Source organism: Zingiber officinale, chromosome 3A (assembly GCF_018446385.1).
Source record: "Zingiber officinale cultivar Zhangliang chromosome 3A, Zo_v1.1, whole genome shotgun sequence".
Lineage (NCBI taxonomy): Eukaryota > Viridiplantae > Streptophyta > Magnoliopsida > Zingiberales > Zingiberaceae > Zingiber > Zingiber officinale.
Window position 1 is genome coordinate 147,101,390 of NC_055990.1, and position 144,179 is coordinate 147,245,568.

General features: G+C 41.5%; 4 protein-coding genes and 1 pseudogene across 4 annotated transcripts; 4 read left to right on the top strand and 1 right to left on the bottom strand.

Annotated features, from left to right (window-relative positions):
* The first annotated feature begins 28,056 nt into the window (after positions 1 to 28,056).
* Positions 28,057 to 30,988, top strand: LOC122052707 (auxin-responsive protein IAA1-like). The gene is made up of 5 exons (XM_042614379.1): positions 28,057 to 28,363; positions 28,447 to 28,628; positions 28,758 to 28,869; positions 30,511 to 30,572; positions 30,650 to 30,988. The coding sequence occupies exons 1-5, from the start codon at positions 28,173 to 28,175 to the stop codon at positions 30,685 to 30,687; spliced, it is 585 nt and encodes a 194-aa protein (XP_042470313.1). The 5' UTR covers positions 28,057 to 28,172; the 3' UTR covers positions 30,688 to 30,988.
* Positions 30,989 to 32,044: 1,056 nt separating this feature from the next.
* On the top strand, positions 32,045 to 34,940 carry LOC122052709 (annotated as a pseudogene).
* Positions 34,941 to 35,136: 196 nt separating this feature from the next.
* On the bottom strand, positions 35,137 to 39,059 carry LOC122052708. The gene is made up of 7 exons (XM_042614381.1): positions 38,869 to 39,059; positions 36,458 to 36,500; positions 36,288 to 36,380; positions 36,140 to 36,202; positions 35,963 to 36,058; positions 35,771 to 35,848; positions 35,137 to 35,686 (listed from the first exon to the last, which is right to left on the bottom strand). The coding sequence occupies exons 1-7, from the start codon at positions 38,988 to 38,990 to the stop codon at positions 35,600 to 35,602; spliced, it is 582 nt and encodes a 193-aa protein (XP_042470315.1). The 5' UTR covers positions 38,991 to 39,059; the 3' UTR covers positions 35,137 to 35,599.
* Positions 39,060 to 43,550: 4,491 nt separating this feature from the next.
* On the top strand, positions 43,551 to 60,572 carry LOC122052710 (CLP protease regulatory subunit CLPX3, mitochondrial-like). The gene is made up of 13 exons (XM_042614382.1): positions 43,551 to 44,380; positions 45,094 to 45,155; positions 45,879 to 45,982; positions 46,596 to 46,675; positions 49,043 to 49,093; positions 52,583 to 52,657; positions 52,736 to 52,813; positions 55,634 to 55,690; positions 58,751 to 58,821; positions 58,924 to 59,023; positions 59,184 to 59,351; positions 59,440 to 59,562; positions 59,685 to 60,572. Exons 1-13 carry the CDS (start codon positions 43,643 to 43,645, stop codon positions 59,847 to 59,849), a joined length of 1,872 nt encoding a protein of 623 aa, XP_042470316.1. The 5' UTR covers positions 43,551 to 43,642; the 3' UTR covers positions 59,850 to 60,572.
* Positions 60,573 to 84,266: 23,694 nt separating this feature from the next.
* Positions 84,267 to 111,430, top strand: LOC122050758. The gene is made up of 3 exons (XM_042611639.1): positions 84,267 to 84,374; positions 110,308 to 110,637; positions 110,764 to 111,430. The coding sequence occupies exons 1-3, from the start codon at positions 84,267 to 84,269 to the stop codon at positions 111,271 to 111,273; spliced, it is 948 nt and encodes a 315-aa protein (XP_042467573.1). The 3' UTR covers positions 111,274 to 111,430.
* Positions 111,431 to 144,179: the final 32,749 nt, after the last annotated feature.

The window sequence follows — 144,179 nt, forward strand, 5'->3', positions numbered from 1 at the left end:
CACCCAGCTCGATAAGGTTGGAGATGATTCGCGCTCCACGGTCGGTCCAGCTGTCGCCCGTCTTCATCCTCCAAATAATAAGCGCCCGAGCAGAGCTTTTCGATGATTTTGAAGGGGCCTGCCCAAGGAGCCTCCAGTTTGCCGACGTCGCCGACCGGCTTTACTTTTTTCCAGACCAAGTCGCCTACCTGGAATGATCTGGGGATTACGCGCCGATTGTAGTTTTGCTTCATCCGTTGCCGGTACGCCATCAGCCGAACGGACGCCTTGGCTCGCTCCTCGTCGACCAAATCCAGCTCCATGTTCCTCCGCTCGGCGTTGCCATCATCATAATTCTGGATCCGGACGGACTCGACGCCGACTTCGACAGGAATCACCGCTTCACCGCCGTACACCAGATGGAAAGGCGTGACGCTCGTTCCTTCCTTTGGGGTCGTGCGGATGGCCCATAAGACGCCAGGCACTTCATCCACCCAGGTTCCTCCCAAGTGGTCGAGCCGAGCGCGCAGAATACGAAGAATTTCCCGATTGGCTACTTCGGCTTGACCATTGCTCTGAGGATACGCCACAGACGTGAAGTGTTGCTCGATGTCATAGCTTCTGCACCAATCTTCGAGCAACTTTCCTGTGAATTGCCGACCGTTGTCTGAAACAAGTCGACGGGGGATGCCGAATCGACAGATGATATGTTGCCAGATAAATTTCTTGACCATCTGCTCGGTGATCTTAGCTAGCGGCTCGACCTCCACCCACTTGGAAAAATAATCAACCGCCACCAATAAAAATTTCCGCTGTCCGGTCGCCATAGGAAACGGACCCACGATATCCATTCCCCATTGGTCGAACGGACAAGACACAGTAGCTGCCTTCATTTCTTCTGCCGGTCGGTGAGAGAAATTATGATACCTTTGACAAGAAAGGCACGTCGCGACGGTCCGAGCGGCGTCTGCTTGTAAAGATGGCCAGAAGTATCCGGCCAGCAGGATTTTCTTAGCCAGCGATCGTCCGCCCGGATGCCCACCGCAGGATCCTTGATGCACTTCTTGGAGGATGTACGCCGCGTCTTCCGAGCTCACACATTTCAATAGTGGGCGAGAGAAAGCCTTCTTGTATAGTTGGTCACCAATGAGCGTGAACCGACCGGCTCTTCTCCTTAGTAGCTGGGCTTCATCCCGATCGGACGGTGTAGCACCCGAGCGGAGGAACTCCACGATGGGTGTCCGCCAGTCGCTCGGAAACGAGAGGCCCTCCATCCGGTCGACGTGAGCCACCAGCGAAACTTGTTCAATTGGCTGCTGGATGGTTATTGAGCTTGCGAGTTTGGCTAACTTATCGGCCGCTTGGTTCTCCGCTCGGGGTATCTTCTGGATAATAACCTCTCTGAAGTTGGCCTTGAGTTTCTCGAAGGCTTGAGCGTAAAGCTTGAGCCGAGCGTTGTTGATTTCAAAGAAGCCTGAGAGTTGTTGAGCGGCCAATTGAGAGTCTGAATGTAGCGTCACCCGTCCGGCCCCTACATGCCGAGCAGCCTGTAAGCCGGCTATAAGGGCTTCATACTCTGCTTCATTATTCGTAGCTCTATAATCAAGCCGGACGGATAGATGCATCTTTTCTTCTTGGGGAGAAAGAAACAATACACCAATACCGCTCCCGAGCCGAGTGGCCGATCCGTCCACAAATATCTTCCACACGGCTTCGGGTTCTGGCCTTTGTACTTCGGTGACAAAATCCACCAAGGACTGCGCATTTATCGCCGACCGGGGCTGGTATTGGATGTCGAATTCGCTCAACTCCGTCGTCCATTTAATGAGCCGTCCGGACGCTTCGGGATTCAACAGCACTCTTCCCAATGGGCTATTCGTCCGGACGATGATAGTATGAGCCAAGAAATAAGGACGGAGGCGCCGAGCGGCGAGGACCAAAGCGAAAGCTAGTTTCTCGAGCCCAGTATAGCGAGATTCAACATCTTTTAAAATATGGCTCAGAAAATATACAGGCTCTTCTCCGCTCGCCCTTACTAGTGCCGAGCCGACGGCTTGCTCGGTTGAAGATAAGTAGATACAAAGTGGCTCACCCATAGTTGGCTTGGCTAGTACCGGAAGAGAATTTAGATATGTCTTCAGATCTTCGAACGCCCGATCGCATTCTTCGTCCCAGTGAAACTTGGTGGCTTTTCGCAAGATTTTGAAAAAAGGTAGGCTCCGGTCGGCGGTCTTTGAGATGAATCTGGACAGAGCAGTTATCCGACCGGTCAAGCGCTGCACTTCCCTCAGATTTCTTGGAGGCGGCATATCTTGTAAGACTTTCACTTTGCTGGGATTTGCTTCGATGCCCCGCTCGGTCACTATGTAACCCAAGAAATGCCCTCCTTTTGCTCCGAACAGGCACTTCTGTGGGTTTAACTTGACTCCATATTTCCGTAGCGTTCGGAAAGTCTCTTCCATGTCTTCAAAGAGATCGACCGCTCGGACGGACTTGATGAGAATGTCGTTCACGTATACTTCCAGATTTCGCCCGATCTGCTCTTTGAACACTTTGTTCATCAATCGCTGATAAGTGGCTCCCGCGTTCTTTAGTCCGAACGGCATTACATTATAGCAATACGTGTCGTCGGCTGTAACGAAGCTGACTTTTTCTTGGTCTTCTCGGGCGAGCGGCACTTGATGATAGCCTTGGTAAGCGTCGAGCATACATATTAGCTCGCAGCCAGCTGTGGAGTCCACCAATTGATCGATCCGAGGCAGAGGATAAAAGTCTTTCGGGCAAGCTTTGTTGAGATCCCGAAAATCTATGCACACTCTCCACTTGTTGCCCGGCTTGGAGACTAGTACTACGTTCGCCAGCCAGCTCGGGAACTGAACCTCGCGAATATGGCCAGCCTCCAAAAGCTTCTCAACTTCCGCCCCGATGATGACATTCTGTTCGGCGCTGAAATCCCTTTTTCTTTGCTTCACCGGCCGAGCGTTCGGTCGGACATGTAGCTCGTGCTGCGCTATGCCCAGCGAAATTCCGGGCAGCTCGTGCGTTGACCAGACGAAGACATCACAGTTTCTCCGGAGGCATTTGATCACACGCAATGAACGTTGTGGCCTCCGTTCGGGTCGGGTGAATCTGCACTTCCTCTTTTTCTTCATAAACTAGAGAGGGAGGCTTCTCAGTTATAGCGTTCACCTCGATCCGTGGTGACTTCCGAGCGGAATTAGCTTCTGCTCGGACCATCTCGACGTAGCATCGCCGAGCTGCTAGTTGGTCTCCCCGTACTTCTCCCACTTTGTCCTCGACGGGGAATTTGATCTTCTGGTGGAAGGTGGAGACGGCCGTGTGGAATTCGCTGAGCGCCGGTCGTCCCAAAATGACGTTGTATGATGAGGGAGAGTCAACCACCACAAAGTTTGTTGTCCGCGTCCTCCTGAGCGGCTCTTCTCCCAGTGAGATAGCCAGTCGGATCTGTCCGACCGGCAGGACTTCATTGCCCGTAAACCCATAGAGGGGGGTTGTCATGGGCAGCAGCTCGGCGCGGTCAATTTGCAGTTGATCGAACGCCTTTTTGAATATGATGTTGACTGAGCTTCCTGTGTCAATAAAAACGTGGTGAATAGTGTAATTGGCTATTACCGCTTTGATGAGAAGAGCATCGTCGTGGGGGACTTCAACTCCTTCCAAATCCCGAGGCCCAAAACTGATTTCGGGTCCACTTGCCCGTTCCTGGCTGCAGCCGACCGCATGGATCTGGAGCTGTCAAGCGCTCGCCTTCCTTGCTCGGTTAGAGTCGCCTCCGGTCGGCCCGCCAGCAATAATGTTGATCTCGCCTCGGGAAGTATTACTTCTATTTTCTTCTTCCCGAGCGGATGGTCGGGACCGTTCTCTAGACATTCGGCGATTCTCCCGCCTCGGAGAGCGATGTCGATCAGGAGTCTGTTGTTTTCTCCTGTCAGCTTGAGTCTGATCGGCTTCATGAGTTCTCTGTCGCCTATCGGAGGAGGGCGATCGTCGACCACCACTTCGGGAAACGGGATGAGCAATCAAGGGAAGACTTTGACAATCCCTTGTGTTGTGTGTATCCATCCGGTGGAAGGAGCAGAACATTGGGGTTCATTTCTTCTTTGGCTTGGGCCGAGCGGCAGCTACCTCTTGCACGTGGGACCTAGCATGGGGGGAGCGGATTGCTTCGGCCCTCGGTCCTCTGGGTGGTTGAGCGGCGTGCGGCTTCCGCTCGGCAGGAGGAGCCCGCTCGATTGGAGTTTCTTTTTTCCGGGCTGCTTGGGCTTCCTCCACGTTGATGTATTCGTTGGCCCGGTGTAGCATGTGGTCGTAGTCTCGAGGCGGCTTCCGAATGAGTGATCGGAAGAAATCCCCATCCACTAGGCCTTGTGTGAAGGCATTCATCATGGTCTCCGAGGTGGCCGTTGGAATATCCATGGCTACTCTGTTGAACCGCTGGATATAGGCTCGGAGCGATTCGCGGGCTTCCTATTTGATGGCAAACAGGCTGACACTAGTCTTCTGATAGCGCCGACTGCTTGCGAAGTGATGGAGGAAAGCCGTTCGGAAGTCTTTGAAGCTTGAGATAGATCCGTCCGGCAATCTCCGAAACCACCGTTGAGCCGATCCAGAGAGGGTGGTGAGGAAAACCCGACACTTCACCCCATCTGTGTATTGATGCAGGGTTGTCGTGTTATCAAACTTGCCCAAATGATCATCTGGATCGGTGGTTCCATTGTATTTGCCGATCGTCGGAGGCACGTAGTGCTTGGGCAGAGGGTCTCGTAGAATAGCCTATGAAAATTAGCGATTAATCCGCTCGGGCGATGCGTCCGCTCGGGGGGCTTTCCCTTTTCTGTCGTCTCGTCTAGGTATTTCATCCGAAGAAGATCCCCGATCTTGATTAGTTGCTGCGGCTTCAGGGGTGCGGAATAAGGCCCGATGGAATGCAACGGTGGCCTGTGGTGCTTCCGCTCGGCCACCAGATGCTGACGTTGCTTGCTGCTCCGGCCGCTCGGCTGGTGCTTTCTGTTTTTTCTCCACAAGCTTGGCGGCCCTCAACTCGATCAGAGCGTCGAGTTCCTCTGTGGAAAGCATCACCGTGTGTTGTCGTCCAGCTTCGTCCATTGCTTCCGCTCGGATGCAGGAGCGTTCCCACAGGCGGCGCCAAATTGATCCTGTCCGAAATTTGAATCAACGGACGCTGGGCACGTGGCACTCTCCGAATCGCTGACGTGGATCTCAGGCCGGTCGGACGACGCTCCGGCGAACCTGCAAAGAAGTCAGGCCGGGAAGGGGTTCCCGGTGACGACCCTCCGACGCTCAAGTCAGGCAAAGCTCAACAAGAAAGTGGCTCCAAGGATTGTAGAATGCGTACCTCCGGCGAAGGATGAGGGCCTTTATATAGGGCTGGGGGAAAGCGGGAGCACACATACCGAGGTGTACACGTGTCCTTAGCCCATACCCCAGTAAGGGCCTGTCAGTGAGCTTACCTGACCCCATACTGCTACAGTCCAAGCACGTCTTCGATGGGACAGCTAAACCCCCTGTCGTAAGATTTGGAGTATGGCCTAAACGTAGAACATGCCCGCTGTCAGAGAAAAACGTCCCTTGTCTTTTTCCCCTTGCTCCCGGCCGAGCGTCCGGCCGGCCAGACTATGCCTTACGTCCGGCCGGACACCTATAGTGGTCTACTTGGGAGATTCTCGGTAATGTGCTTTGTGGAGACTTAGCAGTATGCTACCTCATGTCTTCGGCCAAGCGTATCCTCCGCTCGACCCTACGCTCCTGTACCATGAGCGCCGGAGCCCAGCTTCCTGCTGGGTCGCCTTCAGTTAGAACCCGGTCAGTCGGTCGGGCGTTCGACCAACCCATATCCGGTTGGCCACCTGGCCATTTGACTTCCGCGTGGCGTTGACTCCCCAGAACGGGGGTCCCCTGTTCTTACCGCCGGATCACTTGCCTCCCCTTCAAGTCTAGTCGAAGGAGGCGATTAGTCCGACTGACTGGACTGCGAGTCTAGCCGGGCGGCGCCTGCGTGGCATTATCCCTCGATCGGCCTACCACAGGGATGGCCTTGAGGTTAGTCAACAGCCACATTCCTTGAACCTCCTCGTAATCTGCGCCAATCTTCGACATTAAGGCTGAGCATGCGTTCATTAAATGCTTCGAATGGCTGAATGCCACGTGGCGCACTGTAGTCATCGTACGGCGGCGACGGCGTGGTGCTTTGATGGGATCGAAGCGGTTCGAAATGGACGGTGCGATGCACGCTTTGATTCCCGTGACCTGGATCCAACGGTGGAGGCCGCCCGGCCTCCACCCTATAAAATCTTCATTCTCCCCTATCCCCCTCATTTGCTTTCGCGACCTCTACCTTCGTCCCTGGTGTTTCGGTGCTCCGGCGATTCCATTCCTGCTTTCCGACGCTCTCCGGCGCCTCTTCCTTGATCCTTTTCCTCGCAGTAAGGCTCTATATCTTTTCTTCCTTGTTTCCGGTGTTTCCTCCGCATTTCTTTCCCCCATTTCATTCCTTGAGGCCTTTTTTCGCTTGCTGCCGCCTTTCTTCTACCTTTCCGCCTTTTTTATTCCTTCCGCTCGGATCATGGCTAGTTCTTCTCATCCTGAAGACCAGCCCCTCGGCCCATGGTACACCACCATGCAGTCCCGATTTGACCAGCGTGATTTTGATGTTCTAACAGACAATTTTGAAATCCCCGATGATTTTGAACTTCTTTTGGCCGGTCCCTCCGCTCGGCCGTATAGGCCACCGCGCGGAGCCTTCTGTGTCTTCCGCGACCAGTTTACCGCTGGTCTGCGTTTCCCTGTACATCCTTTCATTATCGATGTTTATAACTTTTTCGGTGTTCCGCTCGGCAGTCTAGTACCCAACACTTTTCGCCTTCTCTGCGGGGTTGTTGTTTTGTTCAAAATCCACAACATCCCCCTCCGATCGGACGTCTTTTTTTATTTCTATTACCCCAAGCAATCCGAGCCGGGCACCTTCATGTTTCAAGCTCGGCCCGACCTTGTCTTCTTTAACACACTGCATTCTTCCAATAAACATTGGAAGGAGTATTTTTTCTATATCCGTATGCCCGAGCAGGCTAATTTCCGGACCAAGTGGCAGGTCGACCTACCCCCCACTCCTGAGCTGAAGAAATTCAAGACCCGACCGGACTACCTCCATGCTGCAAACATGCTAGCCGGTCTACGGCTCGACATCAATAAGCTTCTTCACGCTCGGTAATGTGCTTTGTGGAGACTTAGCTGTATGCTACCTCATGTCTTCGGCCGAGCGTATCCTCCGCTCGGCCCTACGCTCCTGTACCATGAGCGGCGGGGCCTAGCTTCCTGCTGGGTCGCCTTCAGTTAGAACCCGGTCAGCCGGCCGGGCATTCGACCAACCCATATCCGGTCGGCCACCTGGCCATTTGACTTCCGCGTGGCGTTGACTCCCCAGAACGGGGGTCCCCTATTCTTACAGCCGGATCATAAGTGAAAATCCAACAGATGAATACAAAGATGAATAAAATCAATCACAAGAAAATGAACAAACACAAGATGAACCTATAACAATAATAGTCAGCTCAGACTATCCAGTTGAACAAATTATATATGATCCATACCTAAAAGTTCAGACTAGATTATCCTTTAGAAACCTAAGTCAAATATCCTTAATCTCCAAAATTAAATCCAAAATAATAGAAGAATCCCTACTTCACCCATACTAGATTATAGCCATACAGGAAGAACTGGGTCAATTTGAAAGAAATGAAGTCTAGAACTTAGAATCACTACCTGAAAATAAAAAGGTAATAGAAACCAAGTGGGTATTTAGAAATAAACTAAGTGAAAATAGGGAAATTGTGAGAAACAAAGCCAGATTAGTTTTTAGTCAAGTAGAGGGATTTGACTACGATGAAACATATGCTCCAACAGCGAGACTCGAGTCTATTAGAATGCTACTGAGCTATATAACCCATAAAGGATTTAAACTTTATCAAATGGATGTTAAGTCTGCCTTCCCAAATGAGCTAATTAAAGAGAAAGTGTTTGTAAGTCAACTACCTAGATTTGAGAGTCTAGATCATCCTGACCACGTGTTCAAACTAAAAAAGACTTTGTATGGTTTTAAACAAGCACCTAGAGCTTGGTATGAAAGGTTAACTTCCTATCTAATTTTCAAAGGATTCAATCAAGGTCAAATCGACCCAAATCTATTTGTAAAATCACTCAAATAAGATATCTTCATAGCACAAGTATATGTAAATGACATAGTCTTTGGTTCAACCAACTCAGAATTTTTACAAGAATTTATAACCTTAATAGAACAAGAATTTGAAATGAGCCTAGTAAGTAAACTAACCTATTTCTTAGAATTACAAATTAAACAAACTAATGAAGAAAATTATGTTTACCAACAAAAATACATAAAGGAATTACTTAAAAAATTTATAATGGAAAATACCAAAAAAATAAAAACACTAATGACAACTAACATAACCGTGGATAGTGATCCAAATGTAAAATTCATAGATCTAAAATATTATAGAAGTACAATAGATAATCTTTTATACTTAACTGCAAGTCAGCCTAATATTCTATTTGCAGTTAGTATTTATGCTAGATACCAAACCTATGCTAGAGAATCTCACCTAACTAATGTAAAAGGAATTTTTAGATATTTAAAAGGTACATCAAATGTAGGGATTTGGTACCCTAGAATACCTCATTTTGAACTAATAGGTTATTCTGACTCAGACTATGCTGGCTATAAACTAGATCGTAAAAGTACAAGTGATGGATGCCAATTACTTGGACCATCACTTATCAGCTGGTTTAGTAAAAAAATAGCACTGTATTGCTTTATCTACAACTGAAGCCGAGTACATAGCAATGGGTGAGTGTATAACAAAGCTGTTATGGATGATGCATACATTAAATAAGTTTAACTTAGAATATAAAAATATAAAAAAAATCTATATTAATAACATCAATCCAATTAACTTAACCAAAAACTCGATGCATCATTCAAGAACTAAACATATTAAAATCAAACATCACTTTATTAGATATCACGACGCTAAAAAAGACATAAACTCAACTATGTTAAGTCCAAGTCAAATTCAGCTGATATTTTTACCAAACCATTACTAGAATCTGAATTTAGTAATCTATGAAGATGACTGGGAATGTGCACAATAGATTATGACAACTATTTTCAAAATAATTTTTCAAATGATTTGCAAATTCTAGGAAAATTTTTTTACTTATATTTTCTAAAAATTCTCATTTTCTTAAAATTTCAAATTGATTTTAGCCTTAGTCTAGATCAAGTACATAGAAAGCATGTTCCCATTGATCTAGGAATCGAGCATCTCATAAACACACTAGGCCTACTTTGATTGTGCATTCCAAAACCTAGAAAGGTGTCAGATGCGTAGGCAAATTACTTGGACTTAAGATGCTTATATCAGTACATCAATACAAGTCTAGGCGAAAAATACCAAAATTACAATGATCATGTTAAGTAATCCATCTTAGTCAAATACTAACTTGTTACATTTACTTAACCTGACTAACCCAGCGAACACTTCTATCTTCTGATAGTTAGTTAGTTACTGACGGTTAGACATTTAAAGTTTTTTTTGGGTTCGGGGGAGGATAATTGAAAATGATTTCTAAATTATTTATTTCCTTTCCTAAATATTTTCAAAATCACCTTCAAAATTATTTTCAAATTTTGCAATATACGTTCAAAATTATTTTTAAGATACTTATTTTGTAAAAAGTCCTTTTCAAATTATGTGCTTTGCAAAATGCAATAGTTGCAAAATATATTTTCAGAAAACACTTTAAAAAAATTTTTGAAAATTTTTATTCAAAGGTTATTTTTTTCACTTTGATATTTTTTTAAAAAAAAAATTTGCAAAGTAAATATTTCCAAAGTTATTATTCTGCTTAGAGAAAGCATCAAAACTACTGTCAAAAATATTTTGAAGCGATAATTTACAAAGTCATTTTAATTTTTTTTTTTGAAATGTTGGAAATCTTTAGAATTCATAGAAATTTTTTAAATGGTTGAAAAAATTTATTTTGAAAATTACTTTGAAAAGTGCCTTTATAACCCACTCTTCCGATATTTTGAAAAGTTAGCTTGTAATTACCCTGAAAACTACTTTTGGTACTTTAAAACTTTAAATTTTAAAATTATTTTACAAAAGTTACCTTTCAAAACCTATTATAAATTTTAAAAATTTCTTTCAAATTAAGCAAAAAAATATTTTTTACACTAAACTCCTCCCTACAATAAACATGCAAGTTTTATGCATATTTTGAAAAGATTATACTCACTTGTGTGTTTCAATACTTTGGTATACTTATTTAACATAGTTTTTTTTATGAATGTCAAAGGGAGAGGGTTAAGGGTTAAGTAAGAAAAATAAACTAAAAACTTGAAATCCTTAACTTTAAAAATGCTCTTAATTTATATTACTTTTACATTTTTTTTCCTAACTTTAACTTAGGTTGTTATTGCATCAAAAAGGGAGAGATTGTTGGTGTAGTTGGTACCAATGGTTAAACCTGAATTTTGATGAATGACAAATAAGTTAAAGTTAGATGTATTGTGATCTAACCTTGTTATCGAGTGTGTAGGGTTAACTAACCCTAGTTAGGATGTTCGATTTCTGATTGATCGATGACAAGATGTGTAATTCCGGCAAGTCGGGATATTTAATTCCCAACAGGTTGAAGTCCAGATGTGAGATTCTATCAAGGGTCAAGATGTGTGATTCCCAATTGGAGAAGACCGAATGTGCGATTCTAATAGGTCGGGATGTGCGATTCCCGATTGGAGAAGACCGGATATGCGATTCAGGTAGGTCAGGATGTTTGATTCCTGAAGTTCGGATGTTTTATTCCAGAAGGTATCTCTACACCTGGTAAGTAGAGGTAAGTCATTGAAGGAGAGTGACCAAGTTAGGACGCATTCTAGTTCGAAGGGACAGTAGGCGTCGGTCCAATTTAGGTTCACTTCAAAAACCTAAATTGAGAGCTTAACTAGATCCTGATCTCGAGGAGATAGAGTCTAATTAGTACTCATTATTATTACTGTGCTAACACTTATCTTGCAGGTTATTGGACTATCACTTTTTGCAGGACAAAAAAAAGTATAAAAAGTCTCGAGTGAACAATGCCCGAGGTGACTTCAAGCATTGGAAGACGCATTCATACTATTCATGGAAGGCGCTTTCGGTGCTATGGAAGGCACTTTCTGCAGGATAAATTTTAAACTTCGTTGTAGATAAGAACTAGGTTGTTCAGGATTAAATTTCTCATATAGGAGGTGCCTTCAAGGCTATGGAAGGCGCCTTCCACACCCTTTAAAGGGTGTTTCGCCCAAGCCATTAGAATCAAGTCCTACATGAGCTTCTACACATCTGATCGGCTTTCCAACTGCTCCGACTTCCTTCTGCTGCTTTATAGAAGTCTGTCTATCACCAGGCCACCCCTCTGAGTCATCCGATCATCTCCGTCAGACCGAAAACAACACATGAGCGCTCCTAATTGTTGGTAATATTTTTAAGTGTTGAACTTTTTGTTATTGCTTTAAAAAGGGGAAGTGTAGGTTGTTACATTGTCCCTATCTCTTGTATTCGATCACCTCTTCCGGTGATTCCGGAAGAGCCATTTAGTGAATTGCCTATTGATATGTCTGCGGGACTTGGGTCTTGGAGTAGGAATCGTCGAAGGCTTCGAACCAAGTAAAATTGACCGTGTTTGTTTCTATTTTTTATGTTCAATTTTTCACTGCGCACTTTATTTTTCAAAACTAAAAAAGTTAATTTTCTAAAACCACATGATTCACCCCTCCCCTCTCATGCGTGTCTCGATCCAACACTATTAGGTTGCTCTGCCTGGTCAGTCACTTTGCGACTCGGTCGATCTGCCCGCTCGGCCTCATTACTCGATCAACTGCTCTGCTCGATCGAACACTCGACCTGATCTACTACTCGACCGCTAACTCGATCAGCTACTCTGCCTGGCCGACCACTCTGCCTGGTCTGCTACTCGATCACACTATCCGGTTGGTCACTCGGCCTGATTAAACGTTCTACTGATCTGCTTGATCTGCTGTTCTGTTCTCTCGGTCGATCTGCTGCTCTGTTCTCTCGGTCGATCTACTTGCTTTGTTGTACTGCCCACTTAGCTGCTCTGCTCACTCAGCCGATCTGTTGGAGCAATCCCAATGGCCCGTACAACCAAGTATTTTGGTATTTGGGCAAAGGGATTAAGTTAGGTTCACCCTTATATTTGATATGTGTATCAGAGTTGCGCAGCGGAAATACAAACTGATATAAACAAGAAAGCTAAAGACAATAAGAGAAAGAACAAGCAAACCGCTAACATGTTTCCTTTAACGTGGTTCGGAGATTAGGGCTCCTACTCCACGACTATCTGTAAGGTGGACGATCGCTCAATCCTTCGGTGGATTAGCCCTCGGTAAGCTCCGGCTATCTTAAGTCTCCTTGTGGGTGGAGAAACCTCACCACAACTCTAACCAAGACCTCTTGAAACACAAAGAACTCTTAAGCACTTGTTGACTACTAATTAGGGTTAATCACCACTAATTTCGTCTACCTTAACCAACCTCCAAAGTCTTGGTTATATAGGCTACGGTTGGAAACTCCCGCCTACTAGTTAACTGGTGAAAGTGCTAGTCGACTGCCCTCTATGGAGATTCGACTGTTATATCCCAACGGTTCGATACCAGTCAACTGGTGAAAGTACTAGTCGATTGCTCCACACTAGCTAAGTGAACAGAGACATTCTGTTCACTCCCCAGTTGACTGGTGAAAGTACCAGTCGACTAGTACCCCGAGTACAATCTCACGTACTCGGACCCTCACCCTTACGACTCACTTAACTCTTCGTTGCAGCCTTGACTTCTTACATTCAAGCCTACTTCCTTTGGCTCTCGTCCCTCGAATGCACCCAAGCCCACGGCTCGCCCCAATACCATCCTTCGCGTATGCCTCAAAGTCGCTTCCCTCGACTCTTGTCCTTGTTACCTTGTCTACGGTCTCTCAAATGCTCCATCCTTCACCAAACCCGAAGCCATCAAGCTGAGTCATATGTGTATTCTGCAATCCTGCATGCTAGAAATAATTTTCATTATTTATGCATGTAAAATTTTGACTTTAGATATCATGATAGGAATAGGCTAAATATAGATCATAACCCTAGGAGACTAATTCATGATAACCCTAGAGATGTGAAATTCCCATTACCTAAGGGGAAGAAGATTATGGAGAACTAAGGCATTAATCCCAAGAAAGGAAGACACATGCCTAGGAAGGGTGGGTCTAGGAATGTCTAAGGTGGACATGTTGACTCTAGGTTTAGGAACCTAGAAAGGGAGAATCAAGCTTTGAAGGCAAAACTTAATAAGTTGGAGAAACCCCTAGAAAGATTCAATGTTGGATCTAGAGGGTTAGGTATGGTGTTGGATAGCCAAAGACCTAACAATAGTAGATCGGGTTTGGGATACTGATCTAGTGTCTCCAAGGCTAAGGGAAAGTCTTATGCTAGGGTTGCATATGACTATAGCAAGGAGAAGTCAATAAATGGCAAGGGGAAGTCATTTAAAGGTAAGGATAATTTAACCAAGGACAAAGTGTCCAAGGTTAAAAAGGTTAAGTTTGTAGGTCAAGTGTCACTGGAGGTGCACTGATGTGGCCTAGCAATTATATATGAGTCGCTTAGGGAGGTAGCTAAGGTTAAGAGCTCTAGGGGGAGCTCAAATAGTTAATTTGGGACCCATAGCTAATGAATATCAAGTGAATATTACTTGGGATTCTAGATGGGTCATGGAATGTGCCAAGGGATTTTGGAGACAGACTTGAGTCTCAAACTAGGGATTTGATACAATTGGATTGTGTTTCATGCTTGGAAATATGACATTGGGGCTATATGACATGACAATTGGTTTGGATGTATAGATGTCATATAAACCAATGCTAGGGATACATTGTGATTTAGTATGGGTAAATACATCAAAAGAAAACCAAAACTAGGATTTTAAGTCAAGGTTCAATTGAACCATGTAGATAGTTTTGAGTTTTGTGTCAATCTTGAGATCAGTGATAGATATATTTTTGAATATATTTTTCCCAACTAGACACGGGTAAAACAGATATCTTCACAAAATTTGGAGATTTTTGGATGTTTGTAGAATATTTGATGTATTTTTGAAGTTGGGTTCAAAATACTGTTTGGACTGAAAATATTGTGCCAATCAACTGATGCAGTTACCAGTCGACTAGTAACAGCGTTCATTTATCAAATACAGAATGGTTCTGTAGGTTTGTTTCGATAAAGGCAGTCGACTGGTACTTTTGGCAGTCGACTGATATAAGTTTGAAATTATTTTCAGCATTGGTTTATGACCAGGTCAATTCACATTGGTGTATGAGATCCTTAGAGGGATAAATACATGAGTTTAGGGTTAGTTTGGATGATAAGTTTAGACAATTGGGATATTGTTGGGGCTTTTTGATATTAGGAAAAGGAGGAGAAGTAAGGTTTAAGTGGGAAAACCTGAAATACCTTACGATGGAGAAAATTCTAGCTCAATGAGGAGCTTAGGTGTAGGGTGTTGGTGCAATATCCCTCAGGTCAAGGTTGACCTGGGTAACCAAGCTGAGTCTTGGTTTGGGTTTAGATGTTTGACAATAAGATATTGATTGAAGAAGAGTCAAGTAGGTCAAGGTTGACTGGATACTTGACTGGGAAGTCCTAACTGGGATGTTAGGCAAAATGAAGGACCTAGTGAGTGAAGCTAGGCAGTATGAAAGTCCTGGTGAGTGAAGCCAGGCAGAAGAAAAGTCCTGGTGAGTGAAGCCAGGCAGAAGGAAGTCCTAGTGAGTGAAGCTAGGCAGATGGAAATCCTGGTGAGTGAAGCCAGGTGAAAGTCCTAGTGAGTGAAGCTAGGCAGATGGAAATCCTGGTGAGTGAAGCCAGGTGAAAGTCCTAGTGAGTGAAGCTAGGCAGATGGAAAACCCTAGTGAGTGAAGCTAGGTGAAAGTCCTGGTGAGTGAAGCCAGGCAAGGGAAAATCCAGATGGATCAAGGATGATCGGACATCTGGTGCTGGGAAGTCCAAGTAGGTCAAAGGATTGACTGGATACTTGGCATGAAAGAAAAGTCCAAGTAGGTCAAAGGATTGACTGGATACTTGGCATGAAAGAAAAGTCCAAGTAGGTCAAAGGGATTGACCGGATACTTGACACAGAGAAAAGTCCAAGTGGGTCAAAGGGATTGACCGGACACTTGGTAAGGGAGTCCTAGCAGGTCAAGGGAGTGACTAGATGCTAGGCATGACATACCAACAGGTCAAGGTTGACCGGATGTTGGTTTGGGAGGTTTGGGACTTGGTTTTGGACAAAAATCAAGTGCTGGATCGATCAGTGGATCGATCCAGACCTGTCCCAGCGAACAGAGAGCCTCTGGATCGATCCGTGGATCGATCCAGAGGTCCCAATCGATCAATGGATCGATTGGGACGCGGCTGCTTCGCGCGATAAGCGCTGGATCGATCCGTGGATCGATCCAGGCGCGTTTCCAGAGCACAGAGGCGCTCTGGATCGATCCGTGGATCGATCCAAAGCCTCCCCGATCGATTGGGAATATTCGAATCGATCGGGATCCGACCGTTGGCGTCGTTTATAGCTGCAGGCATGTGATGGTTGCGGTATCTCTTCTCCGATTCACTCCAGATTTCTCGCCAGCTCCTCCACAGCACTCACAAAGCTCAAATCGCCAGTTCTTGAAGGATCTTGGAAGTTTTCCACGTCAAGAGGCGGATCAAAGCCAAGAAGAGAAGCTAGGGTTAGGGTTTATACTCATTGTAAGCTTGTAAGCTTGTATTTCTTGTATCCTTTCCCTCTCTTCTTGTATTGAGTCTTGTAGGGCTTCTCCACCCTTGGTAGTTACCATAAAGGAGAGTTTTATTTAGTGGAGGGTGTGTGTGTTGGTGTGGATCCTTGGATTAGTCACCTCTTGTGAGGTGGATACCAAGTAAAACCAACCGTGTTAGCGTTGTGTGTTTGTTTCTGTATTTTCCGCTGCACATCTTTGAAGGAACAAGCAACGCCGAGCAACGAGCGAACGCGACGAGCTATTCACCCCCCCCCCCCTCCCCTCTAGCTACTTTTGGTCCTAACAAGTGGTATCAGAGCAAGGCCGCTCTTCTCCGGAATCATCGCCGGAAGGGTCAAGCATAACAAGCAAAGCTAGAGGGTGAAGAAGTTGGAGCAATTCTACAAGTCGAAGACTTCATCACAAGAAGCTCAACTTCAATTGGAATTCCAAGATGGACTCGGATTCGACACAAGGGTGCCTCCACCATACACATCTACAAGCTTCGATCTTTGGAAATCAAGGATCGAAAACTTCTTAATGGTGGAGATAGAGCAATGGTTTGCTCTCATGGAAGGTTTTGAAGCTCCCACAAACTCAAAGGGCAAAGTTCTCAAGAGGAGCAAGTGGAGCCAAGAGCAAGTTCAAAGGTGCGAGGCCAATGACAAAGTGACCAAGCTCTTGGTCAATCTATTGCCAAGCACCATCCTTTGCAAAATTGGAGAATTTGAAGATGCAAAGGAATTGTGGAACAAATTGATCAAGCTCCATGAAGAGATCCCCTTCACTGTACAAGATCAAGAAAAATCCAAAGAGGGCGACTCATTGGAGCAAGATCAAGAGGAGGACTCCGAGGTTGAGAGATGCTCAACCTCCGAAGATGAAGTCCAAGAAGAAGCCTCATCTTCAAGGGAAAGCAATGAAGAGAACAAGGAGGGAGCATACTCCTTGTTCCATGAACAAGATGAAGATGAGGAAGCCTCCACCTCTAGGATTGAGGGGGAGAGATCTTCTTTGACCCCGGAGCAAGAAGAAGTATCCACATCCGGGTCAAGAGAAGAAGAGGATGAAGAAGTTTCCACCTCCAAAATTCAAGAAATATCAAATGGAGGAGCAAGTGTCATCCCTACACAAGAAGGTATAAATGTCTCAATTAAAAATAAAAATCATATAATATGTTTTGAGTGTAGGGAAAGTGGGCACTACAAGAGCAAGTGTCCCAACTTGGCCAAGAAGAAGGGTCAAGTGACACAAAAGGGCAAGGAGAAGCCCAAGGAGACCACCCCCGGGACAAAGAAGAGCAAGGAGCACATTGTGTGCTTCTTGTGTCAACAAAAAGGGCATTACCGAAGTCAATGCCCCAAGGGGAAGAAGATGGTCAAGGCTCAAGGAGGCACTAGTCAAGGGGGAGCCTCCAAGGTAAAGAAGAAGGTAACATTTATTGAGCCTACCCCTTTACATTATGGTAAAAAGCATGATAGTTCTAACTTTTATCATTTTAATGCAATTTACCATAAGAATAGAAAGCATGAGGGCTTTAAGGAAAAACATGTGGCCCTACATGCCAAAACTACCCAACCTAAGGTTAGGAAGGTAGATAGACACTTGGGCAATAACTCTAAAGATTTTAGATACAAGCCCAAGAACAAATATGCTCATGAATCAAATGAAAAATCTAAAACTAAGGACTTAGTGATAGAAAATCAAGTCTTGAGGTCAAGACTTGATAAAATGGAAAGGACCCTAAAAAGGATGGAAAATATCCTAAAAGGGCAAAATGAGCATAGCCTAGGTCTAGGAGCACAAAGGTCATCTAATGGCCATAGAGGTTTGGGATACAAACCAAAGGCTAAGAAGGATGTGCCCTCTTACCATAGAGTTCCATATAGTTATGGAACAAACCCTAGGTCTAGTGGTCAAGCCAAGAATACTAGGGAAGTCATCCCTAAGAGTATTTTTGCAATAAATGTGACTAAGACTTCTAAGAAGTCTAAGAAAGTCACAAAGAAGGTTACAAGGGAAGCTATCCCTAGAGTTGACCTAGAAAATGTGACCAAGGCTTCTAAGAAGCCCAACAAGGTCACTAGGAAGGTATCTAGGGAAGTTATCCCTAGTGAGTACCTAGAGCATCCAAGGAGCACCAATAGGTGTTGGGTTCCTAGGAGCATCTTCTCTACCCCATAGATGGGTTAGAGAGTGTCAACTCCGATTAGAAGGGTAGTTAACCCAACTTTGAGGAAATTGACACTCAAGGAGCATTTTCAATGTTTTAGTTAACCTTTGAAAATGAAATGGACCTATTGATTACTCCTTGAAAGAGTAAAATGTGCCTAATGGTGGAAGAATTGATTTTAATCTTAAATGGCACATATTGGGAAATTCATAAGAACTATCAAGTTGGGATTTTGGTATGTTCTTAGGCAATTTAAGGCAATCCGGGCCTTAAATTTAAAAGTGCTACTCTTGAGGAAAAATGGAATATGCCAATATTTGAGGACATGTTTATTTTCAATTGGCATACATTAAATCAAGGAAATTAGAAATGCCAAATTTAGGCTTTGGCATTCTCTTGTAGCACTTTAGGGCAATCTAGGTTTAAGTTGTAAGTTTAGCTAAGACTTTAAGGCTACTTAGATAGTTAATCTAGGTATATTTTATTTATGCTAAATCTTGCCATGATTGTTTGCCCATAATATGCCATGACATCATGTCTAGTTTTGCATTCATGTTTTATTATGAAAAATCCAAAAAAAATACCATGTCATGACATTCATACATCATGTAGAAATAGGATATTTTCTTTTGAAAATTATTTTCTTTTGATGTATGCCATAACATAATCATGCATTAAGTTTAATTCCTTGTAATTAAGGACAAATGGCATTTAACGACACTTATTGACAAGTGACATCCTGGGTGGATGTCTAATATCTCTAAAATGCCTAGATAGATATGCATGATCCCTAGAATAGGGCAAAACCAAATTTTACATCTCACAAAGACCTCTAAGATGACTTGTATGTGTTGTGTCCACAATAGATACAAGTGAGATGTTAGGAAGATGAACAAAACTCAAGATGTTGATTTAGTGCATTCCTTTGAGTTTTAAATTCATCAAAACACATAGTTATGTGTTTTCCCATCATTGGGAAAGCTAATGTACAAGTCATGTGCATTATGCCCAAGGAACATGATGGGATATTGGTTTTGAAAATGTTTTCAAAATGATTTTGGAAAACCTTGGTGAAGGCTATCTTTTGATAGTAATCACCATTGAATAGTTAGACACAAACTTGAAGAAAACACTAAAGTTTTTGCAAGTTTTCAAGTTTGTGTCAATCTTTGAAAATATGAAGTATTTTCATAGAAAACTATTTTTCCGTGATAGTAAACGCCCTAAATAATGTCTACACGAAATTTCATAATTTTTGGATTTTTGTAGAATTTTCTAGGGGTTTCTGAAGTTGACTGAAATGGAATTTCAGCAACTATCAGAGCTCCGATCGATCCATGGATCGATTTGAGTTCCTGAATCGATCCATGGATCGATTCAGCGAGCAGAAGCTCGCTGGATCGATCAGCCGATCGATCCAGGGAGTCTGAATCGATCAGTGGATCGATTCAGCAAGGTTCAATCGATTGGAACCCAACTTCAATCGATCCAAGTTGCTGGTTTTGGCTGGGAAGGCCTGATTTCAGCATCTTTGAACCTATTTTAGTCTAGGTAACCATTCCAAACCCCTAAAATACATTTGTATACATACAAAGGGTGTTTTCATGTTGAAAACAAGGATGGATTGGTTAACGAAGACTAAGTAGAAGTTTAGGTTGAGGTTGTTTCAATTTTTGAATATTTGAACCTCAAAACTTCTAAATTTGGGTTTCCTAATGTTTTAGGGATTCCAAGTCATTGTTGGTGCAATGACAGAAGTTACCACCATGTCTTTAGGGGGAGGGACTCTTTAAAGACATGAAAATTATTTTTCATGAACCTTGGAAGGTGGTTAACCTTCTGTTGTGAACTTGCTCAAGGTTGAGCATTTAAACTTGAAATGGGGAGAAATGGGGAGTGGATATCCTCATTATTTCAAGTGGACACTCAAGTGGTAGATAATGCTCAAGGTTGGGTAGTTGTCTACATTGAGGGAGAAGTTAAGGATAAATGAAGGGTATGGGACCTTCCTTATCGTGTTGATCACAACGAGTGATGTTGTGATCACGATGAGCAACTCTTCAAGGGGAGAGTCTTCAACAAATGGATTTGTTGAAGTGTGCCTAGAATTGGAGCATAGGTTGATGTGTGTCCAACGATGGGTTGATGTGTGTCAATAGGGGGAGAATGTATGGTTAAGCTTAGGCCTTCATTACCTATGGGAAGGTCATAGGGGGAGAATGAAAGGACTCATGAAAGGGAGTAAGTTTGGCTTTCATTACCTAGAGGGAGTTTGCCCTCTTAGGGGGAGAATGAAGAGCTTAATTTATCCTTTCATTACCTAGTGGCATGAAGAAGGAGGCTATGGGATTAGCCTAACTTACATATGGGATTGTAAGTGTTATTGTGGTATTGTCAAACATCAAAAAGGGGGAGATTGTTGGTGCAATATCCCTCAGGTCAAGGTTGACCTGGGTAACCAAGCTGAGTCTTAGTTTGGGTTTAGAATTTGACAATAAGATATTGATTGAAGAAGAGTCAAGTAGGTCAAGGTTGACTGGATACTTGACTGGGAAGTCCTAACTGGGATGTTAGGCAAAATGAAAGACCTAGTGAGTGAAGCTAGGCAGTATGAAAGTCCTGGTGAGTGAAGCCTGAGAAAAGTCCCTGGGAGTGAGGCGGAAGGAAGTCCTAGGGAGTGAAGCTAGGAAGATGGAAAACCCTGGTGAGTGAAGCCAGGTGAAAGTCCTAGTGAGTGAAGCTAGGCAGATGGAAAACCCTAGTGAGTGAAGCTAGGTGAAAGTCCTGGTGAGTGAAGCCAGGCAAGGGAAAATCCAGATGGATCAAGGATGATCGGACATCTGGTGCTGGGAAGTCCAAGTAGGTCAAAGGATTGACTGGATACTTGGCATGAAAGAAAAGTCCAAGTAGGTCAAAGGATTGACTGGATACTTGGCATGAAAGAAAAGTCCAAGTAGGTCAAAGGATTGACTGGATACTTGGCATGAAAGAAAAGTCCAAGTAGGTCAAAGGATTGACTGGATACTTGGCATGAAAGAAAAGTCCAAGTAGGTCAAAGGGATTGACCGGATACTTGACACAGAGAAAAGTCCAAGTGGGTCAAAGGGATTGACCGGACACTTGGTAAGGGAGTCCTAGCAGGTCAAGGGAGTGACTAGATGCTAGGCATGACATACCAACAGGTCAAGGTTGACCGGATGTTGGTTTGGGAGGTTTGGGACTTGGTTTTGGACAAAAATCAAGTGCTGGATCGATCAGTGGATCGATCCAGACCTGTCCCAGCGAACAGAGAGCCTCTGGATCGATCCGTGGATTGATCCAGAGGTCCCAATCGATCAGTGGATCGATTGGGACGCGGCTGCTTCGCGCGATAAGCGCTGGATCGATCCGTGGATCGATCCAGGCGCGTTTCCAGAGCACAGAGGCGCTCTGGATCGATCCGTGGATCGATCCAAAGCCTCCCCGATCGATTGGGAATATTCGAATCGATCGGGATCTGACCGTTGGCGTCGTTTATAGCTGCAGGCGTGTGATGGCTGCGGTATCTCTTCTCCGATTCACTCCAGATTTCTCGCCAGCTCCTCCACAGCACTCACAAAGCTCAGATCGTCAGTTCTTGAAGGATCTTAGAAGTTTTCCAAGTCAAGAGGCGGATCAAAGCCAAGAAGAGAAGCTAGGGTTAGGGTTTATACTCATTGTAAGCTTGTAAGCTTGTATTTCTTGTATCCTTTCCCTCTCTTCTTGTATTGAGTCTTGTAGGGCTTCTCCGCCCTTGGTAGTTACCATAAAGGAGAGTTTTATTTAGTGGAGGGTGTGTGTGTTGGTGTGGATCCTTGGATTAGTCACCTCTTGTGAGGTGGATACCAAGTAAAACCAACCGTGTTAGCGTTGTGCGTTTGTTTCTGTATTTTCCGCTGCACATCTTTGAAGGAACAAGCAACGCCGAGCAACGAGCGAACGCGACGAGCTATTCACCCCCCCCCCCCCTTCTAGCTACTTTTGGTCCTAACATAGGGGGAATCTTATGATAGGTTCTTAAATATCCTTGTGGTAAAATTCCTATCTCAATGGGGAGCTTAGGTGTAGGGGGAGCCTTGGGATAGGTTCCAATGCATGTTTGCATTTTTGTTTCGACGGTGTAAGTTCAAGTGTGTAGCCTTGGAAACGTAAGTTCATTCGGCGGTGTAAGTCCAAGTATGTAGCCTCGGCAACATAAGTCCATTCGGCGGTGTAAGTCCAAGTATGTAGCCTTGGCAACATAAGTCCATTAGGCGGTGGAAGTCTAAGTGTGTAGCCTTTGCAACGTAAGTCTTTTCGGCGGTGTAAGTCCAAGTTTGTAGCTTTGGCAACTTAAGTCCTTTCAACAATGTAAGTCCAAGTGTGTAGCCTTAGCAATATAGTCAATTTGATTTTAGCATATTTATTTGCTGTTATGTTTTTCCTAACTTAAATGTATTACCAAACATCAAAAAGGGGAAGATTGTTAGAGCAATCCCAATGGTTCGTGCGACCATTTGTTTTAGTGTTTGGGCAAAGGGTTTAAGTTAGGTTCACTCTTGTATTTGATATGTGTATTTAAGTTGTACAGGATTGCAGGATACACATATTGTTGGTGCAGGGAGCACCAGACAATTGAACCTATGTTTTGATTATGTCAAAGGGTCCAAAGTTAAGTTGTGTTGTGATCTAACAAGGTTGATTGAGCTTGTAGAAAAAATCCTAAGTTGTTTTAGGCAAAAGTCCTAGTGGATTCTAGGCAGGTGGAAAACCCTAAGGGGTGGTAACCCTAGATCTTAGGGGGTGGTAACCCTAGGTCTTAGGGGTTGGTAACCATAGGTGATGAAAAGTCCTAGCTACGGCTAGGTAGGTGAAAACCCCTAGGGGACGGTAACCCTAGGTCGTAGGGGGAGGTAACCCTAAGCGGAAAGTCTTGGTGGGTCGAGCGCTTCGGGCAAAATCCTAGAGTTGGGGACTCTAAGTTGAAATCCTGGTGGTTGCGGACTGGGTGGAAGTCTGGACGGGTCATGGAGCAGACGTCCAGCATGAAGACCGGAAGCCTCGAGCGCTGAGCGAAAGTCCAGTCGGTCTGGAGGACTGGTCTGACAACAAATAACTTCTCCTGAGAGGAGTATGTGAGGATGCGCTCCCTGAAGAGGGAACAATAGGCGTCGATTTGACCTAAAGTTTCGACGAAACTCAAAGTCAGAACCGGGTAGTCAGAGGTTGTCAAATTTCATATTATATATATTATTTTTTGCCTGGACTAACTTTATTTTGTACAAAATAAGGGGCTGGAAAAAGCTGGTTCCGACGCCCGGAAGGGGTCCGGGTGCCCAGAACCCAAAAATTATCTACAAGCTGATGTGGCACGCGTCGGTTGGCCGAACCACAGGGTCCAGGAGCCTAGAGTGGTTCCAGGCGCTCGGAACATCCTATAAAAGTAGCCTTTAACCAGGAGCTTAAGAACAATATTCCGAACAAGTTCTGCTTCTTCGAGCTGCTCAGAAAATGCCTCCTCAATGCTCGAAAGTTGCCCCGACGACGATTGTGCTAAGGATTCAACTCTCCAAGTCGTCGGTATTATTGTATTTCAAAGTTACTTGTACTTCAACTGTAAATCTTGTTGTAACCTTCGATTAATTAGTGATTGTCTATCGAAAGCACTCTCGCGTGCAGGCCTTGGAGTAGGAGTCGTTATAAGTTCCGAACCAAGTAAATCTTGGTGTGCTTTCTCTTGTCTCTGTCTTTTCATTATTCTACTGCGTTTTTACTCGATTGTTTTAAAACAAACGAATTAGCCACGAGCGCTATTCACCCCCCCCCCTCTAGCGTGCAACGATCTTACATATATGACTCATCTTGACGGCTTCAGGTCCAGTGAAGGATGGAGCATCCGAGGGACCGTGGACAAGACAACAAGGACAAAGGCCGGGGGAAGCGACTTCGAGGCATACGTGAAGGATAGCATTGGGATAAGCCGTGGACTTGGGTGCATCCGAGGGACAAGGGCTAAAGGAAGTAGGCTTGAAGGAAAAATGTCAAGGCTGCAACGAAGAGTCAAGTAAGTCGTAAGGGTGAGGATCCGAGTATGTGAGATTGTACTTGGGGTACCAGTCGACTGGTGCTTTCACCAATCGACTGGGGAGAAAATAGAATGTCTATGTTCGCTCAGCTAGTGTGGAGCAGTCGACTGGTACTTTCACCAGTCGACTAGTATTGAGCCGTTGCGATGTAACGGTCGAATCTCCATAGAGGGCAGTCGACTGGCACTTTCATTAGTCGACTGTTAGATGGGGTTTTTCAACCCGTGGCCTATATAACCAAGGCTTTAGAGCTTGGTTAAAGTAAACGAAATTAGTGGTGGTTAACCCTAATTAGTAGTCAACAAGTGCTCAAGAGTTCTTTGTGTTCTACGATGTCTTCGTTGGAGTTGTGGTGAGGTTTCTCCACCCACAAGGAGACTTGAGATAGCCGGAGTTTGCCGGGGGCTAATCCACCGAAAGATTGAGAGATTGTCCACCTTACAGACAGCCGTGGAATAGGAATCCTAATCTTTGAATCACATTAAAGGAAACGTGTTAGTGGTTTGCTTGATCTTTCTCTTATTGTCTTTAGATTTCTTATTTATATTAGTTTGTATTTCTGCAGCGCAAACTAACATTGTAGGAGAAGTTATCGAATTGGGGGTAACGTCTATTCAACCCTCCTTCTAACCGACCATACAAGATCCCTAACATGATCTGCCTACTCGGTTGCTCTGCCGGCTCTACCACTTGGCTACTCTATCTCACGGCCCGCTCGGCTGCTCTGCTCGCTCCGCTACCATGTAGTTTACACTCAGCACTTGATAGAAACTAGCCTTTACTGATAGCATGATATTATAAATTCAGATCATCTCAATAGATAAGTTGAATTTAATTTAGTATATATTTAAATTTAATTAATTTTTCAAAAATCTGTAACAGATGGTCACAAAATCACTACAATAATATAATATTGATTAAATATGAAATGGTCGTATTATAACTATTTAATTCATAATTGCCGCAATATAAATATTATAACTACTGATAGAAAATGAAGTGTAAATGTGATAGCAACTATGATCCCCTATTTTGTTAATTAATAAAAAAATTGGTCTATTTAGGTCGCTTTTTTTCCTATTGTTTTTTTATTCGATCTGTGTTTTCTTCCTCCTCCTCCTCCGTTCATAACCACTAATTTCCCTTAAATATTCATAACACTGATATCGTTAGTTACTTAAAAAGTGATATTGAGCCGGACTTTAATCTGACATCGCACTAATCTACACGATTAAATTATACGAGAACACTTCTTTTTAGCTCCTACTTTAACCCTTGAGCATCTCTTTTGACTTACTTTTTTTTTATTATATTTACTTTTGAAAGCTCCAAACTAATTTATAAATAAATAAAAATTAGATATTCCTAATCTCCTCTCAATAGTACACTAATAGTTGATTTAGTTTAGTTGTGAATCTATCCACTTTGATTTTCATTGATATTTTTCTACTAGTTCTTCGGGATTATAATAATCTCTCAAGACGAGAGTGCCTAAAGATTATGGGTTAAGTTTAAAAGTCATGGACAAAACTCTAATAAGCAAGTAATTATGATAAATGAAAAAGTAATTATTTCATTAATTGAGTTTCATAAAAGCCCAAGCTCTTAGTAAACAAGCTTAAATAATTTTGATAAGATAAACAAACAAATTAAATACAATTAAATCTCAGCTCAAAGCAAAGCCGGCTCAAGGCATAGATCACTAAGAATTAAATACAATTAAATCTTAGCTCAAAGCAAAGCCGGCTCAAGGCATAGGTCACTAAGACTTATGCCTAGGGCTCCTATTATATTGGGTCCACCTATATATATATATAAGAAATATATGAGTTTTAATATTCAAAATTATGGTTAAAATTAATTTTAATCAAGATTTATTTTCATTAATAATTTTATTTTTTACTAATCAAATTATATTTATTGAATAATTTTCAATTTTGTTATTTGATTATTTTTTAAATAAATTAAAGTTACATTTGGTAGTTTTTAATTTTTTACTCATTAAATTTAGATTTGATTGATAAGTTAATTTTTTTTACTTTAAAGTTATATTTGGTTGTTAATTTTTTTTTATTAAAATTTTATCTGAAAATTTTAATTTTTATTAATAAAATTTTAATTTACTAACAAAAATTAAGTTGATTAATAAATTTAAAATATTTATCGGTTATACTTATATTTTTATAAAAATACTTTTGAAAGTTAAACCATATTTAATATTTCACAATTATTTCTCGCTAAATTTCATTTTTCATCTTTCTCTTTTTCTCCTTCATTATCATTTTTATATTGTTATATATTTATCAACTAAAATTTTTAACTAAATAAATTTGATTGATAATTTATCGGAGTTAGAATTGAAAAAAATAACTCAGTGCATAAAATTCTCGATAATGCAAAATCCTAAAGAATGATCTATTATACTAAGTACACAATAAGAATTTTACTATTTTAATATTGTGTCAAGATTGTCCTCATCGAAATTAAAATTAATTAATAAAAAATTTTAAATAATAATTAAAATGTATATTATTAATATTATTATAATTTATTACTCACCTAATTAATTAATATTTTTAACATGTTATTGAAAATAATTTTTTTACAATGTATATGCATTATCTTTTTAAATTTTACTAATAAAATTAAATATCACTAATAATAATTTATAAAAAAAAATATTTTTAAAAAAATATTAAGGTGTTAGAAAAAATTTTCTGCATGGCCTATGATCAAAGGAGCAGAAACTTAATCCCTTATTTATTATATATATAAAAAAACAGGGCAATACTAAATGAGAGAAATTTAATGGATTAACATGGATTTAATCATACCTAAAAATTCTCATTTTGCATGCTTAAATTAAGACACATCAATCTTAATTGCCCTTTTAATGCGGGCACACCTTCTCCAACCACTTTAATTGCCATTTGACTTGTAAACGTTATTATTATTATTATTATTAAATAGAGAGCCACAGGCTACGTTTCTCTGCTGGCTCCAGATTTTGAAGACGTTGTCTACACGATAAGATCTAGTCATTTTCCACTTGGTGGTAATTGGTAAATGAATACAACTTCCATGAATAAATTTGATATTCGCTAAATAAAATTTTATTTATTTTCGTTAAATATTTATATGATTATTTAAATAAATAAATTTAAATAACTCATTAAATTAAAAAAAATTAAACACATAGACTAACAACATTAATGAATAATATTAGTAAATAATGTCCCTGAATAAACTTTTATTAATATACTAAATAAATAAATAAATAAATAAATAAATTTTTAAAATTAACTAAAGAAATTTATTATCAAGTTTAATAATCAATTAAACAAGTTGAATTAATAATTCAATAACTTTTAAATGAACCAAACTCAATTCAAATTTAAACTAAATTTAAATTTATAAAAACAATTAAGTTAAATTTAAATAATTATTTTAACTACTTAATTTATGATCCAATTATCTAATCAAATAAATTTGAGCATTACAAAATTTATAGTTTACGAGCTTGAACTTTTCAGTGTGGATTATGATTAAAAATTGAAAAAGGTGACATTTTAATAAAAGAAATTAGAAGCTTAAGTGTTGTCTTGGCAATACCAAATTCTAAAAGAGGGAAATCATTAACACAGTGAAATCTTATGGGTCTTTTGAAAATCGTCCTTGCTGCTGAGTGAGGTCTGAAACTCTAGGGGTGTTTTGATAATATTGAAATCCGAAGGGTACAATTAGAAAAAAACAGCTCGCGGGACTATTGTGAGATACCATATTATTATTACTACTATTTTATTATAAAAATTATTATTATTATTGTAGTGGTGGTCCAGTCCGGCACGGTTAAGAGGAGACAACTCTAACCGACAACCCTGGCCCACACTCTCCCTCCACCCGCCGCTCCTTCGTTTTTCTCATTCTTCTTCTTCTTCTCTTCTTCTTCTTCTTCTTATTCGTCTTCTGCGTCTTCGTCTTCGTCTTCGTCTTCCTACTTCGGCTTGCTCCACCATGTCGACGACGGAGACAGCGCACAGCTCCACTGAATCTGATGCCTCCGGCCTCGACTACGAAGAGACGCAGCTCACGCTCGCCCCGCCCGGTGCCTCCAGATCCGACCCTGAAAGGAAGCGAGGCCTATCGGACGACGATCTCCCTTCCGATTCCTCCCAAGGAGCCTCCATCAAACCTCCACAATCCAAGTAAGCAACACCAAACATACCCTTTGATTGTGGGAAAATAGGGCTACTAATTTTCTTATCGAATTAATTTTTTCCTCCTTAAGGGCTCAAGTGGTGGGATGGCCGCCGGTGAGGTCGTTCCGGCGAAACGCGCTCAAGAGCTTCACCTACGTGAAGGTGGCCGTCGACGGTGCGCCGTACCTTCGTAAGGTTGACCTGGAGGCATATGCTGGATACCAGCAGTTGCTTACTGCCCTCGAGGAAATGTTCTCTTGCTTCACTGCCCGTAATTTTTTCCATTCCTCTCTCTCTCTCTCTCTCTCTCTCTCAGCCATCTCTAGATTGCTTTGTTTGGGATTTCTTCCTTTCGATTAATGGGCAAGGTTCATGGAATTTTGGTTCCAAATTTCCTCAGGCAATTATCCCAATGAGAGGAGGCTGGTTGATCCTGTGAGTGGCGCAGAGTATGTGCCGACTTATGAGGACAAAGATGGTGATTGGATGCTCGTCGGTGATGTTCCCTGGAAGTAAGTTTTTATCCCCCATCAATTAGTCTTGAAATACAGAAAGATGAAAACATAGGTGTATATTTCCTTGTTCTTCAGTTAGACAACACATGGATCAGTCCCACTGCAGACCTACTAATTATCAAGATTTTTTTTTTTTTAATTGTTTTGCTTCTCTTATTGTCATTCTAACTTTAGACTGATGCATAAATAATATACAAATGAAAATTTACTGGATGTTCAAACGTTCTTGCGGACTACTGCTCATTTCTCCCTTTCAAATTAGTATTAGGTAAATTCTTTCTTGATGGGAATTTTAATTTATGTATGTGAATCTGTGGTTAAGGAAGTTGTTATCAGAAGTTAAATTTATGATTGAATAGGAATCATAGGAAATTAATGCAACGATATAAATCCAATAAAGTTATGTCAAAAGAGGAAATGGAATCATTTGTTTGGAGACCCACAATGGCTTATCACAAACTGTCAGATCAAAACTTGTTACGATTAAGAAAGAAAAAGTTTGAAGGATTGCATCTCATCAGGTAACAGCTTGCATCACTGCACTTGGGACTATAGTTGATTGGTGAAAATGGAAGACAATCTTTCCTTAGGAGAGAATACCTTGATGATTCGTCTGGTCTGGCAAATGTAGGAAATGTGCATGCATGACTTGAACTAGGATGTAGTGTTGGATCTGATGGTAAATTTGGAAAGTTGTTTCAAGCTAGAATGAATACTACTATATTTTTTTATCCTTGGTCCTTGTTTTGTAGGACTACTTTTTGTCGTTGATCCTAGTTTCTTAGCCAGTTCAACCAGTTTAGGAATCAAGAAAAAAAACAGAAACAACTGAAAGCTATGGAAGATGATTGAGGAGAGTTACAAGCTTGTTGTATACATAATCCCTCTCACTACGCAAGGACCTTTCAGAGACAAATCACCTAGCTTTTCATACAAAAAAAAAAAAAGAGACAAATCACGTAGCTGATAATTATAACTAGCATCCCAATATGCTGGTACCTTTCATGAAATATTTGAATAGATGCAATGGAACACCACTGAACACCCTTTCTTATAAGCAATGAGGAGATCAAGATCAGCAATAACAAGAATCGATAGGCAGGGTATGTCCTGATTCAAAACTATGCACTAGGTACTGGTAGGGGAAATTCTTTATGGAAGGTTCATGAGGCATGTGAGGTATCAAAGAAAGAAGCACATGTCTGAGCTCACAAAGAAACGGTCCACTTGAGGAGATTAACGTAACTTTTGATCACAAAGAAAAGACCCTCAATCATGCAACAAATTTGGCTGACTTAAGTGTATGATCATGGAGAAAACAAACAGAACAAATAAGTGAATTAGATATGATACAAGGGAATACAAGGCAATAAGGCCAACAGGAAACATACCGGCATTCAATTAATAAGACATGGCTTCTATAAGGCTTTTAACCCATCACTGTCATTTTCATGTTGTTCTGTCGCTCAGTAGTAGTTTGTTGTGCCTTCTATAAGGTTTTTAACCCATCACTGTCATTAGTTTGTTGTTTGAATCAAAATCAGCAAATCAGCGTGTCCAGTTTTCTTGAATAGTTCAAGGTGCTGCATGGTTATCATTTCCACAAGAGCAACTCTAAATTCCATTTTTTGCTCGCAGAATGTTCGTTGCTTCATGCAAGCGTCTTAGGTTAATGAAAATCTCTGAAGCTATCAATTTAGGTAATTTTGATCTCTCACTGATGTTACTTGATTATCATGTATATTTTAACGACATCTTTCTCTGTCAATTATTGTAGCTCCAAGAGCACCACAAGGATGCACCAAAGAACAGTGAATTTGATTCACCAACAATGGACATCAACAAATGGCGGTATCATGTACAGAAATTGTCACTCCTGGCATCTGTGAGAATGTAGGAATAAAAATATTGTACTTAGGTAAACATGTTTTGGTTTAAACTATAGTAAACATATTGTGTGACAATAAGTAGACTGGTGTAATCCAGCCAATGGTCATCTCTTGATTATCTTGTGTCTCCATGGTAGTACTTGGTTTATACTTTTAACAACTTTGCTTGCGACGCCATTTTGCTTCGTTAGAGCTTGGAAATGTTATGAACCCAATTTGCATTGTTATGGTTTGTGGTGATATATATAGTTGTGTTGCTATACAAGATCGGGCATCTGATATATTGCTTTGTTTTTATGGATTTTGGAAATTTTGGCCCTGAGCCAAAAGAGTAGAGGCTCTCTATTGTTGTGAACTAAGGTGTTAAACTAGTGCATCTCAGAGAACAAAGTGATGCATCCATGCAATAGTAAAACATTAATGCCTTTTATCATACTTGTACTAGAATTTCAGAAACTCAATCATTTTTTCATGAATAATATTGTTGAAAAATTTCTCAATTAATGCGATCCGGATGTTGTGGGTCAGTTTATCGATAAATCAATGGCTTAAATCGATGATGTCTCGGTATGACAATGTGAATCGTGTCCTTTTTTTTATAACTTCTTTCTCTCTCATTCATCTACCGAGTACCTTCAGAATATTTATTTGTCCCTAGTGGACTCTAAATTCTCGTCCTCTTAGTCATTCCTCCAAGTGTTTTAATTATTATTGCAACACACTTGTGGAAGCTTTTATAAAAGGTAAATGGTCTTTTTCCTACTCCACCCATTGAGTAAATTGGGAGCATAATTTTTACACATTCAGAAGCTTATTAAAATTTAAATTTTGATGCTCTTAGTTGTTTTCTAAGTATTATACCATCGGGAAGCACCAGCATATTTTCATCTAGTAGCCAACATCTTAGATTTTTTTGTTGTTCTCCGAGTATTTTAGGCTCTAGAAGTGCCAGCATCTCTTCATCTAGTGGTCAACATCTTATATTTTTCATTTATTGAAGAAAAAAAATACCCGTGTCATAGTTGGGATTTGAATGGTAACTGCTTGGTTAACCTTTATTTTTTTTCCCCAAGATAAGATTGAGTTAGTTATTGCAGGCATACCTTATTATAATGGACATGAATCAATTCTCGACAAAAACTGAACGAACAACCCTTCCTACAGTTTGGACCTTTATTGGATCTAATAATCACAAAAAAAGATTTTAATTTTTTTTATTAGGTTGGATCAGATTGGACCGTTTGGGCCTTTTCTTTTACCCAAAAAGTAAAGCAGACTGAGAGACACGGCAAATTACAATTATAAAAAGAGTTAGATTCTTTGTATTTGAGGTAACAGGATTTCCTCTGCTCCTCCGTTGGTTCGTTCATTTATAGTTGTTGCGATCGGAAGAAAAAAGGGGGCGATGACGGAAGCGATATTCCTCGACGGCGTCTGCGACAAGAACGTGATGCAGTTGAAGAAACCCAACGCCATCCTCTTCCCCGTCTGCTACAACGACAAGTACTATGCCGACGTCATTGTTTCTGCTGATTTCACCGAGCTTGGTCCGCTCTTTCTTCCTTTCCCTTTTAGAATTTCTTTTGCTCAAAGCTATCGCATGTTATATAGTTGGAATGACGAAAGGGATCCCCTCTACTACCTATGATTAGGAATTTCTTGAATCAATTCATTTTAATTTTTTTTAATATGGGAGAAGAAAAACAAACATGCTAACACTGAAATTATTCACCTAAAATTTGAAAATTTCCAAGATATATATAGAACATTAAGCTAGATTTTTTTTTTTGTTTTTCAAAAAAAAAAAAGTATCGACTCGTGGATTTTAGAGAAGTTTGGATAAGTTTTAATAAAGTTTCATACATCATTTACAGTGATCTATATGTCTTCGGAAATGACTATACCTAGGCGTGAGCTGCCTCAGATAGCAAGTAATTGAGCTAATCAGAAAGAATAACAGTATTATGGATCTTGAATTATCTAATTTGTTTGGCCTTGGTGATTTGTCAAAATGCATTATATTTAGAATCTGGATATTTTGTAATGCTTGTATGAATTGAATTTACTTCAAAAAGAGCTACCATATTTACTGATACATCTTCTTCAGCCATGCATTTGCTATTGGTATACCTAGTTTTAGGTAGTGTATAAATAGGAATGTCAGGTTCAATCCAGTTGAGATTCATGGTGGCAAAAGGCGAATACGCTCGTCCCAGCGCCCCCACCAACCCGTCCCAGGGTCAACACGGAAAAATTCATGGGTGTATGCGATATGTCTCATTGGGTCATCAATGATACATGATGTGTTTACCATATGAAATTGAAGTTTATAATCCAAGCATGACATGTTCAATTCATAGATTCGTCATGTCTAAAATAGTGTAATCTAAAAAGAAGCACTTCAAATTATATTTGACTTGGATCTAGAAAAATTGAGGTATTTTGAATTGCTCGTAGACATGGACAAATTAAGGAGGCAAACCTTTGAAATGATTTGAATTTTTAAATCATAGACATAATATATTTGAACCGAATTTCTTTAGAAAGATTTTGCATCATACACAAAAAAGGAAATGTGTATGAAGGCCAAAGAATCTGTTCAGGCGCAGTAGTTGTCCAATTCGACCAAATATCTATCTACTCGTGGAGATCTTCGCTTGCTAAATATTTTGACTATCTTCACTATTGCATACTACAATTTCAGCACTTGATGGTTATGTTTAGAAATAGAAAAAAACTATCTGATTTGGTGTCGGGTTCCATTATATGAGGTGTTAATTTGGTTAGGGGTGCTGGCCTTTTTTTTTGTCTGCTATCCAACCCATTGTCGTGCTTCTGTAGATGAAAACAAGCACCTCTAAACCCTAAAACCAAACCATAAATCCTAGGACTTATCAAACCTTCTTTCTGTTTACTAGTTCACAGACACTTTGCTTATATTTCTGTGCTTGTGTAGCTTATTTCAGCGACGTCTGTGTTGGTTCAATTGCATGTCGGCTTGAGAAAAAGGAAGGAGGGGCTGTGTCTATTTAAATTATGACCCTAAGTGTTTTGTCACCATACCGTCGGCTTGGAATTGGTAAGTCTCAATTGTATATCTACTTTCTTAGCTTCTTACAAACACTATTTTATTTGTCAATAGTAATTATATTTCCCCCTCTTTTGTTTCATGCTATGGGCATCTCATGCTTTATTTTTTGCATCACTTACTTTTGATACTCGTTCTTAGAACGCTTTATCCATCCTTGTTTTGCTATTGATTTCTATATGAGGTTGTACTATGTTAAGTAGCTCTTTGTATGTATGTTCTCCCTTTAGTTTTTACACATTTTTCTAATCAATTACTAGTTTTTAAATAAGTAAATAACCTCTTAAATTGTCTTTCTCTCATCTGTGGGGATATCTCTTGGATTGGTACCTCGTGGAAACTACTGAAAATAAAAGAAATGACAATTTGCACTTAACCATTTAAATTGTTATCATAGTGATTGAAACTGAATCGACACTAGTCCAAACTCATGGCATATCTGAAACTTGAACATGAAAAATTGAAGCCTGAAAATTTTCCTAACAATGTCCTGAACATTTCCGAGATAAAAGAACTCATTCATTTGAAGAATTTCTCCGCATATTTGTAATATGGTCAAAGGTTGAATGATTGTGTTCTCGTCTTTACCTTTGATAGTGTGAGGATGATTATAAGTTATGCTAGGAGCATAAGAGGTTTGTCCTCGTATAATCTTTTTTTTCCTAAACAGGCACAAAATTGTTGAAACATGTGCTCAATTTATCGGAGAAGCAGAATAATATATCAGATATATACTTGCATGTGCTGACAAATAATGAAGATGCAATTGCCTAATACAAGAAGTTTGGATTTGAAATTGTAGATACGATACAAAATTACTATGTGAACATCAGCCCACCAGATTGTTATGTTGTAAGAAAAGAAGTTCATGCTAAGAAATGATCCCTACAACTCAGTTATTCAAGGCCACAGGATGGCATACCTGCAACTAAACTCAGTTACTCAGTATTTAGGGTTGTCAATTGTTGTAGCTCCACTCTATGTATCTGTGGAAATTGTGAATCTCGAGCAGAACACTACATTTTGCTGACAATGGGAGTGGTTTAGTGTGAGTTTTGCTGGTCCAGAATAACAAAATGATTGGTAATGAGTAACCGCACCTTTCAAATCTCTCGTTTCTGATTTGATGAACAAGATATTCTTGTTTAAGTTTTTGATGAGATGTTCAAGCATGTAGGATGGCTCTGTGGTAGCTCCACTGATCTATTATGTATTTGTGAAAGTTTCTGGTGATATGTCGACTAAATATACACTGCGAATCAGGCAAAATCTGCTTTTTGAACTGAGTTGATCATAAACGCGCATTGATTTATATATAAACAGGCTGAATCTACTATACATTCTCAGACATACTTCTTTAAGTCTTGCTAAATTGTTTCTGTAGAACACATTAGATAGCCAGAGACATCAGTTATCCTTTCTCTAGAACACATCCATCTATAATTCAAAACTGCGTCTCAATAACCAAAACTAATGAAATGAGATAAAACTTGCACATGCTCATAGAAATTTCCATGGAGGACACCTTCCAAGTCACATGATCCTAGCTGGATTTCTCAATATGTTGATCGGATGGCTTGGAAGGAGTTCTCCACAGAAGTGTTGACCAAATTTAACACAGGTAAACCGGTTTAAGTCTTAAAGTTGCCCCCGTCTTAATACACATCTTTCGCTACCTATCTGTAGCACAGTTGTGTATTATTCAACAGAGAGATTTTTCAAGTGATATATACAGCCAGAGATTAATCCACTAATAGGCAAGCCCACCAGAAAATCCATCCCCGTCATGAACCAAGCTCTCTGTTAACCAATATCCATCCCAGGAACCACCAATCCTCTGTCAACCACCAGTACACCGCAATGAATATACTTGCATACCCACACATAAACGCATATGTTTATATATAGATAGAGAGTAAACCTGAACCATTGTAAATTCAAAGATCTCTTCTTCCTCCGGGCGTGACCCTCGGATCCAAACTCGTTGCTTGAATCGGTTCTATTTCAGTACATGCATACCATCAAGTGAAGGAATGTAAGGTCTTCCAGTGAGTTATATAACTTCTTTTGAAATTATAGACAACCAAATTCTCAGATGTGCAGACTTGGTTACCTCTTTCACCCATAAGTTGCTCAAGATGCTCCTTTCCTTGTGAGCAAGCAAAACCCGATATGTTGGATGGTGAAAGATTCGCCGAAAGCGTTCAAACTATCAAAGTTTGTCAAAAGAGGAAGAATGAATATGAGTAACTAAATTACAACTCTAGCCAATCCCAAGTATCTTTCCAACCTGTCCTAGGTCAAAGAATGGTCCAAAGTAGGTCGACCTTTCAAAAGGATCAAATCCAGCAAACTAGAGGCACATTAAAGTAATTATTCATCATATAAAAATATTAAACTGCAAGTACCCTTATTGTGAAACCAAGAAAATATAATACCCTGTACATGACTTCTATTCCATAGTCTGGGCGAGGTTGATCATTATATTTTAATGCATCAATTTGGCATTGTATAGCTTCTTCTGCACTGAACTAAAGCCTGGGATCAGAGTTATGAAAGTTATGGTTAATGAACAGAAAACCAATGGTAATACGAAGTCAGATTGTACTTCCAACTTAGGACCAAAGGGCCTTTTCTTGCGAGATTGAAGCCTGAGAGAAAGAAGAGGAAACCATGATCCATCCAACCATAAATATCTTTCTGAAGGAGACAATAGAAAAGGAAAAAAAAACTATGTTTAAAGATAATATTAATACATCTCCATGAGATTCACAAATTGAAAAAGATAAGTATAGAGATTTCATCCTTCAGTACTTAACAAATAGTACTTTGTTGCTGTCTTGTGTTGCTACTTCATCACAGTTGGCAATTGGCAAATACTTCAGTAATTTTTTTTTCATATCAAAATTCCTTAATTTATTTCTTCAATACTGTGGCAAACGATTGATTTTGATCATCAGTTTTCATGGGAATCATGTCCAACTTTGTGGAGGCAAACCACTACACTTAGCTGCTGGATTGGTATGAGAGAAAATTTTGAATCTTCAAAAACAAATGTTTGTTTGGAAGGCACTAATTCTGCTGCTCATGATGTGGTTCTCCTCTCTAATGCTGGTTGATCTATGTTTTTTGTATGCTCCATTTTAGCAATTTTAATTATTTGCTTCTTTTGTCTCTTGTTTTACCATAGTTTCAATTCCCTTAACATCTCAAGAAATTAACCATATGAAACCTAGTTGATGGGATTAAACAATTTTTGGCCAAGGCACCCAAGGCCCAAGTGAGGTGTGGGTAGCCAAAAGAGGTGTAAGTTGTTCTACTTCCTATCATCTCTTTATGTTATACCTTTTGCCAAGTTTTTTGGGTGTAATGGGTGAACTCAACTCTCGCACTATAAGTAGGCCTGCCTTAGTCTGTAAGTGTTAGAGCACATGCAGCGAGATTCTGTCACTGCTTTTTATTTGTTCTGTGAAAGAGAAGTCTAGAGAACGATAGAGGTGCGGCAAAGATTTGACAAAAAGTATGTTCCAAGATACTTCAGAAATCAATAATACACCGTATTGATTAACTTAAAACAATCATTCCCAAGCATTATAGAATACCAAAGTAAATTTGAGGTCTTACACATGCATTGCAATCCCAAACTATATTTTAGGGAGACCTTAATCTACTTAATCAATGGACTTAAGATAGAAATTTAATGGCAGGGCAAGTTACTTGGCTAGACCTCCATCAAAACACTCATTATGTTTCAACTTGAGTCAACTGAATGACAATTTAGGCAAGAACTAAGTTCATTAATCTTAGTGTGAAGTTTAACTTTTGATCCTTCACTTGGTTGACTCAGACAGGCACTAGGACGACTAAATCTCCTATAAAATATGAACATTATGCCTCAACTTTTGAGGGAAGATGATACCTAATGTGGCAAAAAAGGTGATGCACTCCTTCACTTGGTTGACTCACACAGGCACTAGGACGACTAAATCTCCTATAAAATATGAACATTATGCCTCAACTTTTGAGGGAAGATGATACCTAATGTGGCAAAAAAGATGATGCACTCACCCCAAGCAACCCAGTATCGTCGGCCCCCAAATAAGATACATGCAGGTAAATCAGGATAAACAATGATCTCCTAGGTGGGTCGGACGTTTTTCCTCATAGGGAATAAACCCTACGAGAATCGACCCCTCGTCCTAATATGGCGACATATTTAATTCTAGATCTAAAATAATAATAGCTATACAAATAATATTTAAAATATTAGAATACTATTTTTTTAAAATCCTTTTATAACTTTAATAACTTCATAAATTAGTTATTGTGTATATTATTTTCGAACATATCACTTAGTACATAATGCGTGAAACATTAAGTGTCCTCCCATGAACATAGCTGAGTTGATAGAGTGGTAGATTGTCACATGAGAACAGAGATCGAATCCCCGAGGTAACAACTCCTTGGGAAATAAAATCCCTCCCGCCTAGAGAGGTTGCTCGGTCACCATGATTTACTCCTTTCATCTAGCTATGGGGCGACATTGAGTGGTACTTGAGGTGAGCGAGTCACCTTTTGCCACGTGAAGCATTAAGTGTGAAAGTGTGAGATTACTTGGAACCATAAAATTAATCACTATATTCTAATTAGTTAGCATTAAACCTATTAACCACAAACATTTCCAACTGCTTCCTAAATGATAGCTAGGTCGAGTTCACCTGACATATTCTCTTATATTTGACAAAGTTGTGCCACCACTTGTTTCGAACCTACCTATCTTAGCGTCTACATCCTTATTGTTCACGGTCTCGGCAGTGGGGAGATCAGTTCGATGTCGAGAATTCTCCACCGGAAGAAGCATCGCGTCGCTCTGCCCTAAATGCATGATTGCCTACTCCTATCGCATAGACGTGCTCGTCCCCCTCGAGGGAACATTCGTGGGGATCGACAACCGCAGTTAAATCTAGCAGCAAACCGGAAAAAATCAAGGTAAGTGGAGGGATGGAAGCTATAGATTACCAATCGGAGGAGAGGAAATCCGGAACGGGAACGTCCGACGACAAAGCTCGGATGCGAGATGAGGATTCTGACCAGCGGCTTCCGAAGGGGATCGGTGGAAGCGGAGACGTCCACAGCGCCATGGTCTCTTTCTCTCCCTCTGTTCCCTATCAGCCTCAAGCGGTCCAGCCCCCTACTACAAATTTGATCCGTTCTCCTCCTTTTAATAAATATTAACAATATAATATTTTAAATTTAACTTGTGGTGGTACTGACGCACGGCTTTTTCTCTATGCCAAATCTTTATTTTATAATTAATCGATAATTGTGAAGCAAAACGCAATAACGTGCGTAGACAAATAAGTTTATATGATTATTTTTAATGGACCATTGATTATGTTGGTTGATGGCTCATTCATTGTATTATGAGTATTTTTTTATTTATTTTTATAATCGGTAAAAAATTTTCATAAAATTGAATTGCTCATTTTCAAAATTAGTCATCAATTATATATAAAAAAAAACTTATTTATAGCATGAAGCACACTTACCTCAACCTGTTGATGCAGTGATCTGAAGCTGGCAAGTTTCATAAAGTGTGAATATTCAAGGAGAATGAAAGAAACCTGCCTTGCTGCAGCCAGGAACAAGTTCTCGCAGAAGCTTCATCTTCTCTCTTCTTCCCTTTGCAAATGAATAGATATCTATCTACCATGTAAATTTGCTTTCACAGGAATCACAGGGGTTCCTGTATAAACTGGCATTTCAGAAGGTGGCAAGAGCTTACTCTTTCTGCAAGACTGGCTGTTTGTTGTTCAGATGTGGATGAATTCCATTGTATCCTCTTCCATTTCCCTAGCTACATATGAATTGTGCTTGATCTAGTGCCAAATCCTACCACATTGTTGTTGTGCTCAGTGAGATGCTATACTAGTAATTGATAGGACGAATAAACACAACTGAAGAAATCAGTTTAAACATGAAAGGGAGAAGTAAACAAGAACTACCTCATTGTTCATCTTCCTTTTTGCAGCACCAGCCACCAAGTAGCATTGGTTGAAGCATTAGCACAGACAATTCTCGATTGAGCTAAACTAAAATGGCTCTTCCTTTTATAATTAAAAAAAAAATGATAATCCCAGTTAATCTCATTGACTATTTCTGGATGACCGGTCCAGTCCCACGGAAGTTTTCCACCGGCCACCAGGATAAATCGGGAAGTGCACGCAGCGGCCAGTCCAGAAGTCCAGCATCCTTTGATTACGCCCCTTATTTGGAGGAAAAATTCTTACAAATACGTCGTAACTGAGGTTCGAACTGTGAATACCTGAGAGATAATCTGAATATCCTACCACGGTACCATGATCCTAGGGACAAAAATTAAAGGATAACGACGAGGAGGCTTACTATAAAGTTGTGAGATTGAGTAATTCTTGGACCCTTTCCTACTATTTGATCACCATACATAGCATCATCACAATCAGACAACAAGCTAACTTAACTGCCTTGGAATTGTCATCTATGAGCAAAGTCCACACACGAGCCCCCTAAATGATTTAAAATTTATAATTCCAACTTATAATGCTATAATTTAAAATCAGAACACATATATGAAGATGAAGTAGCCTACTACCTAATCTCTAATCTTGAATAATGATGAAGATAACGAACTCTTAGATAAAGACCTAAAGACTAAGGAGAGAAGATTGAGGAAGAGATGGTAGAACTTCATGTAGTATCTTTTATTCTGTTCATATTTATAATTATTTTAATTTTTTAATTAGATAAACTATGTCTTTTTAATCCAGATATTTAGCTCTTCGAATCGATTAATTCTAGATATGATCAATTCGGCCCATATAAATTTTTTATTAGCCATAAAGATAAGTCAGGAAGTGTTCATGGAGACTTATCTAAACAATCAATATTCTTAAGCTTATCGTCCCATTAGAATTTTTTTTTTATAGTGCATTATAGTTGAGATTTAAATCTTTTTGATTAATCATTTGAAAGACCTAATTCTTGTATCATAACCTTGGGAGCATATATCTTCCAAACATAAAATCCTAAATCCTACAAGGCATTTTCTTAGTAAAAATGAGTAAAATTTTGATTCAATCAAAAATTTAATTTAGCTTATTCTCATTTTTTTAAATATTAATTATTCTGATTAAATCAATTTTTTATTAAATATTTTTAAAAAAAAAATATTAAGAATTTTTTATTTATATAAAAAAAGTTAATTTTGTTGTCGATTGAATTAATTAATTTTTTATTAATTTGATTTGTTCAATTTTAATAATAAAAAACAATGTTGGTCTAAAAAAATAGATTAACTGAATTTTAACCAACTCGATATATTTATTAAGTAAATTTATAATATAATTTATACATACTCAAAAATAATTGATAATGACATTTTTAATACTTTTTATACCATTATCATCCATAATAGAAGGTACATTTCACCCTAGCTCTTTAAGATCCATGTCAAACTTGTCTCGGATTACGGTGTAATCGTTAGAACTTTAAAATGATTAATTATGTATATAAAGGTCGGATCTTGATAAGCCTTCATAACTACTTTTGAATTTTTCATGATGAGCCAAATTGATCATTTTTAAAATTAATTAATTTTAAAAATTAGATATAAAAAAAATTCATATCACACTTGAATTAGGTTCAAGTTTCCACAGCTTCAACCGTAGTCGAATTGATAATCATATGATAATTTTATTTCATGAAGTAAAGGTCAAATCTAATGAAGCCGGTAAAAAATATTTCATCACATGGAGACTTAGGGGGCGTTTGGTTTAGGGGAATAGGAATGGGGAATGAGAATGAGAATCATTGATTGTCATTGTTGATGTTTGGATTATAGGAATAGGAATGTAAATAAGGGAATGAATCCTTGAAATTGGGTAATAACTCATTTCCAACTACCTCCCCTTCAATGAGTCATTACCCTATTTTCATCAATCAAAATATTTCCTTATTCCAAAAATACCCTTGACTTAAAACTAAAATTTTCTCCCTTAATATCAAATATCAAAATATATTTATTTATTTTTTCTTTCATATCACTTCTCTCTTCTTGTTCTATCTCATCATATTTTTTCTCTCATCATTTTATCACACACTTTCTCTCTCCTTAATCTCTCCTATCAGACTCTCTTTCATTTTTTTTACTCATCACACTTTCTCTCTTCCATCGCACTCTCTTCCTTCTTTTTCTCTCATCATACTTTCTCTCTCCTCAATCTCTCTTGTCACACTTCCTCCTTTTTTTTCCTCAACACACTTTCTCTCTCATCATACTTTCTCTCTCTTCAATCTTTTCCATCGCACTCTCTTCTTCTTTTACTCTCATCATACGTTCTCTCTCATCATACTTTCTCTCTCCTCAATCTCTCTTGTCACACTCCCTCTTTTTTTACTCAACACACTTTCTCTCTCATCATACTTTCTCTCTCTTCAATCTCTCCCATCACACTCACTGTTCTTTTTTTTTCTCATCACACTTTCTCTCTCATCATACTTTCACTCACCATACTTTCTCTCTCCTCAATCTCTCTCATCACACACTCTCTCCTCATTTTTCTCATTACATTTTCTCTCTCTTCATCCTCTCCCACATTATATTTCCTCTCTCATCTTCTCTCATCATGCTCTCTTCTATGACACTTTCTTTTATCATTTTCTCTCAGCACACTTTCTCTCTCTTTATTCTTTTTCATCACACTTTCTCTCTCATGAGACTTTCTCTCTCATCATATTTTTATCTCACATTCATCTTTCTCTCACATCTAATTTTTTTCTCTTATTTTCTTTCAAGGGTAAAAAAGGAAATTTTGATTTATTCCAATAGAAAATATGCAACTAATCAAACATTGCTTTTAAGAATGATATCCATGTTCATACCCATTCTCATTCCACAATACAATGATTCCCATTCCGATTCCTATTCCTAAGAAAGAACCAAACGACCCCTTAATTTTTTTTTAGGTTCAACTGTTCTCGTTCCTACAAAATAATACAGATAAAACAAACCTCAATCGGTGAACGTGGATAATATTTGATATTATAAAAAAAAATTTATAATCTCAATTAATTTCATTGACTATCCCTAGAAATATCAGTTCGGTCCTATGAAAATTTTTTATTAATCATCAAGATAAATCGAAAAGTACATACTGCGGTCACTTCAGAAATTCAGCATTCTTTGATTACACTCCCTATTTAATTTTTTTTTATAAATATATCTAACTGTACGAATACTGAAATAATTTAGATATTCTATCGCAGTAGTATGACCAAGAACGACCTCACACCAAAAAATTTAATGGGCAAAGGGTCAATTGCTCATGGATATATATTCTCGAAGAAAATTTTTTTCTACTATATGTTAGTCACCCTCTAGTCACTGTAATTTATCTAAAACAAAGTTAGCGTCGTTTTGTGTAATTCAAATCTTATGTCCCTAAATTTCTCTATTCCTGTGCCTCCTATCGATCGAACGGATCAGATTACATCTCAAGACATCATGATATCCTGTACAGTATCCTCATAATGTGTAAAATATCCTTGAGATGTATTCTACTCCGTCGGATCGGTAAGATTAGGACAGAGGTTCCGAACTCTGTTTTGGGGCATTTTCCGAAAATTTGCCATCAATATTTTAAACAAAAACCAAATCCCACAAGGTCACCAACTCACCACTTGTTTGGCAACCACCTACCTTATCGGCCACGTCCTTCGGCTGCTCACTGTCTCGGCAGTGGGGCGGATCGATTCGATGTCGGGAATTCTCCGCTGGAAGAAGCTTCGCGTCGTCGGGATTCTGGCCGCTCTTAACGCCGCCGCCAAACCCCGCTTCTCCCCCGTCTACAATATCTGCCGCCCCAATCTCCTCCGCCACGATCGCTATAAGTCGGATGGAGGCGACGCCGACGAGTTCCACATCCGCCGAATCCGCGCTGAGGCACACTGTCCCCGATGCTCCAAGCACATGGGAATTCTCTTTCCTAATCTCCCCCCGGATCTTATATCTATCGACCGTATCGAGGAAACCGGCAGAGGGCACCGCACCGTCAACCTCTGCCCTAACTGCAAGACTCCCTACTCCTTTCGCATAGACGAGCTCATCCCCCTCCAGGGAACTTTTGTGGAGATCGGCCGTGTTCCGGGCCCAGACCCGGAGAAGGAGAGGAGTGAAGGCGTCGAGCACGAGAATCGGGCCAAGAAACGGTTCTGGAAGGCTCTCGGGTCGTATTACAGCGCAGGCTCTCCGGAGAATGGATTGGAGGGTTCGACATTGCACCAATCTCTCGGGCGGCGATTAGCTCCGAATATGAACCTGCTGAGGGTAGATGGGCTTAGTGAGGTTCGCGCAGGTGATGGTTTTAGTGGCTGTGGAGGATTCAGAGCGATAGCGGGGTGGGGAGGGTCGAATTTAGGGAGGAATTTACCGACCCCTACGGAGATTTGCAAAGGGCTTGATAAGTATGTGATCGGTCAGCAGCGTGCTAAGAAGGTACCATCTTTATCTTTATTAAAACTGATATACCCTATGTTTCATCATCTCTTGAGGTCATGTTTAAGCTTAGAGTTTAGCCTTTTGCACACCATGATTCTATGAACTATTTGTAAATAAGTAATTAACTATTCATAATCTGAGAAATGCGGCTTCCACTTTTACTTGAGAACCACCCAACACATATGTCTATGGTGGCAAGGCAAATGCTGTGGCAAGGTGTTTGACAGATTAACCAAGCACCCACGGTTCAAATCCTAGCTACGGTGCACTGCAAGACATTGAAAAATCTGAGACATTGGAAATAGTAAATATTTATAATACTAAATATTTTGAATGCCCATATAAAACTAACATTAGAAGAAATATTATGTTATGTTGCTATCATTTTTATAATTTATATTTTATGAAGGATGTCTTAATAAGGTGGCTACTTGACGGAAATCTAAGATTATCATCTCTTGGCATAAATCAGTTCCCATATTTCATAAGTAATCTTCGTGGCAACATTAGATGCTTGGGAAGTTGAGGTGACTGACCCAAATAGTAATGTAGCATTCCCATGTTATATTTTCTGGAATGTGTTATATTACCATAAACTGAATGACTTTGTTCCTTAGATTTCTATGGTATTTGGGTTGCCTTTACTATTTGCAATATGTATGAGATTCATTTGCTAAATTGTCATTTCTTAACTTGAAGTGGAATTTCAGGTGCTTGCTGTGGGTGTATACAACCACTACAAAAGAATATATCATGCATCCTTGAAGAAAAGGTTATTAGCCTTGTTATGTACCTTAGTGGTGATTTCAGTTCTCTTTGTCATTTTAGTTAGAACTACCCTTGTTGTAGCATAATTAAGTAAATTAGGTCCCTAATCATTTAAACTTTTGAGGTTATGATTTTCCAATGAAATGCTTATGTTGTATCATAATGAGTTCCAAACATCCTGATTCCTGGGAACTCTGCTGACATTTTCTTTGGGTGGGCATATCTCAGTTTATCAATTTACTAAAGAAATTGAAAATCAAAGAGAACTAAAATTGTCCATGGTAAGCTTCTGAACCAAACTGAACGGAGCCAACAGATTGATTTGGTTTAAATGTAAAAAAAAAATGTTTCTGTAACTCTTACATTAATATATTAAATTTTATTATCTTTACAGAATATTATGTAACTAATATATCCATATTGATTCAATTCAGTTATATTGGTTTCAAGATAGTTGTGAATCAAAACCAAAGTGAAACAAAATCTTTGTTAAGTTAAACAGAAACAACTCTCAAAATGCATAAAAAGACAATTTTGACTTTCCTTAACTATTTCCTGGTTTTTAGGTTCTGACTGTTATTTTTTTGTTATTTTTGTTCCTAGCTGTAGCCAGTTTGGTTAGGTGACCACCTAATTAAGTTTTAACAACGTAATTGATAATTTTGTCCTTTTAACTTGAAACATTACTAGCTTGTAAGAAATTGTTTGTGGTTGAATTATTGCCCAGTTCTGGAGCCAATTCAAGTAACATTTTTGTACAATCGGATGCTCATGATGAACTACTGGAATTGGAAAAAAGCAACATACTCTTGCTGGGACCAACTGGATCGGGTGCATGATCTACCTTTTTGTTTATACATTATTCAATGTTGGTATTTCTAAAACATACAGGGTAGTTTGGCATTACTACTGCAAAAATGTAATTGCTTATAAAGAAACCATATTTACTGAAAGTTCTTTATTCAAAAGCTGATTAGTGTTTGGTAAACTAACTTCTTGAATTTTTCTGAAAAAATAGTTTTATTGCAAGTAGTGTTTGCTAACATATAATGAGAAAGTCCTTTTGGCACTATAATAACTAAGTAACTACTAGATAATTCAGTTCTACATTTCTGAATATAACTTTTTTTTTAAAAAAAATCTCTTTCCTGGTGTAACAATATTAAGATATTTTTTATAAAAAAAATTGATTTAAAGAATCAAGATTCAACCCCTTCATTAAAATAATTGCATCTGCAAAGTAGTTTTTGGAATGCAAATGCCTATTTGCAATCTAATAAAACTTTTGAAGCTCAACACATTTGAATAATGTGCTATGCACTTGGTTTACCTCTTAAAATTATTTGAGTTTCAAATACACTGCCAAGGACACGTTAGTAAGTTACTAGGACTGGTATTGAATTTCAATTCTTTTGTTGGTAATCTGGTCTATTTTATATGACAGGGAAAACCTTACTTGCTAAAACATTAGCTCGCTTCGTGAATGTACCATTTGTTATTGCAGATGCAACATCTCTGACTCAGGCAGGTACTCTTTTCCAAATTCCCTATGTTCACCATGCTCTATATACAGATTTAGAACACTATAAAATTTGTTACTTATTCAAAATGTTACTACTTTCTCTTATCGTTATGTGATACTTGCAACTCTGTGGTTATTTCATCTTTCAATATGGTATACCTTGTTTGTCTAACTAGTCAGGTGTTTATCTAGGACTTGTTTCATTATCGCACATCATTAAGTTTTGTATTTTGCTCTTGTATAAATATGAGGACATTTTTTGATATGAAGTGACTAGTAATAGTCTAATACTACTAATATTATAGTATCTGATTATTTTCAATATTAGAAATGAGAAATATGTTTGCTGGTGTTGCATTTGATCATCAAATTTTGTATGCATGGAGTCCTAATTCTGAATTCTTATTATTTTAGTTTAATACCTTATGATACAAATGACTCTTTTACATGTAACTAGAGTTTCCTAAAATCTGATCATCATATTTTGTATGTTTGAAGTCCTAATTTTGGATTCTTATTTTTCTAGTTACCTTATGATACAAATGTACTCTAGAAAGAAGAGGATTATTATAAGAAAATTGTGCTAACCTTATCCAAGTATAATTCACTTGGTGTCATCTTGCATTGTCCAAGCGTAGAAGGATCCTCTTGTTGATAGTTTGTTGTATTATTATTGTCTTTCTTATCTGGAAAGTTTTTACTCTGATATATCTGAACAGGTTGAAACTGAAAGCTTGTAGTGATTTAAGAGTTGATATATATTGCCTATCATTTTTAGATTCCTAACACAAATAAATCTGGTTACTAGTTGATAAATTGGTTTCTGCAGATATGAGAGGGTTATTTCATTTTATTAGGGATTAAATCTGCTAATGTTCAATAAAGTTGTATTATTTCATTCAATGATCCAAGACTTAAAATTGATCATCAATCAATCTTTAAAATCTCGAGCCTTGTTAGAATTTCAGATTTTGACAGAAATAATATGGTTTTGGTAAGCATATCATACTGTGCCAGTATGATCTTGAGACATATATTATCCTTTTAGCATGGTTGAATCATATTAGTATTTATTAAATTATTAATTACATATATTTATTTTGGTCTAATGTTAATTGCACATACTTAATTATATATTATTGAGATAATTATAATAATAATAATAATAATAATAATAATAATAATAATAATAATTAATGACAGAATTAATTAGTTATATATAATTAATTACATATAGTTCTATATATAATCAAAAGCCCCCGGGGCTATGGTGCAGCGGAAGGGTGCCTAGTTGTCATACCCAAGCACTCACGGTTCGATTCCCAGCTACGACACATTTATAGGATTTTTTCCTCCAAATGGGACGCGCAATTAAGGGATGCTGAGCTTCTAGGCCGCCTGCCACGAGCGCTTCCTGATTTACCCTAGCGGACGGTGGGAAACTTCTGTGGGGTCGGGCTAGTCGCCCCAGGTTCGACGATACCTAACTTGGTTAATCATTTTTATATATAATCAAAACAAATACTATATATATATATATATATATATATATATATATATATATATATTAGTTCAATAAACAATTAAACATTATAATTAATACCTAATTAAAAGAAAGAGGTGAAGTTGTAGTACAGACTATGCTATGTGATACAACTTTACACTCGTGACTTTGCCACCCCCAATTTGACTCTGTGTCTTTGATTGCATTGTCAACAAGGCCGTGACTTGGTGAAGTTGCTTCCAACACTTTCTCCTTCCCAAATTTCAAGCAAATTGGCATTCCTAGGGCACTTTCCTTAGTTGCTTTGCCTTTTGTCATCAACTCCACACCTCTTCTTGTCAAAATCTTGGTTCCATTTTATGATTCCTTCCTTATCTCTGCCATGGTTTAAAATCTCATACCATGTCGAGCGAAACGATCAAAACATATTGTTCTGGTAAATTATCGAAACTCACCTTCCTCCTTCAACCGCCAATCTATCATCGGTACTATATATCAAAACATTGGCACGATACCAACACAATATCATTCCTAGCAAAGATTGAAACTCCAACGCAATACTGAAACCTTAAGTTTAACAATAGATGGTACAACTCAATATTTTAAATTTGCTGCCAACACATTTGTAATTAGATAAATGTATGTAATCCTTATTTTTCCATGTTCTATATTTAAACTTCTTTTTTTTTTTTTTGCATATTTTCTTTTTCTCATGTGCACCCAATATAGCTCTTTTCTTTTGAACTTTTTATCCTTTTTTGGTCATTTTTGACTGTTTTATATACATTTTTGTGTTCTTTTAAGGTGTTAGGCTGTGTATGCTATTTATTTTTCTTTAAGAATTACATGCATTATGCTTTTGCAGGCTGGCTATGTTGGTGAGGATGTTGAATCCATATTGTACAATTTGCTTATGGTATTTTCTTTCACTATTCCTTATAACTTAGCTATGTTAAAATAATTAAATTGATGGTATTTGATTGTTAGAAGTATTTTCAATTAGGGTACTATAATAATTATGGGAAAAAACCTTGTTTTTCATAGTCGGTATTCCAATTTATCATGACCAAGCTTGTGGGAGATATTATTCCTATCGTTTTGGCTTATGGGAACATGTTTCACATGTACATCGCTAGTGTTAGTATAGTGCAAGAGAAAAAAAAAACAAAGGAATGTGTATTAGTCCTATATACTAACATATGCCACTCTAAAAGGGCTTGAGAACCATCCTTTGTGAGTTCACTTTATCCTCATATTTTGCACTCCGTATCGTTGACGGTAGCTCCACTCTGCTTCTTATTTGCCTCAAGTTGGCAATCTTTGTAGTCTAATCCTATCAGTGTAAATTTCTTTGATGTCAAACTGTCAAGGTGCATTAAATTGTGAAAATATTTTCTTGTATTCTTAATGCCTCTTTTTTTTTTAATCATGCAAATTAGTAACAATTTTAGACATGACTAAAATACTCTACGATTGAAGGGGAGCCTTGCTGCAAGCCTGCAACGGTAAAGTTGTTGTCATGTAATCTAGTGGCCACAAATTCTAGTTTCGGAAATAGTCTCTTGCAAAGCAAGGTAAGACTGCGTATAATAGATTCTTTCCCGAGATCCGCATTGGCAGGAGCTTTGTTCACCATGCTGCCCTATGATTGTAGGGGAGCTTTGGTGCAACGGTAAAGTTGCTGCCATGTGACTTGGTGGTTTCAAGTTGCGAAAATAGTCTCTTGCAATGAAAGGTAAGCAGACCTGTATTGGCGGGAGCTTCATGCAATGAGCTGCCCTTACTGAAATAATCTACAGTTAACTATTTAAGGTTGATAGAGTTGGTGGAACAAATAGGAGTCCCTATAAAATTTATGAGATTTTTTACTATTTACATAGGCAGACTTTAGTCAAATATGTGATCCAACTAACCTTGCTAGCATGCTTCTAATGGAAGAATTAATTGATAGGGTGAAAGCTTTGTTAGAATGAATAGGTCTTAATCAATTGAGTTTTATTTACCTAGTCCCACATTACCTTTTTTAGGATGGTTATTTTGATATTTATAAATACACAAATTGTATTCCCTTGATATACAATAAATTTTTTCTCTTAACTTGCGTCCAAGGCTAGCTAGTTCCCCTATAATCCCAAGTGTTTGATCCCCTCCCCTTGCGTTGTTCCTTGTTTTCTATTCTATCGTTCACTATTCTTGTTCATCTTATCGAAGTCTCTTCTCCAACCACCTTCTGCATGATTACCTGAGCTGCACAAATAATTTCCCTTTCTTAAGCCTCTACACATCATTATTTGTTTGAATTCATCTTTGTCAAGCTGCCTCTTTTGCCACCGCTTGCTAAACTAGGCTGAACTGCCTGAGCTACACACCTGCCAAATGACAACTTTTGTTTGTCTCCTCTATTGTTTGTGTCTCCTCTATAGTAGGGCCTACACAACCAATTATTCACCCATGTACCACCACCTAGCTGCCATCTAGTAGGGCTCTCGTGATAACTCACTAGCTCTTTTGCTTAATCGTAGTTCCGGATAAAGCTTGTATCCTTTGCTTTCTTTGCAGTCGAAGCATCAAAAGCTCCCTCAAGATTCCTGATGTGATTCACGCTATCACTGGTTGAGAATGAGTTGCCATCCTTATTGAGAATGAGTAGAGCCAAGTCTACTTTCTGTGTAGTGCAAAACACTTTACCATTTTTCATTTTCCAATTTTCTTTCAGAAGCAATGCATTTACCCAAAAAAAGGGGTTAAAAAAACAAATAGAGAAATGTCTAAATTAATGTTCTTTCAAGTTTTTTTTCCTTATTTGTTATTTTCTCATCCATGATCCATGATGGCTACCTCCTCTACTAATGATCCTAAACTAAATAGTGTTCTTGGAACAAACATTAAACTTAACGATAGTACCAATATCTCTTTTGGACTTGAGCATTTGAAGTTGCTCTTGTGGCAAAAGTAATCTATCATCACTCCTTTTTGACATGGTGAAGTGTAGATCTTACGGTTTTTGTGACTTTTTATATGGAACCAACAATAGTCTCATATGCATGTTTCTTTCTGCTTTTAAAGAAATATTGGATGCTCTTTAGCAGATGTACTTTTACAAGCAAAATATTTCGCACATATATAAGACATGCAAATAATTTTAGTTTAAAAAAAGTTAGTAATTAATTGCTGCACTTCATAGGAAGTAAGAAGAATTAACCTTATCATCCTATTTCAATGTTAATAATTTCAAGTGAAAAAATTATAGTTCAGGATAGATAATTCCTTTGATATGATCAGTTCACAATTACTTGCTCATTCCAATGTACCATCCTTGGCAAACGCCTTTGCATCGGTCCTATGTGCAACACTAGCATGTACCACCTTTCTTACCCACCTAAAGCCATGGCTCACTATCAGACAAGGATGTGGAGGAAGACGGAAATGTAGATGTGTTGTTCTTTGTACCCTCTGTGTTTACTTTGGTTGCACCAATCATCTATCAGAATGTTAATGTGTGATTGGATGACCACCCCACCACAAAAGTGGTTTCAGAAGCCATCATGAACTCTTCATCTTCAGGACCACCCTGGCAACCATAGTAGTAACTATTAATTATTTGGAATATGAGCAACTCCAGACTACTTTAGAATTCCTCTATTGTATCAAATTTTGCTACAACCACCTCAACTACTGGTTCTACTTTCATCATAATTGTTAGGACTTTATGGTTATTTCATATGACAATATGGCAGGTAATCACAAATTGGTTTCTATTTTTCATCTCTCCAATTTAGGGACCTGCCTTTTTTTTATTAAGATGACTTTCATATACCTGTCAAAGAAGGGTCCCTATACTCCCTCCTCTTAGTATTAGACAATCCTTTATGTTTCAAAATTTCCTATGAATTTACTATTCATTAGTACTTATCAAATCTTGAAAATTTTTCTCTTACTCGTTATATTTTCCAGATCTGTGAATATAGAAGACAATAGGTGGGAGGTTTTTAATCTGATGGAATCTAATACTTAGATGAACAACTCACTGTCAGTGCTGTCAGTGCTTCTTAGTCAAGGCTTTAGCTAGCATGGGCAATAGTGGTAGGAATTAAGGGGAATGTTAAAAGGTTTCTCAACCTCATCCACATTTTTTTAGAATGTAATTTAGGTACAAATAAAACCTTTTTTATTTTGTTGCATTATTGAACTGTCAAGAAGATTATTCTATTATTAAAAGTTACTCAATTATTAGGCAACTATGTTCATAAGACTGTGGAACATGTTATGTTCAAAACAATTTTCTCCTTAGCTTATTTTGTGAACTACATTTTCTTACTCAACATGATGTTGTTGTTATTAGTTATTAATGTTTAGATTCCTTTCTTAAGCTTGCTGAAAGCTTGGTTGTACTTTTATTGGTTAGGCTGCTGACTTTGATGTTCAAGCAGCTCAACAAGGAATGGTTTACATTGATGAAGTTGACAAAATCAGTAAAAAGGTACCTGTAATTGATGGTTAGTTTGGTTCATGGTTTAAACATACCTTGTATCATTCTTATGAAATATTTCTCATTCAGGCTCAGAGCCTAAATATTAGTAGGGATGTATCTGGTGAAGGTGTTCAGCAGGCATTGCTGAAAATGCTTGAAGGAACTGTAAGTTATACAGACACTTTTCTATGATTTTATTTTAACATTTTTTTAGCATGTCTGAAAATGTTTGAAGCTGTGGCTTGAAAAGTTTCCCAAAAGAGTGTGGTCATATATCTGTATGTAATAGCAGGTCTGATCACATACGTGATATACAGAGGCACCATGCAGTTGCATGGAATATGTACTTGCATAGTCGCATTGAGAGATTTAGAACCACGATACTGAATTGCATGACAAATTGTGAGTGAATAAGAGTTTGTCGAATAACCAAATATTATTAATTCGTAAATGCACACGACTTAACTATAAAGTTATGACATGATTTTATATGCGGATAGAAGGGGCTACCTAGATTGAATGAGTTGAATTTAAAATATTCCATGAAACATGGCCAGAGCCTATCAAAATCCTCTTGATGTTGGAGCTTCCTTGCATGTGCTGTGTTCATCTTGCATTTGCTTATGTCCTAGATTCATGAGACAACTTCTCTTTGCAATTTCCTCTTCCGCATGAGTGTAGGTGAAGTCCACCTCCTTGCATCTCACATCTGTGTCTTTGCTTTCTGTTGGACTTCTCTAGTTGGAGCGCAGATCCAATAGCTTCCTTTCTTGCTCTCTGTCATGAGGGCATCTATGGGGGTGGAAATTTAGGTCAACGGGTCGCTAAGGGGTTGCATTACATTGCCCTGTGACACATTCAACTCTTAACTTGAATCCAAGTTGTTTTGTAAACGTTCCAACATTCATGTCTTGAACTTAAGATGGTTTTAACCAGGCTAACCTGACATATTTAGTTACATGGTTTAACTGGTAAAGATGTCACACGTATGTAAATGAATGAGTTACATAGGTTGGATCAAGTCATGTGACATGACCTACTTAATTAATACTGAAACATATATCTATCTAATGTAACATAGGAAAGCCATTACAATCGAAAACTTTGGAAAATTTCATGCATACATTCATACAAACCTCAAGCACAGATTCACATTTGCAAGTCCATCAAGACACTAAGATACTATTGATTGCTTAAAAGCTAGCCTAATCTTTGAGCCAACTACCAGTTCACCTTCTCACACAATCCCAATTTAAGGAGGAAGAGGAGTCACAAGTGATTGTAGCTTCAGTGGCCAATATCTCACGGAGTCACGGCCAACCATAATGCCTCATTGGAAGGTCATCCCTGAGATCAATAAGATTCTAGACGAGTTCTAAAACATAACTCTTGAAGAGTTACTTGAAGAATTTTGGCCTATGTGCGTAATTCTGATAGATTTTGCTTTGGGGTCATAGTTGTAGAATTTCTCACACTACTCTATGAATCCTCTAGAACATGCTCCTTAAATAGGCAAGTTGAGGATTCTTATAGAAAGACTTCATCAGGGAAAGTATGATTCCTGCTTTGGTGACACCTAAAAGGATAACACTCGAAGAATGTGTTATATTTAAGTTTCTTATACCTAGACGACATACTTGATTTAATGACAAAAGTTTGATGGTTCTCTAACATTCAAGGTTTAAAATTTCGACCTGTGCCGAAATTTCGGTCCTGGACCGGAACGATACAGTTTCGGTATCGTATTGTGCCGATATAGTTTCGGTATTTTTTAAATATAAAATATATTAATTAAAAATTAAAATATTTAACATAAATATTTAAAAAATAAACAAGATAAAAAATAATATTTTAAAAAAGGAAAAGATATGAAAATAGATAAATAAATAAATAAAAATTTTATTAAAAATTTTAAATTAAAATAAATGAAATATAAAATTAATTAGATAATTTTATTAAGGTTTAATAAAGTCTCTTTAGATTATCTCTACCATAACTAAGAGTTGATTAAAAAAATTAACCTAAGTTTAATTAAAAAAAATCTGAAATCCGACACCACTCGCAAGCCCGCACGACTTTGGTGCTGTCGCAGGGTTGCGCGATCAGCTATGGCCGCGGAGATTGCATGACTCCTTCGGCACGACCACGTTGGTCGTGCAACCCCTTGCGGTCGCACGATGCCTCCACGGCGGCAGCGGAAAGGTTATGCAACCTTTCCGCTACTGTTGCAGGGTAAAGTGACCCCTTTGTTGTGACTACGGGATCGCGCAACACGTCGCACCTGTCGCCGGGGTCGTGCCGGTATCGGTCGCCGAGCGGAACGAGACGTTTCGCCTGTTTCAACCGTTTCGACACGACACTTTAAACCATGCTAACATTGGCTCACATAGTGGGTGTCATTAGATTAGTATCAGGACTGATAATGAGTGTAAAACTGCATGTGATGGATGGTTTGAGCAACAAGTTATACCCTTTGGACTTTCAACGCCTTTAAATATGTTCATGAAGGTAAAGAATCAAATCTTGAGACCCTTTATAGGAAAATTTTTGATAGTTTATTTTAATAACATGACATCTTGGTCTATTGTCAAACATATGACACCCACTTGAAGTATATCCGCCTAGTTCTTTAGACCCTTAGGATTGAAAAGTTGTTTGTCCATCTGAAGAGGTGCATTTTCTTACAACCTAAAATTCTCTTCCTTGAATGCATTTTGATAGCCCAAAAATTAGGATAATTAAGGACTAGTTCCAAGAGTTTTTATTTTTAAAATTGTTTATTTATTTTCTTTGGGGTACGTAAAGCTTAAATTAGTAAAAGTATAATACCTTGTAATACAATCTTTTTGTGTATGGCATCTACCCTAATATTCAGGGTGTTCAGTTTTGATGTGTTAGCGTGTCTTGTAGTAGATGAACATTGAACTCCTGATGTTCCTTTTTTACTTGGTCATGGAGTTCAGTGTTTTAAATTCACTTCTGTAGATAGTCAACGTACCAGAAAAAGGAGCTCGGAGGCACCCTTGTGGAGAAAGTATCCAGGTAGCCTTTATAATTTTTGTTTAATATAGTTTGTTAGTTTAAATTTTCTATTATTTGTACCATTATACCACATATATATAATCTCTTGTTTAGTTTAGTCATCATCCATCATTAAGAGAAAACATAAACAAAAAACATTTCCTTCATCATCTCTTGTTAGTTATGCTATTTACTTTATAACCATCATTCATGTTTTAAAATCTTATCTTGTATTGGACAAAACGGTCAAAATATATCATTCTTAGCAGAGGCAATGTCTCATGTGTCGTTGTGTTACTCATGTTGATGAATATTATTTCATGCTAACACTTGAAACCTCTTGGTATGCTGCAATACAACTTAAGATAAATTGAGATAAGAATGTTAGTATTAACTTTAGCTGTTTCCATACACCATAATGTCAAAATCGTACCATTTCAAATTAAAAACAAAATTTGAGTTCCAAGAATATAGTTGTGTTATCTTTATTTATTTATTTTTTATCTCTTTCGTCCTTCTGTCCCTAATTTGTCATCTGCACCATATATTGGAACTTCAACAAGATACCAAAACAACATCATTTTAGTAAAAAATCAAAACTCTAGCACAACCTAAAATTTTGAACCTTGCTATCATTATTTTAATAATATTAGATCCATATGATGAGATAAAATGTCTAGACAATAACAACAACAACCATTTAGGGTTGTAATCGAGCCGAACCGAGCTCATGCTAGCTCGAGCTCGAAAAAACTACGAGCGAGCTACTGAGTTTGAGCTTGAGCCGAGCTCAAGTCAAGCTCAAGCTGAGCTCGAGCTTGGCTCGAGCTCGACTTGAAAAAATAAATTAAATTCATTTTCAAGTGGGATTCGAACCGTGTATCTAAAATACACCAAATGACATGCTTTGGCCACAAACTCCTCCTCAATTTCTTCTTTATTTTAAAAGTAATAATAATTTTAATTATTAAAAAATTAAATTAACCTGGCTTGATAAGGCTCGATCAACCCTTGAGCCAGTGTTAAACGAGCTCGAGCTCGAGCTCGACTCGAATGTTAAGGCTCGAGCTTGGTCAACTTCGAGCTCGAGTCGAGCTTTGACCGAGTTGCTCGCGAGTGGCTCATGAGCGGCTCGGCTCATTTGCACCCCTACAACCATTAAGATTTTATCCCATTAAGTGGGATCAACTATTTGGATCCTCTTATATCATTATGCTTGATTCACTATTATATCCTCATCTATATTGGAATATCAAGAGATATGAGAAATATAAATGATACTTGTAATTGTAAAAGACCAAAATTCATAATGCAGATATGTCTTGATTTAGGAGAACTAGATGAGTTAAACTTTTTAATAGAAAAGGATGAAATTAGAAAATGATACATAGAAGCCCATCAATATTATATGGAGACAAGATTTTCCTCATAGATACAGGAATGTTGTTTCCTCAAAATCCTTTCTAGGATCTAGCCCATAATAAAATCTTACTCAAGTTTGTATGAAGTTTCATGGGTTGATCAAACCAGGGATTGAAGTGTCAAGTCATGTTAATTGGCATGGGCAAATTTATTGTTCCACTTGCCAATCAACAAGCAAGATGATACCAACCTGGAGCTTTCCCCGCCTAAAGTGCAAAAGTGCTCCTTACAAGATGAATGGATCAAAATGAAAAATTGAATTCAAATGTCACCCTAAAGAATTAAATAAACACTGAGGTGAAGAAAGAGTTGCTAAACTAGAGCCTAATATACGTACACAAAGCAAGAAACACAAACAAAACACTTACTATGCTCTTCATGAGCAAGAATAAAAATCACTAATATTCGAAATGAATAGAGCTGCACCTCTGGACTTCATATAAGTGATTCCCATGGATAGAATCACTAGATCTATCTTATCCACGAAATTATGTAAAGTTCAACCAAAATTCAACCTTTGTCAATGAACATTCAGTTGTAACCATTAATGGATAACCATCATGGTCACTTTTGAATGCTATCTATGAAAATTCAATTTGGCTGGAAAAGTTATCAGTTGGAAATTCAAAAAATTAAAAGCTTAGAAATCGTGAATGTTGGTTGACTGAAACCCAACTTTAGTTGACCCATTTTACTGAAAGTGGTTCATGAAAACATTTAAAAATTCAAACTTTTCTGTAGTTACTTGCAATTTGATATTGACTTCAGTCAACACCAAATCTATTGATTCAAAACTTTATATCTCAAACATTGAAAGATTATTTATACTTGGGAATTAACACGAGCTCAATATTATGTATGACTGAGCTTTTAGATAGAGCTCCTTAGGTAACAATTTTTACCTAGATATAACATTTACATTCTATGCATATTACTACAGAAATAGTGTTCAAACCTTCAAATCAACTTCTAGCTTATGGCATCACTTCAAGGTCAAAGCTCTCCACAGCTGCATGCTCGATCCAACAAGTCCATTATTCTAACCCAAACCATGTTAAGCTGAACACTCAACTAATTTGTCAAATACAAACTTCATCAATTATCATTGTCAAACTTCAAAACTCATGAGAGACTAATAATATAAATAACCTAACCTCGATATAGTTAGACATTTTGTTTTATGAAGTCTCCATCTGTACAACTTATGCAGTTGTATAAACTTTTATACAATGAGCAAGGAATCACATGAAATCCACTTATGACTCCATAAGCATCATATAGGCTAAATCAATACCCAACTTGCTGATTACCTAAGTCATTATCAAGTAAATAGTAAAATTTTTGTAAATAGACAAACAAGAAATAAGATATATGTGTTACTTGGCTTAATTGGTAATTATTTTTTTTTGCTAACTCTTCTTAATCCGTATGCATTATGCAGTGGTGCAATTGCATTTTGTTTGTGATCGAACCTTATAAGAATAATCAATGCTGCTCATTTTTTTTTTCCTTTAAAATCCTTCTAGAATGTTGGAAATTCTCCACATTTGTTTCTTTATTCTCCTTTTTACTTTACGGAAACTAGTACAAGTCCAAAACAACTTACAATAATATGTATTTTTCATCTGAGTTTTTAACTAATAATTCTTTAATTCTCAGATAGACACAAAAAATATTCTATTTATTTGTGGTGGTGCTTTCGTTGACTTGGAAAAGACTATTTCTGAAAGGTATGCTTCAGCTGAATGTTCTTGGAGCTTTTAACCTTGTTGCTCTCTCTCTAAACTTAGATCTTTTTACTATATCATAGATTTTATTTTATTTTTAAACAGACAGCAAGATTCCTCTATAGGTTTTGCAGCACCAGTTCGTGCAAATATGAGAAATGGGCAGTTAACAGATGCTGTTGTAATATCGTCTTTACTGGAATCTGTAAGCATAACCAATCCCAAAGAAATTGCATCACTTGGAGCGCTGTGATTGAGTCTTCTATTTGACCCACCTTTTCTTCTTTTTTTTTTTTGTGATAAACTTATGGATTTCTTCCTCAGCAATTATAATTTTCTCAGCGACATTATTAACATTTTTACAGGTTGAAAGCGGTGATCTAATAGCTTATGGTCTTATACCTGAATTTGTGGGACGTTTCCCAATAGTAGTTAGTTTGTCAGCCTTAAAAGAGGACCAGCTGGTTCAGGTTTTAATGGAGCCGAAGAACTCTCTTGTTAGACAGTTTAAGCGATTATTTAGCTTGAACAATGTATGGCTAGATATGCTTAAAATTATTTTATTTTGTTTACTTTATGCAAAAGCAGCTTCTTATTGGCTAATACCAAATCATTTTCCAGGTTAAGCTACATTTTACAGACGGTGCACTTTCTGCAATCGCAAAGAAGACAATGTCAAAAAATACAGGTGCGCGAGGCTTGAGAACTATTTTGGAGAGTATTCTGATTGAGGCTATGTATGAGGTACCCTTTTTTTATTGCACTGCGTTGGACGTGTTCTTAAATTTTTTGCCAAAATCCAGTAACGTTATCTGTTTACAAGTATACTTATGTAATCAAATTTACAAAATGTTTATTACTTCCAGATTCCAGATGTAAAATCTGGAGAAGAGCAAATAGATGCAGTTGTGGTGGATGAGGATTCTATCGGCTCTGTTGGCAGACGAGGTTCTGGAGCTAAAATTCTGCGAGGAGATGGGGCGTTCGAGCGCTACATCGCTACTAGTGTTCAGCGAGAATTGAGAGTATGAAAGTGATTTTATTACTTCAACAGAATATCGGTTTATCAGATCAGTGTTCTCTGGCAACTATTTCTCGGTCCAAGTGATTACCACAAGCATGAATGTGTTGGCTTGGAGAATAAGGGCCTCGTCTATCTCTTCCCTATCTCTATGTAGCTCTTCCTCCAACAAGTGGTGGATCGTGATGGTTAGGTTCTTCTCATGCCATCCTACTCATCGCATTATAGGTAAATTCTCATGTAGAGTTCTAAGGGTCTTCCAGAATCTGTGGAGATTCAGCTTTGTCCTTGAAATTGTATGATCGTGTAAGTGATGTGTGCATCGGCTACAAGGAGCGAGGGCTGAATAACTGTGATTTAAAATCAGAAGTTTTTACAGTCAAATACAAACGTTTGCATAAGAACGATTTGACATAGTAAAGCTCTCTGCTTAGCAAGACTTGGAGATCTTGTTGGTAGTGGGAGATGTGGGCAGTTACCAAAAATGCCATGTACCTCACTAATGCTCCGTTATATAATATGTCCAAAGATAGAATTGGGGAGACGATGAGCTTTTTCCTTTTCCTAAAGAGAGAACATCTAACCTATTGAGGATTTGGTTTGTGGATATCGAGAAGAGCTGTTAGTTTGTAATCGTTTTTTCGACAAGTATAAACAAGGATAGTAAGAAATCAGAGATATTGTAAGTGTTTAAATATTCTATTAATTGCAATCGATCTTGCAAAATTAACAATGGCATCAGAGTTGTGATACGCATGTTTTGAATCCTCATTGTTGAATTCGCGTCAGTAAATTGCAATTTCTTGCATGTTCATTTTCTGCACATGTTTCGATTCATTTACATAAATTCATGGCAAACTGAACATCACATGATAGTTTTCTTGTTTGCATGCGATTGCAAACTGTGAACATCACATGATAATTTTTTTCTGTTTGCATGTGATTGCAATTATTGTGAACATCAGCAACTTTACCATAATTAACATGCAAATGTTTATGTAAAATGAAGCATGGATGATTCTGTTCGGAATCTGAGTTAGATGAATGTCAGTTAAGATGATATTAGTATTGTTAGAGAGATGATTTGGACATATTTACTGTATGTGCACCGGAAAAGTAAACCCCCACATGGTACGCCTGGACAGTGGTAACGAGACTGACGGTATTTTAGCTTTGCGTACATTCAGACAAGCAAATGGAACGTTAGAGACCATAAACCAGGGAAAAAATCTCCGGCACAAGTCTTCCGACGCTCAAGTCAACTATTTTTTCCCAAGAAGAACAGTGTACGAAGAAAAAAAGAACTATAGAAGACGAGTGTGTACGTGTGCGTACCGGCTAAGGGAGAGGACCTCCCTTTTTAAATGATGCTGTGTACATTCAAAGCCTGCATGTTGTCAGAAAATGTCGGATACATGGTCTGTCGGGTGAGAGAGGGTGTACGGTGGCCTCCTATTGGTGGAAGGAAGGTTCCATTCGCAGGCGATAGTAGACCACTAGAATATTCCCTAACGCCTGCAGTTATTCTCTGACAAGAGGTTACGATTCTCTGACATTGTTTGTCGCTTAGTGCTTTCTGTCTTGTCCGGGTTTAGCTACGGGCAGCTCGGGTGTGTCACCTGACTCAAGTCTTGATAAGGGAGACGAGCTGTGGTGAGGGCCTCATTTTTCACGCTTGGATCGTTGAAGGGCCGACCGGGAGTTGTCTTACTAAAAGTACTGGGCCCGGCTACAAGGCCTGAGTTGAGGAAGCTCGACCAGTTGGGACAGGTCTGGCCCTACTCTAGGTTGCGTCTTATGTCTCCAATCTGAGACCCTGCTCTGTCTGTAACCAACCAGGAATTATGCGGCTGATGATATGAGATGGTCTAACTCTTTTTTCCTAATTGTTGACTGTCACGTCCCTTTGACTTTTGACCATCACGTCCCCTTGACTTTGGACTATCTTTAACTTCCACGTCCCCTTGACTTTGGACTATCTTTACCGGTTTACCAGTTTACCGATTCCGGTTAATTCCGGTTTACTGTCGGTTATGTAGAACCGGTAAACCGACCGGTATTCTTTCCGGTTGAACCAGTTCCGGTTGAACCTCTTCCGGTCGGTTAGCCGGTTCAAACCGAGAACCGGTGGGTTGCTGGGTAAGTAGGCTACTGGGCTTGATTATTGGATTTTTTTTAATACAAACTAAGTACCTCAAAACTCCTCTCATGACCCATCTCTCTCTCCCCTCGACTCCGCGTCTCCACCCAAAATCCCGATTTAGCGATTTCTGCCCTAGCTACATCGATGCATCGTTGTAGACGTTGAGTCACCGAGACACCGACGTTGTCTCAACGCATCGTCTTCCCTCCCTTTGACTCCGCGTCTCCCCTCGACGTTGTCTCGACGCCTCTCTCTCTCTCTCCCCTCGACTCCACGTCTCCACCCAAAATCTCGATTTGGCGATTTCTGCCCTACCCGCATCGACGCATCGTTGTAGACGTCGAGTCACCGAGACACTGACGTTGTCCAAGAGCAGTCTCCGCCACCCTTCATTTGGTGCTATTGTGTTGATCGGTGTTGGCGTGTTGCTGTGTTGCCGACGATGTGACGTAGTCGACGATGGTTAAACATTCTTCCAAGTAGAAGGAACAGGAAGCTCCAATCGCATCAAATCATAGGCCACCACGCCACCGCCGGTCATCATCACCAACTCCATCAGAGCGCGTAGAAGCAATCACGCTCACACAGGTAGCACCATTATCACCGATTCACCGTAGCAGAAGAATTGAAAAAATTGTTGTTTTCTCATTTTGAAACTTGGACTTCAAAATAGAAGCAACATGAAGAATTAATTGTGCTCAATATATTGCAGAATGAATCAATGGCAACTGAATAATATAATAAGAACACCGAGAGTGACGATTGCTCTGGCTCACGATCGACTGAAGAAATAAAAAACAAACGAAAAAGAGCTGGAGGTGATGTTGGTTCTCGAAAGAAGCATTCAGTCATCTGGGAGCATTTTGAAACTTATATTGATAAAGATGATGGAATTCAAAGGACAAGGTATTTGTATTGCAGTCATGTTTACTATGCTGATCCAAGCAAAAATGACACTACATCTCTGAGACAACATATTCCTAAGTGTCTAAACAATCCTCTCAACAGAAAGGACTTAAAGGTAATACAAAGTCAATTAACTTTTGTTGGAAGACAAGTTGATGAGGTGTCTGGCAAAGTAAAAACCAATTTACAGGCTTGGAAATTCGATCAAACCATAGTTAGAAATGTTGTTTCTTATATGATCATAGTAGATGAGCTGCCTTTTAGATTTGTAGAGGGTAAGGGTTTTCAATACTTAATGAGTGTGGTTTGCCCTTCATTTTGTATTCCATCTTGGTCTACTATTACTAGAGATTGTTATAAGTTATATATGGAAGCAAATGATAAATTGAAGTCGTTTATTAAAAATGAAAGTGGTAGGATTTGTTTGACGACTGATACTTGGGCTTCAAAACAAAAGGAATGTTATATGTGCCTAACTGCCCATTTTATTGATACTGACTTTAAGATGCATAAGCGAATTTTGAATTTTTGTCCTGTCTCTAGTCATAAAGGCAATGATATTGGTGAATTAGTTTATAAATGCTTGCTAGATTGGGGCATTAATAATGTGTTCACCGTGATAGTTGACAATGCAAGTTCAAATGACACAACAATTCTATATTTGAAAAGAAAATTTATGGATTGGCCTAATTGCGTATTAGGGGGGCAGATGTCTTATGTTAGGTGTTTAGCACATATTCTAAATTTGATTGTCAAAGATAGGTTGAAAATAATAGATGAATCAGTGGAAAATATAAGGATAGCCATAAAGTATATTAGAATGTCTCCTACTAGAATTGGAAAATTCAAAGAAACAACTTTACTTCAAAAACATTAAGTACAAGAAGCACCTTGCTTTGGATGATCCAACTAGATGGAACTCCACATACATCATGCTTTCCTCATCTTTAAATTATATTCTAGTTTTTCAATCTTATGTTGAGAAACATGGTGATATGGTAGTAGCTCTTAAAGAAGATGATCATAATGTGCCTTTTAGTGAGGATTGGGATAATGCAAAGAACTTATGTGATTATTTGGAATGTTTTTATCATGTCACAAATGAAGTTTCTGCCAGCAAGTATGTCACTTCAAATGATTTTGTGTCTCATATTAGTGAAATTGATGGTTTGCTAAAAGAGTTGAAGAAGAATCTTGATCTTAATACAAGTGCAATGGCATATTCTATGGGTGAGAAATTTGACAAATATTGAGGGGATGTATCAAAGATGAACAAAGTTGTTTTTATGACTGCTGTTATGGATCCAAGACGAAAGTTAGTATACCTTTCTTTCATGCTTACAAATATGTATGAGAAGGATATAGGTGGAACATTATTTGATAGAATAAAACGAGTCATGGAGGAGATGTATGATGATTACAAGAGATTGTATGGGTCGGGAGATTCTTCTATGACTTCATCATCACCTTTTATTTCTTCAAGTTCACGAGATGTTCCTGTTTCCGATGCAACAGATTCTTATGTTTGTGCAAGAAATGGAGAAAATGTCAGACATCGATTGGAAATGCAGTATCAGAAATCGAAAGTCAATGTTGTAACTGAATCAACTTCAGAATTGCAAAGGTATTTGGCTGAGCCAGACCATCCATATACAAAAGAATTTGATATATTATCTTGATGGAGGAATAACAAGACAATATTTCCTATACTTTCTAAGATGGCTCGCGATTTGCTTGCAATACCAATTTCTTCGGTAGCCTCAGAATCAACATTTAGCACTGGAGGTAGGGTATTAGATTTTTTTTAGAAGTTCTTTAACTCCTAGAATCGTGCAAGCGTTGATTTGTGCTCAAGATTAGTTTCGGGCTACTGGGTCTCCAATGACAATTGAGAAAAAATTATTATAGTTACAAAAATTTGAAGCAGGTATTATGTTTGACTATTTTAGCTTTTGTAATGTTTGATTTATATGAAATAAAGTATTAACATATATTTTTGGTTGTAGAATTGAACCCATCAGAAAAGGATTGTACTTTCTTCGATAATTTGTAGCGGCTTCTCTCTATCAAGATCATTATGCAGGATTGAGAAGTGATTAAGCGAATTAAGTGAAAGACAAGTTTTACCTAACAAAAATGCTTATTTTACCTATTCTATTGTCAATGATTGCTCATCGTTAATTCGGTGAAAGTTTTGTAGTATCTATTCTATCAACACTGAAAAAAATTCTAAATTTGTGATGCTCTAAGTTTAGATGATAGTTTGTTTACTTTAATCAATCAACAAGTTGTGGTTTACAGTTTACACTTCATAAATTTTTAGCCAAGAGTTCCTTTATAAATTGTGTAGGAAGGGCTTTAATTCTGTGGCTAGCTAAATATTGGTACTGGAAATCAATATTTAGCTTAGCCATAGAAATCAACGAGTTTTTGGCATGCTCTTATTTCCAACAAATATATAAGTTGGTTTGCTATTGAACTTGCAGTACACCCCTACTATTGATATTTGGAGCATTGGCTATATTTTTGCTGAGGTGTTGACCAAGAAGTCAAGCCACTTTTCTAGTTTTCCCTGGTAAAAGTGTGGTTCATCATTGAAGAGTGCAGAGTTCAATTTTAAATCTTTTAAAAATCTTGAATTTGTGTTAGACAAAGAGACAATGTTTGATGATGTGTAATGATCCTGTCCGAACCAGGAGTCAACGAACGCTGGGGACGTGGCGCTCCCTGCTGGACCCTCGAGCGCTCCGGCGAACCTGCAACAAAACCGAGCCGGGAGGGGTGTCCCGGCGACGGCCCTCCTGTTAGGGTGTATACTAAAAGCCTAGCTTTTGGTATAAACATTTATCTAGTAATAAGAATCACATTGGTCAAATGTCTACATTTATGATAAATGTAGTTGTTCAATTAATTTATATTGTAGATAACATGGTGTGTGGTGTCACACACAGAGGATCATGTTATCAGTACCTTATAAATTATAAACAGTAGCTCACGACCAAAATGGAAAGGAACAAACCATTAGAAGGTCGTAGTGTAATTAGGTATCAGTTTATCTTGACTGTATAATTACACTAGTACACTTAGAGTGTATTGAGTAGGACCATTTGAGGTCGTTTCTTTTATACTGATTTTATAAAGAAACAAAGACCTCGGTTATTATGGAAGTGTGTGCTCTTAATCCTAATATAATAACAAGCACATATATTTGATATTTATTTCTTTAATTTATCAATGGGTGAGATTTAGTTCGATGAATCAATAAGCCCGATAAGTTGGGAAATGGTATCACTTATAGTGTGTGTTGTTGATTATAGAAGGAAACGTGTCCTAGAGATACTAGGTTGATAATGTCCTCAAGAGGAGCTCATAAGGATTGTCATGTTAAACCCTGCAGTGGACCTAGTCGACATGATGATAAGGTTGAGTGGTACTACTCTTGGACTAAGATATTAATTAAATGAGTTGTCAGTAACTCACTTAATTAGTGGACATTCGATATCTTAAACACAGGGAGACTAACACACTCATGATAAGAAGGAGCCCAAAATGTAATTTGGGATTGGTGCGGTAGTTCAATAATAGTTCTCTAGTGGAATGAATTATTATTGATAAAATTAAGTTGTGTGTTCGGGGCGAGCACGGGATGCTTAATTTTATCGGGAGACCAAAACCAATTCCTCCTCTCGGTCCCTATCGTAGCCTCTTGTATATAGAGATTTATACCCACCACATACCCACCTTCTTACCCAACCAATAGGGGCCGGCCAAACTAAGCTTGAAGCTCAAGCTTAGGGCCGGCCAAGCCTAAAGGTTGGCCTTAAGGTGGTCGGCCAATAGCTTGAAGCCCAAGCTTAGGTGGCCGGCCACATCATATTAAAAAGGATTTTTTATTAAAATTATTTCTTATGTGGATATCATGGTTTTAAAAAAGAGTTTAAAAATTAAAAATTTCCTTTTATAGCTTTCTACAAAAGATTAAGAGAAGAGATTAATCTCTTTCCTTATTTGTAGTTTAAAAGGATGGTTTTAATTTTTGGTAAAAACTTTCCTTATTTGTAAATCATCTACATGTTTAAAAGAGAGTTTAAAATTTGAAATCTTTCCTTATTTGTTGATTAAAGGAGGATTTTAAATTTTAAGAAAACTTTCCTTTTTAACCATGTTCATGATTTAAAAGAAAGTTTAAAAATTAATAATTCTCTTTTATTAGTTTCTACAAAGATTAAGAAAAGATTTGATATCTTTCCTTATTTGTAGATTAAGAGATTTTAATTTTTTAGAGATAACTTTCTTTTTATCCACATGTTTAAAAGAAAGATTTTAATTTATTAAATTTCCTTTTTATTAACCACCATGAAGGGAAAAATTATTTGAGAAATTTTTATAAATTTCCAAAAGCAAATTAGGAAGTTTTAATTCTTGTGTGAATTAAAATTTCCTTGATTAAAGGGATTAAGGTGGCCGGCCATTACAAATAGAAAAGAAAAATTATTTTTAATTAAATAAATTTTCCTTTTTAATGGCAAAAGAATTAAGGAAGTTTTTTATTAAATTTTCCTTATTTGCCAAGACCAAGGATTATAAAAGAGGGGGTAGAGGAGGCTTCAAGGTGGATGTCTCTATTATTCTTCTCTTCTCTTTTCCTCCTTGGTGGCCGGCCCTAGCTTCTTCCTCTTCTCTTCTTCTTATGGCCGGCGGCAACCTCTCTTGGAGCTCTTGATGGTGGCCGGTTCTAGCTAGGAGAAGAAGGAGAGAAAGGTGGTTTTGTTTCTTGCATCCCTTGGAGCTTGGTGGTGGTGGCCGGACCTCTACTTCTCTTGGAGAATTGTGGTGGCCGAAACTTGCAAGGAAGAAGAAGGTGCTTGGTGGTTCTCATCTCGGAAGATCGTTGCCCACACAACGTCCGAGGTTAAAAGAAGAATACGGTAGAAGATCAAGAGGTCTTTTTAGAAGGTATAACTAGTAATTTTTCCTTTCCGCATCATGCTAGTTATTTATGAAAATAATACCAAATACAAGAGGCTTACGATTCTAGAATTTCGAATATGTTTTTCGATGTTGTGTTCTTTTATTTTTTCTTTTCCTTGTGATTTGATTGTTCTTTTCGGTTAACCTAAAGTTATTTTAGGAAATTAAATATTACCTTTCTATAAAAGGTTTTGTCTAGTCGGTGGTGGTTGCTCCCATATCTAAGAAGGCCATGTGCCTCGCCACGTCAGTACTGGGAACCAATTATGGAAATTAATATTTAATGGAATTAATAACTTAAGGTGATTTGGGTCGAACGTGTTAAGTTCCGCAGGAGACCCAAGTCAAAACCTTAAAGAACGAATAGATTAAGTTTTGGATCAAACGTGTTAAGTTCCGCAGGCGATCCAAAATTTAATTTAAAAGAACACATGGTAGCTAGGAAAAGGTTCAGACCTTTGTACAAAATTTTTGTACAGTGGAACCTCTAGGTTTTCCGAGTAGCAACCAACACCTCCTACGCTCAAATCAGGCGGGGAATAACAAACAGATGGCCTCAAGATGAAGACTTGCCTACCTCCGGTGAAGAAATGGAGACCTTATATAGACCTCTCCAAGAAGCCTGGGCGCGCCAATCAAAGCAACCACCTGCTTTTGACCATGCCCAGGTATGGGTCTGTCAGAAGGGCCATGCCCAGATATGGATCTGTCAGGAAGACGTCCAAGAGGCCATACTGCTACAGTATCAACCTTTCCATGATGTGACGGCAAGATTCTCCATCGTGCGATCTTGTGTACGGCCTAATCATCAGACATGCTTCTGCTGATATCCCATATCCCGAGCCGAGCGCCTAGGCCGCTCGGCCACCTTTGTACCCTCGCCCTTATCTTGGCCGAACGGACAACCCGCTCGGCCCTTCGGTCCCAGCCGAGCGGACTCCCGCTCGGCCCTTCGATCCTCCTGCCTTGGCGTCGGAAACCCAAGCCCATGGATGGGTTATCTCTAGCTCCGCTCGGACCATTACCCGCTTGGCCAACCCTCCATCCGTCCTTAGGCTGGGACCCTTCAGAAGGTGGGCCCCCCATTCTTACCGCCGGATCACTTGCCTCTCTCTCAAGTCTAGTCGAAGGAGGCAGTGAGTCCGACTGACTGGACTATGTGTCCGAACGGAGCGGTCGTCGCCTTACCGTCGCTTATAATATCCCTTGAGCCGTTCGGCCCTTACGCCACATTCAGCCGCTCGGCTCTTTGTTTTGGATGTCTTGGTGTTCAACGTGGATGTTCGCTTGTCTAAATCTTCTCGAACATCGCGCAAATCCTTTTCATTAAGTCGAAGCATGTGCGGTATGGGCGCATTAATTGTGCCTGGTGACAGAGCGCCACATGGCTCCTCTTGCGTGGCGGTGATGATCCGTACGATGGGACGCCGATTGCTTTGAAATGGACGGTTAGATGATGACCTTGTCTCCCGTGACCTGCATCTGACGGCGGAGGCCGACCGACCTCAGCCGTATAAAGCCTCCGTCTCCTTCCTTCGCCGCATATTCGCTTGTGCGTTGCCTTCTGCTCCTTCCTCTGCCGTGACCTCCGACGATCTAGTTCTTGTTTTTCGGCGGCTACCATCTCACCGGTGATCCTTTCCGTCCGTTTCCTTCTCAGTGAGTCTTCTCCCTTCGTTTACAAGGTCTTCCCAACTTGTTTTGCCTCTTTTGCTCCCATTCCTTCGATTCCTCGCTATCTTTTTGCTTCTTCGAGATGGCAAGCTCCTCCGAACCCGCTGTTGGTGTTCATGGCCCTTGGTATCTGACCATGGAAAGTCGGTTTAATGAGGAGGGTGCTCGGCGCCTTGTTCGGATGTATGGGATTCCCGATAACTATGAAATAGTTGTAGCCGACCCGACTGACCGGCCCCATGACCCCCCGATCGGCACCATTTGTTTTTTTCTAGACCAATTCCAGGGCGGCCTTAGATTTCCTACCCATCCCTTTATTTTAGAGGTTTGTAACTATTTTCGCATCCCGCTCGGCCAACTTGTGCCGAATTCCTTTAGGCTGCTGGGCGGGGTGGTCGTCCTCTTTAAGCTGCACAGTATCCCTCTTGACCCCAAAATATTCCACTTCTTTTTCTACCCTAAACAATCCGAGCTGGGCACTTTTATCTTCCAAAGTATAATAGGCTTTAGATTTTTTTGATAATATGTCGACCTCCAACAAACACTAGAAGGAGTTTTTCTTCTATATCCGACTTCCCGAGCGGCCAGCATTCCGAACCAAATGGCAGACCGCTGTGCCGACTCAGCCGGAGCTCGGCAAGTTCAGAAGCAACCCAGCCTATCTTCATGCGGCGAACTGGTTATCCGGTCAGCGATACAAGATCGACCAGTTGCTTCTCAAGGGGGTGTTGTATATTTTCGGATTGTCTCCCGTTCGGGCAAATCTCCCCTTCCGCATGAGTAAGGATTCTCTACTCTCTTAGTCTTTTTTGTCTAATTGATTTTAATTTCTTTTACTGCAGCTGAAGTCATGTGGCGCTCCAAGGCTACCGCTCATTTGAAATTAAAGTCCGTGGAAATTGAAGCGGCCATCAAAAAAGAGCTCGCCGAGCGGGGTCTCATCCCCAGCCGCCCGGCAGATGCAGGAGAGGGGGGGGCGCAGTCCGCCCCTGAAACAGAAGCTACCCCGTCCGCTTCAACGGAGGTTGAGGCGGATCCTGTTTCCTCAGCCCCCGCCGAGCTGGGCGGGGATCCACCATTGGAGGTTCAGCGGAAACGTCGAAGAGACTCCAGCCTTCCGCCGACCCAAGAGAGGGCACCACAGGCGCCGATCGGCGTAACTTCGCCTGCTCGCGCGCCATCACAGATCGGGACCCCCATGGCTTCGCCTACCGCACAACCCTCCGGCTCTCCTCCCCGGACTCGTCGCCGCTTACGTCGGTTGGGCGAAACTTCCACCATAGGGGAGTCCTCTCATCAGGCGGCCGCGACTGAAGAAGCGCCGTCCGGCCATCCGACCACCAAGACTACCCTCCGATTCCCATCGGAGGAATATTTACTGTCCGCCGATCGGCCCTCGAGCCCTGTTCATGAAATAACCTTGACGGGTCCGCTCGCCAAGCTTTTTGAGGACGCGCAGATTCAAGTGGCCCTCATGACGCCCAAGCAGCTCGGCGACAACAACATGCAGCAGGCCACTCAGGTAAATTCATTTTTCTTCCCGCACCATGCTACTGTTTGGTCCCTGATTTTATTATTTCCCTTACAACGTTGGGCTGAGCAAATCGCCACTAGCCATCGGCTAGCCGAGCTGGAGGAGCTCCTGGAAAAACTCCAAGTGTCGGGAGGTCCGTCTGCTGAGCGAGAGAAACAAGCCTTCGAGGCCGAATAGAAGAAGTCTGCCGACCTGGCTACAGAGGTGGCTCGGCTAGAGGGCCAAGTCAAGAAGCGCGAAGCGGATGCCAAACGCGCTATTGCCCGGAAGAAGCGAGCGATAGCCGATTTGGACAAGATGAAAGTAGATGTCCGTGCGCTAGATCAGCGATCCAAGGATCTGGAGGCCCAGCTGAACGCCGAGCGAGAGGACCGTTTGGCAGAACGCACAAAGGCCGAGGTGGACTTGAAGGCTGTCCAAGATACCTTAACCGCTTCCCGAGCGGCACTTAAAAAATCTAAGGAGGGAGAGCCGAACCGCCTAGCAGCAGCGCGCCAAGAATACCTCCGCTCGGAGAGGTTCGGCGCAAAATTCGACGGCAACGTCTCTTCTACTTTCGCCGAAGCGGTTAAGGTCACCATGACGTACTTGAAGAAGGGTGGCCACCTTCCCGAGGGAATGCATATTCCCGCCTCCGACCTGGCGGCCATGATTGATGATATCCCGGACGCCTTCTTTAATTTTGAAGACCCGGAGTGAGGTGAGTTCTTTCAAGTGCTTTCTGTATTTCATCCGCTCAGCGGATGCAAAAATTTTTGTACGTGCCGTTCGGCCTCCTTATGTTCCTTTGCTTGCATTTTTTGTTTGCCCTTCATTGTCTCGTTTTAGTGTGTTGCTGCTTATTCGTAGAATCAGTTGGACTCCCCTAGCTTCCTACTAAACGACCGATCGGGTTAATCAATTGACTTGTTTCCTCAGAATCGTTTAGCGCTTGGCTATGCTAATTGCCTTCAGTGAATGCGAAGTGTTGGCAAACCGACGGCCGATCGGCCTTAATCCATCTGGTACTTGCGAACGATCATAATCGGCGCGGCTCTCGATCTTTAACGAAGGTGCTCGTCGGCGCGGATGTTTATAGCCGATCGGCGCGGCTCTCGATCTTTAACGACGGTGCTCGTCGGCGCGGATGTTTATAGCCGATCGACGCGGCTCTCGATCTTTAACGACGGTGCTCGTCGGCGCGGATGTTTATAGCCGATCGGCGCGGCTCTCGATCTTTAACGACGGTGCTCGTCGGCGCGGATGTTTATAGCCGATCGGCGCGGCTCTCGATCTTTAACGACGGTGCTCGTCGGCGCGGATGTTTATAGCCGATCGGCGCGGCTCTCGATCTTTAACGACGGTGCTCGTCGGCGCGGATGTTTATAGCCGATCGGCGCGGCTCTCGATCTTTAACGACGGTGCTCGTCGGCGCGGATGTTTATAGCCGGTCGGCGCGGCTCTCGATCTTTAACGACGGTGCTCGTCGGCGCGGTTATTTATAGCCGGTCGGCGCGGCTCTCGATCTTTAACGACGGTGCTCGTCGGCGCGGATGTTTATAGCCGATCGGCGCGGCTCTTGATCTTTAACGACGGTGCTCGTCGGCACGGATGTTTATAGCCGATCGGCGCGGCTCTCGATCTTTAACGATGGTGCTCGTCGGCGCGGTTATTTATAGCCGATCGGTGCGGCTCTCGATCTTTAACGTCGGTGCTGGTCGGCGCGGATGTTTATAGCCGATCGGCGCGGCTCTCGATCTTTAACGACGGTGCTCGTCGGCGCGGTTATTTATAGCCGGTCGGCGCGGCTCTACGGTTTAACGTCTGGGCTAGACGGCCTTTAAGGCTAACTCCTTACTAGGTCGAGCGACCTTGGCCTTCCTTTCAGCAGAGAATACTCTGTGCTTTCATCTTTCTACTTCCTGCATCGCAAGTACCTCCGACCGGACAGTACGGGGCCTTCGTTCCTCGAGCGCTTGGCTCGACCCATTTACCACCGGCCGAGCGGCGCGGGGCCTTCGTTCCTCGAGCGCTTGGCTCGACCCATTTACCACCGGCCGAGCGGCGCGGGACCTTCGTTCCTCGATGACGATGCCTTATATTTGTTCTTTCATCCTGCCCGGTAAGGCTGGAGGTGGTTCGCGCTCCACGGCCTATCTAGCTGCCGACCGTCCTCATCCTCCAAATAATACGCGCCCGAGCGGAGCTTTTCGATGATTTTGAAGGGACCTGCCCACAGAGCTTCAAGCTTGCCGACGTCGCCGACCGGCTTGACTTTCTTCCAGACCAGGTCGCCGACCTGGAATGATCGGGGAATGACGCGCCGGTTGTAGTTTTGCTTCATCCGTTGACGGTACGCCATCAGCCGAACGGATGCCTTGGCACGCTCTTCGTCAACCAAATCCAGCTCCATATTCCTCCGCTCGGCGTTGCCTTTATCATAACACTGGACCCGGACGGACTCGACGCCGACTTCAACCGGAATGACCGCTTCACCACCGTATACCAGATGAAAAGGTGTAACGCCCGTTCCTTCCTTAGGAGTTGTTCGGATGGCCCATAAAACGCCCGGCACTTCATCCGGCCAACTTCCTCCCACGTGGTCGAGCCGAGCGCGCAGAATACGGAGAATTTCCCGGTTGGCTACTTCGGCTTGACCGTTGCTTTGGAGGTAAGCCACGGACGTGAAGTGTTGCTCGATGCCGTAGCTTTTGCACCAATCTTCCAGCACTTTCCCTATGAATTGCCACCCGTTATCGGAAATCAATCGGCGAGGTATACCGAACCTACATATGATGTGTTGCCAGATGAATTTCTTGACCATCTGCTCGGTGATCCTGGCTAGTGGCTCGGCCTCCACCCACTTGGAGAAATAATCGACCGCCACCAGCAAAAATTTCCTCTGCCCGGTCGCCATCGGAAATGGACCCACAATATCCATTCCCCATTGATCGAACGGACATGAAACGGTTGATGCTTTCATCTCCTCTGCCGGTCGGTGCGAGAAGTTGTGATACTTCTGGCATGAAAGGCATGTAGATACTGTCCGAGCGGCGTCTATTTGTAAGGTTGGTCAAAAGTATCCAGCTAGCAAAATCTTCTTGGCTAGTGATCGTCCGCCCGGATGTCCTCCGCACGATCCTTAATGTACCTCCTGGAGGATGTAAGCCGAATCTTCCGAGCTCACACACTTCAACAACGGGCGAGAGAAAGCCTTCTTGTAGAGCTGATCGCCGATAAGTGTGAACCGACCGACCCTCCTCCTGAGCAGCTGGGCTTCATCCCGATCGGCCGGTGTGGCTCCTGAGCGGAGGAACTCTTTGATGGGTGTCCTCCAGTCGCTTGGAAATGTGAGGCCTTCCATCCGGTCGACGTGCGCCACCAGCAGTACTTTTTCAATTGGTTGTTGAATGGCGACCGGCGTTATAGAACTTGCTAGTTTGGCCAACTCATCGGCTGCCTGGTTCTCCGTTCGGGGAATCTTTTGAATAAGGACCTCTCGGAAAGTGGCTTTGAGTTTTTCAAAGGCTTCAGCGTAGAGCTTAAGCCGAACGCTGTTGATTTCAAAGGTACCAGAAAGTTGCTGAGCGGCCAACTGTGAATCCGAATAGAGTGTCACCCGACCGGCTCCTACATGCCGTGCTGCCTGCAATCCGGCTATGAGAGCCTCATACTCTGCTTCATTGTTGGTGGCTTTGTAATCCAGTCGGACGGATAGGTGCATCTTTTCTTCTTGAGGTGAGAGCAGCAATATTCCAATCTCACTTCCGAGCCGAGTGGAAGACCCATCCACATATATTCTCCACAGAGCTTCCGGCTTTGGCCTCTGCACTTCGGTCACAAAATCAGCCAAGGATTGCGCTTTGATCGCCGAGCGGGGTTGATATTGGATGTCAAATTCACTTAGTTCTGTCGTCCACTTGATGAGCCTCCCGGACGCTTCTGGATTCAACAGCACTCTTCCTAGTGGACTGTTCGTCCGGACGATGATGGTGTGAGCCAAGAAATATGGTCGAAGGCGCCGAGCGGCTAGAACTAAAGAAAAGGCCAACTTCTCGAGCCCGGTGTAACGAGATTCAGCATCCTTCAAGATGTGACTTAGAAAATACACCGGCTGCTCTTCGCCGCTCGCCCTCACAAGTGCCGAGCCTACAGCATGCTCAGTTGACGACAGATACATATAAAGTGACTCACCCCCGATCGGCTTGACAAGTACAGGCAGAGAATTTAGATATGTTTTCAATTCTTCAAATGCTCGGTCACATTCTTCATCCCACTGGAACTTAGTAGCCTTGCGCAGGATCTTGAAGAATGGTAAGCTCCGGTCGGCGGTTTTGGAGATGAATCTGGACAAAGCAGTTATCCGACCGGTCAATCGTTGCACTTCCCTTGTATTTCTGGGAGGCGGCATGTCTTGCAGAGCTTTCACCTTGCTGGGATTGGCTTAAATTCCCCGCTCGGTCACTATATATCCCAAGAAACGCCCCCCTTTTGCTCCGAACAAGCATTTCTGGGGATTTAACTTGACTCCATATTTGCGTAGCGTTCGGAAGGTTTCTTCCATGTCCTTGAAGAGATCGGCCGCTCGGACGGATTTGATAAGAATGTCGTCCACATAGACTTCCAGATTACGCCCGATCTGCTCCTTGAACACCTTGTTCATCAAGCGTTGATAGGTGACCCCGACATTCTTCAATCGGAACTGCATCACATTATAGCAATATGTGCCGTCGGCCGTTACGAAGCTTACTTTTTCTTGGATGATATCCTTGATAGGCGTCAAGCATGCAAATTAATTCGCAGCCGGCCGTAGAGTCCACCAACTGATCTATCGGGCAGAGGATAGAAGTCCTTGGGGCATGCTTTGTTTAAGTCCCGAAAGTCGATGCGGACTCCTTGTCGCCCGGCTTGAGACTAATACTACGTTAAGCCAGGCGCACTTCAGATGTGGCGGCCTCCGAAGTTTCTCTACTTCCGCCCGGATGATGGCATTCTGCTCGGCACTGAAATCCCTTTTTCTCTGCTTCACTGGCCGAGCGTCCGGTCGGACATGCAATTCATGCTGCGCCAGGCTCGACGAAACTCCGGGCAACTCATGTGTCGACCAGACGAAGACATCATGATTTCGTTGGAGGCATTGGATCAGTTCCTTCTTCTGCTCCTCCTCCAGATCAGATGCGATAAAAGTTGTAGCCTCCGATCGGGTCGGGTGAATCTGTACTTCCTCTTTTTCTTCATAAATTAAAGAGGGCGGCTTTTCAGTGATGGCATTTACCTCTATTCGGGGTGCCTTCCGAGCAGAGTTGGATTCTGCTCGGACCATCTCGATATAGCATCGCCGAGCTGCTAACTGATCTCCCCGTACTTCTCCCACTTTGTCTTCGACGGGGAACTTCATCTTCTGGTGGAAGGTTGAGACGACCCCTCGGAATTCGCCGAGCGCCGGTCGTCCCAAAATGACGTTGTAGGACGAGGGAGAGTCAACCACCACGAAATTTATTGTCCTGGTCCTCCTGAGCGGCTCCTCTCCCAGCGAGGTAGCCAACCGGATCTGTCCGACCGGCTGAACTTCATTGCCCGTAAACCCGTAGAGGGGGGTCGTCATGGGCTGCAGCTCGGCTCGATCAATTTGCAGCTGATCGAAAGCCTTCTTGAATATGATGTTGATCGAGCTCCCTGTGTCAACAAATATGCGGTGAATAGTATAATTTGCTATTACCGCTTTAATGAGCAGCGCGTCGTCATGGGGCACTTCAACTCCTTCTAAGTCTCCGGGCCCGAAAGTGATTTCCGGTCCACTTGCCCGCTCTTGGCTACAGCCGACTGCGTGGATCTGCAGCTGCCGGACGCCCGCCTTTCTGGCTCGGTTGGAGTCTCCTCCGGTCGGCCCGCCTGCAATAACGTTGATCTCGCCCCGGGAAGTATTGCTTCTGTTTTCCTCTTCTCGAGTGGACGGTCGGGACCGTTCTCTGGACGCCCGGCGATTATCCTGTCTCGGAGATCGGTGCCGATCGGGTGTCTGTTGATGTCGCCTCTCGGTGCGGGTCCGGTCAGCTTCATGAGTCCTTTGTCTCCTGTCAGTGGGAGGTGACCGTCGTTCGGCATTCCTGGGAACGGGATTGGCCACGAAGGGAAGACTTCGACAATCCTTCGTGTTGTGCGTATCCGTCTGGTGGAAGGAGCAGAACATAGGGGTCCACCTCTTCTTTGGCTTGGGCCGAGCGGCAGCCACTTCTTGTACGTGCGACCTGGCGTGGGGGGATCGGATTGCTTCAGCTCTCGGTCCTCTAGGTGGCTGCTGAGCGGCGTGCTGTTTCCGCTCGGCATGAATAGGTGCCCGCTCGGTAGGAGTTTCCTTTTTCCGGGCGGCTTGTGCTTCTTCCACGTTTATGTATTCGTTGGCCCGATGTAGCATATGGTCATAATCTCGGGGCGGCTTTCGGATGAGCGACCGGAAGAAGTCCCCATCCACAAGGCCCTGCGTGAAGGCATTCATCATCGTCTCCGATGTGGCCGTTGGGATATCCATCGCCACTTGGTTGAATCGCTGGATGTAGGCTCGAAGCGATTCTCTCGACTCTTGCTTGATGGCAAACAAGCTGACACTTGTCTTCTGATAACGCCGACTGCTAGCGAAGTGGTGGAGGAAGGCCGTTCGGAAGTCCTTGAAGCTAGTGATGGATCCGTCCGGCAGCCTCCGAAACCACCGTTGAGCCGATCCCGAGAGAGTTGTAAGGAAGACGCGGCACTTTACTCCATCTGTATATTGATGGAGTGTAGCTGTGTTATCAAACTTACCCAGATGATCATCCGGGTCCGTTGTTCCGTTGTACTCGCCGATCGTCGGAGGCACGTAGTGCTTGGGTAGAGGGTCTCGTAGAATAGCCTCCGAGAATTGGCGATTGATCCGCTCGGGAGATGAGTCCGCCCGGGGGGCTTTCCCTTTTCTGTCATCCCGCCTTGGCATTTCGTCTAAAGAAGAGCCTCTATCTCTTCGAGCTGGTGCGGCTTCAGGGGTGCGAAATAAGGCCCGGGGGAATGCAACGGTGGCTTGAGGTGCGTCCGCTCGGCCACCCGATGCAGATGTTGCTTGTTGCTCCGGCCGCTCGGCTGATGCTTTTTGTTTTAACTCCACAAGTTTGGCGGCCCTCATCTCGACCAAAGCGTCGAGTTCTTCCGTCGAAAGCGTCACCGTGTGTTGTCGTCCAGCCTCGTCCATTGTTCCCGTTTGAATGCAGGTGCGTTCCCACAGACAGCGCCAAATTGATCCTGTCCGAACCAGGAGTCAACGAACGCTGGGGACGTGGCGCTCCCTGCTGGACCCTCGAGCGCTCCGGCGAACCTGCAACAAAACCGAGCCGGGAGGGGTGTCCCGGCGACGGCCCTCCGACGCTCAAATCAGGCGGGGAATAACAAACAAATGGCCTCAAGATGAAGACTTGCCTACCTCCGGTGAAGAAATAGAGACCTTATATAGACCTCTCCAAGAAGCCTGGGCGCGCCAATCAAAGCAACCACCTGCTTTTGACCATGCCCAGGTATGGGTCTGTCAGAATGGCCATGCCCAGATATGGATCTGTCAGAAAGACGTCCAAGAGGCCATACTGCTACAGTATCAACCTTTCCATGATGTGACAGCAAGATCCTCCATCGTGCGATCTTGTGTATGGCCTAATCATCAGACATGCTTCTGCTGATATCCCATATCCCGAGCCGAGCGCCTAGGCCGCTCGGCCACCTTTGTACCCTCGCCCTTATCTTGGCCGAACGGACAACCCGCTCGGCCCTTCGGTCCCAGCCGAGCGGACTCCCGCTCGGCCCTTCGATCCTCCTGCCTTGGCGTCGGAAACCCAAGTCCATGGATGGGTTATCTCTAGCTCCGCTCGGACCATTACCCGCTTGGCCAGCCCTCCATCCGTCCTTAGGCTGGGACCCTTCAGAAGGTGGGCCCCCCATTCTTACCGCCGGATCATGTAACATATGTTGTGTTGAACTGTTGTCTGTTGATGTATTATTAAGATATTTTTGAATGGATAAATTTTAGTTATGATGGCTAATGGTTATTTGGTAGATGAAGATTGTTGTTATTTATTAGCGTAACGTTAGATTGTTGGACTTGGATAAATCTTTTCTTGCTAGATAAAAGATTGTTTGGCTTCCTACAAATTGCTTTATTCAAGTAGTGAATTGTGATTGCTTCCACAGTTTCACGTAACTTATTTGGTTGATAAACATAATTTTTAAATATTGCAAATGAGTTATTTAGTTGTATATATTTCTTTTCTTAGGTAAAAATCTAACATATCACTATGGTAGATAGCTAGTGAAACATATGATGAAAAGGAAAAAAAAATTCACTAATTCCATTTCTAGTTGTTTTACCAATGCAATCAGTTTTTCTTTAAAAGAACAAAGAGATTGCACAACAATTTGTCAGCGATCAACTAGTTTCATGCACAACTACAATTTGATATTTTGTTGTCTACTAGACTGAATGCCATTACTCGGTCCAAATCTTTCATAAGCTTTGGTGGCGTGTGATAGATTGCCTGCTGTTTAATTTTTGTAGCCATCAGTTTGTTTTTGCCCATCAACTGTAGTGCAGTGTAGTGCTTCGAGTTTTTGAGATACCTCACAGCCACTGTCGAGCCAAATTGCTGCCAATGCCATTGCATGCCCTAATGAATACAAGTATCAAATGCAACTTGCAAGTTCACGCAGCTGTTCAACATCAGTATTCAGTAATACAAAGATAAGAATAAATGAATAATTTAAATATTTTTAAGAAAAAAAAAACACTTCTTTGATTAGATCAGATCAGGTAAAAAAATCAAAAATTAAAAATCTCAAAGAACAAGTTCTGTCATCTGTGCTCCCACCACTGGGTCCACAGCTCTAATAGATTCATTTTCAAATTAGTATGTCTATTTCATGTTTATTCATGGAACAAGAGGTCACTCACCACTGGCTTACCTTTTAGAATGACATTTTGCTCTTCCCTAACCTTTTATACTTTGCCATCTTTTGCAAGATAAAAGACGATTTTGAATTCTGATTCGAAATAGTTAAACCAGTTTATCGGTTTTAACCGGTTCCGATTAACCGGTTTATCAATTTACTATTTAAACCGGCAAAAAAAAAGAAAAAAAAGAACGAAACTAAACCGGCAAACCGGCAAAAACTGGTTAACCAAAACCAGTTAAAACCGATAAATCAATTAACCGGTTAACCAGAACCAATAAACTACCAGTTCCGGTCCAATTTTCGATTTTTCGATTTTTTTGCATAGCCCTAGTCTTCCCTTCATAGGGAAATTGAAGAACTTTGGCTAGTTGCTAAATCGCGGGCATGTGTTGAGGTAGTGCTGAAACAGAAAGTCTATTCAAACCTGGAGAGCCAAGCTCAATTCATAATCTATTTGAAAGAAAAACATGCCTCTTCCATGTCCCTTATGTAGGAAGAAGCAAAGATTAAAGATGAAACAATTGCTTAACAATGGCGCATTCTTCAATTCACTCAAGATGAGCTAGAAAAAGCAGGGGTGCCAACTCCCCGTTGGCACCGACAGAGAATTTTAAGCACTTAAATGACCTTTATGTTCTTACTGATGAGATTTTGAGGAGCGCTCCTCTATAATTTATCAATTAAATGCAGACCTGATCGGGTTTCAGTCTTTACTCTTGTCCTTTTACCTTTTTCCCACTGGAACTCCCTTTCTTCATGCATACATCTTTAACAAAAAGGGCGTTTTTGAATATCCACGAATTACGTGACGATAGCGACGTTAATTGCCCACAGAAAAACTACTTCTCTGAGCCTTGGCAAGGGCCCTGCTCGTCTATCACCCCTGCTGTTGTGAGTTTAAAATACTGTCCGAGAGGTAGTTGGAAGGCCTTGCTCGCTTATAACCCTCGTTGGGGTGAGAGTCTGGAATGCCGACCGAGAGGTCATTGGCCATGAGAGCATGCTCACTTATAACTCGCGCTGAGGCAAGAGTTTAGAACGCTAATCGAGAGGTCGTTGGTGACCAAGGGAAATGAATCTGTGGACCTAACCTTTGCGACCCTTAAAGTAATCTGTGATCGTGACTCCTACCTCAATACCTTACCATTATTCCTTCCTTCGACCTTTCTTTCTTTCTTTCTTCGACCTTTCTTTCTCCGCTTGTTCCTACTTGTCCCTCGTGCATCTCCTTTGTAAGTGTTTTTCCTTCATCATCTTCTGCTTCCTGCACTTTTCTATCAGGTAATGGCCGGCAAAGCGGTAGTCCCCTGGTATGCATACTTCCATCCTGATTTTGATAAGAGTGACCTTAAGTCGGTACACTTTAGCTTGCAGCTTTCTGAAGCATACAAGCTTCGCCTTCTTGGGCTGACGATCATCCTTGTCCTCCTCCCGCTGGCTTCGTGACCTTCTTCAAGGACCAGCTTCTTGGTAGTCTGTGTTATCCTATTTCTCCCTTCTTTTCATCGTTGAGTCAGTATTTTGCTATTCCTTTATCCCAGTTTGCCCTCAATGTCTTTCGTGTAATATGTGGAATGATAATTCTGTGTCATCTATATGAGATTCCATTAACTCTCCAACTTTTTCATCATTTCTATTCCCTCAAGCGATTAGAGTTGGGTGTCTTCATGGTGCAATCTAGGACCACGTACAAGTTTTTCGAGGACATGTCTTCTTCCAATAAAGGTTGGAAGTCTCGTTTCTTTAATGTACAGTTGTCCGAGTCAATTATCTGGCTTGTTGAATGACATCCCAATCTTCTCTCTCCTTTTGAGTTGAGTGATCATCAGCACCGGCCAAATTGCTTCATGACTTCTGAGAAATTGGTTGGGGTGTAGTTTCGACTCTCCTCCTTGCTGCGGGAGAGTGTGTTGTACACCTTTAGGTTGAGCCCCATCCGAACGCCTTTGACTGCGCCTTTTGGTAAGACCAAGTGACTCTCTTTGTATGTTTTCACTAACTGAGGTATTTTTTTTTACCTATAAAAGTCATCATGTTCAGAGCTTTCACCCTCGACTCCTCTACAATGTCCAGCGACATCCCGAGGAAGCGTGGGAGAGAGATTATAGCTGACCAGGAGGTTTCCCTGGCCAGCGCTTCAGTGGGAGTCTCTTCCCAACAAATAGGGGGGCACGAGGTTCTTGAAAAAGAATCTCGCCCCACAGCAGAACCTTCGACCGCCACTGTATCTAGCGAGAGGACTTCTTCTCCAGCGGTCGGCCAAGCCTCACATTCACCCGTTTTGGTTTTGCTTCCTACCCAAGAAAGGGGTCGGCCAAGCCTTGCTTGGTGCCCAAGTAAGGGGTCGGCCAAACCAAAAGGAAAAGAAAAGAAAAAAAAGAAGAGATTTTTTCTCAACAGAATTAGAGATTTTTCTAAAAAGAATTACGTTGATTCTTTTTTCAAAATTTTCTAAAAAGAATTATATTAATTCTTTCTTAAGAAATTTTTCTAAAAAAAATTATTTTAATTCTTTCCTAGAGATTTTTCTAAAAAGAATTATGTTGATTCTTTCTTAGAAATTTTCTAAAAAGAATTATACTAATTCTTTCTTAAGAAATTTTTCTAAAAAGAATTATGTTAATTCTTTTCTAGAGATTTTTTTAAATAAAAATCTATTACTTTTTCTCCTTTTTTATTTGGGGCAAAGGGTTATAAAAGGAGAGGAGGTTGTGCCACAACAATCAACAATTCAATTAAGAATTGATAAGTTTCTCTCCACAACTAAAAATCCTCTCATTTCCCTTAAGGTCGGCGCCCCATTCTTTCTTTTCTTTCCTCTAGGGTTGGCGCTCCACTTCTTTTTTTCTTCCCTTTTCTTCCCTCTAGCGTCGGCGCCCCATCTTCTCTTGGTGGCCGGAGCTTAGAGGAAAAGAAAACGAAGAGACGAAGCACCTTAGTGGCCGGCGATTTGGAGGAGAAGAAGAAGGAGGCATTCTTTTCTTTGCGTCTTTTGGTGGTAGGCGGCTTGGAAACAAAAAGGGTTCGGGTGTTTTTTTGTCTTGGTAGATCGTCGCCCACACGACATCCAAGAAGATGAGAGGAATACGACAGAAGATCAAGAGGTCTTTGTCTACAAAGAAAGGTACAACTAGTTATTTATTCCGCAGCACAACTAGTTTTGTTTTCTTTGTATGGATCCTGAAATATCAACACAAAAGGCTAGCGATTTTGTATTTTTGTTTTTGTGCTTCGATTTGTGTTTCGATCTTGTGCTTTGATTGTGGTCTCTGTAGTTAAACCTAAGGTTACTGTGAGAAGTTTAAATATTCAATTTCTTTGAAAGGCTTTGTCTAGGAAGTGGTGGATGATCTCATAACCAAGAAGACCTAGTGTTTCACCTACGACCTAGAAGTCGATCCTTGAAATAAATATTTAATCAACTTCTGTAATATGGTTTAACTTCAGAAGAACACAAGGGTTGAACCTGGAGTAAAAATGTTAAGTTTCGTTTTCAATCCAGGTTTAACTTTGAAGAACGAACTTGGAGTAAAAATGTTAAGTTTCGTTTCCAATCCAAGTTTAACTTCTGAAGAGTACATGGGTTGTCAGGAAAAGTTCTGTGGTTGTACATATTTTGTTGTACAGGGGAAATAGAATGGTATTCTAAGTAGCACCCAGCATTGCCATCCCTTCAAGTGCTGGGTCGAATCCCCTCTTCCAGCACTTCTCCCAACTGTGGCCAGGTGCAACTTCATGGTGCCCTGGCCGATTCGTGGAAGAACATCGCCGACCAGATTTTGGAATATCCTCAACTAGACTTGGTCGACCAGTTCTCTCAATGAATAGTGTCAGTAAGTCTTATCTTACACTCTTTACAGACCTGTGTCATGGGCCTGAGTCTTTCCTAGTACGTGGTCGGTCTGCATCGGGAGAATGAGTCCTTGAGGGCTCGAATTCACGAATTGGCGTCTCCTGCAATCGTGAGTCATACTTTTGATCTGACGACCCCCAAGAGCCTGATTCAATCCCACTTACGGATGGATAAAGACCATACTCGAATTGCCCTAGACTTGGCCCATGCAGAGTCTGAGAAAGTGAAGTCCCTGGAGGTCGCCCTGAAGACCAGTGCATCCAAGCTTAAGTCAGAGGGCCTGAGGCGCGCTCAAATCTTGACGGCCTTGGAGGCAAGGGACACAGAGGTTACCAACCTCTCCTCCTAACTACGGGACCTCCAAAAGGCACATGCCTCCCTACAAATAGACCTAGCGGCTAAAATGGCAGCTCTGTCTGCCAGCATCGATTGGGAGTCCGCTCTTCAGGAGCAACTGGATGTTGCTCAGGCAACTCTCAAGTCTGGGCAAGTGGAGCTCTCGGCAGCAAAGGCATAGACAACGACTGCTCACCAGGAGTTGGCTAAGGCACGGGACGACACACACAAGGTCAGGGAAGAACTGAAGGACTATCGGATGGGGGAGGGCTCTCGCCTTACAACGCACAAGGCCTCCTTCTTAGTTTCCAAGGATTTTGGAGCTAAGGTAGGCCACCTCATCGATCAGATGTTGTGTTACGATGGCGAAGGGGTTTTGTTGCAGCTATAAGAGAAAGGTTTGCTACAGTTAACTCCTCCTGAAGACTTCCTGGACCGGACCCGTCTCCTCAACGAGCTCCCTGACAAAGCTTTCCCTACCTTTGATTAATCTGTGATGTCTTGTAACTATCTTTATTTTGGACAACAATGCAATGTCACCAACCTCCCTTTGAACTTCGATCTTGTAGTTAAAAATGTTGTGCTCATGAACATGTTGCTCACGTGCAACGCTGTGCCTAAGTGTCTATTGGGTTTGCTCGGGACCCTTTAGTATTTCCCCTTATATGGCTAAGTGATAGGTTAAGTATTCGATGCCTTCATGTATGGTCGGTCGACTTATCGGCTGGGCAGGCATCGTTGAGAAGGGTCACCTCGTATCTATACGGCTAAGTGATGGGTTAAGTGTTCGACCCCTTCGTGTATGCATGGTCAGCTTATTGCTCGAGCAGGCCTTGCCGAAAGAAGGGTCACCTCGTATCTATACCAACTACCCGTCCGGTCGCGAGCCATAGCGCTTCTAGAGCCATCCCTCTTGCCCGGGCGAGGCTTACTATAGTCTCGTCTGTTTCTGATGTCATAAAGACTTCCACTCCATATCAACCACGTGTCCTTTGATCTAGCTTTTTCTGACAAGACCACTTCTGCACAATGTTCCAAGACGATCCAACGGCCAACATTGCTTCTATGCCTATGGCTGACGCCAATTACTTCGTCTACGGATCACATGATTGGCGCTGATGTCAAGACGCTCTTTCAGGCGCCCCCCCTTGACAACTATAAATAGTCTGTTTCTATCTCTCACTTGGACTTCTTGCCAATAGCCAAAGTCATCCTTCCTTCTCTTCTTTTTTTCGTGCTTTTGCTTTCTCGTCTTCTGTTTGCGACCTTTCCATGGATTCTCCCACACCTAGGTATGCTCCGGGAGTCTCGACCTTCAGTAGTGTAGATCTGGATGATCTCCGCTTCGTGTACAAAGTGTCCATGGCCATGCATATCATCATACCCTCCGAGGTCCATCGACTCTTCCGACCTCCTTAGGGTTATGTGACTTTTTTCAAAGAATAGATTATAACCGGTTTTCATTTTCCTATCCACCCTTGGCTTGTTGCCCTTCCTCTTCGTCCTCCCCTACCTTTGCCTCAAGAAGTTGAAGTTGAAGCTCCCCTATAAATAGGGGTATATTGTTGCCTAGTATGTCTTGTCTCTTCTTCTACTCCAATAGCCTCTGCTACAACTTTCCATGTTAAAGTGTCATCATCATCGTCAAAAACAGGTTCCTCACTAACTTCCATCATTCTAGTCAACCACTCATTATTGCAATCATCAATATTCTTCAAAACTATAAGATCCCCTTTATCCTTCTTAACTGCACGAGCCTTGAGTGTTTGATTGTACTTCACATACACCAACTCTTATAGTTTCTTGTGATCAATATATTCCTTTTCTTTGAATGTATTTGTGTCACAGAAGACGGAACCATCATAGTTTTAGAGTGAGCAAGCAAACTATAAATTGAAAAGAAAAGTGAAAGAAGTCATGTACTGGCATTTACTCACATGCTCAAATATGCTCCAATTCCTTTCACAACCCGAAGCACTAAATGTGAGGCTAAGAATTTTGATAGCAAATTCTTTTAAATTTAGAGTGTCATTGGTAAATATTTTCCACTAGTTCACTGAAAAAAATATATTTCATCATTTTCATTTGGTATTTAACTATTTAACTTTTTGGGGGAAAAATATGTACCAGGCATCATTGGTTGATCTTTATTATTCCTTGCTCTAATGGTAAATTCATTGTCGAACAATGACTCTGAGTTCTTATATACTAGCAACTCCTCCATATTAATCATATCCCTCACTTTAGGGTTTGGAATCAATCTTTGTATGCATGCAAACAATCCATTTGTTACTTCTATATTCGTCTCAACTTTCAGATTGTGAGAGTAAAAATACAAGTTTAAGTAGTATCTCGCTACATGCAGAGGATGATGAAGCTGATGATCCCATCTACTATTAATAATGTCCAACACATTTTTATATTTCTCACAATTGTTATCAAAGGACTTTAGAATTACTTCTTTTGCTCTATCCATAGCTTCATAAATATAATCCATCGCTGGCTTGGTTTCATTGTCAACAATGTGAAGAACCATCACTAGAGGACACATCACTTTAAGTGTGTATGTCACATTATTCCAAAAAGAAGGCATGAAAGCATTATCATTTGCCCTCTTACCCTTAGCATCCTTTGCTCACTCTCTATCCACTGTGTTGATAAGAACATTCTCTTCAAAATCTTTTGTCATTTGTGGAGGTTTTACAAAGTGAGAAATGTAATAGCAAAGTGGGTGACTCCATGTCTTGCCAACTCCTTGTTTTCAATACATTCTCTCATCATGTGCAAAACACTTCCATGATTGTAAATGAAACCAACAAGAGCAATTGCTCTAGAAATAGTCTTTCGAACCACCTCAATTTTGCCAATATCCTCTAGCATCAAATCAACGCAATGAGTAGCACATAGAGTCCAAAACAAATTTGGTCTTTTTGCAGGTTAAAAGTTTATCTAAAAAAAAAAGAAAGAAGGTTATGACATAAACATATTCATTTATCAGTGAGGAAAAAATGAGTGAACATTCACCAATCAAATAAATAGTAGAGTTCATTAGCTTTACATACCAGCTAAAATATCATTGTTGCCAGTTTCTGAAATCACTTCCACAATATTTTTCTCTCTCACACGTTCTATAAATCTATCAAGCAACTCATATAGTACAGTTCCAATCTTGACATGGGCGGATGCATCCACAGATTCCAAGGACATTGTTCCTTTGGGTGAATTAACCAAAAAGTTGATCGATGTCCTTTGTTTCCTATCAGCCCATCCATTAGACATAATTGAGCAACCATTTTCTCACATTCATCTCTATTTTCTTTCAACAATTCATTTGTATAGACAATTTTCTTCTGTAAAAGGGGTACCCTCAATTCATGATAACTTGGTGGTTTCAAATTCGGCCCATATTGACTTATGACTTCAATCATTTCCTTGAAGCTATCTAAATGGGCATCATTGAAAGAAATCGTAGCTTGATACATGAAACGGGCTATCTTAGCTTGATACATGAAATGGGCTATCTTTTGAACTGTTCGATCTCTAAGCTCTTTGTCACATGCATCATTTATGCTTGTTTGCCTCAATTTCCCCCCTTTGGTTTTCTTCTTTGTAATAAAGAGGTTCATTGGCCCTTTAACATTGTCACTCCCAATCTCCTGTGTCGAAGTCAAACTTCTCTTTTTACTTTCTTTAGAACTTGGTTGTATTGCCTATACATCTTCTTTATCTTCATCAGCATCAAGAAAGCAAAAATCTTGCTTCATTTCTCGCAATATTTATTTCTTCTTTTCATTCATATAGTTCAACAGCTCATCATGGACACTTTGTGGGCATTCTTTGCATTTTCTAATATTTTTTGAATTTCCAGCAATATGTTGTTTGGCTCAAAAAATTCCTCCATTGGAAGTGAACCCACAAAATCTGCACATCACACTATTAGAATCTTTCGGATTTTTCAAATAACAATGCTTCTAACCCGGGTCTCTCTTATTATCATTGTCTTATTGTGTGTTTTCTGATTGCTGCTGAGAAGTCATATCTAATTGACAAGAACAACTTAACAAGGGCCTATTAGTAATATACTAATATATGATAGTAAATAAGTATTAGATAGAATTAGAGGAACTTACGTCTTGCAATCTGCACGAAACTTCAAATTATGAGGAAAATATCCAGGGGTGGAGAAGAGAAACGATGGAAAAATGTCACTGAAGCTTTGAATCAATTTCAAAGGAAATAGAGAAGAGGAGACGTACCGTCGTGCATGTAGGCGGGTAGAGGATCCGTATCATCTCTTGTGACAAAAGGTGATTCGCTTACTTCTGGCGCCCCCGTCAACCCGTCCCTAGGCCAACACGGAGGAGGTAAATCACGGGTGGCTACTAGCCATTAATGCAAATGACCAAGACATGGAGGAGGTTATGTTCGGTCACGCCGAGTTTCGACCCCAAGACCTCATGTGATAACACCTCATGCCTTAACCATCACATCGCCCCGAGGAGACTTGGATCCGTATCATCTTTTGCCTATAGAGAAGGGGAAATTAATTATGGGCTGGACTTATATAGGCTTTGGGTGATTAGACCATTAAAAAAAAGGCCTCGTAGCCAAGTGGAAAGGCATCGCCTTTCCACCGCTTTGCGCCTCGAGCAAGGCGAGACAAAGACGCAACAGGCACTCGCCTAGTCATCCTCGACGCCTGGTGGTTCCCTATGGCGTTGCAGCCTCACCCGTCGCTTGAGGCGTGCCTAGGCACGCCTCAGGTTCACCTTTGACAACTATGATGTTGACTGCATCCAGTATTGGAGATATGATCAAAATAAGAGGTAAATGACAAGAAAACACAAGTAAAAGATAAATTAAAGTTGGGATAATGTCCTGAATTCAATCAGGTCAATAACAACCAATGTGCTAAGAGCTATGTAGATAAGTCTAAAAATTGATAAAGCATAGATACTTAAAACTAAAGATGTTATCATCAAATCACTTTTGGGATTTGTTTTCTCCATGAAATAATTGAACATTATATTACTCTTACTGCAATCATAAATCTACAAACAAATAATCAACTCACCAATGCGACCAACTTTCATCCCAGCACGAGCAAGAACTTAAGTGCATATTTAGCACTAGGACCAGGTGTTTTGGTCTTATTACCTCTAGTAGCATGTAACTTAATGTACAAAGCAGTAATCCCAAGTTTCTACAACAAGAGAAGAAAACAAATCAAGCAAAAAAGTAAAATAAGCATATCTAATATGGAGAATGTAATTGCTAAAAGTCAGATCTTGCTTCTCTATGCAACATCTTGTGCTTCAAGCATGGCAACATATGAAGATGACTCATACTGGTTAGCCTTGAACTTCATACCACATGCATAAATAATTTACTAAAATTATACAAAATTATTTAATCAAAATTTAACTATATAAATAAAGAGAGACAGAGAAGTCGATAAAATTGAGATGAGTCAAATAAGAGAATAATTTAATTGGATTTTACAAATTCCTAATCAGGTAATGTATAAGAAAAGAATATCTTCGTAACATATTTGGTTGATCATAGGAACTTTCTTCTAAGAGAATGTCTTTCATGTTGAATTTAACAAATTACAGAAAATATATTCTTGTAGCAATATGAAATACAAACTCATGATCATGTGATAATTCTTTATAAACATATATACAATACTTGTAATAAAATTGTGCATACCGAATGTTGATGCTAAAAGTTCATAATCCAAAACACTTGTAGATTATAAGATCTAACCAAAAGAGTTTCAATATTAAAATTTTCTACTCATCTGATATATGGTCTTGTATGCAATCTGCTCCCCTTATGTGCTACTCACTATTCCAAAGACTAGTAGTCGTCCGTGATTTACCTCCTCCGTGTTGACCCAGGGACGGGTTGGCGGGGGCGAGCATATTCGTCTTTTGTCACCTTGTATGCAATATGCTCATTCAGAACGTACTTCATCAATTTCTTTTACGGATATCGTTGATTTTACGAACTACATGTGAATAAATGAGTGAAAATGTTAATTGTACAAATTATTTCATCAACATGTTTCAATAAGAAAATTTGAAAATATTTCTAATATTGCTATAGCCCGTAGCGAAGCCCTTTTAATTAATGTGGCACCTTCAATAATATCCTTCATATATTGCAGGATGAAAAAATCAGATTGGGCTCCATTTGATTGCAGGGGAGTTTGTTGTGAAAAATGATAGTAACAAATTAATAATTTAATTATAATAACAAAATGAATGAGAAAATTACAATCATGAATGAAGGTTTTCTAGAAGCATGAGAGTAGTAGCTGCGGGGGCACTGGAGACGAGCGAATCACCTTTTTACCACATGAGAGCAGTAGCTGCAGAACCTTGATGTGTAACTTTCATATTTGTGTTAACTTTCTATCAAACTTTTATGTTTGTGGCTGACATGGAAGATCTGCATTCTTTGGGTATACTCGGACAAATGGAAGAAACTTATCGAGACTTAGTAATATTAGACATATCTCGTTCTGCCTACCGTCGATAACTCCAACCTGCCTATGCTTCCTTGGAACTTCGAGAGGGAAAGTTGCACCGCTTGAGATAGCACCAACGGTGGAACCAATCAAAAGTGTGGCAATATTTCCTATTTCATCTTTTCTTAAGGGCTTCCTGTAAAGTTTGTTTAAGGAGTCATAAGTATAGTAATTAGCGGTGACATATAGCACTACTCCTATGAGGCTTGGAGTGAGACTTATGTAGTGTTCTCGAATGGGTCTAGTGGCTAGCGCATGAGGTGTTGTCACAATGAGGTCTGGGATTCGAATCTCGGCAAAGCCGAGATAAATGTCTCCTTTATGTGCTAATCATTATTCCAAAGACTAGTAGTCGTCCGTGATTTATCTCCTCTGTGTTAGCCCTGAGACGGATTGACGGAGGTGTTGAGGACGAGTGTATTCGCCTTTTGCCATAATTGGAGTGAGACCTCTGTAGAACCTTTTCTGGTATGATTTTCACAAATGTACGCAGAAGATTGTCATACACACCTCTTTTCATAGGAAACAAGAGTTAGATGAAAGATGACATACTTACTGCAATGACTTGCACTACCTGTATAGTTAGTCATGTCTTTAGTAGCTCCAAAGAATATGTGCATAAGGTTGAGCTGACTCTAGCAAATACCCCAGCAACAAATGAAAGGGAAGGGGGGCATAGGAAACAAGAGTTAGATGAAAGATGACATACTTACTGCAATGACTTGCACTACCTGTATAGTTAGTCATGTCTTTAGTAGCTCCAAAGAATATGAGTTCTTCCATATCCTATCGTGCTGTTCCACAATAGACTCCTCAAAATGCAAAACAAAGCCTAAAAGATGGCTATGGAATCATCCAAAAAGATTTAGTCTGTGGATAAGCAAAATATTGAACAGAAATAAAAAAAAGGATTCCCTCTAAACATTCACATAATAAAGTTTTTAAACTTTCATGCCACAAAAAAGGATGCATATCCAAGCATTCTGTTATTAAAAAACTTCAATAAAATGTAGATGATAGATTAGAAACTTAAAGTTATAGTAGGGATTGGAAACTTATTGCAGACCCTAAATCTATGCTCAACATGAGCAATGCTTTTTTTTGTAATATTTACTTTCTAATGATAATCGATGTCTAGATGTTGGTGAATGGTATATCTTGCATCATTAAGCAATTCTTCCAAAAAAAATAAAAAAATAAAAAAATCATTTAAGTGATGACAATTGAGTGTTGTATCTGTTGGTTAATACTCGAAATATCGTACCAGTTTCCCTGTCTAAATGTTAGTGTTGTATCTCTCCTTCTTCCTCTAACAAAATTCGACCACCAACCAAAATCCTTGAGATGAAGATGCCGCTGGCCAAAGAAGAAGAATAGGAGATGGAGAAGAAGAGAAGGGTCGACCACCAACCAAGGAAGAGAGGAACCAAAGAAGATATCTTATTATGAGGTGAGGCACCTCTACCTTCTCTTTTATATTCTTTAGTCTTGGCAAATAAGGAAAGTTTTATTAAAACTTCCTTATTCTCTTTGTCAATGAAAGGAAAGTTTAATCAAATTTTCCTTTCAAATTATATATGACCGACCACTTTAATCCCTCCAAACAAGGAAAGTTTTAAACATAAAATTAAAATTCCTAATTTGTTTCCGGAAATTTTTAAATAAAAATTTCTCTTTTGGAAATTCTCTTCATGGTTGGTCATAAAAGGAAACTTTTATAAATTAAAATCTCTCTATTAAAACATGTGGATGATTTACAAAAAAGAAAGTTTTTTCTAAAATTAAAATCTTCCTTTTAATTTACAAATAAGGAAAGATATTAAATCTTTTCTTAATCTTTTGTAGAAACTATAAAAGGAAAGATTTAATTTTAAAACTCTCTTTTAAATCATGAGGATGGTTACAAAAAAGGAAAGTTTTATCAACAATTAAAATCTTCCTTTTAACTACAAATAAGGAAAGATATCAAATCTTTCACTTAATCTTTTGTAGAAAGCTATAAAAGAAAAGATTTAAATTTTAAACTCTTTTTTAAAACCATGACTTACACATAAGAAAGATTTTAAAAATAAAATCTTTTTTATTTAATGTGGCCGGCCACACCAAGCTTGGGTTCAAGCTAGGGTCGACCACCTATTTAAACCATCTCACCTTGGTTTGATCGGCCCTAGCTTGGGCTTCAAGCTAGGTTTGGCCGGCCACCTTAAGGTGGGTAAGAAGGTGGGTATGAATAGGTATAAGACTTTATAAATAAGAGGCAACGACAGGGACCGAGAAGAGAAATTGATTTTGGTCTCCCGATGAAATTAAGTGTCCCGTGTTCGCCCCGAATACCCAACTTAATTTCATCAATAATAATTCATACCACTAAAAAATTATTATTGAACTACCGCACCAATCCCAAATTACATTCTGAGCTCCTTCTTATCATGAGTATGTTAGTCTCCCTGTGTTTAAGATATAAAATATCCACTAATTAAATGAGTTACTGACAACTCACTTAATTAATATCTAGCTCCAAGAGTAGTACCACTCAACCTTATCGTCATGTCGGACTAAGTCCACCTGCAGGGTTTACATGACAATCCTTATGAGCTCCTCTTGGGGGCATCATCAACCTAGATTCCTAGGACACAGTTTCCTTTTATAATCAACAACACACACTATAAATAATATCATTTCCCAACTTATCGGGCCTCTTGATTTATCGAGCTAAATCTCACCCTTTGATAAGTCAAAGAAATAAATACTAAGTACACGTGTTTGTTACTATATCGGGATTAAGAGCACACACTTCCATAATACCAAAGGTCTAGTTATTTTATTAAGTCAGTATAAAAAGAACTTACCTTAAATGGTCCAGCTCAATACACTATGAGTGTACTAGTGTAATTTTATAGTTAAGATAAACTAATACCAAATTACACTACGACTATTCCAATGGTTTGTTCCTATCCATCTTAGTTGTGAGCTACAGTTTATAATTTATAAGGAATTGATAACATGATCTTCTGTGTGTGACACCGCACACCATGTTATCTACAATATAAATTAATTGAACAACTACACTTAGCATATAAATGTAGACATATGACCAATGTAATTCTTTATTTCAAAATAAATGTTTACAAAAAGCTAGGCTTTTAGTATACACTCTAACAATCTTCCACTTATACTAAAAGACTATGCTGCCATAAATGCTGTCATACATCTGATTCTTATTCCTTCATCATGTCCATAAAAAACTCTTGCCTTAAGGGCCTTAGTGAAAGAATCTTCCAGTTATCATCTGATGCAATTTAGGCGACAACAACTTGTCCTCGTTATATGATGTCTCGTATGGGTGGTACTTACGCTCTATGTGTTTACTTACCTGTAACGTCCGAAAATTCTCAAATTAATTTTAGAAATATTCTATTATTTTTCTGGAATTTTAAAATATTTTTATGGAATTTTTAGAATAGCCGAATTAGCAAAATTAAATAAAAAATATAAAATAACCTAAGCGGGAATTGAACCCGCGACCTACCGGACCCTACGACTTTTAGATGACCTTAGTAACCAGGAGGCCCCAGCAGGGGTGTGCTGAAAGAAGAGGAGAACAATTATATTTATGGGCAAGTTGGGTCGTATTAATCACTTAATATAAAGAGGGAAATTAAGTGGGGAGTTATTATTTGTGATCGACAACTTTTTCCCCTCACCCTCACCCGACGCCGCCCCCTCTCATTCTCAACCTCTCGGCGCCAAACCCAAGAGACCTAGGGTTCCATCTCTAGGGTCGTAGGAGCACCTCCCGACGACATCATCGATACGAGGACGTTCCTCTCCGCGAGAAGAACGTGTAGACGTAAGAGGATCGCCGAAGAGATCTTCTTCTCCGGAAACCTAGCGATCAAATTGTAAGAAAATTTAGCGCAGGATGTAAGTAACCCCTCACCTGCAGTATAAGTAGTTAATCGTGCATTTTTATGCTTTTAGTTCAGTTTTATGCATGATTATTCAGTTAAGGAGATTTAGAGCACACCAAGTGTTCGATAAAATGCCTAGTACAGTTATATGTTACAATAGGCATTTTAATAGCTCAGTTAAATGTCATAGAAGCATTTTAAATAACATACTTAGTCTTGCTTCAATTTATATGGGACTACGGTCCAATGGGTGGGCTCCCATAGTCGCCTCTAGGTTCAGATAACCTAGTAAAAGCAAGATAAGATAAATCAGTTTATAAACAGTATTTTACTTTTATCAGTGGCACTGTACTAGACTTTCAATTGTCCTTGGGTTGGGCTCCCATAGTCGTCCTTAGGTTTAGATAACCTAGTAACCCTACTAGATTCGGGACTTGCTACCTCGGGCCTAGTTAGGGATGCGCGCATAGCAAGTACAGTTGTCGGGTCCACCAGCAGCATGATTATTATGTTTATCTATTCATATAAATAGTTTTCAAACTTCACAAAACAGATAAGTGAATTCAGCTTAGCTTCAGTTCAGTCTTCTTATTGATATAGCAAATAACTTTATGTTTAGTTCTTGATTGTTATGATTTACATGCTCATATGCCATGTTTTTAGCATTTTCAGTATGATCATCAGCATGTATTTCGTTAACATCTTTTAAAAGCATGATTTCATCGAATGCATGTTTTGTGAGGTAGATGGTTTCTTACTAAGCTCTCAAGCTTATAGTTTCATTTTCCTTATACTGCAGATAAAGGTAAAGGGAAGATGGATTAGCGGAGGCTGTAGGGCAATGCGATAAAGATGTGTGTGAGAAGGAGCTTGGAATAAAGATTCTTGGAGACTAGCAAGCTTAAGAGACTTAGTATTTCTTATAGTGTTACTTTTCCGCACTTTTAGATGTTAAGTGTCTTGAACTATGAAAGTATGCATTAAGTTATGCTTAGATTATTAGTTGTCCTGATATTAGCTAGCTAACCATGAGTAATGATATGCTTAGTAGTAGTATTATGCTGTTAATTAGTTGATTTCTGAAAGTCCTGTACGAGTTCGGGTGGGATTTCTGCAGAAATCAGAAATCCCAATCGATCAGCCGATCGATTGAGGAGTTCTCAATCGATCAGCCGATCGATTGGAAGAAATCCCCGCGTACAGAACGCTATGGAATCGATCAGCTGATCGATTGAGGAGCCCTCAATCGATCAGCCGATCGATTGGAAAGTGACCTGTCGTGTACAGAAAGCTAATGAATCGATCAGCTGATCGATCGGCCATGGATCGATCAGCCGATCGATCGGGAATTTTATTTCCGCGAACAGAGAGCTTCTGAATCGATCTCTGGATCGATTGGCCAGACTGGATCGATCAACCGATCAATCCAGACGGGACTTCTGTGCACAGTAGCACGCTGGATCAACCAGTGGATTGATCAAACCACTCCAATCGATCAGCCGATCGATTGGAAAGTCTGATTTTAACTAGAAAGTTTGATTTCACCCTTTTGATCAAATAGAAAGTTTAGGCGTCCTTCCTTAGCATATGTACAACTTCAGAAGTGTATTCTGAATATAAATTTTTAGATTTTATAGCAAATAACATAGAGTTTTAATTAGTTCAGCTTTTCCGCACCGTATGGTATAGTTTGGCACGATAATTGTAACCCCCGGCCTTACAGCCTAGTCAGTAGAAGGCGGGTCGTTACAGAGTGGTATCAAAGCCAAGTTCCATACCTCCTTCACACACACATCAGCATTGAACCTGCAGTTTCCAAGTAAGAATATCTCTCACTTTACTTATGTTTCTTGCTTCCATGTTTATAGATAACTAAAGCATGTTTACGTATGATAGTCTCTAACATGATAATAGTAGTCATGTACCTATGATTGTATTAGTTATGTATGTCCTTTATTCCTCTAGAAAATGGTACGAGGACGCCCAGCTAGAAAGACACCAGCTACTGAGCCCAGTATGAGGCAGGCAGCTCAGTGCCTCCCCCAGACCTTACAGAAGTAGTGGCTCAGTTACAGAAGCAACTATCTGAACAGCAACAGGAGATAGCCACCCTAAGGGCTAATCAGCAGAACACTCCCACTGTCACTCCAGAACCTAACCTAGCAACCCTAGTAGTGATAGAGGTTCCACCGGTCAAACTTGCAGCACCAGTAGCCCCAGCAGCAGGGGCAAGGAGAGAAGTCTATCTGATCCAGTGGCAGAAAATCAAGCCCGAGAACTTCTCAGGCACTAGTGAACCATGGGATGCCCAAGCCTGGTCCAAAACACTGGAGAGTACGATGGAGCTTCTGGACTGGCCGGAACATGAAAAGGAGAAATGCGCCTATTTCTGCCTGACAGGAGACACACGTATGTGGTGGGAGAGAATTAAAGCGAAGTGCCAGTGAACCAGATGACATGGGCCGACTTCGAAAGGGAATTCTTTGAGGAGTTCTTTCACATGCGGGTCACAAACCGCCACTATGACGAGTTCACTGAATTTCGTCAGGGCAACCTTTCAGTTGAGGAGACTGTGAAGAAATTCAACAGACTGGCTCGTCTATGCCCTGAACTAGTCAACACTGAGAGAGAACGAGTTCGGTTGATGCTCAAAATGCTAAGGCCGGAAATAGCAATGAATGTGGCTAGCGGCGTTCATAGGCCGCAAACCACAGAAGAATTGGTAAGTAGTGCTCTGACCACCGAGCATTACCAGAACAACATCAAACAGCAGAAGCAAGCCTTCTCAGAATCCAAAGGCCAAGGAGGCTCATGTACTCAGAAACACCAGGGCCACAGCTCTAACTGGAAAGGGAACTCCAGTAACAAATGTAAACCAGGGAGTTATCTAAAAAGGGGACCAGCTAGTAAACAGCCTAGCTATCCCAAGTGTTCTACTTGTGGGAAATTCCACCCAGGAGTTTGTCGCAAGGGCACACGAGGATGCTTCGAATGTGGCCAGGAAGGGCATAAGGCTAAGCAATGTCCAAACAAGACTAGTTTCCCTCCACCACAGTCGATTCAGTATGGAGGTAATCCAGCACAGTTACATCAGATGCAGGCTGCTATAGATGGTCCACACATCAGTCAGGGCCGACTAGAAGCCCCTTCAGCCACGACGAACGCGAGGATCTACTCACTCACCAGAGAGGATGTAGCGAATGCCTCGACAGTTGTTACAGATTAGATCAGTATTTTACAGCAAAGTGCAACTGTCTTATTCGATACTGGGGCAACCCATTCTATATATCCAGGGCATTCACCGAAAAGTTAGCAATATCTCCAGAGGTACTCAGTGGTCAGTTTTTGGCAACACTACCTTCAGGGGAAATCATGGCATCCACACACTGGCTCCGAGCAGTGCCAGTCATTATAGCGAACAGAGAACTCATTAGTGATATGATCGTGCTAGATATGGCTGACTATGATGTCATCTTGGGAATGGACTTTCTGATCAAGTACGGTGCCTCCATAGAGTGCCGTAAACAGAGAGTGGTATTCCAACCCGAAGCAGAAGTGCAGTTTGGGTACATCAGAGAATCAAAGAGGAAGGCCAAGAAGTTTCTCTCAGCTCTGAAAGCACAGAAACTACTGGATTCAGGATGTACGGGATTCCTAGCACATGTAGTCATTACCAGTCAGGACAAGGACCAAAAGCTAGAGGAGGTCTGAGTCGTACGTGACTACCCAGCAGTCTTCCCTGAGTTACCAGGCCTAGCACCAAACAGGGAGATTAAATTTGAGATAGAACATATCCCCGGTACAAATCTCATCTCCAAAGCACCCTACCGCATGGCTCCAACAGAACTGAAGGAACTTCAGGAACAATTACAGGAGCTGCTCGACAAGGGCTTCATACGCTCTAGTCACTCACCATGGGAAGCGCCTGTATTGTTCGTGAAGAAGAAGGACGGGAGCATACGCCTGTGCATAGACTACCGGACACTAAACCAAGTCATGATTAAGAACAGGTATCCTCTTCCCAGGATAGATGACCTGTTTGATCAGTTGAAGGGAGCAGCAGTGTTCTCTAAAATAGACCTCAGATCGGGATATCACCAAGTGAGAGTTAAAGAAGGTGACATACCCAAGACAGCTTTCAGGACCAGATACGGACATTATGAGTTCGTAGTCATGCCCTTTGGCGTGACGAATGCTCCAGCTACCTTCATGGACCTCATGAACAGAGTATTCAGAGAATACTTAGATAGGTTTTTCATCGTGTTTATCGACGACATTCTCATTTATTCCAAAACTCAGGAAGAACACGCAGATCACCTGAGAACAGTATTGCAGACTCTCCAACAGAACCAGTTGTATGCCAAGTTCACGAAATGTGACTTCTGGCTCGATCAAGTATCCTTTCTGGGTCACATCATCTCCAGAGATGGTATCATGGTAGACCCCAGTAAGATAGAGGCTGTGAGTAACTGGAAAAGACCTAAGAACGCCAGTGAAATCAAAAGTTTTCTTAGACTAGCAGGTTACTATAGAAAATTTGTAGAGGATTTTTCCAGGATAGCCTCCCCACTGATAGCTCTCACCAGGAAGAACAGAAAATTTCAGTGGACAGAGGATTGTGAGAACAGTTTCATGGAGCTCAAAAGAAGATTGACCAGTGCTCCCATTCTGACTCTGCCAGAAAATACATACAGCTTTGATATTTACAGCGATGCCTCTAAATTGGGACTAGGAGCAATACTGATGCAAAATGGCAGGGTGATCGCCTATGCCTCCAGACAACTCAAGGACTATGAGAGGAACTACCCTACTCATGACCTTGAGCTTGCAGCAGTTGTCTTCGCCCTCAAAATTTGGAGACATTACTTATATGGAGCTCAGTGCAGAGTGTATACAGATCATCAGAGTCTGAAGTACTTCTTCACTCAGAAGGATCTGAATATGCGACAGCGCAGATGGCTTGAGCTGGTCAAAGACTATGATATAGACATCCTCTACCACCCAGGAAAAGCCAATAAGGTGGCAGACGCACTTAGCAGGAAGTCCAATGCTACCTTGCTATCCCTAGCAGCCATGTCACCGCCCCTACAAAAGGAGATTATAGGTTTCGGTCTCGAACTAATAGTTGGGCAACTCTCTACTATGACATTAGCACCTACCCTGCTTGGTGACATCCAGATAGCTCAGGATCAGGACCCTGAAATTCAGAAATCAAGCAGGGGTTAGCAGAATCAGAAAGTTGGGAGTTCAGAGTGTCTGAGAGTGGGGTACTGTATTTTGGTGACAGACTAGCGTTCCGGATCAGGAGGAACTACGGAGGAAGATCCTAGACGAGGCTCACAGGACTCCTTATGCGATGCATCCTGGCTCCACCAAGATGTACCAAGACCTAAAGAGACGTTTTTGGTGGCCTGGAATGAAAAGGGACATCGCTAGATATGTCAGTATCTGTCTGACCTGCCAGAGGGTCAAGGCAGAACACCAGAGACCAGGAGAAGTTCTGCAGCCTATTCAGATCCCAGAATGGATGTGGGAGGATATTTCCATGGATTTCATAGTGGGACTACCCAGAACCATGAACGGTTTCGATGCCATCTGGGTAATAGTCGATAGGTTGACTAAATCAGCCCACTTCTTAGCTATCAGGATATCCTACTCCATGGAGCAGCTAGCTCAGTTGTATCTCAAGGAGATCGTCAGACTGCATGGAGTCCCACGGACCATCATTTCAGACAGAGATAGTAGATTCACGTCACACTTCTGGGAGTGTGTACAGTCAGCATTGGGCACCAGGTTAAAGTTTAGCACAGCTTTCCATCCTCAGACAGATGGTCAGACGGAGCGAGTAAATCAGGTACTAGAAGACATGCTCCGAGCGTGTGCCCTAGACTTCAAGGGAAGTTGGTGTAAATATCTGAGTTTAGCATAATTTGCATACAACAACAGCTATCAGGCCACTATCGGCATGGCACCCTACGAGGCTCTCTACGGGCGGAGGTGTAGATCTCCAATCTGCTGGTATGAAAGTGGTGAACAGAAAGAACTAGAACTCCAGACAGATCTTGTAGCAGATACCACAGCAGCTATACAGCAGATCCGCCAGAGGATAGAGACAGCTCAGAGCCGCCAGAAAAGCTATGCTGATACACGACGTTAACCCTTAGAGTTTTCAGTTGGGGATACAGTATTCCTCCGAGTGGCTCCCATGAAGGGAGTAATGCGTTTTTGGAAGAAGGGCAAATTAAGTCCCAGATATGTGGGACCATACCTTATCACCAGAAGAGTTGGCAATGTAGCATATGAGCTAGAGCTACCCCAGGAGATGTCAGCTATCCATAACGTATTTCATGTCTTAATGCTGAAGAAGCATATCCCAGATGCCACCCAGGTGATTGAGCCCCAGTCGGTACAAGTCCGCGAAGACCTCAGCTATGACAGTCGGCCTATTCAGATAGTAGACCGAGCAGTTAAGAAATTGCGGAACAAGGAGGTACTATTAGTAAAAGTTATTTGGCAAAATCACACCATAGAAGAGGCAACTTGGGAGACAGAAGCCAGTATGAGACAGAAGTACTCAGAGTTATTCTAAGTTCGAGGACGAACTTTTTATAAGGCATGGGGGATTGTAACGCCCGAAAATTCTCAAATTAATTTTAGAAATATTCTATTATTTTTCTGAAATTTTAGAATATTTTTATGAAATTTTTAGAATAGCCTAAGTAGCAAAATTAAATAAAAAACGTAAAATAGCCTAAGCGGGAATTGAACCCGCGACCTACCGGACCCTACGACTTTTAGATGACCTTAGTAACCAGGAGGCCCCAGCAGGGGTGTGCTGAAAGAAGAGGAGAACAATTATATTTATGGGCGAGTTGGGTCGTATTAATCACTTAATATAAAGAGGGAAATTAAGTGGGGAATTATTATTTGTGATCGACAACTTTTTCCCCTCACCCTCACCCTCACCCGACGCCGCCCCCTCTCATCCTCAACCTCTCGGCGCCAAACCCAAGAGACCTAGGGTTCCATCCCTAGGGTCGTAGGAGCACCTCCCGACGACGTCTCCGATACGAGGACATTTCTCTCCGCGAGAAGAACGTGTAGACGTAAGTAGGGATGGCAATTTCACCCGAATCCGATGGATAATCCGACATCCGACCCGAATGGAGGAGGATATGGAGGGAATTTTTATACCCGATTATAATAAATGAGTATCCGGATATGGGTATTTCGGGTATGGGTATGAAGGCGGATGTGGTAAATGTTAGGATCCTTCGTACTCGGCTAGAGAGGGGGGTGTGAATAGCCGACCCCAAACTTTCTCGTTTCTTCCTACGATTAGGGTTAGCGCAGCGGAAAATACAACAAAGAAACGAAAGAGAAGAAAACCAAACCTTAACACAAGGATGTAACGAGGTTCGGAGATTAGGGCTCCTACTCCTCGGCGTGTCCGTAAGGTGGACGAGCCCTGTCAATCCGTCGGTGGATGAATCCCCGGAAACCCGGCTAATAAATACTCCTTATGGGTGGAGAAACCTCGCCACAGTCTTTTGCAACAGCAAACAAAGGAGTACAACAATAGAGACAACAAACAAGAACAACAGAAATTGTAAAACACTTGCTTGCCTCTTGTTGTCGACTGGAACCTTGATGAAGCAACAGCTTCTCAGATCCAGCAGCTAGAACACCAGCAGGAAACTCACGCAGAGCTTCAGCAGCGATGAGAGCTCAGCAAAGCTCAAGAGCACACCAGCAGCTCAGTAGCAGAAGAGAAGAGGAAGGAGAGTTGTTATCTTCTTCGTCTCCTGTAGAGGTCTTATACCTGCACCTGCGAAGAAGACACAGAAGACACAGAATCTAGCCGTTGTGTCGCAACGGCTAGTGTGTGGACCGATCAGGCATCACCCTGATCGATCTGGGGCTGGTCTGATCGGTCGTGGGGACCGATCAGGCTCTATGCTGATCGGTCCCGAGACCGATCAGTAAGCTCAGAGTTGCAACTCTGCATGCGTACCCTGATCGGTCCCGTGGACCGATCAGGCTTCTGCCGATCGGTCATGGGGACCGATCAGGCTAACTGATCGGTCCCGGACCGATCCCACCTCTCAGAGAGGTGGCGTGTCTCTGCTCAACTCTTCCGATCGGTCTCCGGACCATGATCGCCTTCTGTTTGTTATCCGATCGGTCACCGATCGATCGGATACACTAACGTATTGGATCGATTTGCGGGATCGATCCGAGCTTGGTTTTGCCCAAACCAAGTCCCAAGTCTCCCAAACCAACATCCGGTCAACCTTGACTGTTGGTACATCATGCTTAGCATCCGGTCGGTCCCTTGACCTGCTAAGACTCTCCACCAAGTGTCCGGTCAATCCTTTGACCCACTTGGACTTTTCTACACCGGATGTCCGATCATCCCCGATCCATCTGGATTTTTCCCAGCTTCACTCACCAGGACTTTCACCTGGCTTCACTCACCAGGATTTCCACACTGCCTAACATCCCAGTTAGGACTTTCTCACTGCCTGGCTTCACTCACCAGGACTTTCCAACTGCCTAACATCCCAGTTAGGACTTTCTCACTGCCTGGCTTCACTCACCAGGACTTTTCCAGTGCCAAGTCTCCATACTTGGACTTTTCCCGTGCCAAGTCTCCATACTTGGACTTTTCGCGTGCCAAGCTCCCTGCTTGGACTTTTCCAGTGCCAAGTCTCCATACTTGGACTTTTCCCGTGCCAAGTCTCCATACTTGGACTTTTCGCGTGCCAAGCTCCCTGCTTGGACTTTTCCAGTGCCAAGTCTCCATACTTGGACTTTTCCAGTGTCAAGCTCCCTGCTTGGACTTTTCAGGTCAACCAGATCAACCTTGACCTATGGTTGCACCAACAATCTCCCAAGTTTGTATTCTTGTCAACACATCAGAATACAACTTTTCTACTCTCGTCAAACATTGTCAAACATCAAAATACAACTCGAGTCAGGTCACCTTTTACCAACTCGAGTCAGGTCAACCAAGTCAACCTTGACCTAAGGTTGCACCAACAATCTCCCCCTTTTTGATGTTTGACAAAATCCAAAATCAAGTTAGGTTAACCCGATAACCTAACGTAGGTTTTCCAACCATCTTCCAATGTCCAATGTTCTTTCCTTGAACATTCTCTGGACATTCTCCCCTTAGGTTAACCCGATAACCTAACTTGGGTTCTCCAATAATTCTCCCCCTTTTTGACACACATCAAAAAGAATTCCAATGTTCTTCCTTGAACATTCCTTGACATTCTTCCCCTAGCTTAGGTTAACCCGATAACCTAACTTGGGTTCTCCAATAATTCTCCAATGAACGCTCTCCCCTTTTTGACACACATCAAAAAGAAAAGGAGGGTATCAAGGTCAAGAGTTTCTTCCTAATGAAAGTCCCATACCTTTCATTGAAACTCTTAATTTCCCCCTTGATACTAAACTCAACAATCAACTTAGTGATAATCCCATATCACTAATCCTCAAAAGTATTTTGGAGTAAAAACTCCCCCTTGACAATTAGGTAAAACTCCCCCTTGACCATTGCACCAACAATGTCTTGGAGAGTTTCAAAACTTTAGAAATCCACAAAACCCAACTTCCAGCTGAAATTTCAGACCAACAGCTGAAAATCAGAAACGGCACGCCCGATCGGTCCCAGCACCACGCTCCCTGGATCTCACTGGATCGGTCTGCAGACCGATCCATGCTTCACTGGATCGGTCCACAGACCGATCAGGACTTACCTGGATCGGTCCCCAGACCGATCCAGACTCTGATAGGCAGATTTCTGAAATTTCCTTCCCGAAATTCAGAAACTCCTAGAAAATTCCAGAAAATTCGAAAAATTGTGAAATTTTGAGGATACATTCCTCATAACATATACTATCATGGAAAAATAGTTTTCTATGAAAATAACTTCCATTTTTCAATCTTGATACAAAGTTCAAAAACTTTGAAATAGTTCAAGTTTAGCTCAACTTTGTATCACTTTGGTCAATGATGAATGTTATCACTAGGAAAGCTTCATCAAGGTTTTCCAAATCAATTTCAAAATGATTTTTAATCTTTTAATTTAGGACCATAATCTTAGGGCTAAATGTACATGACTTGTACACTAGCTTTCCCTATGATCCTCCATTTCTTGAATTAGGCTCATCTAGGTACAAAAACTATGCACCTTGATCCTAACTCATGATCCTAATATCTCACATACATCTAAAGTGTATCAAACACATCCAAGTCAATGTTGATGTGAGATATGGGTTTAGGTATCTTAGACTAAGGTCTCATGCATTTTCTAAACACAAATTTGATCTCAATATCAAAATGTGTTTTTCATCCTTAAATCAATTTCATTGATTATTAATGCAAGAGATGATGACATGGCATAAAATGATATCATAAGTAAAAACATGTGCCAATGTCATGATGTCATGGCATAAAGTTTGAAAACTTAAATAAACATGACATATAGATAACCTAAGCATTATCATGACATTTCAAATGATAATAAAATAAATATGATGTCATGGCATGGCATATGGCAACCAATCATGGCAAGTTAGCACAAATAAAATACCTAAATTCCCTATCTAAGTATCCTTAGCCTTTGCTAACTTAAAATCTAACCCTAGATTGCCCATATATCCCTAAGAGAAAACCAAAATCCCAATTATGGTATTTCTCTAGGTTTTCTTAAATTATGCCAAATAAGATTAAAAATGAAATTTCCAATCTTTAGGCACATTTAACTCTTCAAAGGAGTAAATGATAATTCCATTTCATTTTCAAAAGTTCTCAAAACCTTGAAAATGCTCCTTGAGTGTCAATTTCCTCAAAGTTGGGTTAACTACCCTTCTTATTGGAGTTGACACTCTCTAACCCATTTATGGGGTAGAGAAGATGCTCCTAGGAACCCAATACCTATTTGAGCTCATTGGGTTCACTAAATATTCACTAGGGATGACTTCCCTAGCAACCCTCCTAATGACCCTCTTAGGCTTTGAAGCCTTGGTCATTTGGGTCTCGTCAAGGTCAACTATAGGGGTGACTCCCCTTGTAACCTTGGTAATGGTCTTCCTAGCCCTAGGTTTTGTTCCATAATCGAATGGAACATTGTGGTAAGTGGGCTCGACCATTTGGGACTTAGGTTTGTGACCCAAACCTTTCTTGTCCTTGGACTTGAGTTTTTGACTCTTAAACCCTAGAGATGACTTCTCCATGTTTTTAAGAGCCTTTTCTAAATTATCAAGTCTTGACCTCAAGACTTGATTTTCTCTCTCTAATACCTCAAGTTTTAATTTGTCATTTTCTCTTGAGATATTCCTAGGCATGTGTCTAGTCTTCTTGGGATTTCTACCTAGGTTTTCCTTAACTTTAGAAGCGTTAATCCTAGGGTTGGTATTTCTAGTGTTATCCTTACCTAGGCTAACATGTTTAGCTCCTAAGCACATGTATTGGTTCCTAAAGTTAACATGCTTATCATTATTAACAATTGCAACAAAACTACTAGCATGAGTTTTATTAGAATTGCAATAATGAACCTTAGAGGTTACCTTAGGGTTTGCCTTAGCTCCCCCTATCGATGTGCCCGGTCTCTTGCCCTTGTGAGGTTGCCTCCCCCTCGGACAATGGCTCCTATAGTGTCCCCTTTGCTTGCATTGGAAGCACACGATGTGCTCCTTGCCCTTGCGTTTCGGGACTCCGGCTTCCTTGACCTTTGGCGCCGGTGGAGTCTTTCTTACCCTCTTTGGACACTTACTCTTGTAATGTCCATGTTCCCTACACTCAAAGCACATAATGTGTAATTTAATTGAACTTAAATTGCTTGAGTTACCTAGGGTTGAGGGTGGAGATGAGCTTTCTTCTTCAACCCTTCCGGAGGTGGAAACTTCTTCTTCTTGCTCCGAACTTGAACAAGAGGAACTCTCCTCCTCTTCTTCCTTGGATGTTGAGTAGCCCTCAACTCTCAATTCGCTCCCTCCATGATGTGAGCTACTTGGCTCACTAGGCTCCTCTTCATGGCTTGAAGTGGAGCTCTCCTCATGAAACTTGGCCAAGTTGTTCCACAATTCCTTGGCGTTGTTGTACCTATCTATCTTGCACAAAACGTTATTAGGTAACGCAAATTCAATAATTTTTGTTACCTCGTCATTGATTTCGGATTGTCGGATTTGCTCTTTCGTCCACTCCTTCTTCTTGATAGGTTTTCCTTCCTCATCCATCGGAGGGGAAAACCCTTCTTGTACACAAAACCAATTTAACATATTAGTCCTAAGAAAATACATCATCCTTACCCTCCAATACATAAAGTTGTCGTGAGACTCGTAGAAGGGTTGAATCGTGATATCTTCTCCATAGAGATCCATCTCTAGCCCGTGCTCCCCCGGGTGTTGATCCGTCGAAGAGCGGCCTGGCTCTGATACCACTTGTTAGGATCCTTCGTACTCGGCTAGAGAGGGGGGTGTAAATAGCCGACCCCAAACTTTCTCGTTTCTTCCTACGATTAGGGTTAGCGCAGCGGAAAATACAACAAAGAAACGAAAGAGAAGAAAACCAAACCTTAACACAAGGATGTAACGAGGTTCGGAGATTAGGGCTCCTACTCCTCGGCGTGTCCGTAAGGTGGACGAGCCCTGTCAATCCGTCGGTGGATGAATCCCCGGAAACCCGGCTAATAAATACTCCTTATGGGTGGAGAAACCTCGCCACAGTCTTTTGCAACAGCAAACAAAGGAGTACAACAATAGAGACAACAAACAAGAACAACAGAAATTGTAAAACACTTGCTTGCCTCTTGTTGTCGACTGGAACCTTGATGAAGCAACAGCTTCTCGGATCTCTTCCGAGCGGGGAGAAACTCACGATGGGAGGAGAGATGGGAGAGGGCTAAAGAATGCGAAGAAGAGGAAGGAGAGTTGTTATCTTCTTCGTCTCCTGTAGAGTCTTATACCGCACTGCGAAGACACGAATCTGGCGGTTGTGCCATGGCGGCTGGTGTGGACCGATCGGGCATCACCCGATCGGTGCAGCTGGTACGATCGGTCGTGGGGACCGATCAGGCTCTATGCTGATCGGTCCCGAGACCGATCAGATAGCGTGCTTCCCAAACGTTTACAGCTTCCTGATCGGTCTCCTGACCGATCAGTATATCACGGTATGGGACCGATCGATTTCTGATCGGTCTGCGGACCGATCCCACCTCATGCTGATCGGTCCCCAGACCGATCAGTTGCTCACAGAACTCCTTCTGTTTGTTATCGATCGGTCACCGGATCGATCGGATACACAAACGTATCGCTGGATCGATTTGCAGACCGATCCAGAGCTTGGTTTTGCCCAAACCAAGTCCCAAGTCTCCCAAACCAACATCCGGTCAACCTTGACTGTTGGTACATCATGCTTAGCATCCGGTCGGTCCCTTGACGACTCCCTCTCCAAGTGTCCGGTCAATCCTTTGACCCACTTGGACTTTTCTACACCGGATGTCCGATCATCCTGATCCATCTGGATTTTCCTGCGGCTTCACTCACGGGACTTTCACCTTCCTGATTTCCACCTTGCCTAACATCCCGAGTTAGGACTTTCTCCTGGCTTCACTCACGGGACTTTCCAACCGCCTAACATCCCGAGTTAGGACTTTCTCCTGGCTTCACTCACGGGACTTTCACGTGCAAGTCTCCATACTTGGACTTTTCCGTGCCAAGTCTCCATACTTGGATTTTTCGCGTGCCAAGCTCCCTGCTTGGACTTTTCCAGTGCCAAGTCTCCATACTTGGACTTTTCCCGTGCCAAGTCTCCATACTTGGACTTTTCGCGTGCCAAGCTCCCTGCTTGGACTTTTCCAATGCCAAGTCTCCATACTTGGACTTTTCCAGTGCCAAGCTCCCTGCTTGGACTTTTCAGGTCAACCAGATCAACCTTGACCTATGGTTGCACCAACAATCTCCCAAGTTTGTATTCTTGTCAACACATCAGAATACAACTTTTCTACTCTCGTCAAACATTGTCAAACATCAAAATACAACTCGAGTCAGGTCACCTTTTACCAACTCGAGTCAGGTCAACCAAGTCAACCTTGACCTAAGGTTGCACCAACAGTAAAATCCTACCCATACCCTACCCGATACCCGATATATTTATTTATTTATTTATTTATTTATAAGCCTTATTTTTTTATTGGAAAATAAAAAACTTTAGCTTTTCCGTCTTAGAAAAAAACATAGTTTGTCTCTTTATCCTGTTATCAACACGCATCTATCTTATTTTCCACGGAAAATGTTCACCCGATCGAAGGAGGGCGAAATGAGGAAGAGATGACAAGTACATTGAAATATTTTTTTTAAATGAGAATGGTAGGGAATAATAGGATGATGGATAGGATATGGGTACCCGAAACCCCGACGGGTATGGGGATGTGTATGAAAGTTAAATACCCGATGTGTATGGGGATGGGTATGGATATAGATATAATAAATGGGGATGGATACGGAGGATATGAAATCCTACCCAAATCCTACCCATTGTCATCCCTAGACGTAAGAGGATCGCCGAAGAGATCTTCTTCTCCGGAAACCTAGCGATAAAATTTAGCGTAGGATGTAAGTAACCCCTCACCTGCAGTATAAGTAGTTAATCGTGCATTTTTATGCTTTTAGTTCAGTTTTATACATGATTATTCAGTTAAGAAGATTTAGAGCACACCAAGTGTTCGATAAAATGCCTAGTACAGTTATATGTTACAGTAGGCATTTTAATAGCTCAGTTAAATGTCATAGAAGTATTTTAAATAACATACTTAGGTGGTGTTTGGTAATGCAGCTTATCGCTTAAATTAATATAATAAGGACTTTTTTAAAAAAGTTCATTTGATAACCTATTTTAAAACAGCTTATTAGCTAAAAAACTTAACACGCTCAGACCAAAAAAATAAGCTAAAATATTTAGCTTATTTTTTTCTATCTTAAAACGGTAAGTTAAAATTAAACTTATAAAGACTTATATACCCTTGTATAATTAATAAAATTACATTCATATATATATATATTAGAATTTAGGTTTTTCTTCACCATTTAGCCGCCGCTTCTTCAACTCTCTCTCTCTCTCAGCTTTACCTAGCTATTTCGTCGCTTCTTCTTCAACTCTCTCTCTCAGCTTTACCTAGCTGTTCATCTTCTCATATCTTCATCTCAGGTATCTTCTTTCTTTTCTTGTTTCTTATGATTTCTTATTTCATATTTCATTTCTTGTTTGATTAGTTTAATGTATTTTCAACCTAGTATATAAAAAGTTTTTAACCCCTAATATTATGCATATTATCACGATTTAATATTATTTAGGAAGTTTTCAACCCAAATACATAATATAACCACGATTTAGGAAGTTTTCAAACCTAATCCATATTTATATATTATTGAATAAGAAGTTTTCAAACCCTAATATTATGCATAATATAAAAGCAAGTAGGAAGTTTTCAAAATATAGAAACTTTTTTGAACCCTAGTTTATAGGTAGTATAAGTACGATTATATATATATATATATATATATATATATATATAATCATAATAATCATAATAATAAACATATATATAAACTTACCGATTTTATTTACTTACGTTGTCAAATGTTATTATGTTTTAGGCAAGTAATACAAATAAAATGGTTGATAAAAGAGCTAATTGGAAAGATCCAGAAATTCTGAAAACATTTTTAGATGCGTGTATTGAAGAAAGCACTAGTGGAAATAGAAGTGGAAGTAGTTTTAAGAAACGTTCATGGGATCTAATTGGTAATCTTATGAAAGAAAAAAAGGGACTTGATCTTACTCAAAAACAGTTGAAAAATCAACTGGATTACCTGAAAAGAAAATACAACATCTGGGAAAGAATAGTTAATAAAACTGGGAATGGATACGATCCCATTAGCAATACTGTTAGCTGGACTTCTGAAGAGTGGGATGACTATACTAAGGTAAGTTAAAAGATTTTTAATTAATTTAATAGTGTTATATATATATATATATATATATATATATATATATATATATATATATATATATATATATTATATTCACTCACTTTTGTATATTTTTTATAGATCTATCCAGACGCAAAACAATTTCGATATGCCGGCCTACAATTTGCAGATGAAATGAAGTCACTATTTGATGGTATTACAGCTACGGGGAAAGATGCATGGGGTCCCTCAATGGAAGAAATGCCACCAACTATTCCAAATAGTAACATTACTATTGATGTTGATGCTGAGGTTGAGGTCGATGTTGATTTGGAAAGAGAGATATCTCATAGTCCTAGCATAGAACATTCAAAGTCTAAACGCCGAAAGTCAAACAAATCTGAATATATTGACGAACAGATTTTAGAAACTCTTAAGAATTTAAATGATTCAGATGAGGCAAGCGTAGAAGAATGTTCCAAAGTTCTTGATGATATGTTGGATGAGAGCGATCCTTTATATTTTGTTGCTGGGACAATATTTTGTGAAAGTAAGACATATAGAGAATTTTGGATGCATCTTAGGAAGAAAAGTGATGAAGCTAAAAAACAATGGCTTATAATGGTAGGAAAGAAGATGGGCTTGATATAGAATTATGGTAGGAAAGGACTTGACTTTATTATGATTATGTTATGAATGTTATTTTGTTTAAACTTTTAATTTTGAAACATCATTTTGTTTGGTTCGTAATTGGTTTTTATATATTTGTGATTTAAGTATATTGTGTTATACCCTTTATAATTCTTTTAAAATTTGGTTTTACAGGCTATTTTGTGATTTAAAGTTATTTAATATGTTAACTGGTAATAAAGGGAAAAAGGTCATCACTATCCTTCGTCTAATTTTACTTATGAGAAGAAGACGAAGGGGTCAAAGGCCTGATGCTATTTCTTTACTTGATGGAGCTAGTTATGTTAAAGAAATTATTGAAGGAAATCCAGCTCATTGCCAAGAAATGTTGAGGATGAAGAAAGAAGCATTTATAAAGATTTACTCTATTTTTAGAGAAAATGAATGGTTAAAAGATAGTCGTTATATATCGGTGGAAGAGAAGATGTCTATGTTTTTAATTACTTTAAGCCATAATTTGCGAGTACGATTTGTCAAACGAAGATTTTGCCATTCAACGCAAACAATCAACTTCTACTTTCATGAAGTTCTAAAAGCTATGCTGAAATTCTCTAAGGAAATTATTGTTCCTACTCAAGGTAATCAAATATCTCATGATACAAGGCATAAACGTCTTCGAGAAGTGTTTAAGGTAAATATTTAATATTCAATTAAACATATTGTAACTATTTCTTTCTCATTTCATGATATAAATAATTTATTATAACATTTATTTAGGGTGCTATAGGTGCCTTAGATGGAACTCTAGTACATGCCATTGTTCCAATAAATGAACAAGTTCGATATAGAGGAAGGGGAAAAGGAAAATGTTATCAGAATGTACTGGCTATATGCAATTTTGATATGTTATTTATATTCATTTGGGCGGGATGGAAAGGAGTGGCACATGATTCTAAAGTCTTAACCGAAACAATGCGTAATCCAAGGTCAAACTTTCCCTTTCCGAGTCCAGGTACATTATTATTGTTGTTGTTATTATTATTAATTATTTTAAACTTCTATGTTTACAATTTATTTGAAATTGTAGATGAATATTATTTATGTGATGCTGCATATTGTCATATTCGAGGATTTATGTCGCCCCATCGAAATGTACGTTATTGGCTTGGAGATTTCCAACGAGGTGGTAGAGCTCGAACTAAAGAGGAATTATTCGATCATGCACATGCAAAATTAAGAAATGTTATCGAGCGTACATTTGGCGTATTGAAAGCTCGCTTTCCTATATTGGATAAGATGGCTCCATATCACTTTCGAACTCAAAGGGATATTGTTATTGCTTGTGCAGCAATACATAATTTTATTAGAACAAATTGCACAACAGACTCGTTTTTTGAACAATTTGAAGATGAAATTACGACTGCAGATAATCAACAACGATGGACATCAATGATGGAGTCCTCGAGACAAGCTGATCAAGCATATATGATTAATTTGCGTGAAGAAATAGGAAATCAATTATTTAATATGCGATTTTAAATATTATTATGTTTTGTGAACACTATCTAAATATTATTATGCTTTGTGAACATTTCTGAATTCAATAACACTATGGGTTGCGAACAATTTATTTATAAGCACGATTTATCAATATAAGCACGATTTATGAAGTTTTCAAACCTGTATAAGCAGGTAGGAAGTTTTCAAACCAAATCAATAATACATATATATAATGTTACGGATATATAGAAACTTTTTGACCCTAGTTTATAGTTTATAGGTAGTATAAACGCGATTATATATATATATATATATATATATATATATATATATATATATATATATATATATATTACATCTACATTTATAATAATAATAATAATAATAAAATATATAAACTTACCGATTTTATGTAATATTTAATTTATACGATTATATTTATGCTATATTAGTATATAATTAAATAAATTAAATTTATTATAGAGATAGTAATATATAAGGGTATAATAGTCTTTTAAACATTTTTAAGATATTAATTTAAGTTATTTATCAAATAGGTTTCAAATTAGTTACTTCAATTTCAGAGCCTCTTAATTGATTTATTTAACTTTTTATTTTCAGGTCTATAAGTGTTCCACCACTTAAAATTTAGTATTCAGATTTCAGACATAAGTTTTCAGATTTACCAAACACCACCTTAGTCTTGCTTCAGTTTATATGGGACTACGGTCCAATGGGTGGGCTCCCATAGTCGCCTCTAGGTTCAGATAACCTAGCTCTAGGTTCAGATAACCTAGTAAAAGCAAGATAAGATAAATCAGTTTATAAACAGTATTTTACTTTTATCAGTGGCACTGTACTGGACTTTCAGTTGTCCTTGGGTTGGGCTCCCATAGTCGTTCCTAAGTTTAGATAACCTAGTAACCCTACTAGATTCGGGACTTGCTACCTCGGGCCTAGTTAGAGATGCGCATAGCAAGTACAGTTGTCGGGCCCACCAGCAGCATGATTATTATGTTTATCTATTCATATAAATAGTTTTCAAACTTCACAAAACAGATAAGTGAATTCAGCTTAGCTTCAGTTCAGTCTTCTTATTGATATAGCAAATAGCTTTATGTTTAGTTCTTGATTGCCATGATTTACATGTTCATACGCCATGTTTTTAGCATTTTCAGTATGATCATCAGCATGTATTTCGTTAACATCTTTTAAAAGCATGATTTCATCGAATGCATGTTTTGTGAGGTAGATGGTTTCTTACTAAGCTCTCAAGCTTATAGTTTCATTTTCCTTATACTGCAGATAAAGGTAAAGGGAAGATGGATTAGCGGAGGCTGGAGGGCAACGCGATAAAGATGTGTGTGAGAAGGAACTTGGAATAAAGATTCTTGGAGACTAGCAAGCTTAAGAGACTTAGTATTTCTTATAGTGTTACTTTTCCGCACTTTTAGATGTTAAGTGTCTTGAACTATGAAAGTATGCATTAAGTTATGCTTAGATTATTAGGTGTCCTGATATTAGCTAGCTAACCATGAGTAATGATATGCTTAGTAGTAGTATTATGCTGTTAGTTGATTTCCGAAAGTCCTGTACGAGTTCGGGTGGGATTTCTGCAGAAATCAAAAACCCCAATCGATCAGCCGATCGATTGAGGAGTTCTCAATCGATCAGCCGATCGATTGGAAGAAATCCCCGCGTACAGAACGCTATGGAATCGATCAGCCGATCGATTGAGGAGCCCTCAATCGATCAGCCAATTGATTGGGAAGTGACCGGTCGTGTACAGAAAGCTGATGAATCAATCGATCGGCCATGGATCGATCAGCCGATCGATCGGCCATGGATCGATCAGCCGATCGATCAGCCATGGATCGATCAGCCGATCGATCAGCCATGGATCGATCAGCCGATCGATCGGGAATTTTATTTCCGCGAACAGAGAGCTTCTGAATCGATCTCTGGATCGATTGGCCAGACTCGATCAATCAGCCGATCGATCCAGACGGGACTTCCGTGCACATAGCAAGTTGGATCGACCAGTGGATCGATCAAACCACTCCAATCGATCAGCCGATCGATTGGAAAGTCTGATTTTAACTGGAAAGTCTGATTTCACCCTTTTGATCAAATAGAAAGTTTAAGCGCCCTTCCTTAGCATATGTACAACTTCAGAAGTGTATTCTGAATATAAATTTTCAGATTTTATAGCAAATAGCATAGAATTTTAATTAGTTCAGCTTTTCCGCACCGTATGGTATAGTTTGGCACGATGATTGTAACCCCCGGCCTTACAGCCTAGTCAGTAAAAGGTGGGTCGTTACATTGCCTTATGGGCTCGTGGTTCCTTCGAGTTTGCTACTGCACCACTTATTATTACAATACATTGTAATAATTTTGGGCAAACCAAGAATCACATCTAAGTCCATCATGAAGTCTCTGAACCATACAACTTCTATGGCTGCCTCAGAGGCTGCCACATACTCATCTTTCATGGTGGAGTCCGAAAAACATCTATGCTTATCATTCCTTCATTGTAATGGCTTTACTTCTAAAGTAAATACAAAACCCCGAGGTTAACTTACTATTTTCCCTATCTGATTGTAAGTCAAAATCTGTGTAACCCACAGGGAGCAAATCATCTGCTTGTTAAACCAACATATAATCTCTAATCTTTCTCAGGTACTTCAATATATGTTTTACAGTAGTCCAATGTCCTTTGATATCTGCTAACCATGCATACGGCAAAACAGATATCCGGTCTCGTGCATAACATATCATACATTAGGCTTCCTACAGCCGAAGCATAAGAAACTACCTTCATGTCCTCTATCTCCTTTGATGTCTTCGGAGACATCTCTTTAGATAAAGCTATTTCACGCCTAAAAGGTAGAAAACCTTTCTTGGAGTCTTGCATGCTAAAACGAGCTAGGATTGTATTGATATATGAAGCTTGGGACAAGCACAACATCCTTTTCTTGCGATCCCTTATTACCTTGATCCCAAGAATATGTGTGCATTCTCCTAAGTCTTTCATATCGAATTACTTGGACAACCATACCCTTACTTCCGACAACACTTTGATATTATTTTCAACTAACAAAATGTCATCTACGTATAGTACAAGAAATACCACCACGTTTTCATCATACTTCTTGTATACACAAGACTCATCCGGACACTGAATAAATCCATACGACTGGATTAATTCATTAAACCGGATGTTCCAAGACCTTGAAGCTTGCTTCAGTCCATAAATAAACTGATTGAGCTTACATATTAGATGTTCTTTACCCTTTGCAATAAACCCCTCTGGTTGTTTCAAATGGATGTTTTCTTCAAGACTTCCGTTAAGGAAAGCTGTCTTGATATCCATTTGTCAAACATCATAATCCATATGAGCAGCAATAGATAAGAGTATCTGGATAGACTTAAGCATAGCTACTGGTGAAAAAATTTCCTCATAATCAATTCCCTCTTTCTGAGTATACCCTTTCGCAACAAGCCTTGCTTTGAAGATTTCCACCTTCCTGTCTGTCCCTCCTTTCCTTTTATAGATCCATTTACATCCAATAGTTTTTACACTATTTGATGGTTCTACTAGCTCCCAGATTTTATTGGAATACATAGATTCTATCTCAAAATTCATCGCTCTTTTCCAAGATACTACATCTTAATCTTGGAGTGCTTCGTCATATGTCCGGGGATCAGGTTCATGTTTACTAGGGATCAAGTCCGAAGACTCTCCCAAAAACATGAATCTTTTAGGTTGCCTCACAACCCTCCTACTACAACGAGACACTGTCTGTGGTTGTGTATCATTTGTGATACGTGTTGCAGTTTCTTGTGATATTTCATCTTGTACTGTTGGTATTAGACTAGACGTATCATCTCTAATTTTTTCTAGAACAATTTCACTCATGGGCTTGTGGTTCATTACATTATCTTCTTCCAAAAATCGAGCATTGGTGCTAACAATGATCTTCTGACTTTTAGGATTATAAAATAAATCACCTTTCGTTCCCCTAAGATATCCCACAAACAGACAAACTTCTGTACGTGATTCTAACTTATCAGTATCTCCCTTCAGCACATGTATTGGACTACCCTATATTCGAATATGATTCAGACTAGGCTTACGCCCATTCTACAATTCCATGGGAGTAGAGGGTACTGATTTAGAAGGTACCATATTCAGAATGTACACTGATGTTTCCAGAGTATATCCCCAAAATGAATTTGGTAATTCTGAATAACTCATCATCGATCTAACTATTTCCATAAGAGTCCTATTCCTTCGTTCTGCCACACCATTCTTTTGGGGTGTACCAGGTGCAGACAATTTGGATTGAATCCCAACCTCTGATAAGTAATTCCTAAACTCTCCAAAGAGGTATTCGCCACCACGATCAGACCGTAGTGTCTTGATACTTTTACCATAACGTTTCTCCACATCAGCCTTATACTTTTTGAACTTATCAAAGTATTCAGACTTACGGCGCATCAAGTAAATGTATCCATAGTCGTCTATAAAAGAGACAAAATATTCAAAACCACCTCTTACATGGATAGACATAGGACCACACAAATCAGAATGAACCAGTTCTAACACATCTTTGGCTCTATACCCTTTGGCCTTAAAAGGTCTTTTGGTCATTTTACCTTCCAAGTAGGATTCGCAAGTTGGAAAGTTTTCCAACACTAATGAACCCAAGAGTCCATCGGCTATTAGCCTTTGAATCCTACTTAAGTTAATATGACCAAGCCTTAGATGCTAAAGATATGTTTGGTTCATTTCTGAAGGTTCCTTTCTCTTATTAGAATTAGAAGATGTGCTATTAATTTCCATTTGTTACATCGTAGGAGTTATTGGATTTAGAGTATACAAATTACCAACGAACGTACCAGAACAGATAACTTCCCTATTTATTTTGATAACACCTTTGCTATCATAAATAGATAGAATATTCATCCTTGTATTGTTTAGAAATTGAAATCAAGTTCTTTCTAAAACTTGGTACATAAAGACAATTTCTTAAAACCAATATTTTATTCCTATAAACATCTCCCACTGCAACAGTTGCTACTTCTGTAGCATTGCCCATGTAAACAGTGATTTCTCCTTCATGTAGTTGTCGGGTTTCCTGGAACCTTTGCAATGATTTGCAGACATGATCAGTGGTTATTATATCTACACGCTAGGTACCGGCAGATAACACCACTAAATATGTTCCAACAACTAGAGAATAAGATATATCTCTATTGTTCTCTTCCTACGAGGACAGTCCGCCTACAAATATCCAGACTGCTTGCAAATGAAGCACTTGCCTTTCGGCTTCTTCATTCCTGCTTTTAGTCCAGTACCTAGAGATCATACAGTCTTGCCTGTCAGCCCGATTCTAGTGTCTGAAGAGTTCTTTGAGATTGTACATCATGTCATGGCCAGTAGGCATGTTCTGATGCTGATGTTGCAGCACATTTGATATAAAAGTCAAATGTAACTCCGCGCCATCTCATCTGTCTTGACCCATTTCCTATGATACTCAATCTCCTCTTCACTAGAATCGCTATTAGGCACATTAGGGCAGACCTCTAATAGTACAAAATTATAGCTTCAGCAGTTAGGACAATGTCTAAGTTTCTTTTCCAATCTATGTAATTGGAACTAGTAAATTTGTTTTCTTTCAGTATAATAGGCAGTGAGTTGAAAGTCATCCTAAGAATCACAAAATAAACTTTTGGTCAAGACTCAAAATTTAGAATAATATTAATTCCTCAAACAATACTATTTAAATTTACTAACACCTCAAACACTGTGAATTTTGCATGCCACGATAGTGTGGACGTATACAAAATCAAACATTTGTAAGAGGAGGTTTTACCCATTAATTTTATTCTTGTCAACCTAACTTTATGACAAATAAAATTAATAGTTGATTTTTCATTCGGTCGCACAAATAATAGCAGTGACTCCGATGGGGAAGATACTATTAAATGTGCCTAAGTATATATCATTACTTGATACTTAGTCCATTAAATAGAATTGTGCCCCTTCAGATGGAGAAGATCACACGCTCCTAAATAATTTCCTATAATCATCCCTAAAGAAAGTTTGATCTAGTGATCTGCAAACAAACTCATCCGATGGGGAGGGAGGCACTCAGAGCCAACACGCAAGTTTGTTGCATCACTTACAAACTAGTAATGGAGACCGTGAAATTTATTTACTAATCTCTCTCCCACTTAGTTATTTAAAGTGAGGAATTTTAAACTATGCAAGCACACATCACATGCATACACACATCAGAGTAAATAAAACCAATAAATATGGAAATTAATTTTCCAACTATTATGACTTTTTCTATCACTGCCCTCCGTGTGCTGCCAACCCTAGCTGCTGCCATCTTTAGCCACCACAATCGGGTCCAGTCGCAACATCCATCTTGCTTCATTTCCCGCTGCGTCTCTGGTCCTCAAAAAGTACCACGTCTCGCAAGGATACGATCCGCAACAAAAATATAATTTTACATTTATCGATCCTATATTCCACAAAGGAATGTATAAGTAATCTAGATAGAAACAAAAATGTAAAATCTTAAAATTAATACAGCTCCTGCTGTATTTAATACATATAATCATGCACACACAAAAATGCCCTTGACATGTCCAAGGGTCCAATCACACACAATATCTATAAGTCATAATAGTTGGAACTTGCAACCACAAAGTTAGCACATCCTACTATTATCCTACCTAATTTATGTATGACATGTGCATAATTAAACTGAAAACTAAATACACAGAGGCAAACCCTAGCTCTGATACCAATTGTTGGTTGATACTCGGAATATCGTACCGATTCCCCTATACAAAAATTTTGTACAAGTCCTGAACCAATCCCAACAACCTATTGTGTTCTTTAGAAATTAAATTAGGAATCGCAAACGGAACTTAACATTATTGATTCCAAATTTAACTTATCTGTTCCTAGAGGTTTAGACTTGGATCGCAAACGATACTTAACATTATTGATCCAAATCCACCCATGTTATAAATTCAATTAAATATTAATTCCAGAGATTGGCTTCCAGGTTAAACATGGCGAGGCACTAGGCCTTTTTATATGGGAGTATCCATCATTTCCTAGACAAAGTCTTTTAATGAAATTTAATATTTAATTTTCTTATAGTAACCCTAGGTTTAACCAAAAGGAACAATCAAATCACAAGATCTAAAAAAAAAATAAAAGAACACAAACTCGAATCACACATTCGAAACCTAGAATCATATGTCTCTTGTGTTTGTTATTTCACAAACTATACAAAGAAAACTAGTATAATGCGGAATAGAATTACTAGTTATACCTTTCTTTGTAAGCAACAATATCTTGATCTTCTATTGTATTCCTCTTCTTATCTCGGACGTCGTGTGGGTGACGATCTACCGAGATGAGAATCACCCAAGCTTCCTTCTTCTCCAAGCAAGTTTCGACCACCACAAGAACTCCAAAAGAAGATGAGGTTCGACCACTACCACCGAGCTCCAAGGGATGCTAGAAACAAAGTCTCCTATCTCTCCTTCTTCCTCTAACAAAATCCGGCCACCAACCAAAACCCTTGAGATGAAGATGTCGCCGGCCAAGGAAGAAGAATAGGAGATGGAGAAGAAGAGAGGGGCCGCCCACCAACCAAGGAAGAGAGGAACCAAAGAAGATATCTTATTATGAGGTGAGGCACCTCTACCCTCTCTTTTATATTCCTCGGTCTTGGTAAATAAGGAAAGTTTTATTAAAACTTCCTTATTCTCTTTGCCAATGAAAGGAAAGTTTAATCAAATTTCCCTTTCAAACTATATATGACCGGTCACCTTAATCCCTCCAAATAAGGAAAGTTTTAAACACAAAATTAAAAATTCCTAATTTGTTTCCGGAAATTTTTAAATAAAAATTTCTCTTTTGGAAATTCCTTTCATGGTTGGTTATAAAAGGAAACTTTTATAAATTAAAATCTCTCTATTAAAACATGTGGATGATTTACAAAAAAGAAAAGTTTTCTCTAAAATTAAAATCTTCCTTTCAATATACAAATAAGGAAAGATATCAAATCTTTTCTTAATCTTTTGTAAAAATTATAAAAGGAAAGATTTAATTTTAAAACTCTCTTTTAAATCATGAAGATGGTTACAAAAAAGGAAAGTTTTATCAAAAATTAAAATATTCCTTTTAACTACAAATAAGGAAAAATATCAAATCTTTCACTTAATCTTTTGTAGAAAGTCATAAAAAGAAAGATTTAAATTTTAAACTCTCTTTTAAAACCATAGTTTACACATAAAAAAGATTTTTAAAATAAAATCCTTTTTAATTTAATGTGGTCGGCCACACCAAGCTTGGGTTCAAGCTAGGGTCGACCACCTATTTAAACCATCTCACCTTAGTTTAACCGGCCCTAACTTGGGCTCCAAGCTAGGTTTGGCCGACCACCTTAAGGTGGGTAAGAAGGTGGGTATAAGTGAGTATAAGACTTTATAAATAAGAGGCTATGATAGGGACCGAGAGGAGAAATTGTTTTTGGTCTCCCGATGAAATTAAGCTTCCCGTGTTCACCCCGAACACCTAACTTAATTTCATCAATAGTAATTCATACCACTAAAGAATTATTATTGAACTACCGCACCAATCCCAAATTACATTTTGGGCTCCTTCTTATCATGAGTGTATTAGTCTCCCTGTGTTTAAGATATAGAATGTCCACTAATTAAATGAATTACTGACAACTCACTTAATTAATATCTAGCTCCAAGAGTAGTACCACTCAACCTTATCGTCATGTCGGACTAAGTCCACTTGCAGGGTTTACATGACAATCCTTATGAGCTCCTCTTGGGGGCATGATCAACCTAGATTCCTAGGACACAGTTTCCTTCTATAATCAACAACACACACTATAAATAACATCATTTCTCAACTTATCGGACCTCTTGATTTATCGAGCTAAATCTCACCCTTTGATAAGTCAAAAAAATAAATACTAAGTACACGTTCTTGTTACTATATCGGGATTAAGAGCACACACTTCCATAATAACAAAGGTCTAGTTATTTTATTAAGTCAGTATAAAAAAAACTTACTTTAAATGGTCCAGCTCAATACACTATTAGTGTACTAGTGTAATTTTATAGTCAAGATAAACTAATATCAAATTATACTATGACTATTTCAATGGTTTGTTCCTATCCATCGTAGTCGTGAGCTACTGTTTATAATTTATAATGAATTGATAACATGATCTTCTGTGTGTGACACCACACACCATGTTATCTACAATATAAATTAATTGAACAACTACACTTAGCATATAAATGTAGACATATGATCAATGTGATTCTTTATTTCAAAATAAATGTTTACAAAAAATTAGACTTTTAGTATACACTCTAACAGTATCCAACCAATATATCAACATTAAACTAAAAGAGAATATGGTTGCACTAGACATTAAATCCCTTACCTTAATGGCCTTGCTAGGTGCAACACGAATGACATTGACCACGAAACAGACCCTTCCACCTCTTGGTCTTCATGATATTTTGAAAAACTTTCGTCGTCAAGTTCTTGTTGCTCCCAACCATAAGGTGTGTCCTAATTGTTTCCATAGGTACAACGCAAGTCTGTCACACTGTTCCGGCAATTCCTCCACTAAGCAATCTTCTCAAATGAGGATTCCTGACCTCAATTCTTACTTTCAGTATACTTTTCTTCTTTTTAGTTTTTAGTCAAATCTTCTTCAGCATAATTGGTCACATCTTCTGTGGCTTCAGCAGGAGTCCCAACAACCTGAAAACTTGTCTTAGGTTTCACATCAAGACATTTTGAAGAAACTGCAAATCCAACTCTCATATGACCAACACTCGCAAACAAGCCACCGGAGGGATACAAACTATCATGGATATTCCGTGCAAAGCTCAGGTCATGGAAAGGTTGGATATTCCATGAGAAGCCCAATTTTGGGAAAGGTTGAAGGAACTCACCACTTTTCTTCTTAATTGCTTGCAATCTCTTACTCGCCATTGCTATCACAGGAGAACCTGGAATTTGTGTTGCGGTTTAGAAAAACTCGGCTTCCAAATCCAGCTCAATTGACCTCTTACAATTAGAGACAAGATGAAGGAGACAATGTAGAAAATTTTTATAACATTTTATCAAATCTGCACAAGAAACCAAGGAAACAATTTTTATTGAACAGATTCTATGGGAAAATGGGAGAAATATTAAAATGCAGATGCAAAGTAAAAATTAGTAAAGTTACAACACAATAGTCGAGTCCATCCGGAGGGGGAAAAACATGAAAAAAAATCAGTTTTTCGGAGAGACTGGGTAAGGATGAACAAGTTAAAGCCAAAAAACGTAAAATCGATTAAAAACCCCGTAGCAACATACTTGGATCACTTAAAAACATATGGAAAAATCAATCTTTTGCAGAGAAAAGATCGGATGAAACCTAAAAAGTGCTCAAACAATGATTCGAACATAGAATCATCACCTGCATTATTCAAGCCGAAAAATTGAACTGCAGATCCAAAATCAGCACGAGTACTTCCTATCCCAACCTATTCCTCATCTCCCTTGCTATCTTGTTCCCCTAGATCTACTTCCTAGGGGGAGAATGAGATATGCTTCCTAGAGAGAGAACTGTGAAGATGAAATGGAGTAGACGAAGGCTTTGGGATCGCACCGTGAAGATGAGGCTTTGAGATCGCATTAGCGGAAGAGTTCGAACAAAGGGTAGTGGTTTTGGGTGTATGTTTCATGGTTAAGAGTTTCTAGCCGAAATGTTGTAGTTTTGGGTGTATATATGATTCTTAGGATTTTTGCACACGTCTCCCAATTTCTAGTGAGGGGGGGGGGGGGGGGGGGACACAACGGGTTTAATTTTATTTACAACGATTATAAAACGTTATTTTATTATCATAATGACAACGATTTATGCACCGTTGTAAAAATATTTTCATCTATAACTGTTCATTTAACCATTATCCAAACGGTTGTTAAGATAAAAAAAAATTCTTAAAGACAATAATTTTGGAAAACCATTATAAAATGCATTGTTATTTAAAAAAATCATTGCGCTAAATGACAATGGATAGTGTAAAACCATTATTTTTTGTGTTATATGTGTGCTCAAAAATAATTATTTTATCAAAAATCATTATTTTTTTTACCAAAATCACAACGATTTCTCCTAAAATAGTTGTCTTTGTGGTGTTGTCTTTTAGCAATTTTATTATAGTGTTTGTTAGGTATTTTGATACCTCCACGGGTTATATTTTCATTGGTGAACAACAAGACAGAATCATCTATGATAAAGTCAAGAGATATAACTTTTCTCGAAACTAAGTTTACAATGAGAGATGATGTTGATAAAATCATTCCTCTATTTGCAATAGAGGGGGAGAATGATTTTTTATCAATAAATCTAATATCACAAGGGATGCCTGAATCTACTCAATCCAATGAAAGTAATTTATCAATTAATGAGATGATTTCTCAACAATTCAACATATAAAGTAGTCATAAGATTATTTTTTAAAAAAGATTTGATATTGAGAATGAGACATTAATGATTCTCTCAGTTGATGATGAAAAACCTCAAACAGTTGTGAAAGTAGCAAGATGCCTAGTTAGAGAAAAGTGGAAAGTTACAATAGATGAAGAAATAGAGTTTATGAAAAAGAATCAAGTTTGAGAATTAGTCGATCTTCCTCTAAGCCAAAAGACTATTGGAAATAAATGGATCTCAAGATTAAGAGGAAAACGAATGGATTGATTAATCAATACAAAGCTCGTTTAGTTGTAAAAGGATATACTCGATAAGAGGGTATTGATTTTAAAGAGTCGTTTTTTCCTGTTATAGAATTTATGTTAATTCATATTATTTTAGCTATAGTAGCACATTTTGACTTAAAATTATAGCATATGGATGTAAAAATAACTTTCCTTAATGGTAATCTTGATGAGGAAATCTATATAATATAGCCAGAATGCTACATTGCTGAAGGCTAAGAAAATAATGTATGTAAACTTAAAAAGTCTATATGTGATCTAAAGCAAATGTCAAGATAATGGTACATAAGATTTAATGAAACCATTTTATCTTATGATTTTGAAATGATCAATAAGGATCATTTGTGTTTACATAATAAAAGAAAAAGAAAGTTACTCATCTTATCATTATATATTATGATATGTTAATAGCTAGAATTAAGTGACATAAAGTTTATGATAGAAGTCAAATCATGACTTTCATCACAATTTGATATAATAGATATGTGAGAAACTGAGTATATTTTAACAGTAAAGATTATAAAAGATCGATCAAAAAACTTTTGAGTTCGTCTCAAGAGGCTTATATCACTAAGATGTGATAACATTTTAATAGGTTAGATTACAATATTGAGCAAACACCTATAGTGAAAGTTACTATTTTAAACAAAAGTATGTGTCTCAAAACTCCTAAAAAAATACTGGATATGAAGAAAAAACCATATGCAGTGTCATTGGTATTTTAATGTTTGTTATATTATGTACACGTCCTGATATCAGTCGTGTTGTTGACTTAGTTAGTCATTTCTAATCAAATTCGTGATTGAGACACTGAAAAATGGTAAAGAGGATATTTAGATATCTCAAAGGGACAATAGATTATTGTCTTTATTTTTAAGGATAAAAAATAAGCATGAAGGGCTACACAGATGCAAATTGGACAGAGACCTTGATGATAGAAAATCCACATCTAACTATACCTTCTTGCTGAATTGTGACGCCATCTCATGGAACAACAAAAAATAAGCTTGTGTAGCATTTCGACAATGAAAGTTGAATATGTGACTTGTTCAACGGTTGTGCAAGATGTTGTCTGGTTAAAAATGTTCTGAAACATTTGAAAATTATCGAGGATACTGAGAGTCATGTTATAGTATACTATGGCAATCAAGTTGTTATAACTTTTTTTAAGGATCCCAAATATTACAACAAGGGCAAGTACATAGCTATTAAGTATAATTTTATAAGAAATATTATTGACAAGAAAAAAAAAGGTCTTGAGTATATCCTACATGTGTTATGTTTGCTGATCCTTTTACTAAGTCATTGACTAAAGAGTCATTTCAAGGACATGTGAAGTTTTTGGGACTTCGTAGAATGTAATATATTGTAAAAATAATCAAATATGTGAAATTTCATGATCTATTTAATGTATATGTCATTGTTACATTTAGATAAAATCTTGATGAACATGTTGGCAGATTGAGATTGATATACTCACATGGACAATCTTCTCTATTTGTTAAATATAAATAGAGATAAGATCATTACTTATGCGACAACTTATAAAGCTGTGAATGGAGATATACTTGTAAATTTAGGGTCGCCTTGATAGTTGTATTAAGATAAGATCATTTGTGAATTGATCAGAATAAATGTACCCACCATTTACTGAACTTGCTAGAAGGCAGATTAGAATTCATGAGTTGAATTTAGGATTACGTATTGCGAATATCTAGATCAAAATTTATACGATATTAAAATTGAGAAAAACATGTATTCTTTATTAGTAAAGAGAAAAACGTTGTAGCATGTGATTCATACCACATGTGATATAATGACAATGATGATAATAGGAGTGATCCGGCAATAAGGACGGGAGACCCCCTTTGAGGGAAGTCAACGCCACGTGGAGGTCAAAGGTCAAACGGCCGACCGGAAAAGGGGGGGCCGACCGGCCGAACGGGGACTAAGCGGAAGCAAAGAACCCGACGGGGAGTCGGGTCTCCGACGCTCATGGTGAACAGGGTTGCCGGGCCGAGCAGATAGCCCGCTCGGTCGAGGCATAAAGCAGTAATGCTGTGAACAGTTTCATCCGAGCACACGACTTGGAATCTCCCGAGCGGATCAGTACCTACGTCCGGTCGGACGAGAAGGGACTGCCGAGCGGTCGAACGCTCGGCGCGGGAACAGAAGAGACAAAAGGACAAGGGAAACATCGGGGGACATCTTCTGACAATAAGCGTGTTCGACGACTAACTCGTATGCAGAAGTCTATGACGGAAGGTTCTACTGTCCCATCAGAGAGGTGCTCGGACTGTAGCAGTATGGTGTCAGGCAAGCTCCTCTGACAAGCCCATACTGAGATATGGTAAGAGGACACGTATTCGCCTCGGTATGTGCGCATAAGCTTCTTCACAGCTCTATATAAGGATCCTCACACTTCGCCGGAGGTACGCATTCTCTGAGATTCGAAGCCACCCCATAGTTTCCTCTTGCCTGACTTGAGCGTCGGAGGGTCGTCGCCGAGAACCCCTTCCCGGCCCGACTTCCTTGCAGGTTCGCCGGAGATCCCTACGACCAGCCGGAGATCCACGTCATCAGTTCGGAGAGCGCCAGGTGCCCAGCGTCCGTTGATTCAGCGTTCGGACAGGATCAAATTGGCGCCGTCTGTGGAAACGCACCTGCATCCAAGCGGAAGCAATGGACGAAGCTGGACGACCGCATACGGTGATGCTCTCCATGGAGGAGCTCGACGCTCTGATCGAGGCAAGAGCAGCTAAGCTTGTGGAACAACAAAAACAGAAGGTGCAAGCCGAGCGGATCGAGCAACAAGCGACGTCCGCGTTAGGGGGCCGAGCGGAAGCACCACCGTCCACGGTTTCATTCCATCGGGTCCTATTTCGTACGCCTCCTGAAGCCGCAACAGTTAACCGTGATCGAGGATCTTCGTCCGACGAGGCGCCTCTGCGAGACAATAGAAAAGGCAAGGCCCCCCGAACGGATGCCTCCCCTGAGCGGATCAACCGATAATTTTCAGAGGCCATCCTGCGGAACCCTCTACCAAAGCACTATGTGCCCCCGGCGATCGGTGAGTACAACGGAACCACCGATCCGGACGATCATCTGGGTAAGTTCGACAACACAGCTACCCTACATCAATACACAGATGGAGTAAAGTGCCGGGTGTTTCTTACCACCCTCTGGGGATCGGCACAACGATGGTTCCGGAGGCTGCCGGACGGATCCATCACCAGCTTTAAGGAGTTCCGCACAGCCTTCCTCTATCACTTTGCAAGCAGTCGGCGCTACCAGAAGACCAGTGTTAGCCTATTCGCCATCAAGCAAGAGCCCCGGGAGCCGCTCAGAGCTTACATCCAACGATTCAACCGAGTGGCCATGGATATTCCAACTGCCACCTCAGAAACGATGATGAATGCGTTCACACAAGGCCTCGTGGACGGTGATTTCTTTCGTTCACTCATTCGGAAGCCGCCCCGAGACTACGATCACATGTTACACCGGGCCAACGAGTACATTAATGTGGAGGAAGCCCAGGCGGCCCGAAGAAAAGAAGTTCCAACTGAGTGGTTAGCCCCTGCTGAGCGGAAGCCTGTCATTCGCCAGGAGCCGCCCAGAGGACCAAGGGCCGAAGCAGTCCGCCCTCACCACGCGAGGTCCCAAGCAGTCCAAGAGGTAGCTGCCGAGCGGCCCAAACCTAAGAAGAAGGTATGGACCCCTATGTTTTACTCGTTCCACCGGACTGACACGCATAACACAAGAGATTGCCGGAGCCTTCCCCTGATCGCCCACCCCGCCCCTCGGAGTAGCCGTCGTCGCTCACCATTATCCAACAGGCGACAGCAACACCATGAAGCCGATCGGCGTATATCCGACAAGCGACAGCGACAGTCTCCCGAGCGACATCATCCTCAGAGGCACGAGGACTATCCCCCGGGTGTCTAGGGAGCGGCCTAGGCCGTCCGCTCGGGAAGAAGAAAATAGAAGCAACACGTCTCGCGGCAAAATCAACATCATCGCTGGCGGGCCGACCGGAGGTGACTCCAACAGAGCACGGAAGGCAAGTGTCAGGCAGCTCCAGATCCATGCGGTCGGCTGCAGCCAAGAACGGGCGAGCGAACCCGAAATCAGTTTCGGGCCCAAGGACTTTGAGGGAGTCGAAGTGCCACATGACGACGCTCTCCTCATCAAAACGGTAATAGCTAACTATACTATTCACCGCGTTTTCATCGATACAGGAAGCTCGGTCAATATTATATTCAAAAAGGCCTTCGACCAACTGTAAATTGATCGAGCCGAGCTGCTGCCCATGACATCCTCCCTCTACGGGTTTACGGGTAATGAAGTTCTACCGGTCGGACAGGTCCGATTGGCTATTTCGCTGGGAGAGGAGCCGCTCAGAAGGACGCGGACTGCCAACTTCATCGTGGTCGACTCTCCCTCTGCATACAATGTCATCTTGAGGCGACCGGCGCTCAGCGAGTTCCGAGCGGCCGTCTCCACCTTCCCCCAGAAAATCAAGTTCCCGGTGGAAGATAATGTGGGAGAAGTACGAGGAGACCAGCTGGCGGCTCGGCGATGCTACGTCGAGATGGTCCGAGCTGAAGCTAATTCCGCTCGGAAGACGCCACGGATTGAGGTGAACGCCATTACTGAAAAACCACCCTCTTTGGTTTATGAAGAAAAAGAGGAAGTGTAGATTCACCCGACCCAATCGGAGGCCACCACATTTATTGCGGCCGATTTGGAGGCAAGCCAGAAAGAGGAGGTGATCAAATGTCTCCAGAAAAACTGTGATGTCTTCGTTTGGTCGACGCACGAGCTACCGGGAATCTCGCCAAGTATCGCGCAGCATGAGCTCCACGTCCGACCGGACGCTCGGCTGGTGAAGCAAAGGAAGAGGGACTTCAGCGCTGAACAAAATGTCATCATCTGAGCGGAGGTCGAGAAGCTCCTGGAGGCCGGCCACATACGCGAGGTCCAGTTCCCGAGCTGGCTGCCGAACGTGGTACTAGTCTCCAAGCCGGGCAATAAGTGGAGGGTTTGCATCGATTTCCGGGATCTCAACAAAACATGCCCAAAGGATTTTTATCCTCTGCCCCGGATCGATCAACTGGTGGACTCCACAGCCGGCTGCGAGTTGATATGCATGCTCGACGCCTATCAGGGCTACCATCAAGTGCCGCTCGCCTGAGAAGATCAAGAGAAGGTCAGCTTCGTTACAGCCGACGACACTTACTGCTACAATGTGATGTCGTTCGGACTGAAAAATGCGGGAGCAACTTACCAGCGCTTGATGAACAAAGTATTCAAAGAGCAGATCGGACGCAATTTAGAAGTGTACATGGATGATATTCTCATTAAGTCCGTCCGAGCAGCTGATCTTTTTAAAGACATGGAGGAGACCTTCCGAACGCTGAGGAAGTATGGAGTTAAGCTGAACCCTCAGAAGTATTTGTTTGGAACAAAAGACGGGCGTTTCTTGGGCTATATAGTGACCGAGCGGGGCATCGAGGCAAATCCCAGCAAGGTGAAAGCGTTGCAAGATATGCCGCCCCCAAGAAATCTAAGAGAAATACAACGCCTGACCGGTCGGATAACTGCGTTGTCAAGATTCATCTCGAAGACCGCCGATCGGAGTCTCCCTTTTTTCAAGATTCTACTCAAAGCTACTAAGTTCCATTGGGACGAGGAGTGCGATTGGGCGTTCGAAGAGCTGAAGACATACCTGAACTCTTTGCCCGTGCTAGCCAAGCCAGCTGTGGGTGAGCCGCTCTGTATTTACTTATCTTCAACCGAGCAGGCAGTAGGCTCGGCATTAGTGAGGACGAGTGGAGAAGAACAACCCGTGTAATTCTTGAGCCATATTTTAAAAGACGCTGAATCTCGCTACACTGGACTCGAGAAGCTGACTTTTGCTTTGGTCCTCGCCGCTCGGAGACTTCGCCCTTATTTCCTAGCACATACCATCATAGTCCGGACAAATAGCCCATTGGGAAGAGTGCTGCTGAACCCAGAAGCGTCCGGCCGGCTCATCAAATAGACAACGGAGTTGAGTGAATTTGACATCCAGTTTCAACCCCGTTCGACAATAAAGGCGCAGTCTTTAGCAGATTTTGTTACTGAAGTGCAAAATCTCGAGCCCGAAGCCATGTGGAAAATATTTGTGAATGGATCGTCCACTCGACTCGGGAGCGGGATTGGTGTATTATTACTCTCTCCCCAAGAAGAAAGGATGCACCTATCCGTTCAACTGGATTACAAGGCCACAAATAATGAAGCGGAGTATGAGGCTCTCATAGCCGGTTTGCAGGCAGCTCGGCATGTAAGTGCCGGTCGGGTGACACTCCATTCAGACTCCCAGTTGGCTGCTCAGCAGCTCTCAGGCACTTTTGAGATTAACAATGCTCGGCTCAAGCTTTACGCTGAGGCCTTTGAAAAGCTCAAGGTCCACTTCAGAGAGGTCATTATCCAGAAGATACCCCGAGCGGAAAACTAGGCAGCAGACGAGTTAGCCAAGCTTGCAAGTTCAATATCACCGGTCGTCATTCAGCAGCCAATTGAACAAGTATCTTTGGTGGCGCAAGTCGACCGGATGCAGGGCCTCGTGTTTCTGAGCGATTGGAGGACAACCATCATGGAGTTTCTGAGATCGGGGGTAACACCGTTCGATCGGGAAGAAACCCAGCTATTAAGGAGGAGAGCCGGTCGGTTCACACTCATTGGAGACCAACTCTACAAGAAGGCTTTCTCCCGCCCACTGTTGAAGTGTGTGAGCTTGGAGGACGCGGAGTACATCCTCCATGAAGTACACCAAGGATCGTGCGGGGGACATCCGGACGGCCGATCGTTGGCTAGGAAGATCCTGCTGGCCGGGTACTTCTGGCCAACACTGCAAGCAGACGCCGTTCGGACCGTCGCGACGTGCCTCTCCTGCCAGAAGTACCACAACTTCTCCCACCGATCGGCAAACGAGATGAAAGCGTCTGCGTTATCCTGTCCGTTCGATTAGTGGGGAATGGATATCGTGGGTCCGTTCCCTATGGCGACCGGTTAGCGGAAGATTCTACTGGTGGCGGTCGACTACTTTTCCAAATGGGTGGAGGTCGAGCCACTGGCCAAGATCACCGAGCAGATGGTCAAAAAGTTTCTCTAGCAGCATATAATCTGTCAGTTCGGCGTTCCTTGCCGGCTCATATCTGATAACGGGCGACAGTTCGTTGGGAAGCAGCTCGAAGAATGGTGCAAAAGTTATGGCATTGAACCGCACTTTACTTCCGTGGTATATCCCCAAAGCAACGGCCAAGCGGAAGTAATCAACAGAGAAATACTCAGAATTCTTCGGGCTCGACTTGACCACATAGGAGGAAGTTGGGTGGACGAGCTGCCAGGCGTCCTATGGGCTATCCGCACGACTCCAAAGGAAGGAACGGGCGTCACGCCGTTCCATTTAGTGTACGGCGGTGAAACGGTTATCCCGGTTGAAGTTGGCGTAGAGTCCGTCCGGATCCAGAACTATGATGACGACAATGCCGAGCGGAGGAACATGGAGCTGGACTTAATCGACGAAGAACGAGCCAAGGCGTCCGTCCGACTGATGGCGTACCGGCAAAAAATGAAGCAGAACTACAACCGGCGCGTGTTCCCTAGAGCGTTCCAGGTGGGCGACCTAGTGTGGAAGAAAGTAAAGCCGGTCGGGGACGTTGGCAAGTTGGAGGCTCCTTGGGCAGGCCCCTTCAAAGTCAACGAAAAGCTCCGCTCGGGTGCCTATTATCTGGAAGATGAAGACGGACGACAACTGGATCGACTGTGGAGCGCGAACCACCTCCAGCCTTACCGGGCGGGGTGAAAGGCACCGCCAATGAAATGTATGTTGTATATTTTCCGTTCGGCTGTATATTTGAAATGCAGGAGTAAAAATCGAAAAATTAGCGCAAGTATAAGGCATCGTCAGCTGAATCGGAAGACCGTCGAGCTCCGACGTTAAAAATCGAGAGTCGCGCCGGCGACTATAAATCCTCCGGCCGGAAGATCGTCGAGCTCCGACGTTAAAAATCGAGAGTCGCGCCGGCTGACGTTAAAAATCGAGAGTCGCGCCGGCGACTATAAACCCTCCGGCCGGAAGACCGTCGAGCTCCGACGTTAAAAATCGAGAGTCGCGCCGGCGACTATAAACCCTCCGGCCGGAAGACCGTCGAGCTCCGATGTTAAAAATCGAGAGTCGCGCCGGCGACTATAAACCCTCCGGCCGAAAAACCGTCGAGCTCCGACGTTAAAAATCGAGAGTCGCGCCGGCGACTATAAACCCTCCGGCCGGAATAAGACAATAGAGAAGTCGACTTGTGAGTCGTTTGGCCGATCGACCAAGTAACCAAAGGTACTTCGTGAACATCTGGCGAAAATCTCGTTTGCGAAACAGGATATATTCCGCCGAGCGGACTAGCTACGCAAAATACTTTGTAAAAAACCCCTTTCGAACACAAGAAAGGTGGGGTGAGAGGCGAATAACGAGGAGAAGAGGAACATGAACGACGGTAGTTAGCAAGCCGAGCGGACAGTACTCATATTGATTAGCAAACGGAAAGGCAGGCTAAAGGATAGCATATCGTTAGAGAAATTAAGGCCGAGCGACCAAATTACAAAAACGGATGAGTTTTTGGCTGAGCGGCCGAGTTACATAAAAATTTCTATTCAAGGAAATCATAAATGTCCTGGGGGATGGTGCCGAGAAGCGCCGCTTGGTCTTGGGCCGGGATGAGGACGGAGTCGGCAAGATGACCCTTGGACTTCAAATAAGTTGTGGTGGCAGTCATAGCGAGCTCGAAGGCAGTGTACATCCGTTCGCAGACTTTCTCTGAGAACACTTCCGAACGGATGTAATTCAGCCTCAGGGCTGCGACTCGGCCAGGCTCAGCTTCATGATACTCCTTGAAGGCCGCTTGGGAGGTTGCGAGGGACTCCTGCAGAGTTTTCAGCTCCTCCTTATGCTTATTTGCCTCCGCCGAGCGGGCCACCTTCTCGCCGGCCAACTGGTCCATCAGCTCTTTAACTTTTTGCTCCAGACCCCGAGCCACGACATTCTTCTTCTCCAGGTCGGCAATGGTCGTCTTCTTCTACTCGGTCGCCAGGCTTATTTTGCGATCCAGTGATTTGTTCTGGCGATCAAGTTCGGGCAGAGTGTGAGCCTGGTCGGCCGTCTTCTTCCGTTCGGCCTCCAACAGATTTTGGGTCTTTTTGAGCTCCTTCTGCAGCTCGGCATATGATGGGCCTTGGGAAGGAGCGCCGCTCGAACTCCGTAACTTCTTGAGCTCCTCGTCCACCATCGCCAGACGATTGGAGACAGCAATCTCCTCCACCCATCTCTGGCATAAGCAAGAATTGTTAATGGCCGATCGGAAAGAATGCATAAAAAACTTCGGAAGAAAATATACTTACCCCAGTGGCCTGCTGCATATGGCTATTGGCCAGATTGCTGAGCAGAATCATAGCGACGCGTGCCCGAGCGTCGGCCCACATTTCGGCTAGAGGCCCCTTCATTGTGATCATGTGCTCGGGCGCTGTAGGCCGAGCGGACTCGGGCATCAATTCTTTGGTGGGGAGGTGCAAGGAGACCCTGATTGTATGGTGCCGACTGGGGGTCGTCTGAGCGGAAGCCGGGGAAGGATCGGAGGCCGGCGTAGACATCTGGGACAAAATTGCTGAACGTTGAACTTGGCTGGCAACGGGCGGAAGGACGCTGACTGGAACGACCTCAAGGGGGTCCGCGGACGTGTCCAATTGTGACGGGGTCCGATCGGACGAGATGGCCTCCACCGCTGGGGCTTTGCCGCGGGAATTAGCGGTGGTCCGCTCGGAAGGCTGGACCGTGGAAGTCGCCGATCGAAGGGGTGTCTCCGCTCGGCGCCTCTTTTGTCGAAGAGGGTGCTCTTCCTCCTGAGCCGAGCCTTCCTCCCGGACGGAAGGCTCTCGACTAGCAGTTGCGCCAGCCGCCTGTTCCGGGAGAGAAGCATGAGCGGCCGACTCCCCCGCGTTCGTGTCGCTCTCCCCTTCATTAGAGCCAACCGGCTGAATGCCAAGCATCTCCATTTCTTTGGCCGCCGCGGCCTCGAGCGCCACCGCCTTCCTTTTCAAAATGTCGGCCATCACTGACTCCATGACGATGTCCGCTGCAAAGGAAAAAGGAGAAAATCAGTTAGCAATCAAAGCGAATGCACAAGTAAAATTCTTACCGAAGCCGCTCGGAAGGGGGGTCCTGATCGGACTCAGGCCAAATATGTACATCATCCCTTCAGGCAGGAACTTATTGATGTCAAACTTTAGACCGGCCAGCATGTTGGTTGCATGAAGATAATCCGGTCGGGTCTTGAATCTTTTGAGCTCTGGGGAGATTGGTGGTCCGACCTGCCACTGGGTACGGAAGGGAGCCCGCTCGGGCATACGAAGGTAGAAGTAAAACTCTTTCCAATGTTTATTGGAAGAGGACAGTTTATTGAAAAAAACTAAACCGGGCCGAGCCTGGAACATATATGTGCCCAGCTCGGACTGTTTAGGGTAATAAAAAAAGTAGAAAACCTCCGGTCGGAGGGGGATATTGTGGATTTTAAACAAGACGACAACGCCGCATAAAAGGCGGAAAGTGTTGGGGACTAGGCTTCCAAGCGGAATGCCGAAAAAGTTGCAAACTTCTACGATGAACGGATGGATGGGAAAGCGCAGACCGGCGACGAACTGGTCGCGGAAAACACAGAAAGCTCCGCGCGGCGGTTTGTGTGGCCGAGCGGAGGGGGAGGGTAATATAAGTTCAAAATTAGAAGGTATTTCGAAAGTGTCCATCAAAATATCGACGTCGCGCCGATCGAAGCGTGACTCCATGGTGGTATACCATGGGCCGAGAGTTTGGTCTTGAGGCTGCGAGGAACTAGCCATTGTCCGAGCGGACGAAACCAAAAAAGGGCGAAGAAAGGCAGAGGATAGAAGAAAGAAGATGGCAAACGAAATAGTGCCCCGAGGACCAAAACTCGGGAAAAGAAAGGCAAAGAAAACACAAGAACCAAAGATAGAACGGAAAAAGAGCCTTACAGAGAAGAAGGAGGATCGACGAAGAACGAGGGATCACCGGAAAAAGAGAACCGAAGCTGCCGAAGCACTGAAACACCGAAGGAAGCTTCTGGGCACGCGAGAGCAGAAATGTGGCGAAGGCAGAGAAGGCGAAGGATTTATAGGGTTGAGCCCGATCGACCTCCACCGTCGGATTCAGGTCGCGAGAACCGGAGCACTCATCGTGTCGTCCATTTCAAACTAAGGCGGTCCCATCGAAGGTAACGCCGCCGCCGTACGCTGACGACATCAGGGGTGCCACGTGACATTCCATCACGGGAGAGCATTTAATAAGCGCCTTATCGAGGCACAGAGCGCGTGCTTGAACTTAATGTCGAAGATTGGCGCAAATGCCGAAGAGATCCAAGGAATGTTGCCGTTGACTGAACGCCGTAGCTACCCACGTGGGGGTCGAGCGGAAGATAGTTTCAAGGAGACGCCGCTCGGTGCTACTAACAGTCCAGTCAGTCGGACTAATCGCCTCCTTCGACTAGACTTGAAGGGGAGGCAAGTGATCCGGCAGTAAGGACGGAGGACCCCCTTTGAGGGAAGTCAACGCCACGTGGAGGTCAAAGGTCAAACGGCCGACCGGAAAAGGGGGGCCGACCGGCCGAACGGGGACTAAGCGGAAGCAAAGAACCCGACGGGGAGTCGGGTCTCCGACGCTCATGGTGAACAGGGTCGCCGGGCCGAGCGGATAGCCCGCTCGGTCGAGGCATAAAGCAGTAATGCTGTGAACAGTTTCATCCGAGCACACGACTTGGAATCTCCCGAGCGGATCAGTACCTACGTCCGGTCGGACGAGATGGGACTGCCGAGCGGCCGGACGCTCGGCGCGGGAACAGAAGAGACAAAAGGACAAGGGAAACATCGGGGGACATCTTCTTACAACAAGTGTGTTCGACGACTAACCCATATGCAGAAGTCTATGACGGAAGGTTATACTGTCCCATCAGAGAGGTGCTTGGACTGTAGCAGTATGGTGTCAGGCAAGCTCCTCTGACAAGCCCATACTGAGATATGGTAAGAGGATACGTATTCGTCTCGGTATGTGTGCATAAGTTTCTTCACAGCTCTATATAAGGGTTCTCACACTTCGCCGGAGGTACGCATTCTCTGAGATTCGAAGCCACCCCATAGTTTCCTCTTGCCTGACTTGAGCATCGGAGGGTCGTCGTCGGGAACCCCTTCCCGGCCCGACTTCCTTGCAGATTCGCTGGAGATCTCTATGACCGACCGGAGATCCACGTCATCAGTTCGGAGAGCGCCAGGTGCCCAGCGTCCGTTGATTCAGCGTTCGGACAGGATCAAGGAGAATGAATCTCTACTTCTTTTTTATGTGATACCCTTGAAATTATAAGATAATCTTGATTTTATTCTGAGTAACTATTTAGCTGTATACTTCAAGTTTTAATCAGGATCTACTACTTTAATATATATCTTATTGATTGTGGATGCGGTACATGAAACATAAATAAGAAAGCGACCGATTAAAATCAATGTATTCTAGTTAAAAAAAGATTAAACTATATTTATATCTTTAGCATTTATTCACTTTTGACCAATTATATTTTTTTGTTAAATATATAAAATATGATTGTGAATAATTATATTGACGAAAGATATTGAATATATTTTAAACATAATAGTCATTATGAGAAATTAGAATATTGATATTGATGTAAATGATTTAATTTAGGTAAATACAAGATATTAATATCTCTAATTTGTTTTGATGAGTAACTATATAAGATGTAATGACTTTTTTAATGATCCGGCTGTAAGAATGGGGGGCCCACCCTCTGAAGGGTCCCAGCCTAAGGACGGATGGAAGGCTGGTCAAGCGGGTAATGGTCCGAGCGGAGCTAGAAATAACCCATCCATGGGCTTGGGTTTCCGACGCCAAGGCAGGAGGATCGAAGGGCCGAGCGGGAATCCGCTCGGCTGGGACCAAAGGTGGCCGAGCGGCCTATGCGCTCGGCTCGGGATATGAGATATCAGCAGAAGCATGTCTGATGATTAGGCCGTACACAAGATCGCACGATGGAGGATCTTGCCGTCACATCATGGAAAGGTTGATACAGTAGCAGTATGGCCTCATGGACGTCTCCCTGACAGATCCATATCTGGGCATAACCCTTCTGACAGACCCATACCTGGGCATGGTCAAAAGCAGGTGGTTGCTTTGATTGGCGCGCCCAGGCTTCTTTGAGAGGTCTATATAAGGTCTCCATTTCTTCACCAGAGGTACAGGAGTCTTCTACTTAAAAGCCACTTCTTTGCTATTTCCTCGCCTGACTTGAGCGTCGGAGGGCCGTCGCCGGGACACCCCTCCCGGCTCGGTTTTGTTACAGGTTCGCCGGAGCACCTGAGGATCTAGTAGGGAGCGCCACGTCCCCAGCGTTCGTTGACCCCTGGTTCGGACAGGATCAATTTGACGCCGTCTGTGGGAACGCACCTGCATTCGAACAGGAACAATGGACGAGGCTGGACGACAACACACGGTGACGCTTTCAACAGAAGAACTCGATGCTCTAGTCGAGATGAGGGCCACCAAACTTATGGAGCAAAAACAAAAAGTATCAGCCGAACGGCCGGAGCAACAAGCAACATCTGCGTCTGGTGGCCGAGCGGAAGCACCTCAAGCCACCGTCGCATTCCATCGGGCCTTATTTCGCACCCCTGCAGCTCGAAGAGATAGAGGCTCTTCTTCGCACGAAATGCCAAGGCATGACGATGTAAAGGGAAAGCTCCCCGGGCGGACTCATCTCCTGAGCGAATCAATCGCCAATTCTCGGAGGCTATTCTACGAGACTCTCTACCCAAGCACTACATGCCTCCGACGATCGGCGAGTACAACGGAACAACGGACCCGGATGATCATCTGGGTAAGTTTGATAACACAGCTACACTCCATCAATATACAGATGGAGTAAAGTGCCGCGTCTTCCTTACAACTCTCTCGGGATCGGCTCAACGGTGGTTTTGGAGGCTGCCGGACGGATCCATCACTAGCTTCAAGGACTTCCGAACGGCCTTCCTCCACCACTTCACTAGCAGTCGGCGTTATCAGAAGACAAGTGTCAGCTTGTTTGCCATCAAGCAAGAGTCGAGAGAATCGCTTCGAGCCTACATCCAGCGATTCAACCAAGTGGCGATGGATATCCCAACGGCCACATCGGAGACGATGATGAATGCCTTCACGCAGGGCCTTGTGGATGAGGACTTCTTCCGGTCACTCATCCGAAAGCCGCCCCGAGATTATGATCATATGCTACATCGGGCCAACGAATACATAAACGTGGAAGAAGCACAAGCCGCCCGGAAAAAGGAAACTCCTACCGAGCGGGCACCTATTCATGCCGAGCGGAAACAGCACGCCGCTCAGCAGCCACCTAGAGGACCGAGAGCCGAAGCAATCCGATCCCCCCACGCCAGGTCGCACGTACAAGAAGTGGATGCCGCTCGGCCCAAGCCAAAGAAGAGGTGGACCCCTATGTTCTGCTCCTTCCACCAGACAGATACGCACAACACGAAGGATTGTCGAAGTCTTCCCTTCGTGGCCAATCCGGTTCCTAGGGAGGCCGAACGACGGTCACCTCCCACCGACAGGAGACAAAGGACTCATGAAGCTGACCGGACCCGCACCGAGAGGCGACATCAACAGACACCCGATTGGCACCGATCCCCGAGACAGGATAATCGCCGGGCGTCCAGAGAACGGTCCCGACCGTCCACTCGAGAAGAGGAAAACAGAAGCAATACTTCCCGGGGCGAGATCAACGTTATTGCAGGCGGGCCGACCGGAGGAGACTCCAACCGAGCCAGAAAGGCGGGCGTCCGGCAGCTGCAGATCCACGCAGTCGGCTGTAGTCAAGAGCGGGCAAGTGGACCGGAAATCACTTTCGGGCCCGGAGACTTAGAAGGAGTTGAAGTGCCCCATGACGACGCTCTGCTCATTAAAGCGGTAATAGCAAATTACACTATTCACCGCATATTTGTTGACACAGGGAGCTCGGTCAACATCATGTTCAAGAAGGCTTTCGATCAGCTGCAAATTGATCGAGCCGAGCTGCAGCCCATGACGACCCCCCTCTACGGGTTTACGGGCAATGAAGTTCAGCCGGTCGGACAGATCCGGTTGGCTACCTCGCTGGGAGAGGAGCCGCTCAGGAGGACCAGGACAATAAATTTCGTGGTGGTTGACTCTCCCTCGTCCTACAACGTCATTTTGGGACGACCGGCGCTCGGCGAATTCCGATCGGTCGTCTCAACCTTCCACCAGAAGATGAAGTTCCCCGTCGAAGACAAAGTGGGAGAAGTACGGGGAGATCAGTTAGCAGCTCGGCGATGCTATATCGAGATGGTCCGAGCAGAATCCAACTCTGCTCGGAAGGCACCCCGAATCGAGATAAATGCCATCACTGAAAAGCCGCCCTCTTTAATTTATGAAGAAAAAGAGGAAGTACAGATCCATCCGACCCGATCGGAGGTCGTGACTTTTATCGCCTCTGATCTGGAGGAGGAGCAGAAGAAGGAACTGATCCAATGCCTCCAACGAAATCATGATGTCTTCGTCTGGTCGACACATGAGTTGCCCGGAATTTCATCGAGCCTGGCGCAGCATGAATTGCATGTCCGACTGGACGCTCGGCCAGTGAAGCAGAGAAAAAGGGATTTCAGTGCCGAGCAGAATGCCATCATCCGGGCGGAAGTAGAGAAACTTCTGGAGGCCGGCCACATACGAGAAGTGCAGTTCCCGAGCTGGCTGGCTAACGTAGTATTAGTCTCCAAGCCGGGCGGCAAGTGGAGAGTCTACATCGACTTTCGGGACTTAAACAAAGCATGCCCCAAGGACTTCTATCCTCTGCCCCGGATAGATCAGCTGGTGGACTCTACGGCCGGCTGCGAATTAATTTGCATGCTTGACGCCTATCAAGGATATCATCAAGTGCCGCTCGCAAAGAAAAAGTAAGCTTCGTAACGGCCGACGGCACATATTGCTATAATGTGATGCCGTTCGGATTGAAGAATGCCGGGGCCACCTATCAACGCTTGATGAACAAGGTGTTCAAGGAGCAGATCGGGCGTAATCTGGAAGTCTATGTGGACGACATTCTTATCAAATCCGTCCGAGCGGCCGATCTCTTCAAGGACATGGAAGAAACCTTCCAAACGCTTCGCAAATATGGAGTCAAGCTAAATCTCCAAAAGTGCCTCTTCGGAGCAAAAGGAGGGCGTTTCTTGGGGTACATAGTGACCGAGCGGGGAATCGAAGCCAATCCCAACAAAGTGAAAACTCTGCAAGACATGCCGCCTCCAAGAAATACAAGGGAAGTGCAGCGGTTGACCGGTCGGATAACTGCTTTGTCCAGATTCATCTCCAAAACCGCCGACCGGAGCCTTCCATTCTTCAAGATCCTGCGCAAGGCTACGAAGTTCCAGTGGGATGAAGAATGTGACCGAGCTTTCGGAGAATTGAAGACATATCTTAATTCTCTGCCAGTGCTAGCCAAGCCGATCGGGGGTGAGTCACTTTATATTTATTTGTCGTCAACTGAGCATGCTGTAGGCTCAGCACTTGTGAGGGCAAGCGGCGAAGAGCAGCCGGTGTATTTTCTAAGCCACATTTTAAAAGATGCTGAATCTCGTTACACCGGGCTCGAGAAGTTGGCCTTTGCTTTGGTTCTAGCCGCTCGGCGCCTTCGACCGTATTTCTTGGCTCACACCATCATTGTCCGGACGAACAGTCCACTCGGAAGAGTACTGTTGAATCCAGAAGCGTCCGGACGGCTCATCAAGTGGACGACAGAATTAAGTGAATTTGACATCCAATATCAACCCCGCTCGGCGATCAAAGCCCAATCCTTGGCTGATTTTGTGACCGAAGTGCAAAGGGCCGGAAGCTCTATGGAGAATATATGTGGATGGGTCCTCCACCCCTCAAGGGATTGGAATATTGCTGCTCTCACCTCAAGAAGAGAAGATGCACCTATCCGTCCTGCTGGATTACAAAGCTACCAACAACAGGCAGTATGAGGCCCTCATAGCCGGATTGCAGGCCGCAGTGGGTGCCGGTCGGGTGACTCTCTATTCGGATTCACAGTTGGCCGCTCAACAACTTTCTGGCACCTTTGAAATCAACAGTGTTCGGCTTAAACTCTATGTTGAGGCATTTGAAAAACTCAAAGCTACTTTTCGAGAGGTTCTTATACAGAAGATCCCCCGAACGGAGAACCAGGCAGCAGACGAGTTAGCCAAACTCGCGAGTTCAATAACACCAGTTGCCATTCAGCAACCAATTGAAAAAGTACTGCTGGTGGCACACGTCGATCGGATGCAAGGCCTCACGTTTCCAAGCGACTGGAGGACACCTATTATAGAATTTCTCCGTTCGGGCACCACACCCTCCGATGAATATGCAGCCCGACTCCTCAGGAGAAGAGCCGGTCGGTTTACACTCATTGGAGATCAGCTTTACAAGAAAGCTTTCTCGCGCCCGTTGCTGAAATGTGTAAGCTCGGAAGACTCAGCTTACATCCTCCAGGAAGTACATCAAGGATCATGCGGGGGTCATCCGGGCGGGCGCTCATTGGTCAAGAAGATCCTCTTGGCCGGATACTTTTGGCCAACTTTACAAATAGATGCCGCTCGGACAGTATCTACCTGCCTTTCATGCCAGAAGTATCACAACTTCTCTCACCGACCGGTCGAAGAAATGAAGGCGTCAAGCGTTTCATGCCCGTTCGACCAATGGGGAATGGATATTGTCGGTCCATTTCCGATGGCGGCCGGGCAGAGGAAATTCTTACTAGTGGCGGTAGACTATTTCTCCAAGTGGGTGGAGGCCGAGCCGCTAGCAAAGATCACTGAACAAATGGTTAAAAAATTCATCTGGCAACACATCATTTGTCGGTTCGGCATCCCTCGTCGACTAGTGTCCGACAACGGGCGGCAGTTCACAGGGAAGATGTTAGAGGATTGGTGCAAGAGCTACAGCATCGAGCAATATTTTACGTCCGTGGCATACCCCCAAAGCAACGGTCAAGCCGAAGTAGCCAACCGGGAAATTCTCCGTATTCTACGCACTCGGCTCGACCACGTGGGGGGGGGGGGAGTTGGCCGGATGAAGTGTCAGGCGTTTTATGGGTCATCCGGACGACTCCTAAGGAAGCAACGGGCGTCACACCTTTTCATCTGGTGTACGGCGGCGAAGCAGTCATTCTAGTTGAAGTCGGCGTCGAGTCCGCCCGGATCCAGAGCTACGATGATGACAACACCGATCGGAGGAACATGGAGCTGGATTTGATTGACGAGGAACGAGCCAAGGCATCCGTTCGGCTGATGGCATACCGTCAACGAATGAAGCAAAACTATAACCGCCGCGTCATTCCCCGATCATTTCAGGTCGGCGACCTTGTCTGGAAGAAAGTCAAACCGGTCGGCGACGTCGGCAAGCTTGAAGCGCCGTGGGCTGGCCCGTTCAAAATCATCGAAAAGCTCCGCTCGGGCGCGTATTATTTGGAGGATGAGGACAGTCGTCAGCTAGATAGGCCGTGGAGCGCGAACCACCTCCAGCCTTACCGGGCAGGATGAAAGGTGTACCATTGTAAATCATCCTGTGTATTTTTTTTCGACTGAGTACTTGAAATGCAGAAATGAAAAATCAAGAGAACAAATATAAGGCATCGTCAGCAAGGAACGAAGGCCCCGCGCCGTTCGACCGGAGGTAAATGGGTCGAGCCAAGCGCTCGAGGATCGAAGGCCCCGTACCGTTCGGACGGAGGTAAATTATCCGAGCCAAAATGCTCAATGCGGAAGACCCCCGTGCCGTTCGGCCGGCGTACGATACCCAAGCATCGACACAAAAACCGAAGGCCACGTGCGGGAAGCAAAGTGGTGTAATATGGCGCTAATTGTATATTTTAAAGCTGCGCCGAACGGGAGCGTTAAAATTAGCCTTAACGGCCGTCTAGCCCATACGTTAAACCGTAGAGCCGCGCCGACCGGCTATAAATAACCGGGCCGTCGAGCACCGACATTAAAAATCGAGAGACGAGCCGGCGTCTATAAATCCCCGAGCGGAAGATCGACGAGCACCGTCGTTAAAGATCGACGAGCACCGTCGTTAAACATCGAGAGCCGCGCCGACCGGCTATAAACATCCGCGCCGACGAGCACCGTCGTTAAAGATCATCCGCGTCGATGAGCACCGTCGTTAAACATCGAGAGCCGCGCCGACCGACTATAAACATCCGCGCTGACGAGCACCGTCGTTAAACATCGAGAGCCGCGCCGACCGGCTATAAACATCCGTGCCGACGAGTCCCGTCGTTAAAGATCATCCGCGTCGACGAGCACCGTCGTTAAACATCGAGAGCCGCGCCGACCGGCTATAAACATCCGCGCCGACGAGCACCGTCGTTAAACATCGAGAGCCGCGCCGACCGGCTATAAACATCCGCGCCGACGAGTCCCGTCGTTAAAG

Bases quoted from the DNA above. Each gene is read 5' to 3' on its own strand.
- LOC122052710 (XM_042614382.1), top strand. From the start codon at position 43,643: ATGTCGGGAATTCTCCGCTGGAAGAAGCTTCGCGTCGTCGGGATTCTG. The intron at 55,691-58,750 runs GTAGCCTTTATA...TTTAATTCTCAG, and splicing joins CTTGTGGAGAAAGTATCCAG to ATAGACACAAAAAATATTCT. The intron at 59,352-59,439 runs GTATGGCTAGAT...ATCATTTTCCAG, and splicing joins GATTATTTAGCTTGAACAAT to GTTAAGCTACATTTTACAGA.
- LOC122052708 (XM_042614381.1), bottom strand. From the start codon at position 38,990: ATGGCGCTGTGGACGTCTCCGCTTCCACCGATCCCCTTCGGAAGCCGC. The intron at 36,501-38,868 runs GTAATCTATAGC...TCTTTCTCTCAG, and splicing joins GATTTCCTCTCCTCCGATTG to GCTTCAATCTCGCAAGAAAA. The intron at 36,381-36,457 runs GTACAATCTGAC...CCCAGGCTTTAG, and splicing joins CCTTTGGTCCTAAGTTGGAA to TTCAGTGCAGAAGAAGCTAT.
- LOC122050758 (XM_042611639.1), top strand. From the start codon at position 84,267: ATGGCAGCTCTGTCTGCCAGCATCGATTGGGAGTCCGCTCTTCAGGAG. The intron at 84,375-110,307 runs GCATAGACAACG...ATTATGTTTTAG, and splicing joins TGGAGCTCTCGGCAGCAAAG to GCAAGTAATACAAATAAAAT. The intron at 110,638-110,763 runs GTAAGTTAAAAG...TATTTTTTATAG, and splicing joins AGTGGGATGACTATACTAAG to ATCTATCCAGACGCAAAACA.
- LOC122052707 (XM_042614379.1), top strand. From the start codon at position 28,173: ATGTCGACGACGGAGACAGCGCACAGCTCCACTGAATCTGATGCCTCC. The intron at 28,629-28,757 runs GTAATTTTTTCC...AAATTTCCTCAG, and splicing joins GTTCTCTTGCTTCACTGCCC to GCAATTATCCCAATGAGAGG. The intron at 30,573-30,649 runs GTAATTTTGATC...CAATTATTGTAG, and splicing joins CTCTGAAGCTATCAATTTAG to CTCCAAGAGCACCACAAGGA.